This window comes from Tauraco erythrolophus, chromosome 4, assembly GCF_009769465.1.
Source record: "Tauraco erythrolophus isolate bTauEry1 chromosome 4, bTauEry1.pri, whole genome shotgun sequence".
NCBI classification, from domain to species: domain Eukaryota; kingdom Metazoa; phylum Chordata; class Aves; order Musophagiformes; family Musophagidae; genus Tauraco; species Tauraco erythrolophus.
Genome location: NC_141468.1, coordinates 21,990,722 through 22,107,065, shown reverse-complemented (window position 1 = coordinate 22,107,065; position 116,344 = coordinate 21,990,722). Strand labels below are relative to the sequence as shown.

General features: G+C 39.2%; 1 protein-coding gene across 2 annotated transcripts; it reads left to right on the top strand.

Annotated features, from left to right (window-relative positions):
• Window positions 1-34,004: 34,004 nt before the first annotated feature.
• On the top strand, window positions 34,005-103,872 carry BRD1 (bromodomain containing 1). 2 transcript variants are annotated; one of them, XM_086610375.1, is made up of 13 exons: window positions 34,005-34,078; window positions 39,220-40,600; window positions 54,113-54,269; window positions 60,564-60,695; window positions 64,845-64,973; window positions 65,785-66,097; window positions 66,905-67,165; window positions 70,768-70,872; window positions 87,659-87,794; window positions 89,542-89,669; window positions 96,760-96,869; window positions 99,128-99,282; window positions 101,982-103,872. In XM_086610375.1, the coding sequence occupies exons 2-13, from the start codon at window positions 39,234-39,236 to the stop codon at window positions 102,163-102,165; spliced, it is 3,177 nt and encodes a 1,058-aa protein (XP_086466501.1). In that variant the 5' UTR covers window positions 34,005-34,078; window positions 39,220-39,233; the 3' UTR covers window positions 102,166-103,872. The 2 variants fall into 2 exon arrangements, with proteins under 2 accessions (XP_086466501.1, XP_086466500.1); XM_086610374.1 differs by lacking the exon at window positions 34,005-34,078 and adding an exon at window positions 38,256-38,295 and having other exon boundaries at window positions 70,384-70,872.
• The last annotated feature ends 12,472 nt before the right edge of the window (window positions 103,873-116,344 follow it).

The window sequence follows — 116,344 nt, the reverse complement described above, 5'->3', positions numbered from 1 at the left end:
CATCTTGATTGGGCAACTGCAATTCTTTTGCATCATCTACAAACAAAAAAAAAGACAAAGTTGACTGACAAACTTTAAATTACTACAGTAAAGGTGACTGAATGAAAACACACACTAAATGTTCTGTAAGTTTGTTATTTTTTTCCTTCCTTTGAGATAAAAACAATCCAACGTACTATTGAAAAAAAAACCTCACAAACATTTACTCAATACATTTATTGTGGGCAAATACATGTCTACACATGCAGCTCTGGTTCAGCTTTGACAAAAATTTAGAGTTCAAGCATCACTTTTGTGTTTGCTTGGACATACCTATGCCTCATCCTACATCTAATTCAACCACTGCATAATCACACATACACACATATATATACACAAACATATATAAGTGTCTATATCTACAGATACCTATATAAAGATATGCAGGCATTTAATCCTGCTAGCACAGAAATATGTACTTAAAATCAAATGTTAAGTTATACTCCTGTACATGCAAGCTCTTCATTACTGACAACAGCGTTTAAAACCCCAACATTTTACAAGAAATCTCAGTCAGCGTGTCCAGCATTGTCACACTAACCCCTCTTCCTCTGATCATAGTCTTATATGGTTATATTCTTGCCTTAACACTCCTGGACAACACCATACTACAGAAGCAAGTTATTTTTAGAGTTTCATGATTAAAAACTGAAATGCTTAATTTAGAATAACTGGACTAGGCAAATGCCATACATACACTGAGGTCTCCCAAAGTGTAACATCACTCAGAAGCAAAGATACATACAGCTGCACATGCTGGTACCCAGTGCAGCACTGCCAGCTCAAGTTCCTCAGGTACATACTTATACCAAGATAGCTCATTTCCCTCATGGGTAAAGATTTCCCCCACCAACAATTCCAGTACGAAGAGCAGGTTTTTGAAGTATATCTGCATATAAATCACAGGGCAACAACAGGCTCATAAAACAGAACCCTCCACCAGCCCCACACAAACCAGAAGCTGTCTGTATTTGTCAGCCTTTTATTTTCTTTTTACTACAGTTCTGTGAAAATTCTAAGTTTTGCCAAACCCTTTCCCACTTACTCTCTTGTGTCATTAATGTAGTTATTTGTACCTTCACTCAAGATAGCAAACGTTTCTTGACCACACAGCTGAAGCTACACTATGCACTCCAATTTGTGCAAACTGGATTTTACAGTACTCTTTCTCCCCAGCTGAAGACAGAACACAAATTTGAAGCGGTTATTTTAAAAACTCACACAATTTTCATGTGTTACTCAAAGACAAGAAGGATTTCAGCAGACAAAAGGTGAAATTAGACATTGCTACCAGACATAAAAAAAAAGTCTGGGCTGTACTCGCACAGCCATTTCCCCCCTGTATCAAGACCAATGTCATATTACTTTGTAATCTATTTTAATTAATATTTATCTGAGGTCTGTTTACAAGACTGATCAGAAACACTTATTTTCTGTGGATTTCAGATTTCTGGAAAGCCTATTGTAGTGGTAGCTTACTTACTTTTCCAGTGCAGAGGAAGAGGCAGGGAAAAGGAGGGGCAATCAGCTTATTGCAGCTATTTTAAGAAAAGGGAGATGGAGCAGTCAGAACTTACAAAGAGGAAGGCGGTAACTCTGGTTTCTTTCTGTGAAAGTTTTAGTATTTGTGCTCTGCCTTTCTCCCTCCTTCTCAGAAAAAAAAAAAAAAGAAGATGCTTTCAGACACCGAAAGATATGAGGGTTAAGCATGAAGATCATTAGAACTATCAAAGGGAGAGACTTGAAGAAAACAAAAAAACCTTAAACTTAAGGTTTTTTGTTTTCTTCAAGTCTATATTATAGAACAAATGTGACACACTACACAGTACTTTCCACAGGTTTGTGAAACCACATCTAAGAACAATGCTGGTAGCAGAGACTAAATTTACATCACCCAATATAAAACTGAATGAAACACAAGTTAGTGATCACACACATATTGATGATATGGAAGCATGTGCATCTGGGACAAAAGAGAGACTGTAAGATAGACAACATTTTTAATAGAAATCAATCTAAGAAGATTTTTTTTCTTCTTTATTTTGATTTAATCTGTGAATTTGGAACTTGTACGGCAAACAAGAAAAGCAATAAAATATAATAAGCTGTTGTGACTTAGGATCACACAACAGAAAGACTCACAAGCAAGTGACACCACGCAGAGCTTACAGAACATAAATTATGCACGTAAGTGCCAAGTTACAGTAAGCACATTACAGATTCCTAGCTAGATCCACACATGCATCCATTGCCATCGGGTCCTGATGAAGCTGTGCACAATTTCTTCTTCTCAAAACAGGTAATCACAGCTCTAGCCTGCAATTCCTGTAATTTCTTAACTATGCAAAAACAATTCTAGGCTTTGAACACAAAAATCCATGGAGATGCTTCACTTGTCCCTGTCCTGATAAGCAGTTACTGCTTAACACAGCTAAGCTTAAGGTAGCTGACAGGAAGATTTGGAAACCCGATAAATGAGACAACTTCGTAGCAATACTTAACTAGGTCGATAAACATTAACGATAGGCATTGCCAATGATTAAGCATTTAATAATTATCAGCCATTATCACTACATATCCAAACAGTTAGGCCCTAATGATCTTATTCTAAATTAGCTTTGAGTACCCAATGCCACTGAGCTGATGCCATGTAGTCAAATACTGATGGCTATGGTCCTTGATGGTCTTGCTGAAGTTGAGGTGAATACAGAATCACAGAACTGTTTAGGTTGAAAGAGACCTTGAGTCCAACCATAAACCTAACACTGCCAAGTCCACCGCTAAACCATGTCCCTAAGCACCACATCTACACATTTTTTAAATATCTCCAGGGATGGTGATTCAACCACTTCCCTGGGCAGCCTGTTCCAGTGCTTGATAAGCCTTTCAGTGAAGAAATTTCTCCTAATATCCAATCTAAACCTCCTCTGGCACAATCTGAGGCCATTTCCTCTTGTCCTATAGCTTGTTCCTTGGGAGAAGATTCTGACACCCACTTTGTTACAACCACCTTTCAGGTAGCATAGAAAGTGATAGAATAGGCGAGAGCCCTATTTGGACTCTGAAGCAGGAACTGTGGGTAGTAGACGACTTCTCTATTTCTCTTTGCTGTCGCTGGGTGGTTTTAATGCTTATAATCTCCACCAAAAAAGGGTGTGGGAAGCAATCTCATCTGCTCGTGACATTATTTATCTTCTTGTCTTTAGTACCAGAAACTGTTCTGGTTCCACCAGAAATCTTTCCTCCTTATTCTGTATCCTTTGTTTTTGCTTGCAGACTTTACCAGTTCGAATTGTTCATTCACATGTTTTTCTGACTCCTATTTCTGCAATTAAACATAGGTCTCCTTTTGCAGCTACGTATTATTTCTGTACTTATGCTTAGCTGTGATGTAAAATGCTTTCATGCTGTTAGTAGGGTTGTGCTATGACCAGTGTTACAAAGCACCAATATACTGTGGCCAGTTACACTATTTTAGTGTGCTTATGACTGAGTTTAGGGCAATAAACCGTTAATTATATCTTGTCCACTTTATGGCTGGTACAGGTGTCTGGCTTCACACTACATATTTTTCTGGGCATTGTTGCTGCCTTCTAGGAATGCAGAATAGCTGAGATTCTAAGAAGAGACTCGTTAAGGCTGCTAGATCACTTCCTGGGAAATCCCCAAAGTTGGATGCCCCTTAGAAGATTTGGATGTATTTTTTTCCTATTTTTCTTTCAAACATCTAAGGATGATCTCTATTTCTTTGAGTTACTACATCATAGTGTAACATTAAGTCAAGCTCCCTCCCTTCAAACACCCTTGAGGGTTCAACCCAAATTTTCTTTAGAATATAGTCCCCAAAATGCTCAAGGTTAGAAATTTTCATCTCCCCCTCCCATGCCAACTCTCTGTAAGAGCCAATCTGTTTTAAAAACAAACAAAACACTCCATCCTATTTTAAAATTTTATAGTAACCTAGAACAAAGTATGAATTTGTTTATGACCACCTTTACATAGCTTATTTACCCTTGGACACAAGCTACTCAAAGTTAAGGACTACTTCTAAACAAACAGGATTTCCAAAGAGCAGGCAAATGTTTTCAAAGGTACAAAAGGCTACAGGCAGTGAGCTCAAAATTAAAATGATTTATGCCTTTGATATCTCCTCAATTAGATACAGACAAGAAGCAAAACAAAGAGAATTAAGAGTCACCTTGCAACAAAAATCTTCAAAGAAAATAAATGGAACTAGAAGACAATTATCTACCCAAATGTACTATGCTAGACTATTAGCTCCTGAGCAGCTGTAGACAGTCAGTGGTTTGCTGTGGTAAGAAGCCTGCAGAAACATTTTGTAGGATTTTCTATTCAAAATGGGATTACTGAGAGTGTATGGTGGTTGACAAGAAATGTCAGGAGAACGTCACTGATCTAAAGAGTGCCACAGTGGACTGCCATGACCAGAAATTACTGCTGAAGGAAAGGGGTAAAAAAAAGAGAAACACGTGTCTTGGGCTTGCAGAAACATACGTTAACATACACAGAAGTATGAAAAGTATGCAAGAACGCTGAACCATGAGCAGATTGTTTGTAAAGCAGATAGTGGCCTGCAAGCTTTCAACAACTTTAGATTTTAGGTTGAGTAGTCAGGCAATAATCATGGACTTGATTATACTACAGAATCTTAGTGCAAATAGTGGTCTAGAGAAAGTAGTTTAAAACAAAAAAACCTTCAAATTATTATACAAGTGCATATAGTGTAAATATTGACAAACACACACATCAGCAAAATGTAAGAGTAGCTGTTTCAAGAAATGAAAAATGAGGAGACAAAATGAAAGCAAAACTATGTACTAGTTTGAAAAAAAAATAACCAAAAGTCGTGACAGATTTTGAGTGTAGAAGGTACATAAAAGCATATTAAAAACAATTTGCAGAAATGGATGTCAGTTTCAGAATGAACAGTGCTAATCTTGTTTTTTTTAAAAAAATCTACAGGCATCATTAAGAACATAAAGTAAAAAGCAAATCCCTAAAAGCAAGCAATACAAGCAATAAGGAGGAGACATACTAAGAAATTATTATTAGCTTCCACTTCAATGGCAGGTACTATGCTAATTAAAGAAAATTTGCTAAATTAAAAAAAAAACATACAGCCAAAAAAATCTGGAAAAAAATGAAAACAAAACACACATCCAAACACCTGTAAAAAATAATCAGAACATATTTTTGTAAATACGTAGCCTAGATAAACCTTACTACTTTTCAAAGTTACAAATCCCTTTGTAAAGGGAAAGAAGGAAAGCTTTTCCTTTTAGAAGGAAAACTAAGAACAGCGACATATTTTTAATAGAAACTTCCTATGATAAAGCACCAGTACTAGCTCACCCACAAAGAATTACAGAAGATTCCAAGATATCGAGCGGTTAAAATGCAGTACTAGAAGTGAATGAAAAATTAGCATACTAGTCACACTCTGAAACAAGATGGGTCCTACGCTAAATTCTCAATGAAGCTCACAGGAATCTGCACAGGCATACAAGCATAAACTAGTGGCTGCAACAGTGTAATTGGGATCAAAGTACAGAAAGTTAGGCTTAATAAAAGAAACAAGTTGTTTTGGACCTCATGGGAGTTATGATTTATAGAGGGCTGTTGGGAGAGAAAAAAAGCAGAAGGTAAAACCATCTTTACAATTCCATTATTTTTCCAGTCACCTGAAAGGCAGATCTTACATTAACTAGTAATTGCTGTGGTTTTACAAAGGTATTCTTTCCAACTTGCAAAATAACCTCTCATGTCCATGACCCTAAACGCACCATCTTGACACAAAAGAGTAAAGTGTTGAAGCAACACCACCAATACTGTACATTGCTCCTTGTTGACAGGAATAGTCTTCACCCTAACTGAATACTGGAACAGAATACAACAATTAGGACAAGTACAATTATACATTTTTATTCATCTTATACGAAAGAGTTGAAGTTTATAGGAATCTGTGTACTTAACAGAAAATATGCTTAAAAAAAAAAATCAGAGAAGCATATGTTAACGGCAGGGGAAACATCATAACCAAAATCATATCCAAGTCAATTAAAAAACTCCGAAAAGAGCATACACAGAAAAAGAAAGAAAGAAAAAAAAAACACAGAAGCTATTACTTTTACAAGTGCTCTCTTTACAGGAGAGAAAAGCCCTGATGTTAGAAAAGTAAAGTATTTTTATTTAAAACTTCAACTATTTACTATGCTTTTTTCCCTACTTATATCTTTAAAAGGTGATATATGGAAGTAACAAAAATACAACATTTTTGAATATTGGTTGAGAAACAGTATCTAAGTTTAGCTCTTGTTTTGTCACAAGTTATTGGTCTTGCAGAAGTCCAAATTTGTCCATGATCCCCTCCCAATTAGGAAGGCTGTAATATTTTATCTTTCATCTTTTGTTTTTGATCCATCTATTCCACCATGAGTTTTACAGGGTCATCTTACTACGTGGCTTATCCTAAGGTTTCACTCTCACTAAGGCTCTCCAAGTACTCCTGAAATACTTGTAGAATGAAAAAAAAAAAACAAACAAACCCCAAAAAACTAAACTTTAAAAATTACTTTTAAAGTTCCATTTTGGAGTGAGACAGACATTCAGAAAAATCCTAGTTTACAGATCGGGAACATTCATGAACAGTTTCACATGTTCATGTAAACAAAAAGGTCTGATTCAGCTTTCAGACTAGGGTTAGTAGTGGGAAGGGGAAAATACAAAACCGGAAGAGAGAGAGTGGATTATTTCCTCCAAGGCTGGACCATTTCACAGCTGTGTAGCCAGCCAAGCAGGATGCCACACGCAGGAGCTGTGACAGGCTGGGAGGCAGGAACCAGGCAGCTCCCAAGGATGCTGTGACTGCTGGCCTTCAGCTGCTGGAAGAAACAGGGCAGTGGATGCCCTCAACTCCCTCATCCCTGAAGAGGAGAGAAGCTGGGGATAATGACAAAGAGAAAATAATATATCCAGAGTAACGTATAAGAAAGGAAACGAAAATGTGCTTTGGAAAGTGATGGGACAAAGGTACATGCTCAGAGGCTTGGGATACAAGGCAGGAAGAGTGAGAGCCCTCCAAGAAAGGTATGTGAGCTCCCCGGTACACTCATGCTACTTGTCAGGACACGATACAGAGACCTCCGATTTATCCAAGTATAAAGATCATTCATGCCTCTTCATGTTGCTGAAAAACTCAAGTGTTTGGTGTAAGCTGGGGTCTAAATCAGTCATTCCCGACAGAGAAACCAAGGTGTGGAGAGCTCAGTATTACAGCCATAACTATCATCATTAGACTCTGGGTGCTCAACCCTAATTAGAAATGCAGGAATTTAGCTAAAGTAGAGAATGCAAAGTTAAAAAGACTACCAGCTAAATGTAAGTATTCTTCCCTTTCTTGCCTCCTGTCCCTCAAAACATCAAATAATTTTACTGTGAACACGGACTATTTTATATTAAGCAGTAAAACAGACCGGCTAGTGTCAAGTTATATTTTTTTTTTTGTTTAGCAGTCTCTGGACTCTATCTTCTATTCTCCCCACCACCACTAAATGAGCAATAATGCAGGAAGATAACCATCAGCAGCACAGCCCAAAAGTGACAGTTTTAGTCTTAGACTATTGTTAGAGAGTGGCGAGTTAAAATCTAACCAGCACATAGAAAACACCTAACATTGCACAAACTCAAACTCAGCCTCTTACTGTTTTAAAAACTGGTTTATTTTTTACGTCTTTTCTCTCCTCTTGCTGATGTAAACATCAAAAAGTCTATGGGACTCTGTTTACTGACCATTTGCAGACATTCCCTGAAACTTCGGCAAAGATTCAAGAAGTAAAAGCTTCAGCTTTGTACAAATATCTCTACCTCAAATCCTAAATCATCTGCATCAGACTGTATGGAATAAAGTGTGCACACCAGCTCTTTCTGCACAAAACTACACTGGCTCTTACACTGACGTATAAGCAGTGAAAATAATTCATGACAATGGAAAAACTAAAGAGAAACAGCATGATTTCCAGATTAGCATCGTTAAAAAAAAAAATACTTGGAAATAGACTCAAAGCAGAAATGAAGTAAGATTTCATTTTAAAAATTAATGTTTTTTTCAAAAAGAGTATTTGGTTCTTAATTCAGTTCTTGCACCAGTATATCCTGAACTATAAAATTTCTTAAAAAGATTGAGATAATTTTTTAAAATAGTATACATTTCATATTCATTATTTGTGAAGTCTGAAGTAAGTAAGGATGTTTGTGTTAGCGTGTATACTATTCAATAGGGCTGATGTTTAGTTCTTTCATCCCTGTTGAGCACCCGATTGGATTTGCTAAACATGCTGAGTATCTAAATGTTTCATCAGACCTCAGTGACACTGGCTGAGGGCTCAGCATGTTTAAGAATAAAGCAGGTGCCTAATAAAGGGTCGGGAGTCAAAACTCAAACTTACTTCTGGAGAAATCAGTCTTCATAATTTATTTGACAATTTATTAAGTATATATCTAATTGAAGTATCACCCTCCACCACTTAGGTGGAAGCAGCACTGTTAAACACTGTAAAGCCCATAGGCACAGGAATCCGTATTCACATGATTTCAAACACCATTTATCTTAAAAGTGAAATAAAAATGAAAAGCTAAAACGATAAACAAATCACCTCAGCCAAAAAAGTATCACTCCCAAGTTTTATATAAAAAAATAAAGATCAGTGTTGTATGTACCACCGTACATATTATGTATTACCACAAATAGTAACACTACTCACACCTACAACCACCTGATAAGCCTTTAATTGTTGCTATTTTTTTTCCCTACTAGTCTAAAAATACCAGCACATCTCAAATAGGACTATCTTCCTTCACACGCCCTTTGCTAACTTCCCATAGCAGCACCCTATAAGAAAGGAGGGAAAAAAGGCAGGTTGTACACACACTAATTGTTTCCGTCCCAGCTTTTACTAAGAGATTGCTCATAAATAACAGATCAGTAAGTAAATCATGTCAACATTTGCCTAGGATCCAAACTGTCTCCCAAGCGTTGAAGTGTTCTTTCTCATTATCTGGTATGACACTACTGAAGCAATACTTGCAGGGTATGTTTCTATGCTATTGTTCCCACCTACGAAATATCAGATCTGTCTGCCATTTGTTAAAATGCTGATGTTTTAAGCAATAATTTAATTAAAAATTTAAGCAGGATTTTTCTAAGTCTTACGTATTAATGTTGCCTCAAGTGAAAGCTACAGGAGACTATACTCTTATTTTGGTATTTTTATTATTTGCATTTTTTGACAAACAAATACATGCTAATGAGATGGGGAATTCTTAGTGTTACAAGAGATAAGGTGGTTTTCTTAAGAAAAAAATTGATTTTTTTCAACAGCTGAAGCATGTATTTTTTGGCTTATAGCATTTCCAGTACCTGAAGGGGACCTACAGGAAAGCTGGAGATGGACTTTTTACAAGAATATATAGTGATAAGACAAGGGGCAATGGATTTAAACTGAAAGAGGGCAGATTTAGATTAGATATAAGGAAGAAATTCTTCTCTCTGAGGGTGGTGAGGTACTGGAACAGGTTGCCCAGAGAAGCTGTAGATGCCCCATCTCTGGAAGTGTTCAAGGCCAGGTTGGATGAGGCTTTGAGCAAGCTAGTGTACTGGAGGGTGTCCATGCCCATGGCAGGGGGGTTGGAACTAGATGATCTTTGAGGTTCCTTCCAATTCTAACCATTCTATGATTCTATGGTTTTTAGCACGGGACATCAAAGCTGCTTTTAGTATCTTGAGATGTACAATTTGAGGCTGAGGGGAGATGAACAAACGTTTCAGTAACACAACACAAGGGTAAAATGCAGAAAATAAAAATTAGAACGGAGTAGAAAAGATGCATCAGTATTGTCATGGAATAGGAAACAATGCATGACCCAGAAACGCAGTAACAACAGATAAGTGTTGAAGGAATGAAACGCAAAACATTTACTCTATGTTGCTAGAGAACAGCAGCCTGCTTTCAGAAAAGCATCACAAAATCCAAAGCAAAGCTCCTGACACTTCCCCAAGTGACCAATTCCTTGTCTAACCCATTATACCCTCCTTTTCCTCCTCCTGTGCAGTCCACAGCTGACAAAATAAATGGGACAGAATCAGGACTGGATATTCTTCTGACTAGTCCATCTTCCTAGCTTGCAATATACTAGAACACAAGCTTTTGGCTTTTGTTGTTTTTTTGTTTTGTTTTGGTTTTTTTCTTCAATGTCTATCTTTAAACTCAGTAAGAGTGAAAGCTTAAACACTTTAGGAATGATTTCAAACAGTTAAAAACAAGACACCTGTAAAGGAGAAAGCTGAGGGTTACAAAACTGAACAGGCAGGATGATGAAGAACGAAAAAGCGGTTAGAAGAGGCACGCCATGTCTTGTGTACAGTAAGTCTTCTTGGAACTGTTGCTGAAAACATTCATGTTAAGTATAAAAGGAAAAAAAACCCTCACAAATGTAAATAGGGTCTTTTACAGAACGTAATACTATATTAACCTGTTTGAACTATAATTTTCTAAAATTAAAAAAAATAAATTCAAAGATATCTGTTGAATTGCTAAGACTATCGTATATTAGTATGTATTTTGATACTAACCAGATCAAGCCTGAAGAGGTCTGTTTTAAAAACCCTTCATAGCTACCCATTAATCCAATTCTGCATTCATACTGATACCAGTTAGTTACATGTCCTCAGTCTCATTTCTGCTATGGAGAGGTTCTCCATAATTTACATATATCGTACTTGTATATGTGTACTATGACATAGGACTATGCTTATATGATGAGTTTGTATCCTGGAATGCTTGTGCACATAAAGGCAGGTTAGAAAGAAAATGCAGTTCATAGTCCCTGAAAAGACAAAAAGTATTTTCAAGAGGATAAGCAGTAGTTTAAAAACTTCATAGGGATTTTTTTACAGCTAAGCTTAATCATTCTTTTGTCACAAAACTCCATTTCAAATCAGAAGATACCCTCAATTGCAAATGACTCTCCGCAGAAATCTGTTTGTCCTCTGTACCACGTATCTTCTTTCTTCCTCATGTAATAAGTTGAAGAAACACGGCTAGATTTCACTTGAAGCAAGATAAAGACCATTTCTTTACTAAATACACTAATTATAACAGAAAGTAATATTCACAATACCATCCAAGATCATTTTTATAGAGTTCAGAAATACTCAGTTTCATCTTGCCAATGTGCACAAGAACTGCATCAAAAAAAAAACAGGTAACTTTAAAGCCAAGCTTCCATATCACATGGAGGCATAATCCTTCATGCCCATGATAGGGATGAACTTCTTAGGCCCCTTTCAAGTATTTTTTGTTGTTCAGTGTTTTCTAAGTAAATTGTACGTTCATCAGTAGAATCTCATCTGACTTTTCCACCTGATATCCAGTTTAAAAAACAATGACCTCAGCTCTGTCCCTCTCGAAACAAACATTCCTATTCATAAAGTAGGGGAGAGGGAGAGATAAATGAGTGTACGGATCTCCCTATTCACTTGTCAACCAGCCTGTCCCTAGCCTCCCTGACAAGGGGTCTTCTCCCTCTTAACCTCTTTAAAGGACATATTCTCTTTGCCTTCTTCAAGACAAGGTGAGACTTCCCAGCGAAGACCCAGCTGACACGGACAACCAAGCCAGGAAAGGCGACATTGTTTCCACCACACTGAGCCTTAGCAGGAAATCCAAAAAGACACTCCTGTCCCTAGCGAACAAACAGCTCAGTCTTCTCCCAGAAGAAATGGTTTATAGGAGAACCATACTGCTGTAGACAGATTTTAACTGGAGGAAATAAGGTTTTGCTCGAGGAGCTAACAAAAAATACAACAAGAATATAAATTGGGAAAGAGAGCTTTTTGTAGTACCTATTCTAACCAGTGCAGTTCATGAGCTTTAATTCATGTAATGCAACCTGTAATTTAAATAAGTTTTACAGAATAAGGTTACATGGGTGTTTTATTCAGAGCAGGATCCACAACATTTTTAGTACCAGAGCAGGTAAAGAAAAGGATAGCCCTTGCTGTTCTCATTTGCTGGATTTCTATTATTATACAGAAGCCATAATAATTATTTTAATGAACCTAATATTTTGTGAAATATAAGAAAAGGAAATAAAAAAACATTTAGAGAAAGGAGAAAGAGCAGGCATCTCCCTGTTCTTCATAAACAGATTATGGTTTCTCCACTGCACAGTAAGCCACAGAAGACAAAATCACTAGGAAAAGAAGGATGGAACCCAAATTCCTCCTGTTTCCCAGTATCAAATGGAAAGATGCTGCCAACAGCACGGTCGGCACACTGTTTGGCTCCCTGAAAGCTGACCCACGCTTCCTACTATTTCAGTGGCTACTAATGCGAGCTGCAACAAGGGAAAACCTCTCACGTGATGAGTATTACCCTGTTGTCTTTTGATTGTTTTTTTTTTCCCATCTGTAGATATGCTCCCACAGTTATTTGCACATTGTGTTCACACCTTTAATGCAGAAGAAGGAAGGGGAACCACAGAGTAAAAATAGAAAACATGACATGATTGCCATTATCTATGCCACATTTTAGCAAGGAATTGCGGTCCCAAGTCTTAAATAAGAAAAGCTCTCAAGAGCTGGGAGCCAGTAGTTGGGTGGGAGTTACAAACAGGCAGCAGTTTCCACATGGCTCCTTCCTCTCCCACCTCCTCATGGCATGTCTAACACTACCAGAAGCCTTTACTCAGGAACTAGATTTTCTCCAACAATCTAAGCTGCACATAAAAGCTACTGTATAGCATATGCACTGAAAGACTTTAAATCTCACAGCGGATGCTAAAGGGTGTAGACCTATAACATTTCTGACCTAAAATTTTAGGTCAGATCTTAAATTTGAACAGAGAAGAGAAGAGAAGAGAATATCTAGACAGCAGAATATTCCCATCTTTGTTGTCAGGAGACTCCAGCTTTATAGAAGTACCCATTCTACCAAAAGAGTGCCTCCTTAATCACAAATCAAGAAAGCATGACGGACAGAAGAAACATTTGCAAAACGCTAGCTCTCTGGGCTGCAACACGGCTCCAGGAGCTCGTATGCAATGACTTGCTCATACTACGCTGCATGGTGCAATCTGTACTGATGAATACATCACATATTGCATATTAATACACTGAAACACAGAGGGAAAACAAAGTCAAAGTCAGCCTGAAACTACCACGCCATGAAGGAAAAATACCCCAGAAGCAGTATGAGATCACTTACAAGATTATGTATTTGAGATATTCCTCACATTTCATGTTTCCCAAAATAAACACACAAAAATGACTGTGTTCTACAAAACCTTAACAAAATAGTTGAAGATAGTCACAAGGAACTCAAAATATGTTCTATAAATGCATTTTTTTAGGCTGACCAAAATGATTTGAGCTCTATTCCAGCATGCTTACAACCTGAATTTCAATGAAGCATGTGAATATGACAAAAAAGTGGGTGATAAAATGTATACACTTTTCTGTTGGAACTCATATTGGCATTAACTTCTTTAAGACTAACCACTTACAGATTTTATTATCTATCAGAACAACTGAACTTGCAGTCAACAGTTATTTCATCTGGGATTGTAATTCAGTTCTTGAAGATACTAAGACCAGATACTCATTTTCAGTAGACAGGTAGTATTAAAGTGAGCATTTCCATTGAAGGCTTTTAACCTTGAGAGTCACATTTGAAAGGCACTTGAGGTAGAACTATAAAATGCTACAGTGCTTGACATCATGTAATGAAATGGTGCAAGGCATAAAGTGACCCTAAGATAAGCATATCACAATTTAGCATTAAATACATGAGAGTGAACTTTTGGATATTTTGGCAAAAGCGACATTATCCTTTTTATCAAACTTCTTTACAGTGGTCTAGAACTGACTTGAAAGGCTGCTGCAAACAATGACTACTCTCTCCCGCTCTTTGGCTATGCTACAGACTTGGAAAGCACTAGCAGCCCATTTTTGCTTAAGACTCTGATGAAGAACGATCCACAGGCAGATTTAGTATGTAACAAAATCCCCCACACCTTCTGCATGCGTCACCTAGGAAAACTTTCCTTCAAGAAATTAATCTGAATCATGTTTCTATTTTTCTTTTCCTACGGAGGCCAGAGTTGTATGAGGAAAGGCTGAGAGAGTTGGAGTTGTTCAGCCCAGAGAAAGAAGGCTCCGGGAAGACCATATTGCAGCTTTTCAGTACTTAAAGGAGGCCCATAAAAAAGATGGGAACAAACTTTTTAGCAGGGGCTGTTGCGACAGGACAAGGGGTAACGGTTTTCAACTAGAAGAGGTTAGATTCAGACTAGATATAAGGAAAACTTTTTTTACAGTCGAGGTGGTGAAACACCAAAACAGGTTGCCCAGAAAGGTGGTAGATGCCCCATCCCTGGAAACATTCAAGGTCAGGTTGGATGGGGTTCTGAGCAACCTGATCTAGTTGAAGATGTCTCATTGCAAGGGGGTTAGACTACATGACCTTTAAAGGTCCCTTCCAACCCAAACTATTCTATGATTCTATAACCCCACCAAGACTTCCTAGTTCAGCGTTTCACCAATCTTAAACATTTTGTCCATCTGTTGCTAACATACATGCTAGCCAATAATATAGGCAGCTTAAAAGTTGAACTATTTTACTTGGGGCAAGGAAAGAAAAAAATAAACAGAAAACTCTGAAACACTATACAAGAATAATACTTATTGCCAATCTACATATAAATGTTATCTGCATATGAACAATTTTTTTATACTCCATCTTAGTCAGTAACCTCAGGCTTCTGAAAAATCTGTATTCAACAGCTCAAACCGAATATATAAAGAAAAAACATGTTTCAGACAAAAAACCTAGAAGAAAATAATAAAATTTACTTTATCAGTGAGGACATGAAAAACCGAGTAAGGGAGTGTAATTTGAGCATAGGATGAACGTAGCATGTAAGTTACTTCCTCCTTTTTAAGAGGTAAACTGCGGCGTAAGGATGTATATATGCCAGCTGTTACCACAGAGTAAGAGGTGCCCCACAAATCATAAACTTGTTACTATTACTGTACCATTGTAAAGATTCCAAACTTAATTTTGAAGTCTCAGGTACTCATATAAACCTGCTACATTATTAAGCTCCACACAAGACAATGCACAGGCATACAATTATTCATTACCTTTACCCATTGGCTTACTCCAAAATTAATAACAACAATAATGATACAAGACCCAAAACAAACAATCTGCCCTCTAGTTTATTGAGAAAAACAAACAAGCAAATAAAAAGCAACCAAACTTACACATCTGTTCCACTGCGTGCAGTCAGCTTCATTTGAGGTTAAATACTTGCTACTCAACTTAATGATGATGATGATTGTATCTAAGGAAAAGAAGAATGTAATTCCTTTTAATATTTTTTTTTAGTTATGTTAACTGTCACAGTGGCAAGTCATGGGATGTTTCAAGTCTCTCTTTAAGTCATAGCTCCAGAAGTTGCACTTACATGACTAGTTCTTGTCTTTTTGCAAAACGCGTAGCCCTCATGATTGTCACAAAAAATAAGACATTGTCAACTCTAGAGTTCCAACACAAAAAATACACCCCATCCCCCAAAATGAGTACTAAAAAGATTTAAAAGTCAAATTTTTGTACTTGTCTTGGCACTGCTCCATTTTTTTTATGCTTAGGGATGACTACATGTCAAGTCTACAATACAGGCAATATTTCAAAGGAGCTTGCTGACACCTTTCAATGCACTACAAAATTCATCTGGCAGCTTGTTAGACCTCTTCACAAGCTAAACATTCTGTGCAGGCGTAATAATCAACACACAATTGCACAGGATCAACACAAGATTATCATTCCCCGTGTATGAGAAAGGAATGATTGCAAGTGGAGCATATTAAGTCAGATATTTTGACTTAGCAACAAAACAGACCAAAACAGTCTATCGTAAGATATATTTTTGGAGTTTTGCAACTTCAGTCCCATTGACTGCTATAGAGACACGAGTGTCATTATGCAGAGGTCTCAGCTGTTTCACTGCCTCAGTACACTAAAAAAACCCAACCAACCAAGAAATCTTTCTGCCTTCTTAGAAAATGCAGAAAGTCAACTTTGACTCCAAATCCAAACGCAGAATATGCTGGACACTGCAATGCTTAGAGATCGGGATGCTGCTTTGTCCTCTTTTCTAAACTTCATATGGATCAACTGTCAACAGAGGTTAAACGAGCAAAGCATTCTCCCCACCAGCCAGTACTTACCACTCTTGTTCAGATTGTGAGATGGTGATTGATATATATATATATACACACACGCTTTTCTTTTTTCCCTTGAGAAGGAGAACACCTCTCAGAGGGTGGAAAGTTCTGATAGCTGGCTTACTGTGTATTATAGAATGAATTACATGTAGCTTCTTTTACTGACATTTTCACTTAAAAATACTTTTATACTCCCTCTTAAGCAAGTGAAAACATCTCCAGAGCTGTGCAGCTGGCTAATTTGACTGTTAAGATGAGACACTTCAGCTGTCCCTACGACAGTGAACATTTAAATAACGTATACAAAGAGGAAGGTGTCAGACAAGGAGACTGAGACCCACCTGAAGTAGGGTGCTCAGCAGAAGCAGCTAGGGAACTCTCCTGAGATGCGGATTAAGTTCCTGAGGCAACACAGGGAAACGAGCCTGGCTCTCCCACATTCCTTGCAAGTACCAGAGCCACCAGACTACAAATAACGCATCTTTATTCTCCCTGATGCCTTTAAAAAGCACCACCAAAACCCCATAACCCTACCATTCCTATTTTCCCGTTCTTTCATTTGTTAAAGATGACTATAAAGTAGTTTCGAGCTGGGTCAAACATTTCATTCAATTCAAATTAATGTTTGGGTTTTCTTGATTGTTTATTTTAGTGAGAAGAATAACAAAGAAAAAGTCACTTTAGCTGGATCTCAGCTTATTTTCTTTAGAGGCAAACAACAGTTCACAAAATCGTATACAGAACTACAACAGCAGGTAAGCAGCATAATTACTGAAATGCTAATTAAATGAACATATTTGGAGCAAAATTGGTACAAATTCTTTGATCATTAATATAACATTAATTTTAAAGATCTGCTTCCATATATTTGTAAATAATTGCAACAGCATATTGCTAAAACATGTCACAGCTGTTACACCAAGCCTATTTTCCACCATAATTTTCAAGCTACTGACTACTGAAACCCAGAACTGGGTTTTGTATTAAATGTACAGAAAATTAGAGCACTCAGTGCAAAAATTACTCTAATATACCAAAGGAAAAATATATCTGTATGAAACTAGTGAATGTAAATAGCAGCCGTGACTCAAAAATAAACAAAAAAAAAAAAAATCCAAGAAGCTTTCAGACAGCTATAACAGTACAGTAGTAACCCTCTAAACCATCAAAGAGGGATCGTCCAACCCTACGTGTCATTACAAAGCAAAGTGGGAAGGGAAAGAGATGAGAGATGGAAGAGAGGCAAGTGTGCAGTAATAGCTAAACAGAGCACACAGGTTGCAAGTTTAAATAAAGATTATGGTAATACTGTAATATTTCTTATGTCAACATCCACTGAAAACCACTCTTGCGCAGGTTATAGGAAAGACTGATACTTCACTTTCCAATATGTTGTTCAATATCAAAAATTCACAATTTGTTCTGAATTATCACACTCGAATGAAAATAAAAAACCTTAAAAAAATCAAGCTATCATCCTGTTCTTGCTTTAACAGACCAACATATTATGCTCTGTCTCATCACAAAAAAAAAAAAAAACAACACAAAAAAAAACCCAAACAGACCAATACTATCATATTTAAACTATGTACTACACATTGTATAATTTAGAAGTTCTTCTTTTTCTTTCAGGGAAGAAAAAATTATAAAAGCTTTAGCTGTTCTTAGATCTTGCTGTGTGTACTTTAAACTCTAGATTTCACCCGAAAGCTACCTTCAGGCCACAGAAACGACTCATTTTTTTCACTAATTGGTTGAAATCAAACAATCCCATAGCTGTGAATCGACAGATATTGATGATGCCAGTAGAAAATGCAAAATAAACAGCCAAAGTTGTACAGAAAACAGTGCACGTGCACTGTGCCACATGCAAGAGAACACCTTTTTGTGAAGCCTGCTTCAAAAGCGTACACTAGAACAGTTAACAGTATGTAAACTACATTAACTTATGTCAATACTAGTAAAATACCTAGACTGTCCCTACTTGGGAAAAAAAAAAATGGCAGTCATAACGATGAGTTAAACACTATGGTCTACATTGTGCAAAACCCCCGACTAAACTATCTATAATACTGTCTTCTAGCTAAGCCTAAGCTAACATACACGTACAATCACATCTATTTGCATAAAGCAGATTATTTTAAATTGCATGTTATAGTGGCAACCCCATAGCACAATATGCTCATTTTGAAGATGAGGACTCCTACAAATTAAAAGCGATCCTCAAAAACTAGAATTTACAAAATCCTCTCTTACAGAGCCTTCACTGTGAAGGGTAGTAAAAGGCATCAAGGTGTTGGGAGATTTAACCCAAAACATCTGCATTCCTTAATTCAAACTTTTTCAGATCCACAAAAAAAAAAAAAAAAATTTCTAAGAAGTTATTGTATTCAGGGTTCTGGAAAATTAGAAGGAAACAAATTCCAAGAAAAAGGGGAGGAAAATAAAAGATAAAAGAAGCTCAAAGGCCACATAAACCAGCAACTCTAGGACCCAAGAGTTTGCCAGGACTTCCTTCTGTAACACTTAGTCCTTATGAATCTTTGACAGGAGGATATTCTGCTTTACATGGATGGACAATTTTAAATAAATGTGTGAAATTCAGTCGCCCTCCTGCATTTCCAAAGGACCTGTTGTAAGCCTCAGTGAGGTATTATGTGTACTGAAGTAGACCCCCTCTGCGCTAACCACCTGTGACCCCATGACACTAGCTGTTCTGCAAACACAATTCTTGCTCAGAACATTTGCAGTCTAGGTCTAAAATGAGCCAGAAGAGGTGGAAACACCAAACAGAGACAGAGGCCGTAGCAGATGAGGTAACAGAAAGACAGTAAGCACTAATCCAAACTCATCATCTGTCTACCCTTCCACTATTATACACTTTGTCTTTCAAATTATCATGGAGGACACTGTACTTGTCACAATTTTGCTTTATACAGAGTTACAGTTACCCAAAGGTACAAATGTTTAGAAAATTTTTTTCCGAGATGCTTAGTTTAGATTATTTAATTTTACTTATTCTCAATCAACTCTTACATGTCTGCTCTGAAGAACTTCTACAGAATAAATTCCTGAATATCTGTTGAAGTTGGAAGATAACAGCTGCACTGTAAGTACCAAAGCAGACATCCATCCAACCATATAAAAACTTTCAGCACTTTGCCTTTTGGTCTCATAACTAGCAGATGGCACTCAAATTTCTAAAAGTCCACAACAGAATTTTTGCTGCTTTTGACACACAGTGAAGAATTGAAGACATTTTTTCTCCAGAAAACCAATCTCCAGAGTAAATAATAACTACAATGCCCCTGCCCAGTATCTGTACAAATACAGGCTTTCTAGCAGCAGCATGGTATCTTGGGGATAGTTGATTAAGTCTTCCAGACTTCACTGTCCCCATTATGTACTCCATGAACATCCTCCTAACGGCGCACACCTGCGCTTTAAGCGAAACGTTGCATTACTGAAGGTACCTTTTCTTCTAAAAGAACTACACTCACTCTCTCGAAAAGCAAAACACATGCACCTACATCGCGAGCCATACAGACAAAAACACATAAGGAAAGCCTGAGAAGTACGTTTGTGTTATGGGGGCTTGACTTTCTCTGTGTGGCATTATAGGTACAACAAGACAGCTCATGCTAAATTATAAAAATCTCTCAAATATTAGCCCCCAGAAACAGAGGGCTGCTTCTAACACATAAGCATCAAGGGGAAAGAGTACTTTTTTCTACACTGCAAAGTGAAACGCTACTAAATTTAGCAACAATAATTCAAATCACCATTAATGCAAAAGAGGCCTTTTACCTTTCATTGCATTAATAAATGTTTTTACACTTTTAGTAGACCGCACGTGCAGCAGACAACGTTAAGTATATCAGGCACCCTCCGAAATCCAGTACGCATTATAGCACAGCTGGTCTCTACCATCAGCAGCTGTCTCAGTGCAGATCTAGAAGTCACAGAAGACATTCTTAAGAAAGATGACTGCATCCCAAGGAAAAAACGAGAGAAGCACTACACGAAAGTTAAATTCTGCAGTTTTTCCGTATGCACACCTCTCTTGAGCGACTCTGCCCAAGAGAGACGGGGCTGGGAACTTCACCCCACACAGGAAGATGCGGTGTTTACACCGCGGCTGAAGCCGCGGGCGGGCTCCTGCCCGCCTCGTGTCCCGCGTTCTCGCGGGGCGGGGGGAACGCTTTTTAGGATTTCCTGGGCTTTCCGGCCCCGGCGTCCGGCTAACAAGCCTGTGCCCGAGGATCCCGCCCGCCGATCCCCGCGCAGCCCCGGTCCACACCGTGCGCCCTGCGCTGAGCCGCGGGCGGCCGCCCGCTGCGGGGGACGACGGGCTCTCCGCGCCAGGGGCTGCCCGGGCCATCTTAACCTGGGATGGCAGCGGCCACATGGCCACCGCTCCCTCCACGGGCCCCGCTCCGCGGCCTCCCGGCGGCGTAGCCCCGCCAGGTGGGAGCGGGCGCGGAGCCCCGGCGGGTCCCGCCGGCCTGGCCCGGCCCGGCCCGGCCCGCGCCGCGCACAATGCCGGGCGGGCTCAGGGCGCGGCCAGCGACTCCGCGAGCACCCCTGCCCGGGCAGGGGGCGGCGGAGCCTGCCGGGGGGTCTGGGCCAGCGCCGAGCCCCCGGGGACCGGCGACTCCCGCCCGCCGGGCCGCCGGGCCGCCAGGCCCCCTCCCGGGGCCTCGCAGACAATGGAGCCAGCACCGCGGGCCTAGTCCCCTGCTTCCTGCGCCGCCCCGCCGCCACACGCCCCCTCCCCGGCCTGGCGGCGCTGTCCTGCGGGCGCTCCCCGGCGGGACGGGGCGCCGCCGAGCCCGGAGCGCGAGGCCGAGCCCGGAGCGCGGGGTCCCGGCCGCGCAGGCACCGGCGCCGCCGAGGCAAAATGCGGCGGCGGCGGACGGGGGGGTAGGGGTGGCGGGGGCTGGGAGAGGGCGAGCCGGATCGCCCTGCCCGGTCCCCTCCCGGTGCCGGAACGGTGCCACTCACCTCCCCGGGCGGCCGCCGCAGGGGAAGCCGGAGGTCGCCGCCGCCCGGCCGGGCCCGAAGGAGTTAAAAGGAAGGGCCGGGCAGGACCATCCCATTCATTAGCCGGGCGCTTTGTCTCCGGCCGCCGCCGCCGCCGCGGCGCTGAGCAGGCTGCCCCGGCTCGGCCGCCACGGGGCGCGGTGCGCAGGCGCGGGGGGCGGCACCGCCGCCGAGCGGCGGCACGCACGACGCGCAACATGTCATCCGGGCCGCGGCCCACAAAATGGTGGCCCCCGCCGCCGCGTCGCCCAGGGGACGGAGGAGTGGCTCCGCGCCCGCATCCGGATCGGGGCGGCGGCAGCCGTGGGTAGCCGAGTGTCCTGCTGCGGTGGGGCCGGGGTGAGACGCGGGCCGCTTTCGTACAGGCGCGGCCGCCGCCCACGTCCGCCCGCTGTGTTCCTGGGGCGGCTGAGGGGGGTGGTGGCGGCTGCCGCGGCTCCGAGGGCGGCGGGCGGGACGCGGCGCTGGCCTAGGGCTTTCTGCGGCGCCGCAGGCCTCCAGGGATTCCTGGGGTCTCTTCCCGGCCGGTAGCGCCTTCCCCGGGAGGCCGCGGACGGGCGCCCTGAGCTCTTCCCGGGCCGGCCGCGGGCGGAGCGGCCGCCTCCGTCCTCGCAGTGGGGGCTGGTGGACAAGGCGGCGTGGGAAGCTGGCGGCTGGCGTGCAGCGGGCTGCTGGCAGGTCCCTGGCGCCAGGAAGGGCCGGCAGCCTCCCCTGGCCGAAACCCCCCGGGAGAGGCTTTCACGGGCATGGCGCGGCTGGGGCGCGGGCACGCCGCTCTAAACACAGCCCTCGCCTTCGCGGGGCTTTAATCTCCATTACGTGTATTTGCGTTTAGAAAAGCCCATCTCGGGACGTGCGTGTGGTCTAATGGGCGCTAGAGATGGTTCTGGGCTCGGTTTGGCTGTATTCTCAGCCGCCGCCTGCCTCGGGAGGGGGCACTTCACGCGACGCTTCCATCTCAACTGTGCAGCCGCCGCAGGGAAGGCTGCTCAGGAACGAAGGATGTGGGTTACATCGGTTCAGCGAAGCAGTCGCCCACTGTACGCGTGAGATCTTGGAATTTTTCTGGCTGAAGCTCTTCTGGTTTTGGTTTTAAGTCATGGGTCAGTTGTTGTCTTCTCTGATTGAGACAGGTAAGTCAAGGTTATCGAGTGGTCTGAGCCATCCAGGTTTTTCGGGTGAGGTGTGGGTGAAGCAGGGTGCTTTGTTGTTTTGTTGGGGTTTTTTTTGGTTTTTTTTTGTTTGTTTGGTTTTTTTAATGTATGTCATTTCTAAAGAGAGCTGGGTAAAGATATAATCTGGTAAGACGTTGACATTTGCTGTCAAATTCCCAATTCCCAGTGGCAGTCATAGATTTCTGCTTCCTTGACTTCAATGTCGCTGGTCATAATAATGTGTATCTTACCTTTGGGAGTGGAAGCAGGAGAAAAACATTAACAGCACTTGCTTGGAAGCAATGCGAAGTTTTAGATTAAGACACGATTTAGAGAGAAATAGTGCTTAAGCAAGCACTTCGGGTTTTTTTGATCTGAGTTGTTTTCATCAGTTAATTGATATTATTATGTCAATTGAACAGATTTAGTAAAAAAATATTTTGGTGGATATATGGCAGTGTACGGGGAAACCTGTTGATTGCTTTTTGATTTGAAATAGTGAAGCTCTTGAACGTTCTTCTATAGTATTTGTATGTTTGTTTTTCTTTAGTACTGATGCGGTGTTCTAAATGAATGGTGCCAGTCAACATAAAGTAAATTATCTGTTATGGTTAATGCTTCCTTTAGAAATCTCATATCAAGGTGGGGTTTTTTTGTGGTTTTTTTTTTCATTCATACACTACTCAAAATCTCAACAAAATAGCTATTACACTGTGTGCTAGCAATCCTTCTTTGTTCCATATTATAACTTTTTAACTTACAGTGTGTTTTTACTGATACTGTTGAACTGCTACAGTAGACAATTGAAGCCAGGGAACTTAGGCCAAAGTGATTTGAGGTGAAGTTACTTTGCCTTGCTCAGTTTCCACTGTTACAAAGTGCATTTATATGAATACAACCACTTAAAAACAAAGTTTGCTCTTTGCCGGATCTACCAACTAGACTCAGTAATAGAGGTGTGAGAGCTTAGTTAAGAAGCTGCTATTACTAGTCTGTTGACAGGAAATTCTGGTGATTATTTAACTCACAATAATAAATAGAAATCATCTCATGAAGCATTTCTTAGATAACTATGAAATTGTAACACTTGTGTTGAATTTTACTTAGAATTACATAGTTACACTTATCACACCATGGAAAGCCTGATAATACTAGAATATGTGGTGCTATAAACTGTTTGGGGTTTTTTTTTAACAGCTGTGACTTTGAAGTTTCCCAATTTGTAGTCGAAAATTTTACAGTAAATTAAAAAAAACCTGGAAGTTCACTTTGTGCTATCCTACTGCATGTTGGTCTTTCTGTATACACTTCTCTGTACCTCTTTTTCTTGTACATCCTCGTGAAAATTTCCTTAAGCATTAGTGAAAGTTGAGATTAATGAAAGTTGATTATTTCTTTAAATTATCTTTAAAGTGGCTTGAGAACCAGTCATGTGATTCAGTATATAACCTATAGATGTGTATCACAGATTGAGTGAAATAGCTGGAACTTCTTTCTGATTTACAAAAACACACTGGAAACTTCAGAAAGTAGATCTTAAAGATCTGAGCAAAGCTGGGTCCAGAAAGTCTTCTCACAAACAACCAAGTAATATGGAGAATAAAACAGAGATGATGGTGATCTGGTGACAGGCAAAGGAAAGAGTAAGTAACTGCAATTCCTAGAGAAGGCTCCAGACTGCCTGCTCGTGGTGGATGTAGCCGCACTGGCATAGTGATAGTCTAAAGATGCAAATCCTCCGTAAGCATGCAGTCTGAGGTGTAAGTATGTGAAAGAACATAGTCGTTTGGCAAGATGGATATTAGGAAGGTCTGTGCAAGGCATCTTGACAGGAAGAAACCAAAACTTTTCTTCTTTAACTTCAGAAGAGTAATTTTTTTTCTTCGTTCTCCCCCATTTATGCCTTTATAAACTTGTTATCTGTTTCAAATATTGTGAATAAACATCTTTGTTTGTGCATTTAACTGATCCTGGCATGAATTAAAAGTGATCTGATATTAAATGAATATAAAGAAGTAATTTCTCCCTCCAGTCCCTGAAACAAACGGCAAGTACCTGGCTCCACGTTATGTTTTGTAGAATATCAGAAAGCTAAGAGAGCATGCTCCCAAATAAACTTTTTGGGTTCTCTGGAGAACAGGTGTTACAGGTTCAGAGTGAAGAAGGAAATGTCACCGTGGTAACACTGGTAAGTAGCCAGCACTCTCTCATTCTCTATGCTGGGGTGCACATTGAACTCAGAAGGCTCCTAGGCAGGCTATAACAAGAGCCTAAAACAAGTTGAAAACTAGATGAAATCCTTGTGACAGAATATGCCTTAAATATACCTATTTCTCTATCAATATTATGTTACGTGTTACTAGACGATTGTAGGTGTTCAGTTGCTGCAGACAGAGCTTTGTGTTTTATGGTCCCAGAGTCTCTCCAGTCACTGAGCTGTTCATCTTAATCTGATTTTTTTGCTTCCTTTCATCCATTTCTTTCTTGGTAATAACGATAACAGTGGTACTGCAGTGATAAATTGATGTAGTTCTGTCTTTCTGAATTCATATGCCTTTGGAAACATTAAATGTTATAATGGCATATTGATAATACTAGTGTCAGGAGTATTAACCATTTTGCTGCTGTTACCTTGTTTTAGCAGGATTGGGCATTTAATGTATTTGTCTCAAAACCTGCTCTGATAAGCTTGTTTTCCTTACTGAATAACTCAAACCTTTGGCTTCACCTCTAGCAACTTCTTCACCAGTGATGCATTTTCCATATGAAATAACAAAGGCAAAAACTGTATCAAGAAATAATGGTCTTAAGTCAAGCACAAAGAATTGCTGCCTCTTGTATGCACTGAGGTAGTATATTTAATAAAATGATCTCTTTCCTCCTTGCATAGACTCCAGCTTCTTCTAGTACACCATCTAGATGGAGTCAGCTTAATGATCCAAACCTTAAAATAGAGGTCAGAAGTACTAAATTTGGATATCCAATTTAGTTTCGCAAGGGTACGATTTCCAAGAACAGTTAACGTAGGAGAGTATTTACATATTTAGCATACATACCCCATTAACTTCAGCATTGGCTCTGCTCATCAGATCTAAGGTGTCAAGTTGACTGCTGAGAAAATAAAGAATGAGCAATTACACAGTAGTTGTGAGTAGCTGTAACCAGTATTCACTGCCAAAAATGTGATGTCTTTGTGCTTTTTTCTTAATTAAATGATTTGTTACAGACACAACTGTCTAATCTCTTTATCATCCTGGATTTATAGCACATCAGAGGTGTACGTCAGTGATTTTTGCCTTGGAGTTGAGCATGTGATAGCATGTTCACAGGATTTGTTCATACTTACTCTTTATATGGAGTGAGGATGGTGCTGGAATATGTCTTTCAGGAGTGCTCAATTTGAAGTTCCTATTCTAGCATTTGTTTGAGCCTGTTGAGGTTCTGTCTGCATTATGAAGCCATGTTATATATCAGAACTGAATTATATATGCCTCAGTTTGGAAGATCTATTTATTAGCCAGCATCAGGCACTGGCCAACGTAGTAGGCATGTCTGAGACAAAGCAAACTTACATAGGTCTCATTATTACTTGTTAAATTGTGTGTACGAGTCGAGTTTCTCTGAACAGAGGAAGCTGAGCCATGTGCGATTCTCTTGTTTGTGGGTTGGTGTGTTTTTTTTGTGGATGTCATGTATTGAGTCTTGCTTCTGACTTATTTTTTTCACTTTATTTTTCTTCCCTAGGTTTCCCTGTCACCTTGCTTTGTGGTCCTTCCCCATGTACATGAGGAGACAAGGTTTTAATTCTGAATGAGCCCATCTATTTTGGGATTTCTTCTGCAGTAAACGACTAGGGATTCTAACAGCAAATCTTTCTCCATTGCGTACCATCTTAATCATCTGCAGACCAGGTTTGTCCTCTAGAATGAATGAGGAAGAGGTAGTAAAGTAATTAAGACTGGATTTGTATCTCATTGCTGATTGAATTTTAACTTAATTACACTAAAGCTGAAGTATTAACTCATTGTAAACATTGGAGATGGTTTCTTGGAGATACACATTTTTGAGTGACCTAACTAGGAAAACAACTTCACTCAGAGTTTATACTTCATCACATATTACACTTGCAAGTCTCGATACTGACAGCAAGGAATTGAGAATAGAGGACTCACTCAAAGGGATTGTCATGGATGAAATGTTTTATCACAGTTGTGATTTAGCAGCAACTCAAGATTTATTAATGATGTGAGGTAAATAAAAGGTTGAATTCTAGCAACACTTGATGATTAAACAATTTAAAGATTTAACAAGATGATTCAGTAGGATATGTTATAATTAAAACAACAACTCAGTTACAGATTCAGAAATGACAAGATCCACACTAACTTACTACAAGGTATCCTAAATGAAATATATTTATGTACATATGTATAAAACATAAAGCATGCAGACAGATAGAAATATTTGGATCCAGTAAAATATAGACACCCACAGTGATGAAGGTAATTGTGTATATTCAAACACACAGCTAGGTAGAGAGGTGGATGGAAGAGACTAGCCTGTAGGTAAAATTTCCCTCTCGAGTTTAAATACTCTCAATGCATCAGCATTCCTCAATGGGCAGTAATTGGGACTTGAGGAGGATGACTTGCCTGGGCCTTCCGTCAGCTTTGTCAGCAGACAGTCCTCAGAGTTGGTACCTGAGAGGTGTCCCAGCTGGGAGGAGATGCTGGTCACAGCCCTCTGCGATCCAGGAGAGCTGGAAGGGTCTTGCTTAGAATTGCTATTTATAGGGTCTGAGATAATTGACTTTTGTCAGGTGCTTTTCCATTTCAGCCCAACTCAGATAGTGAAATATGCTGGTATTTTCCACCAGTTGCACAAGCCCAAAACTTGTTCTGGTATCACCCTTTTTGGCCTCAACCCGGGTACAGATGCAGCAGGTCAAGTGATAGGGGAAGCAGGAGCCAGGTACCTCAACGGGATGCCTTAATGCTCTGGTCCGCTGCCTTTCCACAATCCGTACCCGACTCAACCTAGGTTGGCATGTGGCTTAGGAAAAAGGGGAGGAATCGCACCAAGCAGCCCAGCCTGGGGATTTTGCACCACCACAAGGATTTAATAGATAAAACAAACTTTATATATTATTAAACTTAATGAAGGCAGTGAGTAACTTTTCTTTGTTTGGGGGAAGGGTGTGTAGGGGATCCTTTCCAGTGTAGAGGAAAGGATTATCATAGAAATTAATGTATTTGCATTGATATTGTTTACATGGGTTATGCTGGCTTAAGCAGTTACCTGAGTTTGTGCTAAATGAAGTATCTTCTGAAATCCAAACCTGATGAGAACAATCACTGGGATAAATTAGAAGTAATGAAATTGATGTTTGATTTGAGAAATATATTGTGTATCAGACATTTGTGTGGAGAGCACTTAGGTTTTCCTTCACTGTGGTTGCCTTTGACAAAAATTTTCAGTTCAAATAGGTGCTTTTTTTGTTGCACTAACTTTGTATAGATTTTGTCTTTATGTGCTACTGAGGTTTCCTCAGCACGTCTTGTGAAAAAAAGAAGTCAAAATCCAACGTAAATTGTTTAGCCACAGTGTTTTGTAATTCTTTGCTATGCAAGCGTGATATTTTTAGAACTTTTCACATAGCAATTATTGTTTTGCCTTTTGATTCCTACCCATTACCACTGACATTTTGTCTTTGCCTGTAGCTTGGCTCAGTTAGTTATGCTATGTGAATTGACGGACTTCAATTCTCAACACGCAGCTTCTTTTGTCAACTAAGCTAATGATGGCTAATAACTAGGGATGCTGAAGGGGCACTCCCAAACACTGGATTTACTTTCCTGCTGCCTCCCTTGTGCTGGCAATCATTTTCATCTGATCATGTAGGCAGGCAGTTCTGGGAGCTAAACAGAAAATCGGTGACTTGTTTAGGATGGGTTATCCTGATGGCAGTTACCATTTGGCAGATGTAGCTTCCTATAAAGACCTTTGCAGGTGGAGTTACTATGCAGAACATAATAAAGGTGCCAAACTACAAACACTAGAAACTGAATAATTAATGCCAAAGAGGCAATGACGAGAGAGAGGGGTAATACTATTCCCTTGTTTATGGCTGTGCTCTTTTGTGAACAACAATATCATTATGCATAAGAGTGCAAATAACACTGCTCCAAAGGTTTGTGCTTGATAAAATAATCTCCAATAGATAGTAGTCTTGCTATTTAGAAGACCTACAGATGAGTAGATGGGCAAGTTTTGTGCTTTTGCTGCAGCATTTTTAACTTGGGGATTTTTTTTGTCTTGTTTAGTTTACATATGTTTTTATGTATAGCCTAATACTGAAGATTTTTTTTTTTTAATCTTTGCAGTTGTCTGTAGAGGTGAGCTCAAGCCCCACCTTCCATCATGCAACAGTTACGTGCAGTTATGGTAGAGAGCGTCTTATGGCTGCAAAATCCCAAAGGTACATGATGTTAAAGGATTCAATCTAGATAGTGGGAGGGTAAGTAAGGCAGGAAGTAGGTTTTCCTGTCAGTTGCGTATCTCAGCGAAGTGCTTAACGTAACTTTCTGTCTGCAAGTGGCAGTCTATGTACCCCTTCTTGCAGTAGGTGACTCCAAGGAGTAGGTCCCACAAATGCTTAAATGGAAGTAAGGTTAAGTGCCTTTGCGTAGCAGCTGTACAATTTTAAAGACCACTCTGTCAAATGATCTTTAAGTCTTATCTGTAGATAACATTCCATAGGACTGCTTAGCAGATGCAACTCTCAGCAGTATTTGTTAGCAAGAACGCTGATGTAGCTTGAGTTCTGGTGGAGCTCTGATGATAAAAGGGCCCTGTCTTTATCAGTACCATAAAAGGCATTGACACAGCCTCCAGTCTGCTTTAAAACTCGTGTTTCAGTGAAGACTGCGTTTGGATCAACATGAGCTGTTCTGGAGATCTAAAGGGTTGTCTTATCAATTTTATAAATAGAGAACCACTTTGATTCTGAGGATGAGAAGGGTGGTATGTGCAGGAAGTGAGAGTTAGTGAGGCCATAAGAAGCAAAATTGTTTGATTCCTTAGCAGTTGGCGCACATCGATGAACAGCAATATTATTTCATCTTTATTTACCTCTTTGTCATAATACGGCTAAAAGTTCAGGATCAGAGGAATGAAAAGGAAAATGCAGACAATTCTTCTTAATGAGATAACAGGGAAGATACTCAGTGAACATGTAGGACCAACACTTTTCTTCCATATTTGAAGCCAAAAGGTTAATCACCATTCTGGAATTGTCATCTGGGACTTTGGACTGTATATCCCATTCAGTCTAGTATGAAAACAAAGTCAGCCTTTCTGCCGAAGTATCAATGATGACTAGGAGATGAATCAATGATACGTGGGTTTGTCTTTAAATGGAGTAGTTTGCAAAGATCAACCAGAAGAGGTGGAAGGACACTACACCAACTCACAGACTGAAGATAAACAGTTGTGGTTTTGTTTGTCAGCACACTGGCATAATGTGTCTTCTTATAGGGTTGCAGCATCTCTTCCACAGTGCATGCTGTTCTGGCTTCTGTGAGGTTTGGGAACAACCCAATATTTTCAGAACAATTATTTTCAACGCAATTATTTTCAGAACAATAACCCTTGCACAGTCATGCCTGCGAGTACTTTACCAGTGCCATATACCGTGACTGATGAGGTAAGTGAGATCAAAAAACATCCCCTTGAAGGATGAGGGGACTGTGGTAATGTTGTATCTTATGAGACAGTGTTCTAGGGGAGAATATTAATCATGCATAGATCAGTCTAAAGGTGTTAACTGTATAGTGGAAGCCAGACTTGAAAATTTATAGGGATAAATTGACTTGAAGCATCATACAGAGGCATCACGTGACTTAGCAAGGTTAGGCAGATTTGTCATCGTGATAGGAAGACTCAATGCATGTTATGGAAGCCCAAAACTTACCTTGAAATGGAAAGATTCTTGCTGGTTCTAAAGAGCATGTGGAGTGAGCTCTGCCTTTTGCTTGTCCCTTCACCAGCCAGCTGTTCAGATCAGGAGAGGGATACAGAGTTCCATCCAGGGAAGATGAGCACCACTGCCAATATTTAAGTGCTGCAGCAAGTCTGAGTTGATCTTCCTAAATCTGTGCAACAAAGGCGATACTATGTAGGTGATACACTTTAGCAATGTAGAAATGTGTCTCTTGGAGTTTGATTCTGCAAGGAACGAGAGGTGGATGCCAAAGCAGATAAATAGCATTTGTATTTGTTTACGTGATCCTTCCTTCTTGAAATGTTTCTCTTGAGAATATGATAACTTAGTGCAGGTGAAAGCTGGTAAGCTAAAGATATTCTTTCTGTGGAAGTCTTCCATGCAGGGTGTCAGCAGTGGCAACTGAATAAAAATTGACGCTATCAAGTAGGTATGTGAAGATGCTGATGGACTAGGACTGAAGCCTCATGCACATGTTGAGCTAGTGCCAGAAAAGGTGGTGAGGGTCCTGTTGCCATCAAACTATTGTTCAGAGGGCCAGTTTGGTTTTTTTTTTTTCTTGAAATTGTGTGGTATCCCAGTAGAACTGTTCCCTCCTTGTCCAGAATACTATTTTGAGGCACCAAGTCTCACTTGTGAGATGGAAAAGGCAAAGGAAACAGATCTTCGAGATTGTAGAAGTGTGTGCTGAGGACTGGTAAAACGCCCCAGACAATACATGCTGTTGCTTTTTGAAATAATATGAGCTAACATACTAATATTTAACGTGGAGGAGTTGAGGATCTTGATCTGGTAGCCTGTCATAAGGTCAATGAGAAATGATCCAAAAGCATAAGGCTCGTAATACTAACTGTGTGTTGAGCTTGCCCTGATCTTTGAGCTGTTGCTCTGAAGTATGATATCAAGGAATGACATGCATTCAGTGCCAGAGCCTGGATAGTCCATAGAGAAAACTCCTCATACCTTCTTACTGAGAGTAATTGAGAGGATCTAGAACACTGATGAACTCTGCCTGCATGTTAGCCGTTTGAGGTGGAGACACCGTTTTCAGTATGGGAACCAGGAAATGAAGCTCAGCAGTTCTTTGAAATTCTGTAGAGAATCTGAGGAGCAAAGAGGCCTTTGCATGAGGCTAAGGTTGTTCAGAAGCTTTTCATTTCAAATCTTCTAGGAGATCAGGTTCTGGCACCACAGCACACTGTCATGATTGATTCAGGCTGTGCTATGAGTCCTTGGTCAATAGGTTGTGGGAATCGATGCTGCCACTGTCTTATAATAAAATCATTTTAGAACTGCCACTTCCTGTTTTTATCAGCTTGAAGTTTAAGACCTCACACCTTCTGGATGGATTGTTTTTACCAGATGTGCCCTATGTATACAGGGCAGGCTGAGCTGGAAGATGAATCTAATGGGAAAAAGTCATGTAAGTAGAGCTTACTAGAGAGAATAAAGCGTGAGCGTAAACTACAAAAAGATGGTTAAGTGATGCAAGTATCAATAAGAAACACTGCATTATTGAAGGGGTGTCCAGCTACGGAATGCTGTATTCCACCTGGCAGAAGAAACTGGGAAAGTGCCAGACTTGTGCGTCAAGACAGATGAGAGTATGGACACTATCAAGCTCTCTGTGGAAGACTTGTCTCCAGTTATAAAGCATTTGTACAGTTGCAGGGCAGATACACACATGGATTATCACTTAAAAGGTAAACAAACATGCTTTCTATCATAAATGAGATTTTATTATTCTTAGCTTCTTGACAACATTTATCGTTTCTAGTCATTTTTATACTTTGCGCACTAACATGTGTGATTTAGTACGCTGCTCCATCTTTAATATCTTTTTATCACAAACTGAAGTCCAGTGCAACAACAGTGACTTAAATCAGCATGTAGTAAGACTTCTGAGACTGATGGTGGGATCGCTTAAGCGATAAAATCAGAGCGTAATTCCTCACAGGCAACTAAAAAAATGACCACATGGCCCCTATAGCTCATACAGCCTTTTTTTTATTTTATTTTATTTTGGAAATTGAAGTTACTGGGCCTCTCTGACCCTAAAGATCTATTTCTACACTGAGTGCACTGCACAAACGTCAGCTGTTTTACCTTCCTGTTTCGTTAAGAGATCAGTGTGCTGGATGGTCCCTGATGGGGGGGGAAAAAGGAGTCGGAAAGTACTTTGCCTATTCCACAGGATTTCCTTAGCAAAGTTACTTGAGCTCTCTGGACCTCAATTCACTTTCTACAAGTCATGACAGGTGTATCTATTTCTGATTTCCTAGTCGTAAATTTATTGTGGGGTCAACTGCTGTTGGAGGCAAGCAAGCACAGCAGCGCTAAAGAAAACATAAAACCGCATCGGTAAGTGGTTTGAAAGAAAGATTTACTCAGAGGAGGGTTGCTGCAGGTGGGCGAAGAGAATCGTACCTACTGCTGACCGTTCCCTTTTTACTATGCGCGGGACTTGTTCAGTGCGATCGGCAAAGGCAAGTGTTGCTCGGGCCGGGCTCGCTCGGAGTTGTTTCTACAGGCGTGGGAGTGCAGCTGCCTCGCAGAAACGTATGGCCGCAAAATCCTCCGCATCTCGAGCGCGGCTGCAATGGCTGGCTAAAAATGATACGTAACGAAGGGTGTCCTTGCAGGGAGCGCCAGGAGTAACTTAACTTCTGCTCTGTCACAACGTAAGGCTGTTGCCAGTTAATTCGCAAGCGCCGGCCTGACCCGGAGACCACGCAAGAGCTCCCTTCCAGGCAGGTTCTTCCGAGCTTGGACTTCCCCCAGAGAAAAAATAAACGCCACTCGTTCGCAGTCCCGGGCCTCGGTTTGGTAACGCGCCGCGTCCCGCCCCCGCCGCCCCTCCTGCGCTGCGCCGTTCGCCGCGCGCTGGGCCCTTTAGGCGTTCCCGGTGGGGGCGCGGCGCTCCGGCTGCCGCCGGGCCCGGCCGGCGCCGGGCGCGAGCGCGCCGCTCCCGCCGCAGCGCTCCCGCACCGTCCAGCGGGGCGCGGCCCGACCCGGCCGCCGCCCGCCGGAGCGCCCCGTGCCGGCCGGTGCCAGGCCGGCCCCGCGCGGCCACCCGGGGGCGGAGGCAGCGGAGCGGCGGCGCGCAGGCCCCGCCCCGCGGCGGCAGTGGCGGGGCTGGGCGGTGCCTGGCGCCCTCGCGTCCCTTCCCTCCCTCCCTCGCTCTCCTCCCCCCCGTCGGCGCAGCGCTGTGGTGAAGCCGCATTGTTTGTGCCGAGGGGGGAGGGGAGCTGCTCAGCCCCGGGAGCTGAGCGCCGAGCCCGCAGCCGGACGGCGACCTGCGCCGCGCCTCACGAATGCGCCGCGCCCGGCTGCAGCAGCAGCCGCCCCGCACCCAGCGCCGGGTCGCCGCCGCGGGCAGCGCGGCCCACTCAGCGCCCGCTCGGCCGCCCGCGGCTGCCGGACGCGGGGCCAGACGGCAGCACCGGCGGGACCTCCGCCATTAAACCGGCCGCAGCGTCGGCCGCAGAGGCGGAGCGGGAGGTCTGTCAGCCGCGCTTCGGCGGCTCCCACAGCGTGAGTGAAGCCGGGCGGGCGGCGGGGGCCGGCGGGAGGGGGCTGCCGGGCTGGGAACCGGCGGGTCCCGCCGCGGCGAGACGGAGACGAGCGGGGGGGAAGGGCAGGGCGGGCTGGGCACGGCAGCGGGGGAGGGCGCGGGGGGGGAGAGGCGGCCGGGGGCGAGGCGGGCGGGCGGGGAGGCTGCGCGGGAGGGAGCCGAGCGCGGCAGTCTGGGGGAGGGCGCCGCTCGAGCTGTTTTGTCAGCCGCCATATTTGTGGGCCGAGTATTTTCGCGGAGGGGAGGGAGGTGACTGTTGGGAAGGGCTGGAGATGATGGGCCTGGGCAGGAACCATCCTCCCGGGGGCCGGGAGGGGGGAATGCCGGGGCCGGGCAGGAACCATCGGTGCGGAGGGGTGTGTGCGCGCGGGAGGCTCCCTGGGCGTAGGCAGGAAGCGTTCGCGCAGGACCGGCGAGGGCGGGCCCGTGGGCGGGGGCGGGCCCCGTGGCGGGGCGGCGGGAGCGGCGCCGGTAGCCGGGATGTGTGCGCGATGCGGGGCCGCGGGGGAGGGGAGGCGAGGCGGGAGCGGCGGTCTCGGCGTCGGCCCGCGGCGGGAGCGGCGGTGGTGAAGATCCCGCGTCGCTTAATCGTCCGCCGGCCGGTTCTCTGGGCTGCGCGAGCCCCGGTTTTCGCATTCCCCCGAGGGGATTCCTCCTGCTCCAGAGCTGAACTTTTGGGTGGTGTCTGCCCCGTATGCGTGCGAGCCCTGTTTGCTTACCCTCCCTCATTGTCTGGGACTAACCAGCATTCCTGAGTCTTTCTCTCTTTAATGGTATGCATGAAAGTGACCATTGAGAATGGAATTCCCTTTTCCATTGAGCGGGGGACCCAAGGACCAAAGGCAATTTATTTGAAGAGCAGGAAGGCAGCTAGGACAGAGATTGTAAAAGGAATTTGTAATCAAAAACTATACGTTATCATACTTTTCCTGTTGGTTTTAGTTATCCTGTACTTTGACCAAAAGTGTTTTTTCCCCTCATACCATGCATTCCGCGCAAACAGCTGTCTTCATGTACTTTTGTTGTGATGAGGGAAGCGTCTGCTGGTGGCTTTCTTCTCAAGCAGTTGATGTAGTTCCAAGAGAGGAAAGCTGTGGATAACTTTCCTGGTTTATCTCCTGCAGTCTTTGAGTTGTTGTAAGAGGTAGAAAAGTGCAAACAGAAGTACGTGAAAGTAATTTCATTCTGCTGTTGGTGTGATATCTCTATTGAAATTGAATGGAAACTGTCTTAATTTACTCTTTTCAAAACTTAGGTCCGTGGTCACCATTTCTGTCGATCTACAGGTTACTACAGAGGGGGAAGGAAGAAAGATGTCTGATAATTAACTAGGAAAAGCAAACCAATTGCCAGTCATGAATTCGTTATGCAGAAATCTAGTCTTCCCCCGGAATGTTTCTTGGACGTTTTCGAACAGAAGAGTTTTAGAGAAAGACAACAAAATGCTGCTTTGGCTTCCGGAGCATTTAAGTTATTCACACTCATAATTCATATTCTATGAAATTTGGCTAGAGTAGTACCATTTCCAATTGTGTGTTCATTACGCTGTATTTTCAGGGTATCCATTCTGCATTTAACTGTGGTTGTAATTTGCTTCGTAATTTAGCTTTATTTACAGTTTAATATTACAGAGAAGATGCTCAGATGTTAGCTCAATTGTTTTTAATAATTCTGGTTCATTAAGTCTATTTCGCTTCTATGATGATAGTCCTAAATCTTACAGCCAGAACACTTGTGCTTTTGAATATTTTCTTCCTGTTCTTATTGCCTGCTTGCAGCCATGCTTAAGAATCTCTGGAACAGAGGAGGATGGAGAACTTGGAAGCCTCACATTAATGTGTTTTTCTAGGGTAATGAGTTAAGTTAGATAGTGACGTGTGGACAAGTTGCACGTTTTTTTGATGTCTGAAAGTTGCCTCTCGTTCCTCACCCAGTATTTTGTCCAAACAGTCACTATCCTCAAGAACCGCTATAAACAGATACGCAACCAGCCAAGGTATACGAAGGGGCATTTTTTAAAAAACAAAGCAAAACAACGGACTTTTACACCTAGACAGGATTGAAGTGCAGTAAACGTAATGTAAATAGTCTGTTTTTCTTGATTGGTGACTAAATTAAAGACAGATATAAAAAAAAAACACCATAAAATGAAACCTTTCTGATCTGTAGTAGGTTGCTGTACATTGACACATGAATGTGTTTTGGCCAAAGAATCTCCCATTATTTGTTCACAATAATAAACAGAAATCAGAGCCATTATGTTACCTTTGGCCTCTGAATTATAGAATCTGTTGTGAAACTGGGAACTAACTTTTAATTTCAGTTGAATCATAGAATCGTCTGGTTGGAAGAGACCTTCAAGATCATCGAGTCCAACCATTCACCCTGCATTGTCATGGACCCTAAACCATATTGCTCAACACCAAATCTACACGGTTTTTAAACACCTCGGGGGATGGGGACTCCACCACCTCCCTGGGCAGCGTGTTCCAATACTTCACAACCCTCTCTGTAAAGAAATTTGTCCTGATATGTAACCTAAATTTCCCCTGACACAACTTGAAGCCATTCCCTCTCGTCCTGTCATTCCTAAAGTGGGAGAAGAGACCGACCCCCATCTCCCTACAACTTCCTTTCAGATAATTGTAGAGAGCGATAAGGTCCCCCCCGAGCCTCCTCTTCTCCAGACTAGACAGTCCCAGCTCCCTCAGCCACTCCTCATAGGACAAGTTCTCTAAACCCTTCACTAGTTTTGTTGCCCTTCTCTGAACCTGCTCCAACACCTCAACGTCCTTCTTGAAGTGAGGGGCCCAAAACTGGCCACAGTACTCCAGGTGTGGCCTCACCAGTGCTGAGTACAGGGGGACAATCACTTCCCTGCTCCTGCTGGCCACACTGTTTTTGATACATGCCAGGATTCCGTTGGCTTTCTTGGCTGCTTGGGCACACTGCTGGCTCATGTTCAATCAGCTGTCGACCAACACCCCCAGGTCCGTCTCTGCTGTGCAGCTTTCCAGCCACACTTCCCCAAGCCTGTAACGCTGCAGGGGGTTGTTGTGGCCCAAGTGCAGGACCTGGCACTTGGTCTTGTTGAATTTCATACAGTTGGCCTCGGCCCATCGATCCAGTCTGTCCAAGTCCCTCTGTAGAGCCTCCCTACCCTCAATTATCAGTATGTTTTTATTTCTAGTTATTGGACCTTCTTTAGCAGTATTAGTGGCTTAAACTTTTTCTGCAGTTAAGAAATCAGTATGATTTAATCCTGTATTGTTTTACAGAATTAAATTATTAAATGTTTCTTCCAGACTTGTTTGAAGAGGTGGAGCCTTTTTTATTCATCTGTTCTTTATATAGAGCAGATCAGAGGTCTGTCATGATTAAACACTGACTGTTGTCCAGTTTTTCGCTTGTGCTACAAAAACAAGTAATAAGAGTTAAGGACTGTTTGTATAAAAGTCAGATCTATGAGCAACACAATTCTCAAATGGATAATAAACCCAGCTTAGATTCATCTTTTTAAGTTCTCTGGGAAAACAAGGTCAGTTTGTGAGAGCAGATAGATCAGACCCTCTCAAGAACTAGTTTTCATGCCAGCTGCTTATATTGGAGGGAGTTTGTTTGGTACTTTGAAGGTGCATCTTCAGAGATTGGCTTCATAGACTAAGCAAAAGGCAGGCTACATGGAGTAGTTTATGTAATTGTTCCAGTCCTTGCGGTTTTCTTCATGAAATAGATATGCCAGTCTTTAATGGTTGTTATGTTTTGATCTCTGTTTTTCTCTGCTGTTTTGGCAATACATGCTAACACTAGTTGCATTATTTTAACTAATACACAGCACTGACTTGAAGTGCAGAATTTCTGATTGGTCAGAATTGAAACGATGAGGCCCTAATAATACTTCAGGCCAGTGATTAAAGATCAAGAGGGGTTTTTTTCTGTAGCTGAGGTTGAATTTTGCGATTTAGTAATGATTTATTAGGAAGAAGGGGGATAGAACTTTTAAATTTGATGTTATCTGTTGGTTTTACAATATTTTCAACCCTCATACCAAAACAACCCCAACATTAAAATGTCAAAAGACATAAGTATGGAAGCTTTCAATTAGAAGTTTTAAGAAAATGTATGTTTATCCTAGCCATGGTGCTTCATGGGGGAGGGGAAGCTATCTTTTCCTATGGTATGTGGAAAATTTTTTTTCCAGTGAGTGATAAACTTGAAAATTATGTTAAAGACCTTGAGATTGGACTTAGACAGAGATTTTTATCTACCCCAGTTGGTCTGAGAACAACTCCTGAAGAATCTGTTGAGGGAGAAGGGTGTGTGCACGCGCGCACTTACGTGCAGGGAGCATGTTTTTGCTGTAAGTAAAAGCTGCTTTACGAGTGAGATATTTCCTCATTGCAGTCCGTGCTGCACCGTATTGGGCATTGCAAGTTCAATTGTGTTCCTGTCATTTTGTAAAGAGTAATAGTCTCACTAAGAATTGAGAAAAGTAAAAAAGTAATGGACTGTCAAACTGCATGCTTGCCAAGTTTGGGAGTATGTGTGTTTTTCTGGCTTTAAGTATAGGTATTGTAACTGAGTTGTTAGCGTGACTATTTCAAATTGCACTGGAAAACATTGCAGGGAAAACTTGTTTCTCTTTCAGGATTATGTTAGTTCTTTTGGGGGTAGATCTGGAGAAAGTAATCTGTAGCTGTTGAAAATACTTTGAAACTGTAGACACCCTTAAGGTATTAGGAAATATTGTATTAAAGGTTTTCTTACAATGTAGCAGGTGTAATTTTTTTTTCTGTGGCACTTCTGAAATGTTTTTTTTTTAACTCATGCAGAGGTCGTACAGGTAGCTTTTCTTTAAGATTTTTGCATCGCAGTTTTCGTGTATTGCTTAGAGAAGCTGTCATGTGGGAGACCTATTTATCATTGTACAAAACAGCGTGAACGTTCCTATCAAGTAAGGGTGACGGGCTTTTTTTTCTTTCTAAAATGAGTAGATAGGTTGGAGGCTATAGAATGGAAGGGCTTTTTCTTGCTATAATAAAACTGATACTTTAAAATGAATGTTTGGAGTTCATAATATTAACCATTGCTCTAATTTTAGGTAAACATTACCAAATGAGGAGAAAAGGAAGATGTCATCGAGTATCGGCAGCAAGGCATTCTTCTTCCCCGTGCAGTATTAAGCACTCCCCAACGCGAGAAACCTTGACATACGCTCAAGCTCAAAGAATGGTTGAAATAGAAATTGAAGGTCGCCTGCACAGGATCAGTATCTTTGATCCTCTAGAGATTATATTAGAAGATGATCTTACGGCCCAGGAAATGAGTGAATGCAACAGCAATAAAGAAAATAGTGAAAGACCACCAGTTTGTCTAAGAAGCAAACGGCATAAAAATAACAAAGTGAAAAAGAAAAATGAAGCTCTTCCGAGCTCGCATGGTATACCTGCTACAACAACTCCTCTTCCAGAACCAAAAGTACGGATTGTTGAATACAGTCCCCCTTCGGCTCCTCGGAGACCTCCAGTTTATTACAAATTCATTGAGAAGTCAGCAGAAGAACTCGATAATGAAGTTGAGTATGACATGGATGAAGAAGATTATGCGTGGTTAGAAATAATAAATGAGAAGCGGAAAAGTGATGGAGTGTCAGTTGTTTCACAAAATATGTTTGAATTCCTTATGGATAGGTTTGAAAAAGAGTCTTACTGTGAGAACCAAAAACAGGGTGATCATCAGTCTTTAATTGATGAAGATGCGGTGTGTTGTATATGCATGGATGGTGAATGTCAGAACAGCAATGTAATCCTGTTTTGTGATATGTGTAATTTAGCAGTACATCAGGAATGCTATGGGGTGCCATATATACCTGAGGGCCAGTGGCTCTGCAGACACTGTCTGCAGTCCCGTTCTCGGCCTGTAGACTGTGTGCTGTGCCCAAACAAGGGAGGTGCCTTTAAAAAGACTGACGATGATCGTTGGGGACACGTGGTGTGTGCTTTGTGGATTCCAGAAGTTGGATTTGCCAATACAGTTTTTATTGAGCCAATTGATGGTGTCAGGAACATTCCCCCAGCCAGATGGAAGTTAACATGCTACCTCTGTAAACAGAAAGGTGTTGGTGCCTGCATCCAGTGCCACAAAGCAAACTGCTATACTGCATTCCATGTGACGTGTGCTCAAAAGGCCGGTCTATATATGAAAATGGAACCTGTGAAAGAGCTAACTGGCAGTGGGACAACGTTCTCTGTAAAAAAGACTGCCTATTGCGATGTACATACTCCACCAGGTTGCACACGGAGACCTCTAAATATTTATGGAGAAGCTGAAATCAAAAATGGTGTTTGTAGAAAGGATGGATCAGTCAGAACTGCTAGGTCTACATCAAAAGTCAGAAAAAAGACAAAAAAGGCCAAGAAAACAGTGGTTGAACCCTGTACAGTTATGCCAACAGTATCTGCTCCTTATATCCCCCCCCAGAGGTAAGAAAACCGTCCAAGTGAGAGAAGCCTTTTCTTAATGATCTGTTTAAATTTAAAGCAACGCTTTTCGATGCTGACTTGAAGTTTTTGTGCGGTTTTTGTGTGCTTTCCTTAAAGGCCATGCTTGGAGGATTGATGCAGCTTATGTACATTGTACTTTTGTGAAGTTGCATTAAAAATTCAGTAAGTTCCCCAGAGAAATTAGCAAGCGGTATGTCTTGTTTTGTTGTAAGAAACGGTTTTGTTGTTGTTGTTGTCAGACCAAATCATGTGGTGTGCTCAGTTGTTGTCATTCGTTGTACTTTTGATAATTAACCACTGGATTCAGAATAGCGTGTGTAGTTGGCCTTCGTATTGAAGAATCGGCCAAGCCCAAGGTTAACTGTATCCATAACTTGGGAATCTGAACTTCTTTTCCTGATATTTAAGAGCCCCAAAATGAAAATTACAGTTGCATATATAAGATTTGAATCTTGTTCATATCACTGAAATTAAGTAGAAGCTTGTACCTTAAGATCCGTGTAAAGAGTACAAAAAAAAAAAACCCTCCAGAGAGTATTTTCCTTGTAGGGCAGAGTAACTTTTCAGGAGGTTTTTCCTAAATTCGCATTTTTCTTTTTTGCAAATGCAATAGTGTTTATCGAGGCTTGGACAAATTTGATACCTTGCAGACTTTTTTAAGAAAAGTTAGCAAGTAAGGGATGGTAAGTTAGTTGGTTAATGTGTTCTTAGAAATGAGTGTGCCCTCCCGTTCAATGATGCTGTGAAATATCTGTCCTATTACTTCACTAAAATGTTTGTTTGAACAAAAATAATTTAATGCATATGACAAGGAGTTCTAATCCTAATCTTATCTTTGCTTATGAATTTATATTTCATAAAAAGTTCTGTTCAAGTTGATTTTATAATAGTGTTTCTATTTGCAGGAGCTTTTGTTACATGAGGGCAAATATAAAGCATGAACACCAGAACTGACATTGCTCTTTACATTTAACATGCCATATTTTTGTATGTGAGCAGAGGGGCTGGCAGATGGCTATAGGTCTGGTGAGGCCAGTGAAGTGATGCGTCAGAAAGCAGGGATGTTTCAAGTGATGTTTTCAGTAGTGATAACGGAACTGGAGCAAAATGGAATTTTATAATATCTCTGTTTCAGGAGTTCAAAGTCTCAGCATGAACTTCGGTTAACTTAGAACAGTAGCAAGCATCTCTCTTCAGATGTCTTTCAGTTACACTGAAAAGGCATTATAAATAATTTGTTTCTGGGATTTGAGCAATGACAGAAAGCTCTGGGGCAGAGAGATACAGTTTTGGCTTTGCCGAATCTTTGAGACATAGTACATTGGGCTGAGAAATGCAAAATTGGACTGCTGGGACTAAAACCAAGTTTGTCTTTATGGAGTATTTGTTTTGTTTCTAGCATTTACAACATCAATATGTTTTGTTTACCCCTTTAATTAAATTCTTACTGATTTAAGAGCAGTAGTTTAGAAAGTTTTTCAAAACAGGCGCCACTTCCATGTGCAGGTTTATTGTTTGTACTGTGACAAGACTCTGAATGCTCAGACAGTGAAGGGGCTCTTAAAATAATAAAAATAAGCCGTGCTTTTTTGAAAGCTGACTTCCCAGGTCTCAGGTAGCTGACGTTTAATGCTGGTTAAATTAATCTAAATAAATACATGGTTTGAGACTGCAGTCCTTTCCTGCAGTAAGTTTTGTTAGTGGAAGTAGCTACTTATTGACTGACTTTGACAAAGAGCCTTTAGCTCCGGTGTGGTGTTTACAAACATCAGCTTGATTGCACCTTTCTTCCTTATGATTTGCTTAGTAAAATGGTGGTTTTGTTTAGTGATGCACTGCAGAAAAGCTTATGTTGACAGTAAGCAACTAACACTGTTGTTTAAACAGGTACTGTTGTCTGTGGGAGGAGTTAGTATAAAAGAATTTGGCTTTGGATTATTTAGGACGATCTTGATTGGTGGTGTAGTGTGTTTTGGTTTTTTTAAGACAAAGTAAGAAAGTGAACTAAGTGAGAGTTGAGGATTAGAATGCGTGTTCTCAGTTGTACCTCTGGCAATTCTTTCCATTGGTAACTTTCATAAAAGCCAGACTCTAAAAGGATATTATAATCAGATTATTTTTTTTTTACATTGTCATTAGATGCCAGGAAAAGAAATTTAAAGACTTTTTTTTGTTTTTAAATAACAACTATATTCCTTCTGAAGATTGCAGAGAGGTTCAGCTTCTATTTTTGCTCAGTTTCATGTTACCGGACACAAGTATAGTTCCTGTATTCTATATCAGAAATGTAAAAAATAGACATGATTTCGGATTATTTTAAGGTTGAGCTTTATTATGAATTGCTTGTGTTAACTGAAGGAAACTTGCATAAGTACTCTTTGTAATGTGAACGTCCTTAGTCCTAGAAAACTAATACCCAAATTGAAAGCAAAACAGAAATGGGCATATTAAAAGGAAAAGTGATTATGTTGCAGACCCAAATATCGATTGTCTAATTCTCGTTAGCTGGTTTAGCTGGTGTTTGGTTTTGGGGGGGTTTTTTTGGTTGTTGTTTTGTGTTTTTTGTGTTTTTTTTTTCTTTTAGAAAAACGTGTGTGTGTGTGAGTTAAATATATACCCATAAAAGAGTAATGAATGATGTGGATCATTTCACGGCATTCTTAATTTAAATGATCCTTTTTCTCTAGTCTGTTTTTTAATGTGCTTTTTTTCCCTTGGAGCTGAAACATGATTTGCCTTTCCAGAGAAAGGAAAAGTAGTTAAGCTATTTAATTTTAATCAGAGAAGAAACATACACATTCAGTATTTAAACATAAAGAATTTGAAATGAACATGTTTTCAACATCTCTGGAAATTGAGACAGACTGTATCTCCTTTGCATATAGCTGGTTCTTTAGGGTTGGTAGCTGGAAAAATGTAGAAATACGAAGATTATAATGAGGAGGAAAATACTTGGTGGATGTAGCCCCTGAACACACCTGCGGAAGCTTGAGAAAAACTCTTCTGCTATTTATGTTTAGTTTAAGGTGGAAGGACTGTATACTGTTTCCTTACCTGGATACTGCGTGTATATGAAAGACTGGGCATTTTAATAACACTATTTGTACTAGTTCTGTTTTCTGAAACACCTGTCTCAATGTTCAGGATATGTTAAAAAAACTGGTGTAGATCAACATAATTCATAACTTTTACATAACTTTCTGTATGTAGCTCATGAATTTCGGTGTCAGTTTACCTGCAAGCCAGGTTTCTACGCTGCTGCCTTGAATGATTTTGAGAGCTGTATGCTTTTCGGTTACCAGAATTTGTTACACGGATGTCATACTCTAAGCTTTTTGCTGCTAAATTGCATAGATACTGTCATTCTGTAGGTCATTTGTAATCTAATATATGGCCTCTCAGACTGTCATCTTTGAACTACTGACTTAGAAGTGGAGAATCAGGAGTTTTTAACCATTGATGAATGCTTGCTTCCCCTGTCTCTTTTTTTTTTTTTTAATGCTGAGCATTTATATATCCTGTTGTGTAGGTATTTTAGAAAGTCTATACGTAAGTATCCACTTCCAAAGGTGCAGTAGATCATGTTAGAACCTTAAAGTGACTTCGGTTTCCAGTGCTGTCAGTGCTAACTTCCTAGTTACTTGCTTAGCACTTGGAATAGTATATGGGACCACCAGGGAACCTCTTATGATTTGCATCAGACCTACAGTAGTGTGTTGTCTCTTTACTGGGAAATGCTGTTCAAGAAATTTTTTTTCTTTTTTTTTCTCTTTTTTTTTCTCTTTTTTTAAATTTTTTTCTTTCTTTTTTTTCCTTTTTTTTTTTCTTTTTTTTTTTTTTTGACAAGGCAGAAATGAGCTTGGTCTAGAAGTCACCTGTTTCTGGGAAGTGTCAGCAGCTGTGTTACGTGAGGGGGTGAGTAGGGAAGGACACTCCCTCAAACTGTACCTCTGTCGAAGGGACAGACAGTACCTGTACCTGTTGACAGAAGGTTGTCAGAAAAGTGGCTTCCTGCTGCCTCCAGTTAGTTTGTCTGGAAACACTGGCAAATTAGTTCTTGCAGAGTTTGTACTCCACTGATGATGGGCAGTGTCCGAATATTGCCTAGTAGATAAATTATTTTTTTTTCCTAATAAAATACTAAAAGTATTTTACTTAGATTGCAGGTCCAGAATTTCCAAGTTAGGAAATCCTAACTTTTAGGGCTGACTTGACAATCTAAATCTAGTTTCCTTGTGTATGTTGGTTATCTTGTACTGACTTTATGCTCCATTTCTTGTGGATATTTATGTGCTGCACATTAACTGCTTTTTCTGTATTGATCTTTGCTTTTATTAGAAAGCGTATTGCTTGTTAGTAAAAGAAGATTTCTGTTACTGTATGTCTCAAGGCAGAACCGGTATTTCCTTTTGGTTTATAGTTTATCCAATTGAACTATCCTGAACTTTCTTAACAAACAATTAAACAAAGTCTTGTTTATCTTGTCACAGAAATCTTGATTGTCTCTAAAATGAAGTATGGACCAGAGAACAGAAAGTGATGAGACAATATATGCAGAAGGGAACATTTACAAGGCCTTTGAGACACAGTCTGCGTTCACAGATGATGTTTCTTAATCATATGTGTGGCTTGTGGGTTTCTTTTGGGGATTTGTTTTAATGTTTTTTAGTGTACTGGGTTTTTTTTTTAATACCTTCAGAATGTTTTTAAGTGAGGGGAAAAGAATAAGAAATGCTGCATAAAATTCACCATAAAAAGCCATTGAAAAATACTACTAGAGCCAGCGTTGCGAAAAAATTAAAAGCTAAATCAGATTAATGTATGTTAGCTGTATATCCTTGAAGTGTACATAGGTGTATATGTATTTTCACAAAATCATGTGGAAATACTTATTTTAGTTACAGGAGAGCATGATGTAGGTATGCCTTATGGCTGTACCTAGTAATTAGATGATGGTAAAGTGGAAGGGGATACTAGCAGTCAGTGTCCACTGATGTTTCTTTTAAGATTGATTGACTTCAAAACCTTTCTGATACATGTGGGAACTACTGCGGCTGTCATCCTGACCTCTTTGCTTAAATAAAAAAATAATTTTGCCCAAGTCAAGAAAAGAACTACTATGGTGTTTACTAACTTTGCCTCAGTGGTATTTAAGAAAATAAAATAAGCTAACTTTAGAGCTTTGTTTTCAAGCTAATTTGTCTATTCTCTGATTGTCTTGTTTAATAAGAGTTAATGTGTTTGAGAAAGTGTGACTTGTTAAATAGGTTGTAAAAGTGGTTTTTGATTTTGAGTAAAAGTAATGGGGAAGATACTTGTGTATCTGGTATTGAAAGCCACATGTTGATTGACATCTGAGCTGTGATTCCACCTGAAAAAAATCCAGAGGATGGAAGTGCTGTCTTATATTTAAATATACCCTTTTTACAAAATCAATATAGGAATATGTTGTACATATCTTTTTTATTATTGTTCTTTTCTGTCTTCTGTTTATTTTACACGTAAAGGACAAAGAAGCTTAAACCAGAAATTAATATGTTAGATGTTTCTCTAAGGTGCATCATTAGTAGTCTGTGCGTCCTCTAAGGTTTTTCGGTCCACAATGAATATATGTTTGATAATGCAGTTAGGAAAATAAAAATTCATGTGTTTTTATTTTTCAGTACTTCTGAATTTCACCAGTTATGTGAAGTTCTGTTAGGTTTTTTGGTGGCAATTAGACAGTGCTGCATCTCGTAAGTGCCATAGAGAAACATGATTTTCAGAATGTATTGTCTGAAGAACTGTCTCCTGGCCGGTTTTTATTCAATAATCAAGTTACAGAGTGCACAAAAATGAGTAGATAAATACTGACATTTCTTTTATTACAGACAAAAAGACAGTTTTTGATTAATACGTTATCTTCTGCTGATGTAAAATCAGCCTTTTGATATTAGATTTCAAAATCTTGTGGTATAGTTATGACTACTGCAAAAAAGAGAAGTACAGAAAATAATTTGAGTAATTTTAAGGAAAAGTCATGACTCAGTATTATGTATAGGAAATGGCAGAAGTAAATCTATGCATGTGATTTTTCTGAGAAGACGAAGGAGATTTTCCAGTATGACTTGGTGGGGTTTTTTGATTGTTTTGTTTCTTTCCTTATTGAGAGGCTTGGAAGATTACAAACTGAATCATTAGAATAGGAACAAAGTAACCTGTTACAACTAGGGGAGAATTCAGCAAAATAACATAGCATTTTCTTAACTCCTAAGTTCAATGTTCTGCTTTCCTGTCCAAGAAAGATTTTACAAGCTGTTTGCTGAAGTAGAAAAATAAATGCTTGGTTTCATAGCCATGCAAAGCAAGAAAAAATGCTTCCTACATGTTCCTTCAAAATGAGATATTGTTTAAACACCAATAAATCTACAATAAAGAGTAACAATCTGTAGAGACTTTCAGGCTTCAGGAGACATATCAGTAGATATACTGTTGGATTCTCAACCTAGCAGAGAAAGGCAAATTCAATAGCTAGAATTTAAAAACATACAGACAAAAAGGAGTAACTATGAAGATGATTAAACATTACATTAGAATAGTAAGGGGAGTGATTTGGGAATGGGACATTCCTGTTTCTTCAATACAAAAGCTGGAAAGTAGTTATAATTAGGAAAGTGTGTATTTGTCACATGGGGATTCTGCAGACTTGTGTTGCACAGAAGTTTAAATGAAATAATTGACAGTTTTTTCAGGAAATGACAGGATTTTTTCAGGATGTTGGGTACATAGCTGATTTCTGCTAGTTACAGAAGAAACCTTATGCTTACTCTTTTTCAAAAGGAAATACAGACATGCAAATGAAATCCCAATTTTTACGTAGCTATTCATCTGTGTTGTCTTTAAAGCTAATCAAAAGGGTTGGTTTGCGTTTGTTTTTTTTTTTAGTTAAGAAATCAAACAGTAACTTGAACTTTTTATCAAGGAAGGGAGTAAGATATAGACACAGCAATAAAATTCTCCCTCCATTGTTTTTTTTTAAAAAAACAAACCAAAACCAGGTATATTGAAAAACAAGTTTTACAAACACTGTTTGATAGGCAGCTGCTGCCAAAGGTTTTGTGTGGGAAGAGTAGGGTTTTGTCTGTCCGAGCAGGCATTCTCATATTTGAAAGCTGATGTTTTTGGATATGGAGCTGGGAGGAATAGTTGGCAAGACCCCAGAATTAATATCAGTTCCCAAAATAGACACTTTTGTAACGTTTTATTCTGTTTTTCTGCCTGCTCTCTTCCAGTTAGTGTCAGTGGAATTACTATAATTGCCTGTAGGTAATTTTTTTGTCTCTCCTGCTTCTGTGAGTCTCAGTATGTTCTATGGAACTTTGCTGAGCAAGGTTTGAAAATTCAAATGTTCTTGAAACTGTTTGCTTTGTTACAATTTGTTCAAGTTAGCTTTTTTTTTTCTTGTTATGTTTTGTTCTGACAGGTTTTAGAAATGTATCTGCATTTTCGTGTTGGAAAATAGGGGTATTTTATTTGCCTAGTAAATGGGAACATCATTTGGTTGTTTATGGGTATTACTGTAGGTCAAGAGAAACTGATGGTTTAGTGAGCCTAAGTAAAATTTTACAGAATATAACATGGTTTTGCTAGTCTTTTGCTTATACATTTAGTACAGCTCTGTTGAATAAAGGAAGATTCAAAATAACAAATTGATGAAACAGGAGGCTCAGGACAAACACATTAATCAAAATACTAGATTTAGTTAATGTTTAAAAACTGGTTTTAGCAAGTATTTGATCTTAATCTTACATATTTTCTTATTAAGTTCCTTCTGCTTGAGTTACTGTAGTAACACTCACGAAATCACATGCTTAAGGAAATTTTCTCTCCGGTTTGTATTTTGAAAACTTGAGAGTGGAGAGATGCTATAGAAGTCTTCATATATTGTAATACTAAAATGATCTCTGTGGGGTTAAAAAGCATGTATGATCTGTGGAGCAACTGATGATGCTTAACAGAAAAGTGGCCGATTATGTCTCGTTGGCTTTCTTACATTAAACTGCTGCATAGTTAGTCACCAAAAACGCTGTTTTCACTTTTTCTTGTAACCTGTTGCTGTAGTTGCCACAGTGACATGTAAATGAAACTGGGAGAGGAAGGCAGCCAGGAGTCGGAAGAGCAAAGCTCTGAGATTGCTATTATGACAAGAGCACATGTCTTATGTTGACAAAAAATATTTTATGCATTTCTCTAAAAGATGAGGAAATGCAGCACTGAGTAACATTCAGCTTCCTCTGAATGCTTTCACTAGTGCATTGAGTATCATCTTTTGCAGGGTAGATTATCCATGGAACGCCTCTGCGTGAGGAGAGGGTTAGTGTAATCAGCTGGTAAATCACAGTTTCTCATCAAAGCTGTTGTATATTAACTTCCATTTTAAATTAAATTATTTGAGTCTGTCTTACCCTTTCAGAACCAACCAGCTTCCTCTACTCATCCTTCTGCTGCTTTTGTAAATGCAGCCTATTTTGAAGCCATAGTTTACACTTCAGCCTAAACTATCATTTCAGACTGGGAACTGCAGGTGCTATTTGAAAACTTCACTTGAAAAGGGACCTCTCCCTTCCTAAAGACAAGCAGAGAATTGTACGATACCCCTGTATCATGTTTGTAGCACGTGTCGCAGTGTTCTGCAGTCGAAAACAAGTGAGGCTGGGGAAGGGAAGTAGTTACTGGCTTTCTCAGTTGCCTGTGGCACAAATAAAACAGGTTTTTAAAAATGTTTTGACATCTGTGTAGTCTTGGAATGTAGCCCAAAAAAAAGGAAAAAACAAGATGGGGTGTGACTGGTGGTGCCAAAACATCAAAAGGCTGCAGCGGTCATCAGCTTGAAACCTAATGCTTCTTTTGTGGGACCAGTTACGTAACAGCAGCTACTGAATATCATGGGAATGCAGCCACCTTTTTAGGAATTCTCAAATTCTTCTTACCGTGTACTTTATTTTAAATAACTGATAAGTGGAGGGTAAAACAACACACTACGAGCCACACCAAGCTGTTCTTAAGGCAGCATAACAGTAGTTCAGGTTTTCTGCTCCGCATTTAGCTTAATTGTGCTAATTGTTTTAATGTTTTTAGAGAAAAGTGTTTAGCACTTAACATAGTCCATTTTAGGATGTTCCTTGGGAATTTTGTCTTAAAAAATTCTCTGTTCCATGTGGAACCTGGACAGCAAGAACGCTTCTCATCTCCCTGCTTGTTTTCTGTAGTTGCTATAGTTGTGGCGCTTTTTTTCCCCTGATGTGTATCTAAGGTCAGTTGTGATAGAGAAGATAGTAACTCTGGTAGTATCTTCCAGATCTATGTTCCTACATTCTCTTCTTTGTGAGCTGTCTTCGGTAGTAGACTTGCACTTATTTGGCAATCTTAACAGAGATATAAAAAATTACTATGTAATGAGATTGCTCATTGCGATGAGATTGGTCTATTTTTTCAGAAGAGAAAGCACAGGTTCAGTTGATACACTTGTGTTTAATGTGTGTTTTAAATACCTGTGGGTTTTTTTTCTCCCAGTACTTACTATGCTTGACTTGCCATTAGAAAATAAAACACTACAGAAAGCTGTTCTTTCCTGATATTTGTATATGTTGTCCTGGTTTTGGCTAGGACAGAGTTAGCTTCTTTTTTTAGCAGCTAGAAGAGCTCTGTGTGTTGTTTTCAGTCTGGGACTCATTATGAGAAGAATGCTGATAGCGCACTGATGTTTCTAGTTGGTGCTGAGACCTCAAGGACCTTTCGGCTTCCCGTGTTCTTGCCAGTGTGCAGGAGCACAACAGGCTGGGGGGGAGCATGGCCGGGACAGAGGGTCCACAACTCCCCTTAAGATTTGAACTTAGACTTAAGATTGAGGGCTGAATTGGCCAACGGCATATTCCATATCATGCAGTGTCATGCCCAGTATATAGATGAGAGTTGACTGAAAAGAAAGGCCTTTGCTTTTCTGGGGGCTTTCACTCTCAGACTGCTCTCTCTTTCTCTCGTTCTCTTTTTGGGCCTCTCACTAGTCCGGGATTGTGGTGTTGGGACTAACCTATTTCAGGATCATTTGCTGGGATGTGACAAGCATTGGTCACCAGGTGGTGAGCAATTATGCTGTGCATCGCTTGTTTGTATGTTATTACAATTATACATGCATATATTCAGATATTATTATTAATAAATTGTTCTTATCTGAACCCACAAGTCTTCTTCCCTTTTCCCCTTTAATTCTCTTCCCCATCCCCTGGGAATGGGGCAGGGTGAGTGAGTAGCTGTTCAGCGTTGAGCTGCTGGACTAAACCACGACATACATGGAAAAAGTTCTAGGATGTATCAACACCTTAGCACAAAAAATGCCTTTGCTGAGGTGTTTTGTGTAGTTCTGAGAGGTGACTTAAGTTCTGCAAGCCTTGCCTCTGCATGGGGGATTTGTCAGTGTAGTGTAGGAGTTAATCCTGTCTTGTGCAAGTCAGATCCTCCATTGTAGAACTATAAAGTCTTTTAAACACCTCTCCCTTACCTGCTTCAAATATATATATATATATATATTTTTTTAATCTTCAGTAATGTCTTTTAAAGTACTTCTCTCTTGAAAAAACGAGAAATGGAATGTGCTGCAAGCTCCTTTAAGTCATTAAAGAATTTCAAAATTCTAGTTTAAAAATTCAGTTTCAACATTTACAAATGTAGTTCAAACTCAGGTGGCAGAAAGGAACTTGCTCAAGACTGGTGCATACCTACGTGCCTTATTTCAAGCTTGTGATCAGCTTCACTGCATCTGAATGTATCTTTGTGAGTGAGAACCTCTTTCCCAATATGGTAGAGCTCTCAAGGGTGAGAGCTTCAAAATCAATACCCAGTCTGTGCTACTTCTAGAGTTCTACAGCAGCAGACGAGTAGTGTCTTATTTCCCCAAATGGTTGTATTGTCTGTCAAAATTTAAAGCATTTTGGACAGTAAAAGTCTCCTTGGGAGTATCTGACTAAGCAAAGAGATGATCAAAGAACTGTGCTATAGTTAGTGGGTTCTTAGGATCTAACAGCAGATGTAACATTCTCGTTATATGAACAAGATAGTGTAGAGGCTCTGTAGATACCTGCCACGTGTTTTCAGAAATTAAGGGATGATTGGTGATATGTTATATGCGTATAAGCAGACAGTATTTGTTTGGTTTTATGTGGAGGAAAGGCAGAGGAGATTCCTACTCCTTGCTAGGTAGTTTCTGAACTCCAGATCACCGTCTATCTATTTGTATTTGGAAAGTTGGAGAGTATCTTCTGTGAACATATTTCCTAAACTTATTCTAGCACTATTGTGATTATCTATAAATAGAATGATTCGTTATGTGAATGGGCAAACGTACTTAAAGCTGTAATTAGAGCTGTTTGCGTAGTCTTGCCACATCTGATGGGCATGGAGCCAAGACACCTTTCTTCATGTTCAGTTACGATTCTCTGATCTTTCCGAATAGGTATGTATTTGGCTGTGCTTTTTTTGACTCAGTTCAGTAGGTTTTGCTCTTTCCAAGAGAGTGATGTGAAAGTAATTATTTGATTGTGATAGCATTCTGTGATTAATTGTACTTCTGTTGTGTTTGAAGTTTAATATGGCCACATCAAGGCCAGTTCTGCGTTGAGTGTCTTTCCGGAGCCTGCCTCTTCAATTCAGTGAGAGACGTCCTACAAGACCGTCTAAGGTCGAAGTCCATCTGCAGAGTTTCTAAGCTTTAAGTTAAGCTAAACTCTTTCAGGAATGTTTAACTGGCTTAGTTACTCATTGAAAAACAGTGTTGCCAAAGAAAAAAAAAAGCAGTTTATTTTGAAGAAAAGCTATATTTGCTCTACCTTTGCCCTGTGATGATTGAAAGCTCTGTAGCTACAGTTAGTGTAGTCCTGAGTAAACCTATTGCACCTTGCTGTCCGTGCAGCCCAGAAAAGATAACCAGAGAGAGATGACCTTCGGTGAACTCAGCGTACACTTGCTCGTATGTCTGTCTGAAAAATATCATTCGTGTTTCTCAGCTATTCTTAAAAATAATTTTTACCAAGGTTTACTTATAGCTTTGCCTTTTGTTTAGGTATTTGACTACTTTTCTTCTACCGCTTCCCTAAGAAACTGCCGTTCCTAATATTAAAAGGGAAAAAGCAGAAAAATACTAATATGCATATGTATCCTGATTTTTATTTAAAAGTCTCATGGTAGTGGTCTACAAATCAGGTACTTCCTGAATTTAATTTTACCTATTTTGGTATTAAATTGTATTGGAGAATCTCTGGTAAATCTACTATCCATTGTAGAGTTCTTCTATAGGTAGTAATATACTGAGTAAAGAATTAACAGGTTTCTGTTCATTGATATTATCGTTTCTGTAGCTCTATCTTATGTCCAGCTCAGGGAAATCCTTTTTTCTCTCTCCAGCTCATCCCTGTGCCCAAACAAATGAACAATCCCCCTAACAATACAGGTGGTTGGTGCCTTGGGGCATCTTGTGTTAATTTTGTAAGGGCTACCACCAGTGACAAATCCCTGCAATATCATACAGAGACAAAACTGTTTCATTCTACAACCATCAACTTTTTTTTAAATATTTTTGTCATGATTTCAAGATACTGTAGGCACAGAGAGTTGAAAATGTATTTCAGATAAACTTTTTTTGAATATAAGTCTTGAGAGGTTAGTGTCACTTGTGAAACTTAAACATTTTAACGTGTCATTATTTAAAAGGTAGTAGTCAAGTTTGTTGTGTGATGTTCCTACAGCACTTCCTAGAGTATTTGTGAACAGGGTACATGTAAACAGTATTTGCTTCTGTTAAAAAACAAGTTCGGAGAAAATACTATTTATTTAATCAAGGTATTTTGCTTAGCTGTTTGTATCGTCCTCTCTTGCATCTTTCCTGTGTTGATATTTTCATCATGTGTGTGGGGTAAAATCATAAGTGTTCTTCTGGTTTACTTTTTTTTGTTCACTTTATTTATGAAAAATTTTAATATTAGTAGATGAGTAATACAAGCTTTTGTTGCATATTTTTATGTAAAAAAATGTGAAGGTATATTGTCTTTACTAATTCTGTGTGAAGATGGCTACAGATGATCTGAAAATATTTGTAGGGATTTACAGCTTTATTTCTGGTTTTATTTTCAATAGCAAAATTGTTTTAAAATGCATATAAAGCTTTATTCTCAATCTGGGATTGCTCTTGAGGTAATGATCATTTGAAAAATTGATGCCTTTTAGCTTTACAAAGTACCTTAATATATTTGATAGAAACTACAGTGTCAAGCAGCTATATTTGCTTGTAACCTACTGCTCAGAAATAATGGTACTGAAAGGGATGTCATTGAAAGAAATCAGTAATGTGGTGATTGCTGCTGTTGTTACATTATACATTCATATATGATGTTTAACTTCCATAAACAAATACGTTTTATGCTTTGCTGCAAAAAATACAATATCAGTTTTTCCATGTTTTAGATTAAATAAGATTATGAATCAGGTGGCCATTCAGCGGAAGAAGCAGTTTGTTGAACGAGTGCACAGTTACTGGTTGCTTAAAAGACTGTCTAGGAACGGTGTTCCTCTGTTGAGAAGGCTGCAGTCCAGTTTACAGTCACAAAGAAACACACAACAGGTATGTGACATACTTTTTACTTACAAGAAGAAATCAGAAAATCTCTTATCTTTTAGAGTAAAAAATTAATCAGGAAACATAGCACAGAGTAAAAGCTTTCTTTTATTCAGCACTGAGTAAATTCTTTACCTTAGTCTTAAGACCTATATTGAAAGTCAGGCATTATCTAATCCTTTTTAAGTTGTGAGATATTAAAAAAAAAATATATATATTTATTAGGGGGACTTCTTTTGTTTTGCTTAAGTGTTTCACAGAAACAGTCACCTAAAGTATCCTAATACCATTGTTCATTGACGAGTATTGTGTCTTTTTGAAACTCATTCCTCAATGTGCTATGAGTTTGTAAGATAAAAAAAATAAATTTCATCAACAGTTGCAAAACAAATGTTGTCTTTGATGCTTATAACTGAGAAAACCAGCAATTCTTGCAGAGTAAAGGCTAGACATGCTAGTTTACAGTTTTGAAATTCAGATCCTTATTGCCCACCTTGTTCAGCAGTAACAGAATAAAGAGCAAGTTGTTGATGACGTTCAAAGACCTGTTTCGACTTTTAGTTTCACTTTTGACGTAGTTAAGTGAGACTGTAGACAAGCATAAGTTGATGCTGATACTTTGTTCAAGTAAAACTCATTCTATCTGAAATACATATAAGTTGGTTAAAGTTGTACGCTTTTACCAGTCAATTGCTGAAAAACAGAAAAACAGTCACTCCAGACGTGTATCAGATTCAGAAAGCGGTACTCTTCTGCTTCCCATTTTTGTAATGTTAACAGCTCTTCAGTAACGTTAGAGATTTTGGCCGATCTTTTATTGCTTTGATTTCGGTCACCGAATGGCTTCAAAAATAATTAAACTTCTTTTCTGAATATGGATCCATGTACACAGACCTTGAAATGCTGTGAAGCATCATGATGTGGAAATTCTTGCTGCATCCCAGTTTACATTTTCAGTTCAATTAAAAAAGGTGTTGGCTGTGTTCTTTCCATTCTGCAGATGTTTGACTTCCAGTGGAATTGTTCCTGTAAAACAGCCTCTAGAACTTTAAGAATGAATTTTATAATAATTTACTTGTATTAAATTGAGATTTATTTTTTTTTTGCCTTTAAAGCTTAACTACTATTTTTGTTTGAATTGTGTTGCTATTTGCTGATTAAGTCATTAATTGATGTAGTCAAAAAAGCATGGTCAACACTGCTTCCTAATTATTTGGTCTGTCCTTTTTGTGTGTGTTTCTTGTCTTAGCTTTTCATGAAAAAAACCTAATTAATAATTCCTAGAACAGTTGAGATTGGAAGAGACCCCTGGAGGTATCTGGTCCAGCCCCACTGTTCTGCCAGGGCTGCCTACAGCCAGTTGCCCAGTACCATGTCCACACAGCTTTTGAATATCTCCAGTGGTGGAGACTCCACAACCTCCCTGGGCAACCTGTGCCAATGCTCGGTCACCCTGACAGTAAAAAAAAGTTTTCTGATGTTCAGAGGGACCTTCCTGTACTTCAGTTTGTGCCCATTGCCTCTGGTCCTGTCGCTGGGCACAGCTGAAAGGAGCCTGTCTTGGTGGTTTTTGCACCCTCCCTTCAGGTATTGATATACATTGATGAGATTCCCCTCCTGAGCCTTTTCTTCTCCAGGCTGAACAGTCCCAGCTACTTCAGCCTTTTGTCATAGCTGAGATGCTCAAATTCTTTTTAGATGGAATTTAGGTGGATTCCTTCTAGATGGAATTAACTTTGAATATAAGTTGGTCACTTGTTTACCTTTCTTTCATTGCTTCTATGTTACTGCATTTTAATACTATTTTTGAGGTTGTAACTTCTCTAAAATACTTCGTATTCTACTTTTAATCTTTTGATGCTGTATAGGAAGTTTCTATTTTGAACAGTGGTGCCTGGCAGTTATCTAATAGTTGCTGAAATTAATTTATTCAGATAGATTTTTTTTTTAATGAGCTTGAGTCTTTAAAAAAAATGAAATCAAGCACAGAAGTCCAGGGCTCATGTGGCATTATAGATCTAAAGTAGTCTGAAAAAATTCTACTTACTAGTTGGTAGTTGGGAAGTACTTTTCCTGTTGACACGGCATGATGAGACTGCAACATTTCTAAATATTTAAATGGTAACTACCAAAATAAAACAATTCTTATAATTGAAGTTTGATTATAATAAAATAAATTTTAGATAGGAGCTGTTTAAAATCTCACTTTTGAGACTTTATGCTTTAAAACTTAGAATTTAAATTAACTTTGTATTTTAAAAAGAAAAAGCAAGTTTCAAGCAAAGCTGAATATTAGTTTCTGTTGATGAAAAATGTGTAGATAGTGCTTTTCAGTGAGTGTCCTGTCTTAGGACACTGTCTTCTCCATAGCATCTTCAATATGTATTGATAATACATAGTAAAGTAGTCGTAACTGCAAAGCATTTGAGGCATTAGTCATCTTCGTTACTCCAAGTATAAGCCAAACCGTAATGAAGACTTAAATAAACAGCTGTGGCATAGCTGTTGTGAGAACACCTCAAGATTTTGAGGTAATGGATGATAGTTTTGTTCACTTTGGTCTAGATGGGAAAATTATTTTTACTTTATTTTATGTGAGAGGTTGGAACGTCAAGAAACCTCAGTAAGTTTTCAGTCAATCAAGGGGACATGAACACTGATGTCATACAGAATCAGAGGCGATATTATTATCTTTATTTATTTATTATTATTACTGAAAAGAAATGTTAAAATGGGGAATCAAAACCCTGAAAATAGTTTGAAGATGCCTAGTGGAAGGTGGGTTTGATCCTTCTCTAATGGTTGTTTACTAGAACAAACTTGGCAGAGGGGGAAGCATTCTGTGATTTAGAATTACTTCCTACTGAACATGTTTCAGAGGTTAGTTATGATTTGCTTTTGAAGGTCATGTTGCATCAACTAACAGTTCTAAAGCAGTCAAAAAAAAGATCTCCATTTATATACTATCTTCTGCAGGAACAAGGAACCCTCTGATAGAATGGTTTATACTATCGCTTCTTTCTCCACCTAGAAATTCAGGAAAGTTTTACATCCCCACTATTTTAGTTTTTTTCTGTACTTAAAGAGTGCTTGAATCAAAATAAGGCATGAAATTTAAGAGTGATAGCTTTGTTGCTTTGTAGTGAGTTTGGCTTAAAACTGCTGTTTGAAGAAACAAAGTCAAAGTGCTGGTGACTAAGGTCATGTCTGCACTGAAGATTTCAGTAAGAACACAAGTTGCAACCACAACTTTGGTTAGACTGGTTGACATACAAGTGTCAGCAGAGGATCTTAATAAAACTAATTGTATTGATCGAAATCCAATTTCATCACTATAATTCTATGTATATTTGGCTCATATTAAGTTGACTCCTGTAGGGAGTGAGGCTGTCCCCATGTATTCACATCCAATGTAAGGAGTGATCTGTTGGTACGCTGACACTCTTTGTGCTAGTATGCAGACTGGTAACTTGCTCACGGCGGGAGCTGGAGCTGAAGACCAGTTCTCAGTTGATGCATTTTCTGTGTATAGACTTAGAAGTGTTTCCCTCTTCCCTCAGTATTAACAAATGTGTCAGTTTTAGGTTTTCTTGGTAATATTTGGTGTTCAGCTGAAGAACTAAGTCCATCAGGAAATACCAGAGTGAGTTTGTAAATTTTTCTTGTGTCATCACCCAGAAGAAATTTTCTGGCTGTGTTACAGAAAGATTTGGAAGGACTCTTCACAGGAAGTTAATAGAAACCTTCCTTGTCAGAAGGCTTTTGAAGACTAAAAATTTGGAAAGGAACTCTTTTTATCCAGGTTTTCACTAGTTAGATATTGGAAACCAGTGCGTCATGCTCTTTTTATCTTGTCTTTTCATCTTTTCATCACCTTACTTTTAGTCTAAGTAAGGTGTATGTTGTATGTCAGGTAATAAACTCTCTTTACCCTAACCTATTTATCTTAGCTATTATAACCATGTCTGCCAACATTCTTTTGCCTAGAAGTGTGAAAAATTTGAAGGCTTGCTATTAATCCCCAAGCTGGAGGACGCTCAAGAAGGGAGTGTATGTGTGCACACAAAAAAAAAAAGCCAAACAAGTTGCTCTTGGTACTTTTTGTCACATCTGCAGATTTAAAGCGACCTGCCTATTTTATGGAATGAAATTGGTCAAACAACTGATTCAACTAAAAGAATAATCTTTTTTTCTTTTAAAACAAACAAAATTGCAACTGCACCTTCAGATTTAGCCAAATACTGAAGTCTCTAATGAACTAAGTCAAGACCTGGTGTAACAAAGTAACTTTTTTTCCTTCTATTTCAGTTTCCTGGCTCACCTTAAAATAAAACTTTCATTGACTTAGCCGTCAGCAGGATCAGTTCCCCAGTTTCATGAGCTATGCAATTACACAGGGCAAAAGAGTGGGTTCTGAATCGCTGCAAGCAAAGCGAGGACAAGCAGTCCACTTTTAGCAGTAGCCACAACTTAATTTTGGTCCTGAAAAACAGTAAAACTATGAAAAAAATTGTATAGCTATGTCCGTTAACAGTTAGGTTGCTTTTCCACACAGTAGGATCTGTACTTGGAGATGAAGAGATGTAGCACAACAGCAGTTACAGGCAGTGTAGACTTTCTAATTCAGTGAGTCTCTGAGAATTTTAAGGAATTAAAAATGTGCATGTAGATATTTGTTTTGTCAAAGTTTACTTTGAGCTATTCTGGCCCTCAACAGTTAAATTATTACATGTCTAAGTCAAGACTTAACTCCTTAAAAGAAATGTTTTTTCTTTTACTAGTAGTATTAGTCATTTGGAAAGGGAACTAGAAGTTAGCTACCATTTTTCATTCTTTTTTTGTGTATGTTTTTTTCAAAAAGAGGAACAAACTGTTTTCTAGATTGCTATATTGTAATACAGAGATAGTTGTTAATTAAGGATTTTCAAATTCAGTGAAGTCACAGATTTGAATAAAACTGACTTCATAGCTTCCATAGGTATTTGCCTTTACTTTTGCAAAGTGTATAAAGCAAAAAAAACCAACCGTGCAGATCATAGAATCATAGCACTCGCAAATCTATTAGATACTCTTTTTAAACTGCCAGTTTTTCCAGTTCCATTTTTAGAACCTTCTGTCTGAAAAATTGCGCAAGCTTCCTTTAGAGGACATATGATATTTCTAAATTATCCTTCTATTAAGGAGGTTTTTTGCTTTGAGTGTAACGATTTGTAATATTGGTTATTGTTCATCTGCTTAGCCAGTTTTCTTTATTCCTCTGTCTTCTATTTTTTATAATTTATGGAATTTATTGTTTGTTTGCTTTAGTTTAAAGAAAACCACACCATGATGATTACTTATCAACTGTATATTACATTAGACTAGTTACAGGCAAGCATACAAAGCTTTGGATCTCTTTCTTAATCTCACTGTGAGAGATTTGGATCTCTTATAAAATACTCATTGTAAATGTAATAATTTCCCAAAGCAGATGTTTCTTTTGTGTACTTGGTACTAATACCAGTACTTCTACTTTTTTATGATATTGTTCCTGGTAAATTACCAATAGCATTTGAATACTATAAGTAGTATTCCAATATCCCTTTTTGTCTTTTGAGTAGTAAAAACAAGCAAGAAGGGCTCTGTTCTCTGTATGTACAAATCAAACTAAACACTGCAAGTGTTTCAACTCTGCTTCTTCCTAAAAATGTGTGAATTAAGTTCTTTCATCCATTCACTGAAAGATTGTATTACTGCATTACCCATTTGCAGTACCATTTGAAGTTACTGTATTATTTAATAAAATACTTTTCCTTTTCTGTCCTCAGAGGTCATAATGGTTTTGTTCTGTTACGAATGTGTCCAGATTCTGCTGGGTGTGGGGGAGGTGGACTGTGTTTAGCACAACAAGAATGTGTTTCTGCCAGGCTTGAGTTTGTGAAGAAGCTATTAATGTTCACCTGGTTTGGATTTTCATGTGAAAATACCGAATATTATTTTGCAGCTCATTATACTGCTGGGTTGCTGTTTGATGTGTTGCTTTTTCTGATGTAAATAACCTTCATCATACGACTGCTTTCCAGTTTATAGATTTTGTTTTCAACTAGATGGTTGAGAAATTCTAGAAGATACCCTGACCAGAGGTTTTCTTTTGTTATAGTATGAGGCTTACGACCAAGTGCTGTAGCTATAAGACAGTAGTTTCTCTTTACCTGTGAATACTTTCTGTAATTACATAAAACTAGTGTATAAAAAGAGGTTTGGTTTTGTTTGGTTTTATTTTGTTTTCATTGTATAAAAACCTTTTGATTCTTTTCCTAGAGAGAAGATGATGAAGAAATGCAAGCCTTAAAAGAAAAATTGAAGTACTGGCAAAGGCTGCGACATGATCTTGAAAGAGCACGTTTGTTGATTGAACTTATACGTAAGCGTGAAAAATTAAAAAGAGAACAGGTAAATGGAGTACCTTTGAATTTGTTGAAACTTTTTTGAAGGAAAGATAGTTTAAGTATTCTCACACAGTTTTTGCAATAGAAAGGCTGCAGAGTTTGTCTTTTAATCCTCACGAAGGATCATGAAGCATATGTGGATGCGCACACTCATGCAAACTGTTTAAATTGTACAAAATTGTCATACAGTCATAGAATGGTTTGAGTTGGAAGAGACATTTAAAGACTGTCTAGTCCAACCCTCCCTGCAATGAGCAGAGATGTCTTCAACTTGATCAGGTTGCTCAGAGCCCTGTCCAGCCTGACCTTGAATGTTTTCAGGGATGGGGCAACTACAGCTTCTCTGCGCAACCTGTTCCAGTGCTTCACCACCCTCACTGTAAAAAATTTCTTCCCTTTTATCTAGTCTGAATCTACCTTTTTTAGTTTAAAACCATTACCCCTTGTCCTGTTGCAACAGATGCTACTAAAAATTCCATCCCAGTCTTTCTTATAAGCCCCTTTAAGTTATTGAAAGGCCACAGTAAGGTTTCCCCAGAGCCACCATCTCTTCTTCAGGCTGAACAACCCCAACTCAGCCTTTAATCGTAGGAGAGGTATTCTAGCCCTCTGATAGTCTTCGTGGCCCTCGTCTGGACCCGCTCCAACAGGTCCTTGTCTTTCCTGTGCTGAGGACTCCAGAGCTGAACACAGTACTCCAGGTGGGGTCTCATGAGAGCAGAGTAGAAGGGGAGGATCACCTCCCTCGATCTGCTGGCCACACTTCTTTGGATGCAGCCCAGGATACGGTTGGCCTTCTGGACTGCAAGCATACATTGTTGGCTCATGTTGAGCTTCTCCTCAACCACCACCCCAAATCCTTCTCCACAGAGGTGCTCTCAATCCCTTCATCTCCCAGACTGTATTGACACCAGAGATTGTCCCAACTCATGCGCATGACCTTGGCCTTGTTGAACCTCATGAGGATCATATAGGCTCACTTCTCAAGCTTGTCCAGGTCTCTCTGTATGGCATTCTGTCCCTCAGGCGTGTCAATTGCACTGCTCAGCTTGATATTGTCTGCAAATCTGGAAAGGGTGCACTCGGTCCCACTATGTCGTTGATGAAGATTTTAAACAGTACTGGTCCCAATATGGACCCCTCAGGGACACCACTTGCCACCAGTCTCCATCTGGACATTGAGCCATTGGCCACTATTTTGAATGTGACCATCCAGCTAGTTTCTTATCGCTGAAGGATCCGCCCATGAAATCTCTTTGTCTCCAATTTATGAAGAAGGGTATTGTGGGATGACATCCGTAGCGCTCACCTTGTCCACTCGTGTAGTCACTTCATCATAGAAGGCCACTAGGTTGGTCAAGCAGGACTTACCCTTGGTGAAGCCATGCTGGCTGTCTCGAATCACCCCCCTGTCCGCCCTGTGCCTTAGCATAGCTTCTAGGAGGATCTATTCCCTGATCTTCCCAGGCACAGAGGTAAGGCTTAGAGGTCAGTAGTTCTCAGGGTTCTCCTCTATACCCTTTTTAAAAATGGGTTCAACATTTCCGTTTTTCCAGTTTCCGAAGACTTCACCTGACTGCTGCAGCTTCTCAAACATCATGGAGAGTGGTTTGGCAACTACATCAGCCAATCCCCTCAGGACTCTGGGATGCATCTCGTCAGGTCCCATAGACTTAGGATGTTCCTCAGATGGTCACAAACCTGATCTTCTCTTACAGTAGGAGGAACTTTGCTCCTCCAGTCCCTTTCTTGTAGTGCATCCACTTGAGAGGTGTGGGAAGAGGTTGCCAGTGAAGACAGGTGAAAACTTATTGAGTACATCAGCCTTCTCATTGTCCATTGTTACCAGTTTGCCAGTCTGGCTCGTCAAGGAGGATACGATTTCTTTGACCTTCCTTTTCTGCCTGACATACCTACAGAAACCCTTCTTGTTATTCTTTGCATCCCTCGCCAAGTTCAGCTTCATCTATGCCTTAGCCTTCCTGACCCCATCCCTACGCAACTGGGTAGGCATCCATACACTCTTCCCAGGATACCTGTCACTGATTCCACATTTCCGTCTTGCCCTGTGATTTGACCAGCAGGTCTCATCCCTACCAGTCTCTTGCCTTCCTTTCCTCATTTCTTGCACCTGGGCCTCGAGAGCTCTTGCATTCTGTGGAAAGCATCCTTAAAGATACGCCAGCTCTGTTCTGCTGCTCCCTTGTCCCTGAGGGCAGTTTCCCAGGAGTTCCTATTGACTAATTCCTTGGACAGTTGGAGTTTTGCTTCCCTAAAATTCAGGGTCCTGACTTTACTGTTCACCCGATCCATATCTCTCAGGACTGTGAACTCCACCAGTGCATGATCACTGCAGCCCAGACTGTCTTCTGTTCTGATGTCTTCAATTAGCTCACTTGCATTGGTGACCAACAGGTCCAGTATCACATCCCCTCTGGTAGGGCTATGTGTTACGTGCCATTATAAATTATGCTTGAGGCATGTGGGAGTGTCCTGAATTCCCTACAGCTCACTGTCCTACTTTTCCAGCAGATGTCAGGGTGGTTGAAGCAGGAGGAGAGCCTGTGAGCGTGATACCTCCTGTAGCTGGAGTAAGGTGGCTTTGTCAACAGGCTTCTCTTAGTTGGGTGGCCTGCAGTAGACACCAGCCACAAGGTTTCCTTTGTTGCCTTCGTCTCTAATTCTTACCCATAAGCTTTCAACCTGCTCATGGATATTCTTCAGAGACAGATCTTCACGCTCTATCCATTTCTTGATGTAGAGGGCAACTCCTCTGTCCCTCCTTCCTCGCCTGTCCCTTCTGAACGGCTTGTACCCATTGATAGCCACACTCCAGTCAGGGGATTCATCCCATCAACCTTCAGTAATAGCAGCTAGGTCATAGCTTTCTAATAGCATGGTAGCTTCCAGCTCCTGTTTGCTGCCCATGCTGCGTGCATTGGTGTAGAGGAATTATTTAACAAGCCATTCTGTAGAATTGCAGAGACGATCGATTTCTGAAAAACCGTAGAAAATTTGATCTCTTCAGATTTTCCCAATACATGTGCCTATATTGAGTAGCACTTTTATTTTTCTGTCACCAAAAAATAATAAAAAAGCTGCATTTAAGTCTTATGACATTCTAGAGTTAACATTGCTGAGAGAAGAAATTTTAAGAAGTGATAATGCAGGAAGATAACATTTTATATGAAAACATGAAAGCAAAGTGTTTGCCTTTATGAGTCTTTAATTGTCCTTATTTATAAAAACACCATTCCATTTTTACTTTTTACAAGCTGTGAATATTAATTGCGAACTAATACAGTTTGTAATTCTTGAGTTCTTTTTGGAGTTCTGTTCATCATTCCTGTACATTCACATATCACTTGCTATATACGTGTGTTATGCATTATTATTTATGCAAAGGTATTTTATGTGCATGTGTGTATATACTTTGTTTACATGTTTGTATTATATGTATACACACACATATCATTAATATGTCATTAAAAATTAGTTTTTGCCATAACAAGACTGTCTCGATGTTGTTAACTCTTTAAATGGCCTGAAATATAGAGGAGTTGTAATATTGTGAAAAATAATGAAAATTCTGAAGGATGATGAAGTATTTGAAGAAGCTGTTGATTCTGTTTTTTTTAAATTATTTTCTTGGCATTTACTCAGAACATTGTCTTTAAAATTACTCTTTGTTTTGGTCTTATTTAGCCTGTAAATGTTCATCACATTCTCTTTTTACACTTTGAACGTGGCACTACAACTTTCATTTTAAATGTTACCTTTAAATTCTTGTTGTTATTTTCACATTGTTGGCAAAATATGAAGCTGTTCTTGTGTAACATCTTTTCCAACAAAAGAAATACAGTTAAAAAGTGGAACAAAATTAATTTATAGAAAAAATAAAAATTTTATTTTAGAAGCTGGAGTTGAAGTTGAGTCTGCAATGAAAGGATGAGAGTGGTTTTTCTTATAGTCATCAGCTGAAAATGTGTGTCAGACAAGTGCCGGCTGATGAAATTGAAAGTAGCATTGCACTCATGTACCTAAAGTATAGTTATATTGTTTCATACTGCCAGTACTTTACTATTGCTGCAAAAAAACTTTAAAACAGTATCTTAATGAAAAGTGATCAATTGGATAATTGTTGCTTCTTTAGGTCAAGATTGAGCAGGTTGCTATGGAACTTCAGCTTACTCCCTTCACTGTACTTCTGCGGTCAGTCCTGGATCAGCTGCAGGAAAAGGATTCTGCTCGCATATTTGCTCAGCCAGTGAACCTTAAAGAGGTGTGTTTTACACTGTGTTTGCTTAGGACTTGATGGCACTTAGTGCAAGAAACAAATCATTGCATGCAGAGTTGGGAGCAGTGTTACCTTTTAATCTTGATGCTGATAATTTACGTTATGAGTTATGACTTACTGCTATGAAAGTTGATTTATGTTCATGTACCAAACTAATTTCTGGGAAATACTTGTATGGAATAACTATGAGTACATACTGATCTTCTAGGATAAGATTGCTTGATAAAACAAATTCCAAGGGTGTCTTACAAACAGAAATGTGGATACTGTGTTCTTACTTGCAGGTGAAATTCCTTTTCATTCAGTGAGATACCAGATAAACTTAGAGTGTGTTTGTGTGTATGTGTGCATATGAACATATACAACACATTTATACATGTGAGCAAATAACATGTAGACATGCATACATGTCTGTTGTATATATTTACATGTGTATATACACTAGATACGCATGTATATATTCTACATATGTGTACATATGTATAGATACATTTATAAGTATGCATATGCATAAATACACGTATAATATATACATAAAACTATAGAATTCTAAAAACATGTAGTTTCAGTGTCTATTTGTAGAACTCCAACTTCTTACCTAAGGTGCAGAATCTTGTAATGCATAAATGTGCAAATGTTTGCAGTATCAAAATGTGCAATTCTGAGCTACGTTTTGAAGTTCTTGATTTGAGATGTTACAACATATGTTAGAAAATGTGGATCATTTAATAGCTGATGTTTCTTTGTATGTAAGAAGATAATTTTACCTATTTGTGTTTTAAATATTTATTCAAAGGTTCCAGACTATTTGGATCATATTAAACATCCTATGGATTTCTCTACCATGCGAAAACGGTTAGATGCTCAAGGCTATAAAAACCTCAGTGAGTTTGAAGAAGACTTCAATCTTATCATAGATAACTGTATGAAATACAATGCAAAAGATACAATATTCTATAGAGCTGCAGTGCGGTTAAGAGATCAAGGAGGTGTAGTTCTCAGGCAAGCTAGGCGAGATGCTGAAGGAATCGGTTATAATAATGAAACTGGAATGCACTTACCCGAACGGCCTAAACTTGAGTCACCCCAGCCTTTCTCTTGGGAAGATGGTAAGATGTTTTTGGATTACGTTTAAAAGTTGCATTTTTCATTACACACAGTGTGTACATCCTATACAGATGTTTAAGATTGTTGCTGTTCAGTTTGCTGACTAGATCCACCCCCCATTGAAAACACTGCTTGAAAGATTCAAGTGTTTCTCTTCTACTAGATCTGTCATTAGAGAACAGCGTTATCCACATTCTGATTTTGACTATGCCAGAGCCTAATTTAATGAGATAACATTAAAAAGGTTTTTAAATTGAGCATGTGCTTTCAAGTGATTGTATATGCTTGTAAGTCATGGAAAATGACTACCAGTACTCATAAACTTCAGCACATTCTTAAATAACCTACTAAATTAAAAAATCAATCACATTTGTAATGCTAGGAACTAAAATTGCTTCTTTTGACATATATATCAGTTTTCTGAGGTTTTGGCAGTAAAGAGGAATAATTGACATGTTTCTTATATAACTATAATATTGCCCTTCTCTTTGACAAGAAGGAAATCATCTATTAGGATGGGAAAGATTAATTACGTTCTTCTGACCTTTTAATTCTTTGCTCTACTACTTAATTTTCTTGAGTAAAACGCTGATCAAGAAGAATAGTAATTATATAGTAGGAATTTGTTTCAACGTTTCTTCACTGGTAACGGTGAAGCTGCTAAGACTGTAATTTAAGTAGCTTTTTGATGACGATTTTTAATTCTGGCAAGTTAATTTTATTTTTTTTTCTTCCTGTTAGTATTATTATTCTGGGAAACATGCTGGGAAACACTAACATGTTTTCAATTATACGTATTCTGACTTCAGTGGATAGGTTACTGAATCCTGCAAACAGAGCGCATATGTCCTTGGAAGAACAGCTGAGAGAGTTGCTAGAAAAACTTGATCTCACCTGTGCAATGAAATCCAGTGGGTCAAGGAGCAAAAGAGCAAAGCTGTTAAAGAAAGAAATCAGCATTATTCGTAACAAACTAAGTCAGCAACACAACCAAGCTCCTCAAATAGAATCAGGTATTGGAAGTTTTGAAGAAGAAAGTGCAGCATTAGAACAAGATGGAGAAGAAGAAGGTAAGATCTTAAGTCATGTTTAAATCAGTACTGTTATGAACTTCTTCAGTCAGGTGCTTTAATCATGTGAATTAAAGAGTGTAATAAAAAAATATTGTATTTAATTTTTAAAGGGACAAATAGCCACTTAATCAAAACAAATATTTTAAGAATGTAAGAATGATCTTTTTATAAAAAACCTACCTCCATTATTTTTCACAGTAGCAAGGCTTTTTAAAAATTGAGACATTAAGAAATGAAAGTACAGACACTCTCTCATGAAAAGGAATTGGAATTGGTGGAGTGGAAAACATCTTTGTGTTTTTGGAAATCCACTTAAATGCCAAAATATGTATTAGAGATCATGTGAGCCTACGTCAATGGTGCTGAAAGCTCTGGCCGTTGTACTGTCTTTTATAGATTTTCGTTCTCTACTCCAGACTCTGGGGAGGGTGGAGGGTAGGTTTGGGTTGGTGTGTGGTGGGGTTTTTTATTATTTTTTTTAAACAAAGCTAACTGTTGATAAGACCTAACAAACTTCATGTTGTAGAATCAAGTCAGCCATATCTAACCATCCCTTCCCCTTGTGCTTCTCTTCCTCCTCAAAACATTGGTCTCAGAACTGCATCTACTCTTGGCTGATTCCTGTTGATTTCAATGAGAACAATATAATAGAAAGACCTAACTTTATATTTCAGTTGAATATAGTACTTGCTTTTTTAGCTTTTAAGTCAGTTACTGAAGTCTTTATTGCTCATTTTTAAATAATGCAAAAAAAAAAAATCTGGTCTTTATTAAAAAAAAAAAAATCTAATTGAGTTTGTTCATGACCAGCTCCTCTCTAAAAAGCTACCAGTTTTTCTGTAGGAGAGTTAGAGATCCGTTTCATTTTGAATAAGTACATTGAATAGGAGGAGGAAAGAGCTCAAGGGAAGGTGGAAGCATGGTAACAAATAAAACAGTTTGTGTCTGGTGCAGCTTGATGCTATCAGAATTTTCGAAAGTGAAGTCAATAAGATGACTGTCCGTAACTGCCATTCAAACAGCAGCTTGGTGTTTAGTTTTTAGTGTGACTAAGAGAATGCTTCTCAAACATACAACTTGCTTGAGACTTGATAAGTGAACCAGCGTGCTTGTTCTGAGGCTGTTAAGTATTCCTAAAACGTTTAATGAGTCATTTTTTTGAATCTGGATTCTTTTGATCTTCAAGCAATAATGCTACTGAATGTAGTTCTTTAGGAATGTAGTTTTTGGCAGATAATGAATACGCTATTTTTTTTTTACTTGTAGCTTAACGTTTTTATGATACAGTCTTTCACTGCAGCTGTTGTGCTAAAAATAGTCCAAAAGTGAGCAGTAGCTGTTTTCTTGTATTTACAGTACACTTTTTTTAAGAAGCATAATGAAGAGCATGATCCAGAGTTCATTGGCATTGTTGTTACAATTCTGATCTAGTGAAGAGTAATAGTCATTAGTTCAAATTGCAATTCTGAAATGGAAGGTACTCAGAGGAGTAAAGAAAACAAACTGCGAAAAAGAAGGATGAGGAAAGTGGTAGTATACTGTGCCAAGGATCTCTACAGGAGCTGACTTTAGAAGAGCTGTGAATTCCTGCCCTTGCAATTCTGTCTTCAGTTTCTGATCACATCAAAAATACATTACCAGAATAATCCTGTGAAATTTAGGCTTTAGTGTCTAAGTAGTTCTCAGGTGGTTTTCAACACTTAAAGCTTTTGTGAATATTTTCTAATTAATTGCGAAAAAATCAGAAATTGTTTACAAAGAACAGTCAGCTTGGACGTTCTAAACTACAGGCTTTTTTAATTGGTGGTACTTCAAATGTGCTTATCTGTCTGTAAATTTCATTCGAAATGTCTTCCTGAAATATTATTTACCAATTCTAATACTTGTATGCTTTCAAAGGATGTGAGCATAGTCACTTTATTTTAATATTATATTTTTAATATGAACTATGCTGTTGTTTGATTAAAGTTTAAACAATGGGGCAGAGATTTTTCTGCACTTGGAAGTCATTGATTTCCAAGTAAGCATTGCTGAGCCAAAACAATGTAGAGATAATATTTAATCCACTGCAGATACAGGGCTTAAACCCTTGGGTTTTTCACCTTTTTTTCAGATGGCATATAAAAATTAATTAAATTTTAAAATTTCATGTGATATCATAAGTATTACGTTGGTCTCATACATTTACTCTAGAATAAGCATCTTCTTCATACTGATTGGTATATTAAAAGATTCTTTTGGAAGCTAGAAAGAAGGTTTTAACATCTTTTTGAGTTGGTAGTTATGGGTTAGGAAGTCCTTTTATTGTATTTGGGAATGCTGCAACAGTAGAATGTTTATTTTCTTTCCCATCACTTTCAATGAAAAACCAAAACTAGTTTTATCCGCTCACAGTTAAATCTCTGTTGTCTTTTCCCAGCATGGAATTATTTAAATTGACTGGGACACGATCATGTTAAAAAAATGTAAAAAAATAAGAAAAAAAGGGAAGGAAATAAAAATGGTAGAGGGTGGTTTTTCTGATTTCTCCTATCAAGTTTGTATTGTCAAGTGTGTATTTGCCAAGCTGCAAGACTTTGGGGGTGTTGTTTTTTTTTTCCCCCCTCCCTTCTTTTTATTTCATTTTCTTTTTGGTAGATAAAACTTCTAGCCACAACTGCAAAACAGCTTTGCAAATCTTGCCTTTCTGTAACTTTTATAACATATTTTAGCTCACTCTAGTAGATCAGGTTACGAATATTTTTTGTTTTTAATGCTTATCTGATAAAATTTGTCTTAGGCACATGAGGTCAATATTGATAAGGTGAAATAGATAAAAATGTATATTATAAAAAATTTTACTTGAATGGCAGTGTAATTGCATTTAACAGATAATCATTCACCACCCCAACTTTCTATTTTTAAAAAAATAGATTTCTTAGTTTTGAGTTAATGAAACTAACATAACTGCATGAGAAGTAAAAAGTATTTATCCAGGTGTAAATTGTTAACACCAACTATAAACACCTACTTTTCTATCCCTGTTACATTCCCAGTTTAAAAGTAGGAAGTACTAACTAGGACAGATTGTTGCTAGACAAGGTTTGTTTTTAAAATGTTATGCTTTGTTTCCAAACAACAATTTATTTGGTGGGCTGCACATTTATAGTGAGTTTTATAATAGACTTTATAACTACAGGTTTTCAAAAATCACACTCTATTTATAATTTTTTCAGGAGATAAATCTCCCCCTAAACTTGAACCATCAGATGCATTACCTCTTCCTTCAAACTTGGAGACTAATTCAGAACCACCAACCCTCAAACCAGTAGAACTCAATCCAGAGCAGAGTAAGCTTTACAAAAGAGTAAAATTTGATAATGAATTATATAGCACTTCCATTCAGAAAGAAATAAATGGACACACTCCAGAACACTTACTTGACAGTAATCTCAATGAGTCGACTGTTTCTGCTGTAGCTGAGTCATCAACTGATGTAAACAGACGTACATCCATTCTCTTCTGCAAATCGAAAAGTATAAGCCCCCAAAAGTCTGCAAAGAACACTGAAACCCAGCCAACTTCTCCACAGCTAGGGACCAAAACCTTTTTGTCTGTAGTCCTTCCAAGGTTGGAGACACTTCTGCACCCAAGGAAAAGATCAAGGAGTGCATGTGGAGATTCTGAGGTTGATGATGAGTCCCCTGTAAAGCGCTTGGATACAGGTAAATGTTACAAAACTTACTTGAATGGATGCATCTTGAAAGTTAACATACCTGTTAATTTTTTGACATACATATAATTATTGATTTTCAGATTTTAGCACTTGAACGGTTTTTCCTCATAGTTGAGTAGTTAAAGTTCAGAAAATTAGTGATTCATTTTTGTGTTGGCCCTATCCAGTTAGACTTAGTGAAGCAAGTTTTACCTTTTCACAGTTGTCACTTTAGGAATGGAATCTTCACGTTTACATGTATGGGTGGGTGATTATTTCTTTTTTTTAAAGCTGTTTTCTCTCTCCTTTTGTTGCAACCAATAGGAAAGGTGAATCAGCTGCTTTTTTGGAAATTCCCTGTTAAATTACATGGAAACTTTGTGTATATGGTGCCAAAACTTAGAACTCTTATAAGGAGTAGCATGGAAAATGCGTGTTCCATGTATGACTTCATTTTGCTGTAGTGTTACTCCAAGCATATTTTCACGTTCTGAAACTGATGACTGTATGCGAGGTACTTTCGTATACCCATGTATTTTATGGAAGTGTTAAAATCCCAAAGTATACTGGCGTTTCCTGTGTTTTTTCTTCAGTCTGTGCACTTTAAATAAAGTTGAAGAATCTACACTTACATTACACTTGTAAGGTTATGCTCTTAATGAGACTTCTCGAAAGAACATTAAAAAAAAAAGTTATCTTGATATGTCGGTGCAGTAATGTTGAAGACATTCATTACACCTTTTCTTAGCAAACCATAGTTCTATTTATTAGAGAAGTTTGAACAAACCCCTCTTTGAGGAAGAACAGCAGCATAAGGAAATTATTTAAGTGTATTTCTGTAATGTTATCCATGGCCATTGCTGTGACTTTTGTATTACCTTTGAAATAAATACTGTTTCATTGTCATGTTGATGACCTGTATGCAGGTATGAAAACAGCATCTGTTTTTTTTGTGATCTTTAAAGATACAAGAATTTAATTTGAACATTTATTGTGAAGACGTGCTCCAAAAGCTATTTGGGTTTTTTTGTGGGTATTTTCGTGATTCAGTGGGGGAGCAAGTTCTGTTGGTGTGGTTTTTTTTGTTTGTTTGTTTTGTTTTTCTTTGTTTTTTTTTTGTTCGTTTGTCTTCTGGAGTTTTTTTTAATGATCAAGTAAGGAGGAAAATTATTCTTATGCTGGAATCATAGCATAAGAAAATAAGTAAGATTTGGTGCTAGGGAGGCAGAGTGTCTTTTAATTTATATTTTTTTTGTTTGTTTTGCCACTTTGGAGAGCCTCGGTTTCCATTCCTTTTCATAACAGCCTGGAAAGAGCACGTAGGCTTGATCGGGTACATGAGTTCTGAGGTGGGAATCGTGTGATGATAGAAATGACTTGATCTTCATTAATGATATAAAAAGCTTTGGTTTCCAAATATTATAGAATCATAGAATGGTTAGGGTTGGAAGGGACCTCAAAGATCATCAAGTTCCAAGCCCCCTGCCATGGGCAGGGAAATCCTCCACTACACCAGGTTGCCCAAAGCCTCATCCAACTTGGCCTTGAACACCTCCAGGGATGGGGCATCCACAACCTCTCTGGGCAACCTGTTCCAGTACCTCACCACCCTCAATGTAGAGAATTTCTTTCTTATATCTAACCTAAATCTGCCCTCTTTCAGTTTAAATCCATTGCCCCTTGTCGTATCACTACACGCCCTTGTAAAAAGTCCCTCTCCAGCTTTCCTGTAGGCCCCCTTTAGGTACTGGAAAGCTGCTATAAGATCACCCCGGAGCCTTCTCTTGTCCAGGCTGAACAGCCCCAACTCTCTCAGCCTGTCTTCATAGCAGAGGTGTTCCAGCCCTCTGATCATCTTCGTGGCCCTCCTCTGGACTCGTTCCAGTAGCTCCATGTCCTTCTTGTGTTGGGGACTCCAGAGCTGAACACAGTATTCCAGGTGGGGTCTCACGAGAGCTGAGTAGAGGGGCAGAATCACTTCCCTCGACCTGCTGGCCACGCTCCTTTTGATGCAGCCCAGGATACGGTTGGCTTTCTGGGCTGCCAGCGCACATTGACGGCTCATGTTGAGCTTCTCATCCACCAGCACTCCCAAGTCCTTCTCATTAGGGCTGCTCTCCATCCATTCTCCGCCCAGCCTGTATTTGTGCATAGGATTACCCCAACCCATGTGCAGGACCTTGCACTTGGCCTTGTTGAACTTCATTAGGTTATACCAATATATATATATTCCAACTGGCTAGTCTTTAATATAGGTAATTTCATTATGTACCTTTATACAGATTGTGTCTTATCAAATGCACAGTGAATCATTTTGCTAGATCAATCAGACAAAGAATTAGTACTACTTCCTTGAAATTTTTGTCTTAAATATTGTGAATTGTTTCTTTGGGGGAAAAATGTTTTTATTATATAAGAAAACTGACTTAATTCTTGACAAAAAAAACCCACTACCAGATTTCTGAATGCATTTAAAATCTGTCATTTTGTTCCTTTTCTCTATGTGGAATTAGGTATATGTGGGGCAGGTGTGCTTTCGATTATCTTCAAAAGAAAACCACAAAAAAAACCAAAACCAAGCCAAACATTTATGAATAATTTCTTCTAATTTTAGTACTTTTCCCATTTTAGAATTTCTAGGTGGGTTTGTTTTTTTTTTTAATGTAGTACGTAGGCTGGTAACAGGAATAAAATCCAAAGGTTGAAGAGGGGTTTTTAAAATAAAATTCTGTAGCCTCTCTGAAGCTAATGAAGATATGCACAGAATTAAATTTATGTAGAACTAATGCTTAGAGGCCATTGATATTTAAAGTTTTCATTTATTTGTTCAGGAAGAGACTATGTATGTGAATTGAAATGGTTTAGCCAGATTAAATTCACCTGAAGGTGTTCTAGTTACGCTTTAATAATAGTACATGGATTTTTAAGCATTTATGGTTCATACCGGTGTGTCAGCATATCAAATCTTATTCCTGTGATTGTTTTTTCGTTTGCAACCAAACATTTTGCTTTTGCATTGGAGATTTTATTCCTCGTGTTATTGTCAAATTTGTATCTCCATACTAATTTGAGCAATTTGCAAACCAGCACAAACGTCAGATGGTTTCCAAGATTTAAAACCAGTTGTTTTGCTTTTGCATTTGCAAGCTGGTGTTGATTCATGCAGATGTCTGTTCTGATAATAAATGAGATGACATGTACAGTAATATAATTTTTTTTTTGTTAGGATATTTGTATCAAAATTTAAATTTCATGCTGCTGGTAAAAAATGTTTTTATTCAAAATAATTCAGCAGACATGAACTTTGCTCTCCAAAGCCATACCATGATAGAAAAGGCGTGCTTCAGGCTTCTTACACACGTTCTTGTGAGTTAGCAACTTCGTGAGCAAGCACTGTAGTTGAAATGAGTTATTGCACAGTTTTGTTTTGACTGGTATGAATGTTAAATATCCTCAATTCTAGTGAATATAGGAAAAAAAGACATTAGAAAGGACTTTGTCTAATATGCAAAGAATTGAAATTTTTAAGTGGTCGAGCTGCACTGTCACATCTTGTTGGTTAGCCTTCAAGGACCTCTTCTTCCGAGCTCAAGACTGGTGCATCCCAACAGGTAGGAAGTCAAGAAAGGGCACCAAGAGACCTGCGTGGTTAAATGGGTAACTGTTGGGCAAACTCAAGTGGAAAAAGAGAGTGTACAGATCATGGAAGGAGGGGCACGCCACTTGGGAGGAATATAGGTCTGCTGTCAGAGGAGGTAGGGAGGCAACTAAGAAAGCTAAGACCTCCTTGAAATTAAACCTTGCAAGAAAGGTCAAGGACAACAGAAAGGGCTTCTTCAAATACATTGCAGATAAAACTAACACTAGAGGCAACGTAGGCCCACTGGTGAATGAGGAAGGGGAAGTCGTGCTTGACAAACCTGATAGCCTTTTATGAGGACATCAGCCAGTGGGTGGATGATGGTAGAGCAGTGGATGTGGTCTATCTTGACTTCAGTAAAGCATTTGACACAGTCTCCCATGGCATCCTCACAGCTTAACTGAGCAAGTGTGGTCTGGATGATCGGGTAGTGAAGTGGATTGTGAACTGGCTGAAGGATAGAAGCCAGAGAGTAGTGGTCAATGGGACGGAGTCCAGATGGAGGCCTGTATCCAGTGGAGTCCCTCAAGGGTTGGTACTGGGACCAGTATTGTTCAACATATTCATCAATGACTTGGATGAGGGAATAGAGTGCATGGTCAGCAAGTTTGCTGATGACACTAAACTGGGAGGAGTGGCTGACACACCTGAAGGCTGTGCTGCCATTCAAAGAGACCTGGACAGGCTGGAGAGTTGGGTGGGGAGAAATTTAATGAAATACAACAAGGGCAAGTGTAGTGTCTTGCATTTGGGTAAGAACAACCCCACGTACCAGTACAAGCTGGAGACTGAACTGTTGGGGAACAGCACAGGGGAAAGGGACCTGGGGGTCCTGGTGGACAGCAGGATGACCATGAGCCAGCAATGTGCCCTTGTGGCCAAGAAGGCCAGTGGCATCCTGGGATGTATTAGAAGGGGTGTGGTTAGTAGGTTGAGAGAGGTTCTCCTCCCCCTCTTCTCTGCCCTGATGAGGCCGCATCTGGAATATTGTGTCCAGTTCTGGGCCCCTCAGTTCAAGAAGGACAAGGAACTGCTTGAGAGAGTCCAGCGCAGGGCCACAAGGATGATTAAGGGAGTGGAGCATCTCCCTTATGAGGAAAAGCTGATGGAGCTGGATCTCTTTAGCTTGGAGAAGAGGAGACTGAGGGGGGACCTCATTAATGTTTATAAATATGTAAAGGGAGACTGCCATGAGGATGGAGCCAGGCTCTTCTCACTGGCATCCAATGATAGGACAAGGGGAAATGGATATGAGCTGGAACATAGGAGGTTCCGCTTAAACATGAGGAAGAACTTCTTCCCAGTAAGGGTAACAGAACACTGGAACAGGCTGCGCAGAGATGTTGTGGAGTCTCCTTCTCTGGAGATGTTCAAAACCTGCCTGGCCGCGTTCTTGTGTGATCTGATCTAGGTGGTCCTGCTCCAGCAGGGGGATTGGACTAGATGATCCTTTGAGGTCCCTTCCAATCCCTAACATTTTGTGATCTTTTTTCTTCCTTACCTATTCATAACTAATGGCGGTTTTGCCTTTAATTAAGGATGCCTTGTTGTTTTATCCATCAGCTTACTCAGTCTTCTCAGTATTTCCTTCTTTCATGTCACTCATGCATTCTTACATGAAGATGTTCAAAGGAAGACTCTAAAGCTTACCTGTTAAAGTAAAACCACACCTATGTTGTCTGATGTTTCATTGTTCTCTTAGACTGCTTTTTATTCTGCTCTCTTGAATTACGTTTGAAGTTGATATGCTTGCCAGTTAGTTTAAAGAAAGACACATACAGGATCCATTGACACGCTGTTTGTAAGTATGGTGTCCCATCTGTTGTTTTTTTTATATACAAAATAATTATTGAAATACTGGCTTTTTTCCAGAACTGGGGGACTATTGCACAGCATGCCTTAACCTTCAAAGAGGACTGAAGGCAGTTTAATACTCTGACCTCCCTTTATATGTGAATCTTTGTTAAAAAAATGTGAAGCAATAGTGTAATGTAGCATTAAATTTTAATTTCATAGTGTTCTCTTAGGGCATTGTCACTTACATATATAGCACATCTTTCTCCATAGTTGCCATATGGAAATGACAACTACATAGTGGAGAGTTGTCTCTTAAAATTTCCTATACATACTCGATGTGTCTTGGGTTTGCTTCATATGGTAGTAGCAATTTTAAAAGATGATAGGTTTTTTTTACTTAGGAAATTTTGGTCATATCAGAGACTGATGTATGATTCTTGAAGTTCAGGCATGTCAAATCTTAACTGCGACAAGTTCAGTGACCTTGTCAAAATATCCATTGCATACTTACCTTGTTCTTTTGTTACCAAGATTAATCCTTTTCATCAGGAAATTAGTTGGTGCAATTATTACCTCTGGTTAATGGATAGAAGGTAGATGTTACCAACCATTTAAAATTTGGCTCTGTCAGTTGTATTTAAGTAAGATAAACTCCTGATCAAATGACTCTTTTAAGATAGCTTTTGACCATTGTAAAATGCTGGATTAGGTTCAGATTAAATTTTCATGTTCTTGGTTTTATCAGTTATCTTTAAGCTTTCATAAATTTACGGTAGTAATTCACAGTTACTGTGTTGGTGCTCTCTATTTTAATTAGAAACTAAATATTTAGAATATACTATCCTAAAGCAATCACTTTAACTTACCATAGAATTAAGATTGCAAATAATGATTATTACAGTGCAGTATAGTTTTTTTTTCCTATTATTTCTTGGCTACATAGCAGTAATAGAAAATTTCAGTAAAACATATAGTTTACTTAGTATTCTTCTTACTTCCAGCTACACAGATTTTCTCAAAGGCATTGAAATGGATGTGAACAAATATTTAATAACATGGATCACTGAATTGGACTATTTAGCACAGTAAAAAGCACAGGTTTTTGAGAGGGCAGGGGAATTTATCATTTCTCAAAATATACTTGGCATGCAGTTGTCAATATACAACAAACATAATTACACCGTATTAGATCTATTAGTAAATGCGAGGCTGACTTTGATTCTGTCCGATTGCTACAAAATGTTCGATGACGCTTAAGAACTGTAAGTAACCTGTTTATGAATTCCACTTGCATATCGTATAATTTAATATTGACCACTTAATATTATTTGGTGTGATAAGGACAGAGATTATATATGGAGTAAAATGGAGTACAGGTTATGTTTTTAATTCTTCAGTACTTGATTTCTAATAAATCTTTGACTTTCTGGAGCACAGACCAATATGATTAAAAGTCAAGCTTCATATGTGCAGCGTTCAGTTAACATTTCTCTAAATGGAAGTAAAACAGGCTTCTCTAAGAACGTAACTGTCCTAAGTAAATAGCAAACTATACATATATTCATGAGTAAAATGCAGTAATTAGACTAAATCTACTGACAGATCCAGAGTCCTTATACTTTGGACTAAAACTATTCTTTTTGTTGTTTGTTTGTTGGGTTTTTTTTATTAAGATGCATAGTGATTGTCTCCTGTAAAATCTGATGTGAAATTTAGTAATTTAAGCACTTAGCGATGTCCAGAAACTTCAGCTGCCTGCCTTCAGGAAGCTTCAAAACATAAAGCCTTTTAAGGTGTATGTGCAAACAAACAAAGTGTTGGAGATTCTGAAGGCCTAAAAAGAGTTATCCCCTGCCTTGTTAAATTTGTCAAGTGTAGAGACATGGAGACTCCAGGAACTGAACTGATCCTGAGTTCTCAGGATAGAGAATTACCAAAAAGTGCCGAAGAAAAGAAGTACCAAAAAAAGGAAAAAAAGGCTAAGAAAGTGCAGTTTGACTACACCACTACCAAAATTATTGGGGGAGATGTTAGAGCAAAATGCTCTAACAGGTTTTTTGCAAGGCTTTCTTTGAATGTAGTATCTTCTGAGTTTTTTAAGATACTAGCATCCAACTTATAATTGCTGTGTTTTCTAAGATTAATATAACTGAATCCTCTGTAATAATAAAAAAATGTTTCTAGATACCCTTCTCTCTTTCTTGATGCTGTAGGAATTGTGGAGCCTTTTACTGTGTTCTGACATTTCACTTTTGGAATGCTTAGCTCATTTCTTGGCCCAGGTTTGGCTTTCTAGAAAACAAAATGTCATAGTCCCCTATGTGCTTCATCTGTGGCATTTAACATTAATTTTTCTGTGTGGTGCAGATGGTAAACAGAGAACTGTGGGATTTATTGGAAGTATTAGAAAAATAATTAATTTGGAGATCCACACAGTGCCTATAAATCAAGAACACACTTGCCATGGTGTTGGGGCTGAGTATAGATGGCCTGCCTTCAAATTCACAGGCTTGGATATCGTGAAGTCCTTTGTATCAGGTACATAAGGTACCAGAGTTGGTCAAATCACCATTGGATTTGACCTGTTTTGGAACATGATAGAATAGTTTGGATTGGAAGGGACCTTTAAAAGTCATCTAATCCAACCCCTACATACTCGCCTACAGGTCTGATTTAAGAGATGCATGATCATAAAACTAAATCAAATGACTCCAGCACTAACTTTGGGCACTGAATCTGGAAGTCAAAAATACAGGTGACTTAGGGCTCATTCTACCATGAGTGGAGAGAGAGGGAGATAGTTCCCACAGTGTGGTTGACTGCAAGATGAGTGTCTCAGAAAAGGTTTCTGTTTGGATTTGTTTATGTTTTCTTTTTGACCCTTTCCCCTTTCCCCCCCCCACCCCAGATGAGAATAGATTATGTAGTTGCATGCATAGAAGAAAGTCTGCCATAAAGAGTACGGTAGTATGTACTCTTTTACTGTATCATACATACAGCCAAATGTTTTTGGGCATTTTTTATTGATAACTCTCTTCTGTGTTTCCTATTGTGGTACCCAGACATAGTTTCTTTGGTGTGCATAGAGGAAGTGTACACATAAGAACGTATCCTGTATGAAGGAACATAGAATGATAGAATGGTTTGGGTTGGAAGAGACCTTAAAGGTCATCTAGTTCCAACCTTCCTGCCATGGGCAGGGGCACCTTCCACTGGAACAGGTTGCTCAAAGCCTCATCCAACTGGGCCTTGAATACCTCCAGGGATGGGACATCCACAACTTCTGTGGGCAACCTGTTCCAGTGTTTCACTACCCTCATTGTAAAAAATTTCTTGCTTATATCTAATCGAAATCTATCCTCTTTCAGTTTCAATCCATTGCCCCTTGAATAGGTAAAACACTTGAAACAAAGTTGCTTTTATTTTGTTGGTACCAGAACAGCATTCATTGGTCATGCTGTCACTTGGATGGAGTTTGTCAGGCCATGCTATCCTAGCATGGTAAAGCTCCCCACACTTTCGCTTTCTGTTCTCTCCTCGTTCCTTTTTTTCCACTTTTCTTCCTTTACATTTCTTCCCTTCCTTTTCCCTTTCCCCTCCCTCCAAAGCTGTAATAATACAGCTGTCACTCAGAAATTACTTTCTAACAGCACGTCATTGGAAAAAAATGGAGATTAAAGCAGAGGTTGAGAACTAACCTTCAGCTGATAAGAATGACTAAGTACTCCCAAGTTCTATAAATTATTATTTTTTTTGTTGAAAATAAAAGTATTTTATGTCTGAGGAGGAAAAGAAAAAACATAACTATGGATTCATCTGATTAGATACGAAGATATGAACATACGAGTCAGTCTTATTTTAACTCTTTAAGTTCAGCGCTGGCTAAACATAGCAAAGCTGGGTTGGTGTTTAATAGCCCTGTATTATCTTCGCTTGACGAGCACTGTCAGGTTGGCTGCATGAGCAGTGAAGCATCTTGTTTTATCTTTGCAGCTGCTTTCGTTGAAGCCAGGAAGACAAGATTACAAGCACTGTTAATTTTTGCTAGGCTGGAATAAATTTTTAGTGATGTTATGGTCTCTAAAAGGATTCAGATCATTCACTTCCCCAAGTATGGTGCAAGCTATCATAGAAAGTATTACATGCCTTTATTATGTACTGGATCTTTTATACTGAATCACTTGAAGTTTTCATCTCCCTGTGTGAAATACCTCTCAAAGTACAATTGGATCCAAAAATGCAGCTCTGTAACTTACAAAGTAACGGGCTAATTGAAGGACTTGCAGTTTATTGTGTTGGGCTGTGTGTCACCTCAGGAGTGGCAGATCTCTGGTAAAAGTTTCTGCCGTCATCTTTCTTTCAGATGGCAACTTCAGTTTCAGTTTCTGTTCGCTGTCATAGAATGAGGCACAAATTAAGAAACGATTTTTCTAAATAGCTGTAAAAAGCAAATAAATGGTAAATGGTTTGTTTCCTTTTTAATAGAGTAGGATTGCTGGATGTGCTTACGTAAGAGAGCTCTGAAATTTAGCTGTCCGTCTCTTTCCTTTTCTTTGGATACCATGCCCAGCAATTGCATTCTCGAATTACAGGGAAACATTTGCTTTCAAAGAAGAAAAAAAAAAGTGTTGATAAAAGCTCCATGTAAAATCCTTTAGATAGTGATTTAAGAAAAAGAAGTTAGTTCCATTTAGGAATTGAAATAGCCTGCCTTTGTAGGTCCTGCTGGGCTACTCTGAAGGACTGCTAGGTACTAGGTTTTTGATGCAATATATTGATTATCGTGCTTTTTCATTGAAAATGAAAATTATTAATTCAAGTTTTATTTCTTATAATTGATATCAGGATTTGATAGGTGTGAAAATAGAAATCTTCAAATGGAAAATGTGTAAGAAAGTATTTTTTGTAAAGAATTTTTACTGTTTGCATTACTGCATAATTCAGAAAAAAAAAAAAATCTGATCTTAAGTCCTCACAAGTAGTCTTTGCCAAGATAATTAGAAGTAATTATCTTCTAAATGGTCCTAAATATTACTGGTTTTCTGCAGTCATTATATTTCTTGGATCCTGAATGACATAACATCGATCTATGTGTGTTTCAGGCACTGAAGTCTTGTAAGATTGTAAAAATACATGTCATAAATCATATAAGCTAGAGTTGACTAAAGAATTCAATTTGTAAAGTTAGTTTTGACTTCTTCAAGTTTTCTGCTTGTACTTTTTAATGGCATTTTCTACTACACTTACTACTGTCATCAGTCTTTTCAATACCATTGGAACAGCAGATACTCTCTAGAAGAAGTTGTAAAACGTTTGTTTGAGAAACGTTTCTGCTTGTGTGCTCTTTTTTTCTTTTCAAATTTTTCTGGATTGTTTGCAAACTCCTTCACTAGTGTTACCTCCCACTTGTATATTTTTTAAATGTCTTGAACAATTGTTCTACAATACAGTGATCCTATTGTTGTAGTGCACAGAGCAACAGACAGTCTTACCTTGTGGAAGCTGTAGTTATTAAATGTTGATTATTTTCCTTTCTGTTGTGCAATTCAGATTCAGCTGGTTTAGCACACTCTCATCTGATTAGCCAGAGACATTTCTTATTCACAAATTTTGAAGAAAATTAGTAGTTACAGGATAAATTCTTAAGCTTTCTTTTGAAACATGTAAAATGACTAATCAGCAAGCGACCAAACTGTGTTCATTATGTGTTACTCAAACCAACAAAGATGAAATTTTTCTGTTTAGGATCTTGGAAGCTACTGCTGTGTAGTGTGTAGGTGCCATGTCATAGGCTCACACTGAGCTTTCTTTGCTATCTTTGGCCACAACCAAATTGTAAGCAAGTTTTAAAAGCTTCATTTCCAAGGGGACTCTTCACACCAAACTTTGTATCATCTTTCTGAGTAAGTGGCTCCCATTTTGTTTGCATACTGAAGACTGTTTTAGGAACTGTAAACTTTGATGTGCTCAGATATTCATCTGTGTATTCTGAAAAGAAGGATTGTTTCTAGTATTCTTTCTGCACTTCAGAATTTACTGTTGGAAGCAGACATTTATAGGGCTACTCTAAGGTTCACTTTTTTAAAACATTGTGGAACTTCTGATTATTTATTACCTTAAAGTATTCCTTTACCCTGTCTGTGCATACGTGTGTATATAAATCCTCTTAAATTAGGGTTATCCCGCTTCTTACTCTTATTAGATACATTTCAAAACCGTATTCTTGATGCATATCATGCACGTGGAGGTTTTATTCTGTACTTTTCAATGACTTGCATATATTTTCTCTTTCAAGAAAGAGGATTGAATCAAAATGAAACTTTTAATCTAATTTTGCCCTTTTTGAAACTTTAGTTGAATGTTAGTGTTAGAATATGTGGAACACTTGTGTCATTCTCATTGTCTCTGGACGCTTCTGTAAGGATGGCTTATTTATTTGAAAGCTCTGTTTCCTTTCAGAGAGACTTAATGGCTTTTTCACTGTCTTCCAGGTTCTCATATTAACTAATATCATGCTGGGTATTTATCTCTTTGGATCCTAATTATTTTCTGTTATCCTCAACATGGAATGGAATTCAATTAAATGATCATTTTGCAACGCAGAAAGACAATTACATTTGAAGTAATTATTTTGGATCATGTTGGAGACACCAGCCATCCTTAAAACAAACACAAAAAATGAACACTGTTGGAGGAAGTCTTTGACATATATGAAACTATGCTCTTCATTCAATATATTGCCCCATTGCCCGTAAGTTATAAAGTTGTACATGTTGTAGTATATGTGACACAAATTGGTCGCAGATTTTTACCAATCCCAGCGTTCTTATTCCCAGAACATGCTCTGTGAGAGCAGATTAGTTAAGAATGTTCCATCTCCATCCTCTTCCTTTTCCCAAAAATGAATCTGATCTTCCTTGGAGAAGTAAAACATACAAAAAATGTTTTATCTATTTTTGTACGTTTAAGTAGTTTTATTAAAAATACACAATTTTTTTTAATATATATATTTAATGAAGACTAACATCATCGGTGCTGGGTAAGTGCACAAGTCAGGACTTGATTAGTCCTTGCTTGGTAAAATGAACTAAATAGTGTTATATAAGTGCAGGTGTGCTGTGTGCAGTCCTCCTTTGAATGCTCCCACTATTTTAGTGGGTCATATTATTTAATGGTTTTCATTATTTCTCACCTCTTCTCCTGTGATTTTAATATAGGACTTCATCTCACATTTGGATATGCTTGAGTTTACATCAAGCTATGCATAATAAAGTTTTAATTGCTTTAGAATAATTTTATACGAGTTTTGTATTCTGTGGCAGTATTTTGTACATTCATGGAGCATACCGCTCCTTGGAGTGTTCTGAGTTTTGTTCCTCTTTCATTTTTTCTGAACTTCTGCTATCTTTCTGGAGTTACCTTTTCCTGCTTCCGTTAATTTGATATGGGCAACAAGATTCAAACTTACTGATGTAGGAAGTCAGCGAAAGTTCTAATTGCGGTTTAAGAACTGCTACTGTTGAGAAAAAGTGGAAACGTTTCCTGGCAAATACAATTTTCAGGACAGTGAGAGACCAGTGAAAAAGTATCAAGCTGATCATCTTTGGCTTTTTTTTTTTTTTCTTCTTAATTTACAGCTGTTTGTTAATGTTTCTTTATTTTCAAAAAGGTTATGGGTGTTATGTGCCATGATTGACGTGGCAGTAAACTTTCTATGTAAAGTGAAGCTGAAGATTAGAAATGGCAGTAACCCTGCACTTAAGATTGATAGCAGACTTCACTATTTGTGGATTCTGTTTTTTAATGAAAAAAATTCCAGTTCTGACTGAGAGGTGGACTGCTTTTTGAAGACACTTAAGAACAGAAGCAAAAATAAAAAGGAATAATCCAGTAATGAAAGGTTTTAGTTTGATATTTGGAGTTTGGAGGGGGGGGTGTTTTTCTCAGTCAAGGACGTTGGTGAGGGGTTGTGTGTAGGAAGTTCAGTACCTGACTTAGTACTCTCTCTGTGACTGTAGAGAAAGCTCAGTTGATCTAACAAAATCATGAGCTTTTGGAAAATGTAAATATGTAGATTTGTTGCAGGCTTACCCAGGCTACTAATCTGCAAAAGCAGGATGAGTTATTTCTCCCATGGATTTTCTTTATTTGACCTTCTTAGTAATATCTTTTGAGCCAATAAAACACAAATTCCTTAAAGCAAATGGGAATCTTCTTTAATCTCACTTATTCTAGTAGCTACAGGAGATCGGATGTTTCTTGATTCATTAGAGAAAGAGTTTCGTCATGATCTACGAAACCAAATTCCCAGTTATAGCACGTAAATATAGTATATCTGTTTACTTTGTGCACATCAGTGATACCATAAAGCACTTGCATTTTATTGCCTGGATTTTTCTGTCAAGCAATGAGGTGACTTGAGAACTGCTGCGTCTGTGACTAGATATGAGTGTGTTTTGTTTAAAATAAGCATTGAGGTCTTCCTATCTTAACATAATGCCTATTCCTTATAATTTCTGAAAAGTGGGTTGTATAAATTGAGTCTTATGGACTGCGTAAGCTCATGTCATTCAGGGCTTGATATTCAGGAAAATGGTTCCTCCTGAGAGCCCGCATGTCTTTTGTTGTTCGTACTTCCACAAGCAAGAGAGAAATGTGTCTGAGAAGCTCTAAATTCTTTTGCATCTTAATATTCCTTATATTCCTTTTATTATTCCTTATTTGTCAGGAAAAGGTTAGTGGGGTTTTTTTTCCACTGTTGGTGACCATTCTGCGGATTGAAAAAACTTTACTTACTGTAATCTTAAAAACTTACATTAGTAAATGAGTCATTAAACTTTTAACGTAGGTTATGTTTAAACCTGTATAGGACTGGGCTATCACTGCAGAGAGCTGTCTCCATTGCTATAGTTGCATGTTTCTGTTGCTTCCCTTGTCCCTCAACATCAGCAATCAGGCCATCACTTGGTTGCTTTGCCCAATGCATGGCTGATAAACTAGTTCAGTACATGACTGTGTATTTCTTGGTACTGATATGGTGATGAGAAGAAACCATTGCCAGGGACTGAGAGCACCAAAATATCTGTTTCAGCAGCAGCACAATCATAAACTGCGATCAAAATGTGAAACTACTCCCTAATTTCTTTTGTCCTGGATATACACATGCATACAGAACTGGGATACATAGCCAAGTCATATTTGGTGCAGATACGGTTAAACGTTTCCTACATACTCTTAGAAGAATAAAGAGGTATTTTCTTTCACTTTCTCAGTCCATTGGAAACCTGAACTGTGCTCTGGTTCTGGTAGCAATATTTACTTGATCTGTCTTTAAATTTAAAATTTAAACTGTGATCTAATTTGTTTCTGCTGATAGCTGATATATATTCGCTAGATGCTAGAATGATAAATTGAGTAATGTATCTCTGGCTTGTGGCAGGATGAAAACAAAACAGTTCTACACCTCACTTGAAAAATAGGTCTGACCGGATATCTTAAGAATAGAAAATAGTTATTTTCAGAGACCAGAGAGATCTCCTTTTTATCTTTGCAGATTTTTTTTTCAGCTTTTCATTTCACATGCTATGTGAGGTGTACTGCGATAGTTTGTAGGGGAATTTTGACGGGTCGTTCAGCATGGTCTGAGACTGAACTCCTGCTTCATCTCCAGCTGTTTGTACTGACTTGCTGAGGATGCAAACAAGATTAATGAATAGCATGTAGTTTGGTGCTTGAACACTCAAGACAATACCACCTTTATAATGATTTTTTTCTTATATAGGAAATCAAAGGCGTACGAAACACTCTTAAATGAACGTTCTACAATGTCAATTAAATGACTATGAAAGAGAATGCTTATCTGTAAATCTTTCAGAGTATTGAATAAATCCTCCTTTTTCTCTTAAAAATCTAAAATTGTGTTGATAATTCAAATGGAATCTCTTCTGGGCATGGAGGAGGAAATCCCTTAAATCGCTGTGTGGAAATGACTTGAAATACGACTGGATCGTGTAAAGTAACTTGCTAAGCTCAAGTTGCTTAGTTGTCAGCCTTCTTTGCAGAGGTCTTTGTAGCAACCAGACTGGAAGAATTAAAACTTAATAAAGGGAGTTCTGCCATAATTGTCTTGCAGTGTAATGCTCTGTGGAGAGGCATGTGAAGTTACACAAGCTTAATTGACTATGCCTGAATGAAGAAAGATCATGATGACATTTAAGACTCTGATAATAGGATGGCTGGGATGGGTAGCACTCTTCTGCATTATGAGAAGCATGCTGATCGTATGCCTACGTAAAAACTTTTATTTATTGTAAGGAAGTAAGTGTGCTTAAAATTGAATTCATGTTAAAATGTTGTTCTCTTTGCAGCCTACAGCTTGCAGTAGCTGATGGCAGGCTAGTACCAGTGTCTTTAGCCAATTCATTTCTGTTGATACTCTGGAGTCTATGTTGGATTCTTTCTTTTTTTAGTCCTAATTTGCCCCCACCCCTACCACTCTCCCCCAGAAAGTCTTCAGAAAACTATCTTAAACCTTTTCATTTGTCCCTTTAATCAAATAGGGAAATGGCTTAGTAAGAACTGTACCGTTTGTGAATTAGCAAACCCAGAGCAGGATTGGTGGCAGCGCATCAAATCAGTAGCTTGTAATATAAAAGCCTTCTGTTACATTTTCATTACAGTTATGAAACTAAAATATAATATCATTGGATGTATATGAACTTGTGCCAAGGGAAGGATAGCCAAAAAAAAAAGTGTATATTATTGATTGTCGATCCCAGGAAACAGACGTGATGATGTCAGTCTGAATAGCCTAAAGTAGAAAGACTTTCCGGAAGAACTAGATAGCGTGAGAAGGGAATCCTTACTACTCTTTAGTTCCAGTGTTTGAAAAGGATTTTCAGTATTTCTTGACTTACAGTTGTAACATTGTATTCAAATGAGTCTTGTGTTGACTTGATAAATCTGTCTGGTTTGTAACATTTTTTTTTCTGTTTTTTTGTTTGTTTGTTTGTTTTTTTCACTCAGCTTCTGCAGCCTGACTGTCTTAATAGTTGGAAACACTGCATACAGAGACTGATTTGATATTCCATTTGGCATTTCTCATATTATAATCTTCACCTTTTTTTTTGTTACCTAGATTTTAATCCTATCTTTAAAACCTGGGCTACAGGAACCTCCTATTTATAATACTGTGTTTTGCAATGAAATATTTTGTTAATGTTCATGTTCTTTCTTTTTCGTCACATCAAAATACTTGAAGTACAGAACAATAACAATACAATGTGTGAATACAAAAAGTCATTAATGAAAATGGTATGGTTTCTGGTTTGATGTGGTGTATTTTTTTGTTATGCTCTAGGTCTGTCAAATGGTTTCGGAGATGGAAGCAAAGAGAGAGCATTAGATGATACTCCAGGAAGAAAAGTTGAGCCTCGTCGCCGCTGTGCATCAGAATCTAGTATTTCATCTAGTAACAGTCTTTTGTGTAACTCAAGGTAAACCTGTAAATCTGAAATGCAAATTTGAGATTGAATATATCAGTTTTCTATACTGCTTGTGACTCACATGAAAGGGTTGCATAAATTTTAGAAAAAAGAGTACATTACAGTTTTCTCAGTTGTGTGTCAAATCCGAGACACTTTTCAGGATTGCTATTAATCTTTTTTTGAATTCAGGTTCTTGCAGGTCTGGGAAGTTACACTTTATACTTGACTATGCTTTTCTTGCTCTGTATAGACGCATACACATGTTTGTGTGCATAGTATCTTGTTTTAATTACTTCCTGATCCTGAATGATAAAAATGGGTGTGTTTATTTCATAGAATGGTTAGGTTTGGAAGGGACCTCAAAGATCATCAAGTTCCAACCCCCCTGCCATGGGCAGGGAAACCCTCCACTACACCAGGTTGCCCAAAGCCTCATCCCACCTGGCCTTGAACACTTCCAGGGATGGGGCATCTACAACTTCTCTGGGCAACCTGTTCCAGTGCCTCACCACCCTCTGAGTGAAAAATTTCTTCCTTATATCTAATCTAAATCTCCCCTCTTTCAGTTTAAATCCATTGCCCCTTGTCCTATCACTACATGCCCTTGTAAAAAGTCTCTCTCCAGCTTTCCTGTAGGCCCCCTTTAAATACTGGAAAGCTGCTATAAGATCACCCCGGAGCCTCCCTCTCGGGAGGGGAGGGGAGGAGAGAAGCGGTTTCCAAAGCAGTTTCCAAAGCAGAGTCTTGTACACAGGGAAGGTAAACTCAGTAGCTGTGTAACTGCAGATTATCAGCCTGTGACTTGGATTACTGTGTAGTTACTGCGATGGTGATTGCACCAGTGTACCAACTATCAACCTTCTCTTTGTGAAGTCTGTTGTTAAAGGTAGGACTGTCAGAGTGGTCACCTCTGCCACCATTGATCTCCATCTTCCAAAAGCATACTAGTCTCTGAGTAAGAGATAGCTGTCTTCAGTCGCAGGCTATGAGGGTGGGGCATACAGGATTATAGGGTAAATCTGTTTGTTCTTTGTTTGTTGTTTTTTTTTTTAAAAAAAAAAGGCGAACAAAAAAAAACAAACAAAGGAGGCTCTATTAATGTGTTCAAGATTGGTATTAAACCATTTGAGTGAATGGTATTAATGCAGTCATGTCAAACAGGTCTTCAGAAACAGAGTTTAATACTGCATCTGTTGTGAATGTGATATGTTGAGGATTTGATCTAGAATAATTGCTATTCAGATTCTTTGATCTGTTAAAGAAAACTCAAGTGTGCAGAAAGCAAATTTCCCATTTTGTGTGTAGACATTCCACAACTGAAAGACTCGAATTTGTAGTGAAAAATGAAAGAGAAAATAATTCTGTTTCCTGGAACTGTTTCCCAGAGCATGTTTCTGTTTGGCCAGTGTCCACTGTAACACTGGAGACAAAGCAACTTCTCTCATTTGGACATTTATAACCTGTACAGCAGTTGAGGTGCAATCGCGTACTGTTTGTCTTTTGCTGATAGCCAGGCAGTTCTGTACATGAAAATAATATGGGGTTTAGCTTTTATGTAATTGTTTGTGTTTGTTATATAAAATTTGTTGGAGCTTGCTGCTCTGTGTACTGATGAATTTAACATTACATTTTTACATGAATTTTACTGTACTTTTTACTGTGTACTGATGAATTTTAAATTCTTTTTTCAAAGGCTTGATTAATAGTGAACAATGTTAATTATCAAGTAATGGTTTTAATATTAATGCTTTCGTAGTTTCAGCATACCGAAGTGTGGTAAAGGTAAACCAGCACTTATACGAAGACACACACTGGAAGACCGAAGTGAATTGATATCGTGCATTGAAAATGGAAACTATGCCAAAGCAGCAAGAATTGCAGCTGGTAACTATAAATAATTGTATTCTTACTAATACTATGTAACTGTAATTTTGACCATTTATTTGACAGATTCTAACATTCTTATTTTCACTGCTGAAATACATCCAAGAGTTCTGAAAGTGGTGTTGATAGTATTGCAGAAACTACTGGTTTCTACTTTTGACTGTTCAAAGACTTTCAAGAGAAAATAATAGTACCTGATTTTATTTTTTTGATTGGTATTTAAAGTGATCAGGCTACTCCAGTAATACAGGCAAAACTTGGACTGAAGTACTATTTATGGTTCTGTCAGTATTTTGTTGGACTTTTTGGTTTAGGGTTCACCCCTCATACACTGTTACGTAAACATGTTGACAAACAGGTAAGACATGGTCTGCTTTGAATCAAGAAAAAATTGAAATTGGAAAGAAGTGAAATTGCTAGTAATGTAGAGGATAATAACTTACCGAATTTTAGGAAAATAACTTCTTTCTGGTGATACATTTTCCACCTGTTTCAATATTTTAATTGCATTACAAGATTTAAGGAGGTCATCTCGTCCGTAAGTAGAACTGTGTGTAATGCAGTGCTCCCATGCTGAAGTTAGGCATCAGCCTTGCAGTGTCTAGTAGGCACTAGTGTTTAGTTTCAGGCCTTACAACTCTGCCCCCTCATCCTGGGTGTCCTTGTCCAGGACTCTTTCATGTCTTTCTAGTGCTTTTATCTGGCTCTTTGTTTGCCTTTGTCTGTTCTTTCCTCCCCATATGATCAGTGTTGGGTTTTGTGGGTTTTTTTTTTCCTTGCAGCTAATCTGTTTTCAGCTACTGATTCATTACTCTCAGATTTAGTATCTTTATTATCTGCATTGTAACCTCTTATACAGGACTGTGCTGGGTTTACATGATGTCGTGGTGGGGTTTTGGTAGCAGGAGAGGGGCTGCAGACATAGCTCCTGTACAGAGATGCCAAAACTGGCATCCAAAACCAAAACTCTGGCCACGTCAGACCCCTGTCCCCTCTGGCCAGGGCCAAGCCAATCAGCACCTCTGCGAATGCTGTATTTAGGCAAAAATTTCAGTTGCATCAGCATTACAATGGCATCATCACACTACTGAACAAGAATGACAATTTACAAACAATACACCCCTCATACCTTCACCAGTTACAACAATCCAGATTCCCCAGGATCCTTTTCCGCTTCAACACTGTGGAGCCCATGTTTTGCTCTGTTAGCTCTCCCAATCACTATCCTTATCTTGAGTTCCGCAGCCCTGCATTGGGCACCATTAAAGGACAGTGTGGTTTTCCCCAGCCGGCAGCTAAGCTACCATGAGGTCACTCGCTCCTCCTTCCTCTTAGTGGGGTGGAGGGGAGAAAAATGTAACAAAAGGCCTGAGGTTGGAGATAACACCCACCACCCATGGCCCCTGGCAAAACAGACTCCATTTGGGAACAAACCAATTTAATTTGTTAACAGTTACTTGAGAGGATAACAAGAAACAAAACCAGATCTTAAAAACACCTTTCCCCCACCCCTTGCTTCTTTGCTTCTTCCCAGCTCGACCTCTGGCGTCGCAGGGGGATGGGGGAATTGGGGGTTTGCAGATTAGTTTGTCACACGCTGTTTCTGCCACTCCTTCCTTAAAGGAGGATGACTCCTTACACTTTCCCCTGCTCCGTTGGGGCCCCTCCTCACGGCGAAATACAAACCACAGACTTCTTGAACATGAGTCCTTCCAACAGGATGCAATCTTTACCCATCAGATTGCTCCACGGCAAGCTTTTCCCACAGACTCACGGGTCCTTAGGGTGCAGCCACTCACTCTGATGTGGGGTCCTCCATGGACTTCAGGTTTATCTCTGCCTCGTCATCAGTCTCCAGCAGCATGGGCGATCCTTCCCACTGAGACAATCTACGACCTCCCTTAGGCACAGGCATTTCTGCTTCAGTGTGGCGTTCTCCATAGACTGCTGATGGATCTCTGTTCCACCATTAAATTCCATGGGCTGCAGGGGGGCCACCTGCCATCCCACCACAGGCTGCAGGGGAATCTCAGCTCTGGCACCTCCTCCCGCTCCATCATCACTGATTGTGGTGTCTACGTAGTTGTTTCTTTCACGTTTCAGTCCTCCTCTGCTGCAGCCATGCCAGGCCAGACTGGCCTGATGCACCTCAGCAGTCCTGGCAGGATGAACTCTGCCCAGCGGGTGCTACCGCGGCCATCTCCGCCACAGCCACCCACCTGGGGGCGGGGGAACCAGCTGCCTACCTCCCCCCTCTCTTAACTGTATGTCCTGCCTGGCTCAGGTTCCTTCATCCCGTGTTAAATAGGGCGTTCAATAGGGCGTTCGCAGAGGCGCTGATGGCTCAGCCCGGGCCTGAGGGGATGGGAGGTCCAACCTGGTCACAGGCCGGTCTGACCAGTTTTGGAGCCAGGGAAGTTTCTGGCATCTCCATACAGGGGCTGTCTCCACAGCCTCTCCCATGCTTCTAAAACCCCATCACATAAACCCAGCACACAGGACTTAACCTTTTCTGTTTGCTTTTCTTACTCTGTCCTGGGTAGTCTTACAGTTAACACTTTCCACTTAGAATTCCTGTAGCTATTTTTTCAGAACTCTCCTTGATCTCTCTTAATTCTCTCTCTGTTGTTGGATACATTCTACAGCTGTCTAAAAGGAGGAGCAAATGACATTCAACAGAGTTGTTTTCTATATTACTATATATTCTGTCTAATTTGAGCTCTTTTGGCTGCCTTCTGCACCCTGTTGCCTCAGCAGATCAAGAGGAAATAAGTAGGAGTGAAGTCTCCTGCTTATGTTCTGTGCATAACTGGAACCATGATTTACTTTTATTAGTAAAATCTGGGATTTTACAAAGAAACTAAAAGAAAGAGTTGTTAGTTCTTGGCAAAACGTCTCAAACAGTTGTGTTTGACAGAGTGTATGCTTTAGAAACACACACAGTGCTTACAATTATGCTCTCTTTAGGTCCAAGGGATGTCTTGTTTCTATTTACAAAATGGTGCCTCCGAACCTATGGTATGTTGTAAAACTGCATTATGATGGGATGCAGTGTTGCATTGATTAATGGATGTAATCATTGTAATGCACACACGCTGAAATATGTTAGTTCAAGCACGAACAATGTTACAAGAGTGCTTTTGAAATCACAGAGCCAAGTGTGCGAGTTAGGACCTGTTGTTTTCTGTAATACTGCTGCCACGTTCAGCATTTTTGACCTGTGAGACCGAAGTATGCTTCAGAACCAGGTCCTCTCAGTGTACTGGACAAATTAAGACTATTAGGGAAAAATATGTTCTATATTGAAATATGAACGTTATATTGAGATATAAATACAGAGGCTATATTAAAGTTTCAAAAGTGACGCAGAGTTCTGTCTTAACTTTTGAGGCTTGGACTTGTAGGCTTAGGGTTTTCTTCATTTTCAAATTGAATTATCTACATGTAATAGTTTGTTGTCCTTGGTGTGCAAAAGCGCTGGAAGATAAATATACACATGCTATGAGTGGTTTTCATTAATAGCTGCTGTATACAGAGACATACTGAGCTTTGTAGGTCTTGGATTCCTTTATGGAGTCAGGAGATTGCTGCATTGAAGTGGGAATGTGTTCTTTTGCCTGTCCCTCCTGAACCTTGCTCAGTCCTTTCGCCTGGCTATTCCTTGTTCCCTGATTCAAGATTCTTACTTAGCTCTCCTCTTCTCAGGCTTTCTCATGCTTTTTGTTGCAATTTTCAATTCTTTGTTCCCATCTTTGTCCAGTCAGTTGATCCACCATCTTGTCAGATGTTTTGGGGGTTTTTTCCCCTCAGTAAATCTTAGTGATGGTATTTTTTCTAGCAGTGTCTAGATGCTGTCTTTCCCTTCAGTCACATCAGACTGGTGAGCTAGAGTGGGCAAGGGGCAGGTTGTAGGGGAACATTTTGCTGCATTTTCCTCAAACAGCTTTCCTCTCTGCGTGGTTTTAATTTCAACAGGTAACGTTTGTCCAGCCAAGAGTTACACAGTAAAAGAAAAGTCTTGATTTATAATTTGTGCTAAAGAATGATCCATCTACACTGCAGATACCATAGCTACCTCTTGGGTGGCAGAAGTTTTTGAGCTTAAATGTGCTCAATGTCAGTGGATTTGTCTCAAGATTTAGGTGTTAAAATCAAAGTTTCCTCTATGTAATTAAAAAAAACCACAAACACACACACAAAAAAAACAAACCACCAGAAAAAGCCCACCCAGGAAAATAACCACTGTGCACTACTAATCTGGTCTTCTTTCAGTGAAATATACTTTGCTCTTTGTGGTGGAAGTTTCTGGTTTAAAATAAGATTGGCCTATGAAGAGCTCGCATTCCGTGCTGAAAGCTGTGTGGATAATGGGTTTGAAGTTCTTCGCTCTATTTTTGAAGATACAAGTGCCTTAAAGTTTTGAGGCTTGTGACACTGGCACCTAATGGGTGTTTTGCTCAACTTTCCATAAAAAGTTAAACATATTGACTCTATTATGAGAATGATACTGCAAAAACCACTAGTTGTTTTAAAAATATTGCTAAGAAGTAAAAAGTCTGTAAGGGAAGGAAAGGTAAAATTAGACATCCTTATCTTTACCCTAAACTGTATAGGATCTTAAGTCTGGTTTGTGGTATTTCAGTACTGATGGTTTTCAGCTTGTGGGAGTACTGTAAAATCTTTAGCAGTATGTTGTCCTGACTGCGAACTTAAATTAATTGCTTTTCATAGCTTGAGGAAATAAAAGGTTGTATGTTGTAAAAGAAAACTAGTAACCATATATGCTAGTGTAGTAACCCCCTATCACCACATGGAATAAATTCTGACTAGGGAAAATTTTGAGACTCTTCCCTACTGTGTATACACCTGAGAAGTCTCTGAGGGAATCTGTGTGCATGCATCCTGTCCAATTGTGCATGACCTTCTACTCAGCATTATAACACCATTTTCTTTGTTTCATATCAACTCTGCAGCTGAGAATAATGCAGGTTTCTTTCTTGTTAGATGCCCTGAAGAAGAGGATTTGTACTGTTTTTATATACTAGATACAATTCTATATGTATTTTTCATCATAGTTTGTGTAGGAATGATATATTAATCTAAACCTTCATGACTCTTTCTAACTGGCATGTGAATACTTAACATACTGGTATTAACAGAGCACAGAAATAAAGAAGTTGCCTAAATTGCTTTTTCTCTTGTGTTAGCAATTGCTCTGATTGTTTTATTCTGAGATACTACTACCAAAACGGTTCATCTGGATTTAACATGTCTTTCCATAATATCCAATATTTTATATATTCAGCTATACTCTTAAAACTATAAGAATGCCTGTATGTATTGTATTTGTGTGTATTACATGTTTATAAAAATGAATAATATTATTGTGGCTTTTCATGAGAAAGTGAAGTGTCCTAGAATGACCTCTCTAGAAATACATAGAAAGGAGCAAATAAATAAACTAGTAAATAGATTTAGTAACTTTTTATCCAAGGTTATGTAGTTCAGTAAGAAATAGTGTAAATAGGAGAAATTATTTTCATGGTTTTGTATAATGGAATCCACTAATTAAAGATCTCCTCTGTAAAGCCTGCTGGGATTGATGGCAAAGATCCCTGTTTTCTTTAGGAGACTTGTTCAAGGTCTTAAAGACACTGGGAAAATTGCATTTGTTGCTCTTTCTCGTAAGATACTCACTCCTATAGTAGAACCTGTAACAACTTCTAGCTTCAGAAACATCTAATGTCTTTGTTTTGATGTGGTGGCAAGTTGTTATGAACTATTGCATTTTGATAACTGATGTTACGTAGTTGTGAATCTCTAAATTAAGACTTCCTAATGAAGTATTGTCTTGAAAAGTTGATACCATTATAGATTAAAAATAAGTTATAATTGAATGAATTAGCCTATGACTAAAGGTTGACCTAGAATATATTGTGGAGAATGATTGACCTCTTTTTTGTGTGTGTATGTGTATCTACATGCCACATTTCATTGTAAATAAGCATTGCCCATTTCAAATGGGAGCAGACTGGGAATAATTGAGGAATAAGTTGTATTTTGGCAAGTAGAGAGATACTTCTATCAAGTATTGCCTTACTGCTTAAAAAAAAAGCGCAACTGCAACCTCTGAACTGTATTGTGGTACCATGTTTCCTTATATAAGAAGTGCCTCCTCATCTTTGCAGCTTGTGAACTTTCATTACCTTCTTCCTACTTTTTTCACCCCCAGTTCCATCTTGAGGGGGTAACTCGCTGCTTTCTGCCCAGTCTCTTGACCTGTGTGTCTAGGGGGCCGGTTGTTGTTCTGATTGAATGAAAGGCTTAAACCTGTCTCATGCTTCAGGCCGATTGTGAGCAACAGAGAAGAAAACAGGATGTTGGTAGAAGTGAGCAGTAACATAAACTCAATTTTCTGTTATGCTGCCTTCTGAGAAGGAAGAAACCACTATTGCAGCTGCTTCCTTGAACCCTGTTCATTTTTTTTAACTTTGCTGCAGGAAAAGGCTGGGCAGAGAGATCAAGAGGGCTGGTTAAAAATAAATAAATAAATAGAAATTAAAATGCAGATTAGAACTTAAGCATAAGAATAGAAAGGTATACCAGACAAGCATTGTAAATTATCAGGTGCTAATCCTACTATGTTATATTCCACACTTTAGAAACATCCATGCAATTTGCATCTTCAATAACATCACCTCTTTGACAGGATTGTCATCATAGTTTCAAAAGAAACTGGTTATTTGGAGTACCATAGTTTTATGTTTTCTTTTGAGCTTTTTCAAAGGGAAAGGATTGTTAGAATTTGGCAAACACTTTCTGAGAATTAAGGTGATTTAAGATCTGCTGTTTCTAGAAGTGTCTAAAAACTTTTCCTTTATCTGCAGGTTTGGATTAAAGTACTAGTATCATTTAAAGAGCTGTTATGAACATTACCTGCTTTTTATTGCTATGTGCATGAAAGGTGGTGTTGGTATTTGGATTCTATTAGTCATGAGATATTGACGAGGATACAAAGAACTGCAGAAGATTTGTCTGAAGTTTCATTCTTTAACATATTATTTTTTATTTAATTATTATTTGTTCTTAGAAGTTGGGCACAGCAGTATGTGGATTTCAACTGATGCTGCAACATCTGTTCTCGAGCCTCTAAAAGTAGTATGGGCCAAATGCAGTGGCTATCCCTCTTACCCAGCTCTGGTAAGGACACAGCTTTCCATCAGTACACTAATGATACTGTTTCTGGTTTGAGAGTATTCGTGCGTGAACTTAAGGTAACTGATAAATTCCTGTTCAGATTGAATGAAGGAGGATTGTTCTGTCCTCTTTACCATGCGTTGAGTTTGTAAAATTACTCCAATATGAGATGTTGAGTCAATAATCTCTACTAGCCTACCCGTCTTTTGAGATGTGCAATAACTGTCTCAGTAGTCTTTTGTTTCTGCAATATGTATTATTGTTTAAAGGATCCACTGAGTAAGCATTTGACAGATACCTTGTTAGTGTTGGAACTGTGAAATATTTTCTGCTGCAAAATGAGTATAAAAATACTCTGATTCTGTGGTTTGTTAAAGAAACAAAAAACTTGGTAGGGTCAGAATAAGTTGAATGCTTGTATCCAACGCAAGAAGGACATGGAGCTGCTGGAGCGGGTCCAGAGGAGGACTACGAGGATGATCTGAGGGCTGGAACACCTCTCCTATGAAAATCAGCTGAGAGAGTTGGAGCTGTTCAGCCTGGAGAAGAGAAGGCTTCGGGGAGACTTTCTAGCAGTCTTTCAGTACTTAAAGGGGGTCTACAGAAAGCTGGAGAGGGACTTTTTACAAGGGCATGTAGTGATAGGACAAGGGGTAATGGCTTTAAACTGAAAGAGGGGAGATTTCCATTAGATATAAGGAAGAAATTCTTCACTCAGAGGGTGGTGAGGCAGTGGAACAGGTTGCCCAGAGAAGTTGTGGTCACTCCATCCCTGGAAGTGTTCAAGGCCAGGTTGTATGAGGCTTTGAGCAGCCTGGTGTAGTGGAGGGTGTCCCTGCCAATGGCAGAGGGTTGGAACTAGATGAACTTTGAGGTCCCTTCCAACCCTAACCATTCTATGATTCTAGGATTCTATGATCCACTTGTGAATGATGTACTGGAAACTTCAAGCTGTTGTGCCTGTGTTATTTTAGGAGAAATAACGCACAGTTCTACTTAAATGAAAGCTTGCAGAGAAAATGTTGTTGATAAAGTGTTTGGCTTCAGGCATTTGGGTTTATAGAAACAGTTCATACACTATGGCTTCATTTATGTAATAGACTGGATAGTCATGACTGTTTTAATATGCATGGTAGGGAGATCAGGAAATGTAATCATGCAGAGCCAGGTTAAAACCTGTGGAGGTGAGATTCAGAGCACTGGAGTTTAAGTGCCCTCAGTGAGTGACCTGAACACTCTTGGGTCAGATGCTGAAAATTTGATAATTTGATTGCCCCTTCAATGGTGTTCGCACTTTAGTGTTAGATTTAAGCTGATCGCAACCAAAGGGGTCCTTTTCTGCCCACTCCTTTGTCAGTACTGGTGTTTCTCAGAGTGTGTGATGAGTTGACAGAGGAATTACACTGCAGTCAAGAGAAGAAAATTCTTCTCCAGATTTTGACAAACTCCACACAGTGATATCTTTCTATTGATTTAGTTCCTATAATCGATGTACTGTGGGTTAAGCTTGGTGCCAGTGTGGATGCTAGAAAAACAACAGGAGTTTGTAGGGTAGGAGATGGGTGGAACAGACATGGAGTAACATAAACCCTTTCTGATGGAAGCCGAGCACTTGATAATGCTGTGTTTTTCCATCAGCCTGGGTAGTTTAATGTTAGCAACCCCCAATCTTTGTTTAGAAAGAATTTGTGACTGTAACTGCATGTTTTGCTGAAAACTGAGTCATTAAATTGGATATGCAAGGTATTTGAAAGTGATTTCTCTTTTCTTCTATTCTGTTTGGTGTTTTTTTGCTTGTTTAGAGAGTTTTTTTCCTCCAGATTTTGAGTGTGAGGTTTGTATTTTGCAGAAGCAAATATTTATACCTTAACATAGGTTGTTTCTTTAAGGTATCTGAAATTCAAAACCTGAAATTTGAGGCCTGTTACGGCTTTTGGAAACCCTGGTTCACTTTTCACATTCTGAAACTGCTTGTCAGTCACACAAAGTTTTGTACTATGAGAAGTTCATAGGAGACTTTGAGAAGAACTGGTACGGGTGACAAATGCTCTAGAGATATTTTTTTTCAGTTAAATGTACCACTGTGCCTCCACTATGACTATTCAACTTATGTCAAGGAGTTCTGTGTGTAATGCAAAGCCAACTTACATGCAGTGGCTGTTCAGTTTATGATTCTTTTCCCATGAATATTTTGTAATACCTCCTTAAAATAAATGATGTCATTTTAAGAATTAAGAACTGTCGGTTCTTCTCTTTTATAGATTATTGACCCTAAGATGCCTCGTGTTGCTGGCCATCACAACGGCGTTACTATACCAGTGCCGCCTCTGGATGTACTGAAAATTGGAGAACAAATGCAGACCAAATCAGACGAGAAACTATTCTTAGTACTATTTTTTGACAATAAAAGAAGTTGGTATGTTATTGAAATGTGTTGTTTGATGCAGTGACTTAAAATTATTAAAGACTTTACCATTAGTCTAAAAGAAAGTTGGAACATTATCTTTCCATGGATATTTTTCCTATGGAAGTATGAACTGTAATGTTAAAATTTCATATGTGAGTCTATTCTTGGACTAAGGCATATCATCACTGAAAGATACCTTTTTATGCTCAGATTGGAAGAAAATAATATAAGTTGTCAAATAATCTTTTGGTTTGATTTACAAGCTGGTTTCATTTATTGACCTCATAAGATTGCTTCCTTGGCTATATGGATTTTTAAAAGGTATTTATCTGTATCAGCCTTCATCATTGCTTTCCAAATGACAACACTTCCCCCCCCCCCCCGTCTGCTCAAGTACATTTTCCCTAGGTTTTTAACCTCTCTAGGTAAATGCATTGCTAATACTCATTTGAAGGTCTTAGCCCTTTCTAAATATTTTCATGAAACTTTCCCTTTTTCTGTTTCTTTCAGTATCCACAGTATGCTGTGTGGAGCCTGAAGGAATAATTCTAACAATATAATATTCTCTTCCCCTTCTACTGGCTCTTTTTTTTTTGTTATTTTTTTTCCATGCATTTTTGTTTGGTTGTGGGGTTTTTTTGCCAGATGTGGAAGCTTTTTGTCTTTCTGTCTGTCTTTCTTTGTCTTTCTGTCTTTCTGTCTTAATCCCTCTCCTCTCTGGGTTCCACATGGGTCAAGCTAGCTTTAAATCTTTTTGTATCTCAATTCTACTCTTGAATTTGCTTACATTTTAGCTGATTATGTGTGGTGTCTAGACATGCTGCTGTTCTCCTGACTCTCTCTGCCCCAGTACACTATCACCTAAATAACTTCTTGCCTGGAATTTAGAACTGATGTTTGCTTTTCTATTTCTGTAGATCCTTTGAAATAATCACAATTCTTTGACTTGTTTTCTCTGTTCTTCAGTTCTTTTTTTAATTAATTGATACTTCTTCATGATCATCTTTGTTCAGTTGCGCAGGATTCCACGAGATCCTGCATTCTTCTGTCTTTGTTCACGGAGCACATCCAAATTTAAACATATTCAGTATTCTGTTTCTAATTTTTCCTCTTACTGCTATCACAAGTGTAACACATGCTCTCTCTAGCCACTTTCTTAATGATTGCTTCTTGGTCTTGGGAGTCCTTTGCAGCTTAAACCTTTCTGACTCGTCGCCATATGCAGGTGGTCCTAAATCTTGCGAATGTTATGCAAATCTGTCTCTAACAGATACTCTGCATAGCTGGACAGGAAAGGCTATTTTTCCCTCTTCCCTTCCACCTCAACCCCCTCAACATTTTTTTGGTAATGGTTCTTGCATCCTGATTATTTTGGCAGTCATCACTCTAACTCACTTTTGTCTCTTTTCCTCCTGAACCCATGTCTATGATTTTCATTCACTTGCAGGGTATATGTCATCTCCAGTCTGTGACACCAGCTTCTATCACCTACGTATTACCTTTTAAAATAGTCATATTTGTTTCTTCTCCTTTGCTGCTTGCATCTGGAAGACTTGGCAAGCTTTCTGTTAAAAATACCTTCTTAAAACTTCCCTCTGATCTGTAGTAAAACTGATAATTGTTAGACAGCTGCTTATCACACTGGACATTGATGTTACTATTCTTTACCATTATTCTGTCTGTATCCGTGAACTGACTCTTTACGTGTTTTTTGTTTCAGTGTGTGTACTCAGTACAATGGGGTTGTAGTTTAGAGTGCTTTAATAAAAATTCTACTCAGTTAAAAGAAAAATCTTTGAAGAAAATGTTTTATGTCAGACTTTACTTCTGATTTGCAGTTGGTTTGGCTCCAAATGGACTCCCAAACTAAAGTTTTTAAACAGAAACATGGCTTCTGCTGTTTACAGGCTTGGGATTGAAGACTATAGTAACATGCTTTAATTGATGTTTATTAGTTTACCTATGTTTTGTTTTTCTTAGTACCTATAACTTAAGAAAACAAGATTAAGATAACCATTTATGGAAGTGAAGTAAAGTAAATTTACTTTTTCAACTAAATATTTAGAATGCTTTTCCTTTAGCTAGAAGAATGAGGTGTAGAGCTTTTTTCATTATCACTCTTCCATGCCCAGCAATTCATGACAGTCATGGATCTTAAAAGTGGAACAGTACTCTGGATACTGAGTTAGTAGGATTTCATACTGCAGGGTAAAAGCATACTAAGCAGAACTTCCTTGACAGTTTAGCTTTCCCCATAAAGACCAAATGGAGATGTCTTAAATGTAAGGCAAAAATTCATCATCTGCAAATTCCTTGTAATAATGGAAATGAAAGAATGAAGAGAAACAATACTGTGTTAAGTGAATCTTGAGTCACGTTCACTGTTAGTTGCTGCTGCCTAATTCTTAAACCGCATCTGTATTTCATGTTGTTTTTTTCCAGTTGATACTTAATATGAATCATTAAATAAGTATCATTGAATTGAAATGTGTTCTTTGTTTTGTGGAAGAGGCTTTCTCAGAGAAGCTTTCATGTTCTTAAAATATTAAGGCAAGTAAGTACTATCTTAAAAGGAATTTTATCACTTTATTTTAAATGGTAGATCTGATCTGCTATATGAGGAACACAGTATAGTAGCCCTGACATTTCTGGACAAACTTACTGGTTTTATTCTATATTTAACAAACTTATTTTACCCTTTCTTACAGGCAGTGGCTTCCCAAATCCAAAATGGTTCCCCTTGGGATAGATGAGACCATAGACAAATTAAAAATGATGGAAGGCCGTAACTCAAGCATACGGAAAGCAGTAAGAATTGCTTTTGATCGTGCTATGAATCATCTGAGTAGAGTCCATGGAGAACCAGTCAGTGACTTCAGTGATATTGACTAACAGAGATTCTACCTAAGCATGAAAAATACCACACAGACTTGAACTCTACTAATGAACCTCTTTGTCTAAAAGAATGTATTAAAGATACAACCCCTTAATTGTTGATTCAGTGGCTGAGTTCTGCAAACTTGAAATAGTTGAGCAACTCTTATAAATCACCATTGCCATGTTGATTGATTTTATCGTGTTGTAGTTTGGAGGATTTTCCACTAAACCTGTTAAAATGTCTTGTTCATAGTGTTCATAATTGTACATAAATGTATATTCAACACTTAACTTATTCTGATTTTAGAAGTAGCTCTTTAATTCCTTTTATAATTTTGCTGGGGAGGGAGTTGGTTTTTGTTTCCATGCTTTTTTTTTTTTTTTTTTGTCTTTCTGAGGTTAAGTTACCTAAGCACCATCTTCCAGCTTAAGGTGTTTAGTGGATCTTAAAGCCTAATATCAAAATGGCATCAAATATATGTTTGCCTAAATCATATACATATGGTGCTGCTTGTATCATTTCTTCCTTGGTCTGTAGCTTCTGAAAAAGACTTCTGAATGTTTGTGTAAATCGTTGCTCTTTGCACAAAGTACCACATATTTAAGATTGATGTAAATTTACAATTACAAATATGTATTTTAAGAAAGGAAGTTGCATTATTTTGGAGGGTACTTTGTGAGAAAGACATCAAGAAAAAAATTATACTATGTACATCACTTGCAAATCACCAAAAACACTCCATTTTTGCCCAAAATAACTTAAGATTGTTTTTGTTTTAAACAAACCTGGCTTAAAGCCTGCAAGCACATTATTTCTTTCAAAACCATATCCCATTTATCTCCCGTTGATTTAATTTTGTTGGTATGTGTGCCTCCCTGTGTTTTATTTATTGTAGAAAATGTATTAATTTGCTTTATAATGAAAAATAAAATTGACAAATATATTGATATGCATTTTTATACAGGCACATGAGAAGACAACTTGCTTTGGGAGAAAAATGTACTGGAAATTGTATAAAATAACTTGATGGTTTGTGTGTAATTTGATTTTTTTGTAACTTGTAATCTTTTGTTTCCAAGGAGGGGATTTATGTAACTTTTAATTTAGAACACTTTGGTAGCAATAGAAACTTTGGATACATTTTTGTATGGTACATGTGATGTATATAGAATTAGTACTTTATTTTTATTTTTCAGAAGTAAAGCATTATGTTTGGGCAGGGGGAAGAAGGAGGGTGGGTTTCCAGAACTGCATTTTTATATTAAAAAGAAAAAAATAAAGTCAAGATATTGATTGTTGTAGCTACTTTATTCCTACCTTCACTGAGATACTGAATTTGTAACAATGAAAATGGCAAGGTATGTTTGCAATGTGATTTATAATGACTCCATTATTTATAAATGCACTGTGTTTGAACTCTTTTGCAGTGATATCGTAAATACTGTACCAAGTTATATAATATGAAACACCAAATAATGCATATGAATGCACGAAGTATTTATGCCCAGCTTTTTTATAAAGGATTAGCAAATACAGCAAAACCAATACTTTTTAAATCTTTTTTTAAAACTTCATTGAATAGCATACTTCATTGTTAAACCTGCTTGAATCTTTATTTTAAAGGGACAATTACTTTTTAAATAGTTTTTAATGTTTTTATTCTCTATTGTTTGTAATACCCCCTTAGAAGCTTGAAATAAAATTTCTTTCTCAACTGTTAATTTTGTCCTGAATTTAGCCCCTGAGATTTTCCTGTAGTGCCCATTCTCTGACTCCGTGACCAAGCTGTTACGGAGCCGCTAGTTCAAGAACCTGTTTTCTTGCTGTGGCATGCGGTGTCGTCCTTACTGAGCCCTCTGCATGGTGGGTATTCTAGTTGTGCTACACTAGCTGAGACCAGTTGCCTGTAGTGGCCTCTAATAAATTACAAAGATAGTTGTGCAAATTTCACAAATGGTCAAGCGAATAGTTTTCTCGGTCTTGACAGTAAACACAGCTTTAGGGGAAGCAGTGATGGCAGGTATCCTGTAAGGACCGTCCTCGAGGTGCACTGCTGCGATAGGAAACAACAGCCACATCAGGTAGAAAAATAAAACAGAAATTTGATCACTTGCCTTAAATAGAACTTCTGTGTAGTGACTTGAAGGATCTGTCGTATAACCATGCTTGTCTTTGAAGGAAATGGAGCTTAATTGGTGCAATACTGAGACAGTAGAACTGCTTGTGATCTGTTAGGACTGCCTATTAAGAGTCTTGAATAAAATGGCCTGCATTAGGTTGTATTTCAGACTTGTTCCGCCAAGAATACTCAGATCTGGGGTATGTGTGTTAAACTGGATCATGATTCACAGCCTCCTTCTGGCAAGCAGAGAAAATGTTTTCTTTTGGATCTCTCAGACCTTTGAAAGCTGAAATTGCAGTTACAGTAGGAGTAGGAAGGTGACAATTTGGTACTTGTATGATAATTTTGATTATCTGTTAAATATGAAGTCCCACTAAAGAAAAAAAAAGTATGCACACAGTTGCAAAATGATTCATTGGAAGGCTTCCTGAGTTCTCAACTGCTTCTGATGGTAGCAACATAGAGGGGAAAAAGCTCTTCTTTTGAAAACAAAAGCAGAATATTAATTTCTTTATTCTGTAACAAATTGTTTAATCGTCTTCAGAGAAAGCTTTAGTTTCAATTTTGCTCAGACTTCCAAGTTTCAGTTTCTGTCTTTTGTCTTCAGAGACAACTCCATCAGTTCTTGGATGAAGTGGATTTGCTGCTTTGGTCTTACATGTGTCTGTATGCACTTAAAAGAATGTTGAGCTGGAAAACTTTACTGATTAAAAGAAACCTGTTAATCTTCCAAAGAACCACACTGCATAGTCTTTTGATGAAAGTGGCATGAAAGGCTATGTTGTTTTTCTTCTGTGTATGTGATGGAAGCTGTCCCAGGAATTTTTCCCAGATACTGTGGCTACGGTCGTTACCATACTCTCTTAGCCGAAGTCAAGTATCATCCAGTGGCTCTTCAAATTGGGTTAAAGTCTAAAATAACTTCTCAGACTTGTCAGTCTTCAGTGTGACTTACATGTTTTTAAGGGAGTTTGTACCTATTTCGGAAAGGAAGTCTGAGCTCCAAAACTGCTCTATTTCCAAATTCTAGGGTCTAACCAGCAGGTACGGTGGTCAGATGAATACGTGCATGTCAGAATGTACTTCACTACATTTTAGACAAAGTTCTGCTATGACACCATTAGTAATTGTAAAATATTCATAAAGTGGAAATTGGTATTTTAGTGGAAGGGGTTAAAAAAAAAAAAGGGGGAACACCACATTGTATCTTACGGATTTCTTGGGGAGCATTACAGCAGTAAATAGAGAATGTAGATTTGCATATTCACTACTTCATTCTGTTATCATTTCTTGCTAATGAAATGTGAGAATCCTGGATCAAAAGCTTGAACTAAGTTAAAATTTATCTTCTCTTGCATTAAAATGTGAGAAATCGTGTTATAATATTTAGGGAAAAAATGTGGATAGAGTGTGACCTTTTTTTTAAAAAAACAAAACAAAACAGCTTGTATTTCGTACCAAACTCAGTGGTGTTTTCGCATGTTTGTTGATTGTGATTTTATATTTTTTACACTAGAGGGAGCAATACACACAGACCATCAACATTCACAAAATTAATATTTTCTTTTCAAAATGCTGCTATTAAATTTTTTTTCTGGTAAACAGTCTTTTCTGCTTCTAGTATTTGTAGTCCATCAAAAGTAGTTTTCCTTAATGTTCTTGCTGCAAGTGGGCTGTTTCGGGAATGCGTATTTTTAACTTTAGAGCTAGTACGTAGAACAACAACTGATTTTCTGGCTCTCTTACTTTGAGTCTAATTGCTAGTGACAGGCAAGTTACTTTTTATACTGTGTTTTGTTTAGCTGTTGATTTTTCTCCACACAGGTGTACTGCTATGGGTTTATTCTGTAGTGTTACAAACAAAATGACTCGGAGCTGCTTGCTGCAAGTAATACAGCGCAAGTCAAGCACAGAAATCACCAACAAAAATATTCGAGTTTGGAGGTGAAGGAGTGAGACGAGACTGTTGTTCTGTCCTGCAGGCTGGCGAAGGAAGGTTGTCCTGAGGATGTTCGCAAGGGAATTAAACAAATTTAGCATTGATGTGTATTCATGTGGGTAAAGATCGTTATCTATATAAGGAAAACACTTTTTTTTTTCCCCTCTGTAAGTCTATAACACAGATACAGAAGTGAAATGTAAATGGAGAAGACATTTACTGTCCACATTCTACTGAACACCTTTCAGTTGTCTTGTTTATGTTTTTGTATAACATCATTCAGTTATTATGACTTACCTATTTTATCAGTTCTTCCTTGAAAGATTTATTTCCTCTAAAACTTCTCTTACAAGGTAGAAAAAAGAGTAGAGTGAAGGTAATGAAAGTTTATAAAGTTGAAAATACTCTTTTGGAATAGCATGAAATTGGTAAATACGCTTTTTAAAAGCTTTTTTTAAAATTGGTATTTGATGGGAGGGGGCTGTAAATTTATTTTCATCTGCCTACTTTTTTCAGCTTGCTTTCATTGCCTCTGCACAGAAACTGCTATCCGATCTCTGCGGGTCAGTGAGGAAAATGCTTTACTTTCAGCAGCTTTGCTTTCTCTTAGATTGTTTACAAGTCTTAAAAATCTTAACACTGCAGTGACTGCAGTCACCTCATTCTATCTTCTGCTAACACTACATGGAGAGTGGGGACAAAATAAAATTTTACTTTGTAGAGTTTTTTCAATTTAAATTTAATTACTCTTTAAAATTTTAAAATTAATCCCAGTGTGATCGCATCTCTCAGAAAACAGTCCTGTGGTCAAACTGCTGCTTTGCTGCCTCCGTTGGTTGTTTTCACAGTTCCTCCAAGTTCAGCTGGTTTTTTTGTTCATCTGTTTTGACATCAGCACTGCCTGCAAGCACTGGCAGCAAAACAGGCAAGTCTCCACTTCCTGGACTAATGTTTGGATGTACAGAGGTCTGTGGTAATGTAGTTTCTGTGTCCAGTCTTTGGTTGCTCCTCCTTATACAAGGAGTCATATTAATACTGCTTTTCCCATTTACCCTGTTAATCTCCATTTTAGCATGTTTTTGGTCTTACTTAAGCTGTCTTCAGCCATTCCCTACTGTGAACCCAAGGGAGACCTAACTGAATTCTCTGTTTAAGTTCCCTGACAACAGCCCAAAATAACAAAACTTTGGTTTAGCCTGTTCAAGCAGGGCCACCTTGAGCCAGTTGCCCCGGACCACTCCCAGACAGCTGTTGAATATGGAGACTTCACAACCTCTCTGGGCAAGCTGTGCCAGTTGTCGGACACCTCACAGTGAAAAAATGTTTCCAGATGTTCAGATGGAGTCTCCTGTGTCAAGAGTTTGTGCCCATTGCCTCTGGTCTGCTACTGAGCACCACTGAAAAGAGCCTGGCTCTGCCTTCCTTACTCCATCTGCATATGTATACACTGATAAGATCCCCCTGAGCCTTCTTTTCTGCAGGTTGAACAGTCTCACCTCTCTCAGACTTTGCTTACAGGAGAGATGCTCCAGTCCCTTAATCATCCTTACAGCCCTTCGTTGGACTCTCTCCAGTGTGTCCATGTCTCTCTTGTACTGAGGAGCTCAGAACTGGACCCAGCACTCCAGGTGTGGTCTTACCAGCACTATGAAGAGGGGAAGGATCACCTCCTTCCACCTGCTGCCAATACTTTGGCTAATGCAGCCCAGGATACCGTTGGCCTTCTTCCTGAAGATCATCCCATTTTTCAGTGTGCAGAGTTCACAAAGGTTTTGTAATGATTCAGTTTAAATTAGGCATCTTGAGGAGGTTAGGAAGCTGTGAGGAAACCAATCACGTCTTCTTTTCTTAGGAGTCATTTAAAAAAATAGTTAAAGATTATGATGGTGTTCCTAAAGTACGGCTTCTTAAGGTTTTCTCTTTAGCACATTTGTATATATCATTTTATAATGAAAATAATTAAGACAGATAATATAATTTTATGTTGTAAAACAAAGATCACTTAAAAAGAAAAAGGGCCAGCTTTATTTACCACAAGTTTTTCTTTTACAATAATTCTGATTTTTAATGCTACCATCAAACTATTCTTACTCATCTGTTTCTCTTTCACTGAAAATGAGTATGATAACAGCAGACCAGTATGTGTTAGGAAGCATGAAAACAGAGAAAATCACAAGATGTCACACAGAAAGGAGCAAATATCTTGGGGTTTGGGTAATCCCTAATGAGGTGCTCTGTGCAGCAATGTCTCCCCTCTATGATCTGTGCAGTGCGTTAGCACATGGCAAAGAAAGAAAGTTTTCTAAAATGGATTTGACATGTGGTCACTGGAGCAGTAGGGTAGAGGCAACTGGGCATTAAAATTTAACTGGGCAAAGCAACAAAAAAAAAGCTGGCTTAATAATTTTCATAGAATCATAGAATGGTTTGCGTTGGAAGGGACCTCAAAGATCATCTAGTTCCAACCCCCCTGCCATGGGCAGGGAAACCCTCCACTACACCAGGCTGCTCAAAACCTCATCCAGCCTGGCCTTGAACACTTCCAGGGATGGTGCACCCACAACTTCTCTGGGCAACCTGTTCCACTGCCTCACCACCCTCAGAGTGAAAAATTTCTTCCTTATATCCAATACAAATCTCTCCTCTTTCAGTTTAAAGCCATTTCGTCTTGTCCTATCACTACACACCCTTGTAAAAAGTCCCTCTCCAGCTTTCCTGTAGGCCCCCTTTAGGCACTGGAAGGCTGCAATAAGATCACCCCAGAGCCTTCTCTTCTCCAGGCTGAACAGCCCCAGCTCTCTCAGCCTGTCTTCATAGCAGAGGTGCTCCAAGCCTCGGATCATCTTCGTGGCCCTCCTCTGGACCCACTCCAGCAGCTCCATGTCCTTCTTGTGTTGGGGACCCCAGAGCTGAATGCAGTATTCCAAGTAGGGTCTCACAAGAGCAGAGTAGAGGGGCAGAATCACTTCCCTCGACCAGACAGGAACTATGCAGCTCAGTTGTTTGCAGTAACAAGTGATTGCCCTTGATGGCCCAGTTGTTCTCTTCAAGGCTGTGTTGCTACTTCCTAATTGTTAAGCTGCCCTATGACAGATATTTATGACTTGGTTGGGGCTTTTTAGCTAATTTTCATAAGTCTAATTCTGCTATGAATTATTTTCCCTCTCTCTCCCCAATTCATATATTAAAGTAAAGCCAGAAAAAGTAATCAGAATTAATGATTCCCAAGATGAGAAAAGCAAACATGCTGAATTTTTTACTCTCCTTTTTGTTTATTTGCTTTCACATTCTGTTTATTATTTCCTTCATAATATTTCGCATTCTTCAAAGGGTGATTGTGGTGGTGTTTATACAAGGCATATCATTAAGCTATAAAAGCTCTAATTTGTTAACAATAATGATATTTTAGGTAAATAAAAATGGTTAAACCAATATTGTATTTTTTTGTTTTCCAGAAGATCTCCTGGAATGGAGTGAGAAACACTTCTTATCAAAATAAGCAGTAAGAGAGAACTGTTAGCAGTTAGAGATGTTACTCAATTATTTGATTCATCAGAAACTATGTCTGTCAACCAGAAAATTAAAAAAAAAAAAAGGCAGCAAATAAAACTGAATTTGACATACAACAGTAAAACAATTATTATTTAATCAAGTCCTAATTTCCAGGCAAGGAAAAGGAGGCTGCATAGAAAATGAGGGCAGAGTTCTCAATTTAGAGTCCGAATAAAAATAAATAAGGTCAAAGACAACTGAAGCAGCAGATAGACGCATGACACCTCTTCCAGAGCTTTGTATGCCAGAGACTCTGCTCATGCTGTTGTCTTATTACTGCAATTGCTCAAAGTGTCTATCAAATCTCCTATGCGTCATATAAGCTACTTGCATAAATATAAACCATTAACATTTTAACACCTCAGCAATAAAAACTTTTGGCTTTGAAAACTCTGGTCTTGTTTCGTATTTAATATTCAGTATTTTCATTAATCTTAGTGTGGCACTTACCTTCTATGTCCAAGATTACTAGAGTTGACAGTGATGTATTCAATCAGTCATCGAATCATTTGGTTGGAAGAGACCCTCAAGACCATCAAGTCCAACCATTCACCCTGCACTGTCAGGGTCCCTAAACCATGTTCTCAACACCAAATCCACACGGTTTTTAAACACCTCCAGGGATGGGGACTCCACCACCTCCCCGGGCAGCCTGTTCCAATACTTCACAACCCTCTCTGTAAAGAAATTTGTCCTGATATCTGACCTAAATTTCCCCTGGCACAACTTGAGGCCATTACCTCTCATTCTGTCATTCATTACGTGGGAGAAGAGACTGACCCCCATCTCCCTACAACTTCCTTTCAGGTAATTGTAGAGAGCGATAAGGTCCCCCCCGAGCCTCCTCTTCTCCAGACTAGACAGTCCCAGCTCCCTCAGCCGCTCCTCATAGGACAAGTTCTCTAAACCCTTCACTAGTTTTGTTGCTTTTAGGGTTAGGTGTAGTTAATGAACTACACAAGTCTGTTTTATTACCTGTCCTTCTAAAAATTAGTTTTGGGGACAGTCTGAAGTTCATATTATATTCAACCATCTCTAACACTAGCCATAGGTTTACAATTACCCACCACAGAACAAACAGCCTCAGAAAGTCAAAATTAACAGTTACAAAGCTGACAATGAGCCTGTTCAGCTGTTCTGTTTGCAGTAAGAGAAGATGTGAAATCTTTGCAGTAGCTGTTAGTTCTCTGAAGTGCATGTAATCAAATGTCATGGTTTAGCCCCAGGCAGCAACTAAGCCACCACTGCTCACTGCCGCATCCTCCAAACCCACTGCCACCCCAAACACACACCTCCCTGTCCCCCTTGGGGAGGTGGAGAAGACAAAAATGTAACAAAAGGCCAGAGGATCCAGACAAGAACAGGGAGGGATGTTGGCAAACCATGGCCCAGGCAAAATGGACTCAGTTTGGGGACAAATCAATTTTGTTAACAGTCACATTCAGAGAGGATAACCAGAAACAAAGCCAGATCTTAAAAACACCTTCCCCCCACTCCTCCATTCTTCCCACCTCTACCTCCTTCCCCAGTGGCACAGGGGGACAGGGAATGGAGGTTGCAGCTTCATTTGTCACACGCTGGTTCTGCTGCTCCTTCCTCTTTGGGAGTGGACTCCTTACACTCTTCCTCTGCTCCAATAGGGGGTCCCTTCTTACAGGCGACAGTCCCCCACGAACTTCTCCAATGTGAGTCCTTCCTGCAGGATGCAATTCTTCCCCATCAGATGGCTCCAGTGTGGGCTTTTCCCACAGAGTCACGGGTTCTCAGAGCACAGCCACCTGCTCCAGTGTGGAGTCCTCCACAGACATGAGATGCAAGTCTGCTTCACCGTCAATCCTCAGCAGCATGAGAGTCCACAGGAGAAATCCTCTATGATCTCCTTTAGGCTCAGGCATCTCTGCTCCAGCATGAAGTTCTCCACAGGCTGCGGGTGGGTCTCTGCTCCACTGTTTCTTTCATGGGCTGCAGGAGAGCCGCCTGCCATCTCACCACGGGCTGCAGGGGAATCTCAGCTCTGGCACACCTCCTCCCACTCCATCGTCACTGACCTTGGTGTCTGCATAGCCGTTTCTCTCAGATCTTAGTCCTCTTTCCACTGCAGCTGTGCCGGGCCTGACTGGCCCAATGAACTTCGGCAGTCCCGGCAGGATGAACTCTGCTCAGTGGGTGCCCTGGGAGCAGGGCGCTTCGGAGCTCTCCAAGCTGCACCGTCATGTCCATCTCCAGTCGAGTGGCAGCAGCCCGGCATGGGCAGTCACCTGTCCTGGAGGCTGAGTGGGTGGTGTCTCCCTTCCTCTTCACTGCAGGTCCTGCCTGGCTTGAGTTCCTTTGTTTCCATCTTAAATAGGGCATTCACAGAGGTGCAGATTGGCCTGAGGGGATGGGAGGTCCGACCTGGCCAGAGACTGGTTTGACCAGTTTTGGAGCCAGGGAAGCTTCTGGCATCTCCTTACAGGGACTCTCTCTGCAGCCCTTTCCCCCTACCAAAACCCCATCACATAAACTCAGCACATCAAATTACCACTTTTTTCTGATCTTCATGGGATCTATTATAAAATTAAGCCAGTGGCTGTATGGCTATAAATTTAGATGACTCTTACTGATTAATTTGAATGCAAACAGGAGGGAAGCTGTTCTAGAGCAAGACAAAAGCAATACATGGCTTAGTGCTGCTGCTAACTAGTTTGGTTAGTTCCTGCCTGTGGAAAACTATTCAGTTTAAAGGATTGAGGGAAACTGCATGTCAAAAGATGGTAAGAAAAAAACAGAAAAAAGCCTCCAAATTGGGATCACGTGGCCACATATTGCACACTGTGCAACAACCTATGAAACTGCCCATAGCTGACAGCACAGGTGAAATCCTCTTTAGATCATGTATGTAGGTCTGCAACAAAAATTACGAGCTAGGATGGCCCCATATATGAGTGATGTATGCAGAACTAATCAATAGAATATCATGTATACTTGATGTGTGCAATATGTTATCCAACAATTAAGGAGTTACGTTTTGTGAACGAATTGCATGAAAGGTTTAGCAGGCTGTTTGCACATATTCAAAGAAGACAAATGTGCACATAAGGTCTGAGAACAGAATGACTGTCCTTGAACCTGTCAAGAGTGATTAGTTGAGAAACTCCCTATCAAGAGTTGGCTATCCTTGAAGGGGAAACATCCCAGAAAATGTATAAACTTTGTTATCACGTTTTGGACTATTAGCACGTGCAGCAGTAACTAGGGGAAAGGTAAAGGCAGCAGAGGGAGATCACGACCACCGACTCGCAGATCACCTACCCTAAATGTACCCCAGACTCAAAAGAAGGAGGCAGAGGCAATGGACTGGGCATGTGAACTAATTTACCTGCTGGGCGAGAGAAAACTAACCAGTCATTTCAGAGAATAACACTGAATATGTAAATATGATAATACCTACTGCATAAATGCTCCCTGAGTTTTGGAAGGGGTGTGCTGTCTTGGGACAGGCACCCATCGTGTGCAAAATTGCAATAAATACCCCGATTCTGTGTGTATATTGGCATTTCACACACTGGGTGAACGAACCCCAGATTTGGGACACCACACAGACCGATCCGTGCGTACGCAATATCAGGGAGGTGCATGTGAAGGTGGTTTTTGATCATTAAAGGGAAATGCACTTCCACTGCTTGCGTTCGGTTTTATATGGATCGCTTACACAGTTGCTTGGTCTTCTGATCTCTTGCGTGTGTTTGGTTTGGTATTGCACCGTGTCCCACACCCTTCCAGGGGCTTGGCTGTAATTTAGATGCGACAGAAGAACGTAATGGGAAGTGTTGTTATCTCTGGCTGACAGATAAGGGAGCGAAGCAGAAATTCAGTGAGTTGTCCAAGGCTACAGAGAGAGCCTGGGACAGAGATAAGAACTGAACTAAACACGCTTCTTCCTCAACTGCCAAATTATGGCTTCTTTTTCAATCATCTGGTAAATTTGGAACCTAACCACTAACTCAGCCGCTCAGTGAATTTTGTTAGAAGTGTGGTGGGCTGACCCCAGCCAGCACTGAATTTCCTGCATACCTGCTCTGTCACTCCCCGCTCCCAGGATGGTGAGAGAAGGCATAGGAAGAGCAAAAATGAGAAAATTTGTGGTTTGAGATAAAGACAGTTTAACAAGTGAATATGGAATATGCCTTTGGCCAGTTCAGGTCAGCAGTCTTGGCTGTGGCCCCTCCCAGCCTCTTGCCCAGCCCCAGCCTGCTCACTTGAAGGGGCAGAGTGAAGAACAGAGAAGGCCTTGATGATGTGCAAGCACTGCTCAGCAATAGCCAAAACAATGGTGTATTGTCAGTGCTGTTTTGGGCAGAAATCCAAACACAGCACGATATGGGTTGCTGTGGAGAAAGTTAACTCCATTCCAGACAGACCTAGTGCAAAAAAATGGAGCTTTTTCAATTTGGTTTCATCTTACATCAGCATCAAAGGTCTTGTTATGACAAATTTTAAAGTTTATTTGTAAGGCAGAAGTCCTCTAACCTCTTGTCAGAATAGTCAATAAATAGTGCTGTAGTCAGAGCAATCCCATGGGATATGGAAGACTCAGACTTAAGGCCCCACTTTTAACCTGACCTGTGCATCCTCTGTGTTCCATTTGCATCCATATTTTAACTTTCTATGTAAGTCCATTTTATACTGTTAGATGTCTAGGCAAAAAGATGGCAGGTTGTTAGGTGTGATTCCCAAAATGTATGTTAAAGTAGTAAGAAGAGAAGAAAAAAATCCCTTATTTTGGATTGGAAAAGTGGAGGCACTGAGTATTCATCAAATGATAACACTAAATCAGCACAATGGTCTTTAAGGGATTTGAGTACTTCATCCTGATGGATGAGCTGCTCATTTAGTACAAATATGTTACAAAGACGTAGGACAACTATGGTAGGCATAATTTTTCTTGTGGAAAACTTTTTTAAATGAGACCAGCTTATTGTGGAAACCCGGTAAAATTATAAGCTGCTTTATATATCTTTCACAGACATAATTCATTTTCATTAAACAAGAACAGCTTTAGTTAATTAGTTCTCCCTTAGAAGAAAGACATAAACAACTTAACTTCATGGGCTAAATTTTGCCCAGACTTAAGGTTTAGGCTAAATTTCATATATTATTACTGAAAAATTACAGCCATGAACTAAAATTTTTGACAACAAGAGACTAAACCTAACTCTTTTACTCTGTTAAGGATGTCTGCCTGTTTTAGAGGAGCAGAGGAAATACTAGCACAGAAAACTTGTTCTCAGGCAGTTTGCTTGATATAAGTGAACTGAATTGTGGATATGTTAGAATGCTGAAGACACCCAAGTATCTTGGAAAGCTTTATCCTAATGCATGGTAGACTTCCTTTGTTAGTTAATAACAAGAAATACTATGATACATAAGGGGGTTGCTCCAATGCCTGCTGTTCTCACACTTCCCCCAGGCCTGAAGATGAAGATTGGTTTGGACGTAGGTTATATATGATCTTGCTACCCCTCCCTCCTCTCATCCCTTACAATTTCTTACAGTCTTTCTCAAGGGTGGAAGCAAAGAGTAACTGCCTGGGGACAGATATGAAGAGGACTTTGCCCTGCCTTCCATTTTGTCTGTCTTCCTTAATCCCCTGTAGGAGAAGGTCAGGTTTCAGTCCATCTAAGGATCCTGAAGGTGCACAAGTCCATGGGACCTGATGACATGCATCCATAGGTCCTGAGGGAACTGGCAGATGAAGTTGCTAAGCCATTATCCATCATATTTGAGAACACGTGGCAGTCCAGTCAGGTTCCCACTGACTGGAAAAGCCTCCATTTTTAAAAAGGTGAAAAATGAAGACACAGGGAACCACAGGCCAGTCAGTCTCATCTCTGTGCCTGGAAAGATAATGGAGTAGATGCTCCTGGAAACTATGCTAAGGCACATGGAAAATAAGGATGTGATTGGTGACAGCCAACATGGCTTCACCAAAGGCAAATTGTGCCTGACAAATTTAATGGCTTTTTACGATGGGGTTACAACATTGGTGGATAAGGGAAGAGCAATGACATCATTTACCTGGACTTGTGCAAAGCATTTGACACTGTCCCACATGACATCATTGTCTCCAAAGTGGAGAGACATGGATTTGACGCATGGACCACTCTCATTGCTGGATGGTTGCACTCAAAGAGTTGCGGTCAGTAGCTCGATGTCCAAGTGGAGAACAATAACAAGTGGCATTCCTCAGGAGTTGGAATAGGGACTGGTGCTATTTAACATCTTTGTCAGTGGCATGAACAGTGGGACTGAGTGCATGTTTGCTGACAACATCAAGCTATGGGGTGTGGTCAACATGTTGGAGGGAAGGGATGCCATCCAGAGGGACCTTGACAGGCTTGAGAGGTGGGCCTGTGAGAACCTCATGAAGTTCAACAAGGCCAAGTACAAGATCCTGCACATGGGTTGGGGCAATCCCAAGCACAAGTACAGGCTGGGCAGAGAATGGATTGAGAGCAGCCCTCAGGAGAAAGACTTGGGAGTGCTGGTTGATGAGAAGCTCAACATGAGCAGGCAATGTGTGCTGGCAGCCCAGAAAACC

Excerpts from the sequence above, each read along its gene's own strand:
- BRD1 (XM_086610374.1), top strand. The coding sequence starts at position 38,256 with ATGGTGCTTCATGGGGGAGGGGAAGCTATCTTTTCCTATG. Across the intron at positions 70,873-87,658 it reads TGTAAAGCGCTTGGATACAG|GTCTGTCAAATGGTTTCGGA; the intron begins GTAAATGTTACA and ends GTTATGCTCTAG. Across the intron at positions 87,795-89,541 it reads AGTCTTTTGTGTAACTCAAG|TTTCAGCATACCGAAGTGTG; the intron begins GTAAACCTGTAA and ends ATGCTTTCGTAG.